General features: G+C 39.6%; 2 protein-coding genes across 5 annotated transcripts in view; both read left to right on the forward strand.

Moving 5' to 3' along the window:
• The first annotated feature begins 26,342 nt into the window (after positions 1-26,342).
• On the forward strand, positions 26,343-119,443 carry LOC136828031 (cholesterol transporter ABCA5-like). Of its 2 annotated transcripts, XM_067085695.1 has the most exons (31): positions 26,343-26,410; positions 37,118-37,215; positions 37,665-37,778; positions 40,000-40,123; positions 45,004-45,230; positions 45,891-46,077; positions 53,740-53,886; positions 54,665-54,812; positions 54,970-55,046; positions 59,628-59,799; positions 60,323-60,464; positions 65,230-65,344; positions 66,645-66,741; positions 66,934-67,076; positions 67,270-67,409; positions 67,801-68,032; positions 77,079-77,281; positions 82,516-82,697; positions 93,852-94,035; positions 98,226-98,321; positions 98,503-98,668; positions 99,679-100,299; positions 100,483-100,620; positions 100,857-101,060; positions 102,247-102,407; positions 102,510-102,622; positions 103,249-103,343; positions 103,616-103,707; positions 105,573-105,707; positions 106,693-106,844; positions 116,432-119,443. In XM_067085695.1, exons 3-31 carry the CDS (start codon positions 37,681-37,683, stop codon positions 116,542-116,544), a joined length of 4,704 nt encoding a protein of 1,567 aa, XP_066941796.1. In that variant the 5' UTR covers positions 26,343-26,410; positions 37,118-37,215; positions 37,665-37,680; the 3' UTR covers positions 116,545-119,443. The 2 variants fall into 2 exon arrangements, with proteins under 2 accessions (XP_066941796.1, XP_066941795.1); XM_067085694.1 differs by lacking the exon at positions 26,343-26,410 and having other exon boundaries at positions 37,096-37,215.
• Positions 119,444-137,907: 18,464 nt separating this feature from the next.
• The window catches only part of LOC136828032 (E3 ubiquitin-protein ligase trim-21-like), a 20,208-nt gene continuing 13,936 nt past the window's right edge, over positions 137,908-144,179 (forward strand). For 2 of the 3 annotated variants that reach the window (XM_067085696.1, XM_067085698.1), the window contains exons 1-3: positions 137,908-138,062; positions 138,359-139,078; positions 139,636-139,770. In XM_067085696.1, the coding sequence (XP_066941797.1) occupies positions 138,362-139,078; positions 139,636-139,770 (852 nt within the window). In that variant the 5' untranslated portion in view covers positions 137,908-138,062; positions 138,359-138,361. The remainder of the gene's footprint in view (positions 138,063-138,358; positions 139,079-139,635; positions 139,771-144,179) is intronic. The other variant, XM_067085697.1, reaches the window with a different exon arrangement.

Below are 144,179 nucleotides of genomic sequence, written 5' to 3' on the forward strand. Positions count from 1 at the left end.
AGTACTCCAGATCACTGAACAAAACTCACATGTACTGTGCTTATCATATTTGTCCCAGAGCAAATAACCATCGTCTTTTGAGGAGTATTCCTCCGTGGGAACTGGAAACAGTTATTGAAACTTGGTAAGGGAAGTAGTTATTAGAATATGGCGAGTTGGGAAGAGGGAGTCCTTCCCCTACCCTCTTGCTGTAAGCCAGGACTTTCCTAGGCCGTTGTCGAGTGAGAATACTGTATGGCGAGTTGGGAAGAGGGAGTCTTTCCCCCTACTCTCTGGTTGTAAGCCAGGACTTTCTTAGGCCGTTGTTGAGTAAGAACAAATGTCTTTCCTTTATGTATGGTGAAGTGTTTGTGATTACACTGTGGATGTAAATAAAAAGAAACTGAACAATGGAGATGCATAGGCGGGTTGTAGCTGCTTTATGTTCTCTGTGGTAGTGGATCCCCAAAATTTTTTGTGTGCTCCTCATAGGTATGTACAGTACTGCACTCCTGGTTCTTACTAAAAAAAAATGTGTTGGCTGGCCTCTTTCACACTGGAAGATGTTTGATAAGAAATGGAACGTCAAACATTTTGCCGAGGTCTTTAGGAGGGAATACTTCTTCCTTGACACCACCAAACTTTTCTGCTCCTTTCTCCCTAACTTCCCCACCCCTCTCTCTGGCCATTCTGCTTGTTCCCTAGCTTGTTCAGAGGTGGGTATTCACATGAAGATAAATGATTGGCTTGAACTCCCTGGTTGTGTCAAGACAGGTGGTATGATGCGCTCTCCTTGGGTGAGATTGTAATACCTTTGTGTTTTTTGTCATTGCCTACCCTTACTTTGTTGGCTGCTCTGGATATGCCTGCATTTGTAGAGTACTGCACTAGTAGATGCTTTGGCCATCCCCTGGTATGCTGGGAGACTCATTTTTCACATCCTTTTTTAGCCATTTAGCTTCGGTTAAGGGATCCCCTGCTGGTGCTGGTGACATTCTTGGTAAGGAGCCCCACTTGGTTAAGCCTCTAGTGCCTCTACCTGCCTCAAACTGTCTCTGTAATGGTGCCAAGGAGAGTAAGACCCATGGATGGAGTAAGGTGAAGAAACACAGGCACCCAAAAAGCATATTCTCATTAAATGTTGGCATGTTATATTTTGAATATTTGTTTTTCAGTCTGTTGCATGACCTTCCTCAGAAGGTACTTGAAGCAAGGAAAAATTAGTAAAATTCATGTTTTGTGTTCGTTAAAAAATATACTGAACAAATCTACGAGATACACTGGAGGACTATAATGAATAATGATTAGTAATACTGTAAGAATGTTTTGTTATCTGCCTAAGTAATGTTAGTTTTACACTTCATCTTTTCAATTCTTATAATTTCTCTATTGAGGGACATAATCATACAAGCATTTGCCTGGTATTCATTATTACATTTGTTAAGAAAAGATGTACTGCAGTTTTTTTCCTTATTAAAGTTTCCGTGAAAGGCAGAAAATACATCCCATGGTAAACGCTTCGCCATTTTCAACAACAATTTCATGATCACTGACATCATTGAGTGGCTACTGGATTAAAAAGGAGGTTTCTGGAGTTTTTACTTGGACGCAGCATATTGTAGAGTGTTGGACGACATTATGAGGTTATTGCTGTTGATTGGTCTGTTCCTCATTGTTGGAAGCTAATTTTCACCGCAAAGGTTAAATAGCTACAGCTTGGAGGATCTTAGGTTGGCTGGGAACTTGGGTTATCTTGTTAACTACGCACTAAAGGAGGCTTACAACTGCTTTTCAGGAATGCAATATCCTAACCCACACACTTGGGAGAAAAGTACAGTATTTAAGGGCAAAATTCAACTTTAATATATGCTTGTGAAACCAACTGAAAATGGAACCAGTTTGGAAGTATATTTATTAAAGACCAATCTTGGGCTTTGTATGAACAGACACAGCAAATTCCAAGATTGATACAAACGTTCAGTAATGACAGCCCACATCCAAGGGTTATCTCACATTGTTCAGTATGACAGGTGCCTATAAAAAAATTATACCATTTCACCCAAATGTTAATCATTCTCAGGGACTCAACTAGGAAGTTTAATAAGGATGAAGAAAACCCTCCATCGATGGTATGATAGTATGATAATGCGAGTACCCTCCAATCAATGATCCCTGTAAGGGAGTTGTGCCATCAATACAACTCACCTGGTGCACTGTAGGCATTACTGAAGCTTGCTTGCATTGCCCTTTCGGCCTCTAGCTGCCCCCATTTTATAAACTTTAATTTTACTTCCATTCCCACTTTCTTCCAACTTGCTGTCCTATCACTTCGACTCCCTCTTTTCACCTCCTCAGGATTCTTTGAGTCCCTAACCATCCTTAGGAAGATCCTCAGGGTTGCAGCTACATAAGCTTTGTGGGGAAACTGCCATAAAGTAACAAGGAATTGACAATCAACAACAGTGACCTTGTGCAGTCACAATCTGATGTCATCTACCTACTTCACGGCCAAGGCATTTAAATAAAAGCTCAGATAACATCAATGTCATTTTTTTCTGAAAATTGTGAAACTTTTACTTTTAAATTTGTGTTCTTTCTTTGATATAAACCCTGATGATAAAAAAAAAAGTACAAACAAGATAAGTATCGATAAGTAAAGGGCACATGCTTACTTGATTTTCGTCAGAGAGAGAAAGAAAAAGGATTGAAAAGATAGAACATGAAATCATTGCGAGAAAGTTATAATAATAATGGTTTAATAATAAGGTACTATGAGTACCATTGTGATAGCTACAGCGAGCGGACTGAATTCACATTCCTCACACTGACAGTATTAAGAAAACACTTCAAAACGATTTCACCTTAGCACTCGTAATTTCATCCAAAGTTCATACTGAAATATTAAAATCAATTTTGCTGTTTCTGATCTTGGCCAAAACCGCTTATTCATGTAAAATATAAACATGAGCCTCAAAGCATTTAATTGAAAAGCGTAATGCTCATTTTACAATGAAGACCTCAACAGCATTATTGTAGGACTGAAAAATATATGCCCTCTGAAAATTAAATGGAATATAACACATGCCTAATTCCGAAAATGTGCACGCCAGCTTCAGGCGATTCATAACAGGATATAAAGTATGAAGCACTTGGTCTTAATATGATAGGGTAAAATATTTGGACTTTCAGACAGCTTCACTAGTGTTTCCATACAACATCATGATAACTTTCTGCAGAGCCGTCACAAGTACCGGCGACGTGGACTCATGGTGCGTAGGCATAATGTCGTAAGTGCCAGGATAAGGTTGGGATACCGTCCTGTGTGGCAGATTGACAGACACTAGATATACCACACTACACCTCATGTAAACTGTGTAACCTTGCTAATGCCAATAACCTTGAACACTACTGCCTTCATTGCCCCACTGTCAGGAATCTGTTACCTCCAGGACAAAATTTACTTCAACCTGCCAATATTTACTCAAAGATGACCACCTAGACTTAATTTTTGACTCGTCATCCACACTTTGGTGGCTGCTAAACTGTATTTGCAGTTGTTGTGATAATGAATACGATCTCATATATGTTATTTTTGTAACTGATATACTGATAATTCAATGCTGTAATTTTTTCTGTTGATTTCTGATGCACTGTAAGTAACTGCTAATATGTAACTTTGTTTGACGTCTTTGGGCGTAATAAATTTATTAAATAATTTCAGACAGCTTTGTCTAAAATATGATATTACCACCAACTGTAATGCCTGTAAACTGTACAAGACTATTTATTATTTACATTTAATTAAAATTTCTGTTTTTTTTTTTTTTTTTTTTTTTGCACATTCTTTCAGAGAGACTACGCATTTTACTAATATTATACTGGATAATTTCTTTCTCAAATCACAGAAAATTCTGTTACCCCAAATTTACATTATATTATTTCATCACATTTAAAAGCCCTGTATCAAGGCCCAGGTATTGATAAGTCCTTGATTATTATTCCCATCCCCGTTGTTGCCTATCCCTCGTTACGTCCTTGATTTGCTGCAACACTTAATGAGTATATAATACTGCTTATCTTCGTACACTGCTGTATCCCTCCTTATCTGCGGTGAGCGGATACGAAGTTGAAAACTTATATCACAATTATCCGTGACTGAATGACTCTGTAGTTTCGTATAAATAACTATTCCATTGTTCGCATATGCTTAAATTCGCATTTAAAATACTTCACACTCGATCCTGGGTGCGAGAATATTGGTTGCCACTCATTTTCCTCGCTAGAACTAAGATATTAAAAACATCCTGAATGAGCTACTTTTGTATATACCTAACAAGCAATGAGGGAAAAATGTCACTGTATGAAAGCAATGGCAGAGGCATCATATGACATATGATACTAAGCAGGAGGGCCGCGTAAAGGCTTATCATGAACGATGATGAAATACGATTGTTTTTGTCCCTTCGGTGTTCGGTTGTACGGTAAAATAAATGTTGCATATTCAATAAAGATTGATCTCTTCCTTAAGCTAAATTCATTATTTCGAATATATTTTTAATATGTAATTAAAATTAATGTTATGATTTTATACCGAATGTAAAGAAACTGAATTTTGTGGTTGGAAGTCGAAACCAAAGTCGATGCACGATTGCACGGAATATTCAGTACAGTAAATATGACATTTTTTTCCCCCTTTCATACTAAGTGTCATCCAATAGTGTCAGCTGTCATTATGTACAGCTGATACATTCGCCTTGGGAAGACGGTGCCCCAGTGTGACGGAACCTTCCCCTAGTTTGTGAATAATTGATTAAGAAGTTGAAATTCTCGGGAAGGATGACGTCCTTATCTTCGTAACAGCAGTTTTAGCCTTGCTTGCAGTGTGACGGCAAGTTGTTCGGTGCCCATAGCTCATTCCTAACGGTTCTGTTCACAGGTATGTATTTGAGGCAGCAGTTTTAAAGAAACCACTGTAATATTTGAAGAGTTCTGGATATTTTAAGAATACAATACTTTTTCACTCGCCATACTAGTAGCCACCACGACTTTCCTGCGGTACTTAGGCCTGTAGACGGGCTAGAATGTGCATAGATTTTCATGGGTAGAGGTACAACCGAACTCATCTGAGGTAAACTGCAGTTGGAGAGGTCATTCCTTACTTAGGGGAGGGCAAAATCCCCTGGTCCAGGCAAGGGCATAACGCCTGAGGTGAGGGTAGGTCGAGCAGGCGTTGTTAGGTAATTTTCTCCCACAAATGCCTATTAGCTTACAGTTAAGGGGTAGCCGAGGTCAGAGCATCTGACTCCTCTGTCTTCATCGGTGCCTTTCACCTGCACTTGAATATGGTTTTGGATAGGCTACAACTACTTGTTAATCCTAAAGTATGCGTATTAGCCTACCTAGCATTTGCATAGTAAAAGGTAGGCTAGGCTATGTGAATTTTACATATTTATAAGTGTGAAGTTAGCCTAACATCAAGGGATACTAGGCAGAGTACCTTGAGTTAAGTTAGGTTAGGCTTTAATTTGCAGTCAGATGTGGGTAAAATTTTCTGATGGTATGACCTTAACCCCAGTTCCATTTTCATCATAGCCCCTTTTTTTTTATGAATCATGATGAATGAAGGCAAAGATAATCTTCCTTTCTTATAATACAATATTTTTTGAAAAATTGCACATTTTTTAATAAATGTATTCAAAATTTCAGAGCCACTACTCCCCTCATTTTATGATATTTTTATTATTTTTGGCCATTTCTGAGTTAACATATAACACCCCCCATCTCCATTTGCATTTAGTGAAAAATTTCCTAAAGACATGAAGTTGGCTATGGTAGTGTATAGGTGAGGCCTAAGTAACAAGTCAGTAAAACTGTGCGATACTTAGGATGTGCTCATCTTGAATAAGGTGTGGGTACAATTTTCTGAGGATATTATCTTACCTGGTTCCATTTTTATCAGGGCCTTATTTTACGAAACTTGATGAATAAAGCCAGTCAATCTTTTTTTTTTTTATATAGGCTAATACAGCATTTTTTGTGTAAAGTACATGTTTGAATAAATCTATGTAATTAAATATTTTCAGTATTTTTGGCCATTTCTGAGACAACATATAACCCCCTGGTTTGCATTTAGCCCAAAATTTCCTCAAGACATGACACTGACCTATGGTTATGTATAGGTGAGGCCTAAGTGTGGTATAGCCTAGCTTTGGTTAACCTAGTCAGTAAAACTCTGTGCAACTTATGATGATGTTTATCTTGAATAACACTGTAGCTCATTAATCCTAACTTCTGTCCTTGGGTAGCTGTGATGTTCTCTGAAGCTCTGGCATAAGAAACCCTAGCCTGTCATTGCCTAGCCTATGTGTGTTTAATAAGTTTGTTAATGTTTATCATTAATTTAGCCTCCCTTTAGCTCATACAGTCATTTATTTTTTATATTAGCGAATTTAGCATGAAATGCCTTTGAAAGACTTTTTATGATCATTAGTACTGAAAATCATACATTTTTAAATAGTAGTGAAGGAACACAATGAGAAAATATTGAAAATTCTGCAATTTGTGTCGAATCACAGAAACTCAGATTTCACAGGCGCAGTATTACTCTAAAAAGAAGTGTGCTGTGCTTAGTCCAAATTCCCTTCCTAATCAAGCCTAGTTCTTGTTTCAAATTGTTTTATATTTGCAATTTTGTAAATAGTTACAGTATTTGGTTTGTTTGTTCCTACAAGATTGTAAACCATTGCCGTCTGTTCTATTTCTAGCTGGAAATAGTAGTTGGAGCACCATATCAGTGTAGTTAATTGGTGGTGAGCGGGTGAGTGGTGGGGTGCCACCCACCAACCTGTTGGTAAGCCAGCACTTTTTCTTCAACTGTCATTCTAAGTAGACAACTTGCTGCACTCTGCATCCATTTGGATGACTATATGGATATTCCTCTAGAGTAAGGGGTGACTTACATGCACATTGACTGTGGATCACTGTATTTGCTCTTCTTGCAGTGTTGGGTTTGCAGTCCTGACTCTCTCTGCAAAGAGTGTGATGGCTAGTGTCCTCTGCAGTGGAAGAGATATGACAAGAAGCACAAGGAAGCCAAGATGCAAGTCACCTGTATCTTTGAGGATGGGGACACACTTCCCCTTTGATACTGGAAAACACTTTTGGTTCTTTCTGCAAGACCCTCCTGTTTCTTCTGCTCCTCCTCATTCTTTCTTGGCTCAGTCCAGCTGGGTTTCATTCATGGAGAAGGTAGCCCAACACACTCTCAGAGTGAAGTTTCAGGTGTGTGTGTGTGTGTGTGTGTGTGTGTGTGTGTGCAGCTGCTTCCCCCATGAGAAGTGTAGAATGTAGGTGAATACTATGATATACTTCTTTAGAAGTACATAGAGAAGAGTCATTGCTATCACCTTGTTCCCCAGGTTGTGAATGTGCAGGTAGGTATCGTTGTATGATACTTTTGGGAACTGTGTCAACCTATGTGTGCCTGATCGTTCCAGCATTCATAAGTGTTTGCCTGTAGCCTCTGCCTGTTTGCCCCCAGTCAGTCACAGGGATACTTACAGAAGGGTTGACCACAGTCTAGAATGTGCTCATTCTGGTAATGAGTCAACCTTGGCTCATGGTTTGGCATCCAGCACTGCCACGTCTGGTCATTTGTGTTTGTGATCTCAAGAACATTCATCAAGGCAGAAGTTGTGTCTGCTACACTTTCAGGAAGATCTGTTGGGGCGTGAGGCTCCTCCTTTGGAACCCCTTTAGTCGTGAGTTGGAAAGGACTTTCAAGATATCATTGACTCATTTGTGAGCATGATGTTCTTGAGAAAGCTATCACGGTGCCATCATCAAGCTGGAGTTTACTCTGTTTTTACTTCTAGTCTTTACTTACTCATGGTGCTTTGGACAAGTCTAAACTTTTGATCAGAAGGTTCCCTGGTTTCCAGCAGATTGCACAAGCTGCATCTTCCACCTTGACATACCAGGAGATTTTTTACCTGCTAAAAGACTTTTCAGTCTGTAGATTGACAAACAAACTCCCATGTAGGGATATCAGTAGAATTTCTACAACCCAGATGATGGCACGACTACCCTTCCCCCCCCCAAGGTTCGCTTTTCAGACTGCTGACTGACAAACAGCATCCCCTTGGAGGGACTCCAACAAGAAGGCACATTTTTCTCATCTTTGGCTCCTGAGCCATGGAGTTAGTTGCCATTGCCTTTTTCTTGGCAGCATTTTGGCTCAATCTGTGGTTTAACTGGTTGCTTACTTTGCTGTAACTGGTGTCTTATCTGTGGGTGAAAGGGCAAAGTTCTGGAGTTTTATTGGTGTCAAGAGAAAAGCTGTGACTTTGCTCTCATTGTCAGATCGGTGCAAACCTACACGCAAACTGTATCCTGCAAAGACATGACCTTGCATTCATGCTCTTCTTATGGCAGGATTTGGCTGAGAATAGTCTCTCATTGCAAAAGTATTTGTCTTGGACTCCTGTTTACTCATTTGGAAGAATGAAGTTGATGGGCTGATGGAGAAGAGACTTTCTGATTGGTGTGTACTATGATCTCATTTGCAGTTTCCTTAAAGTCATCTGAGGCTTCAGAGAACAGTGTAGCCAAGCCTTTAGTGGTGGCCACATATTTAGTATCCAGTATCTGAAAGGCTCAGACCTCCATGAAACTGCAACAAAAGAGTCCAGTTGTCTTCTTTCTCAAGGAAGGGTCAGAAGTTTTCTCAGTTCTTGGGGATTTCATTACTGAGGTAACTATAAACAGAGTGGTCAAAGTCAGGGGCGGCCCGATGCAAGGAGGTTTCAGCACATCACTAAAAGCAGAAGATACTTTTATCAATACAAGCCATCTGATGGCAAAAGAGAGGATAGCATTGAAAGAGAAATTAAATCTAATGACAAATTCAGCACATAAAGAAACTACCCATGTGCAAAAGAGGAACATGAGAAAACAGTGCAGTCACTGGTTGATCAATTGTGCAAGTACATGAATCCATTTGCACCAGGTGTGGCAAGGCATTTCAAAACTGGTGAGGCCATTGAAGAAGATATTATGAAAGGCTTGTTGCATTCCACTGAGACTGGGGAGATTTTTTTATTGAAGTTTATAGTGGAAAGGCTGAAGAGAGCAGGAGAAAATCTTGTCAGTTTCTTCAAACCTATAAAGAAACCAAATGTCTCAAACAAGATATGGACTATAATCAATATCTTGTGTAAGATATTGCTTCCAGATATATGCTTGTACGTTAGACCTTTTCAGATGTTCATCTGAACCATGTTTGTCAGGGAGGACATTCAAACTTGATTTCACCTTTTGTTGATCATACATTTTGATTTGGGTTTCTGTATAATCTTTACCCTTTGTTCCTGGATACATTACCGTGTGCATGAAGTTGAGCAAATTTTCCCATCGTTGAAGAGAGCTAGGAATAACTCCAGCTGATGACAGCAAGTTAGCCTTGTTTTTGTGCCACTAATTTCTTGATTGGCTTCAAATTTTCTAATCTGGACGGAAATGAGGTTGTGTCACATCCTGTCAAGCTGTGGTAAGCGGGCAGGACATCAGACTCTTCTTTCCCATAATCTCTGCAAGCAACACCTACGTTCACATATTGCTCTTTGTCTGTATTCATGCACTATTTCTCAGTAGGGGCAACTTTGCTTAAAGCATACACAAGTAAAACAAATATGTCAGTATCTGTGGCAACAACCACAACAGGTCTTTCAGGTAGAGATGCATGCTAAACAACTCTTGTATCTGTTTCGTGTTGATTGCATTGTTCAATATGATTCAAATCTTCAGTAGTGATCATCCAAGTGTTGTGTGATTTTGTATATACAAGTGGAATGGCTAGCTTTGCTCTGAATGTGTCACTCATGTAGTGATTAACAAGAAAATTTATCAACAATGTTTTGTTTTCACCACTCTGCAGAAAGTTATTCCAGTCTTTGTCTTTTGGCATAGATTGTCCCTTTTCTGTGATCAAAATCTTTCATCCTGCATGGCCTTTTCTCTTTTGTCTACTGTACTTCCCTTGATTCTGTATTTCTCATAAGTATCTATGACTGTCACCAGTCTTGAAGGATTGAGCATCTTTGGTGGCATGCAAAATCTGAGCAGACTCTCTGCATATTCCCCCTATATGTCCTTTGGAGAAACAGATTGAACAGTGGCCATGCCATCAATTATCCATTCTGCTCTGGATGGGGCTTGTTCAACCACTGTTGCCACCTCTGTGATCATGTGGTTCTGCAGCACTGCTTTTGATCCTTGTCTTAAGTCTGTATCTTCTGTAGAAAGGGCTAATGGTACAGAGATCATGGGGTAGGTGTGAGCTTCCCTCACACTTGTAGCTTTGCCTACTAGAATACCAAAGGCCTGCTTCTCCTTTTTAGTATATTAACACCCCTAGGTGCTTTCTTGGGCTTTTCTAATCCAGTTTTCGTCTTTGGTTTCTTTAAAGGTTTGAAGAAACTGACAAGATCTTCTCCTGCTCTCTTCAGCCTTTCCTCTATAAACTTCAATACTGTAACAAAATCTCCCCAGTCTCAGTGGAATGCAACAAGCATTTCACAATATCTTCTTCAAGGGCCTCACCAGTTTTGAAATGCCTTGCCACACCTGGTGCAAATGGATTCATGTACTTGCACAATTGATCAACCAGTGACTGCACTGTTTTCTCATTTTCATCTTTTGCACGTGGGGTTGTTTGTCTGTGTGCTGAATTTGTCATTAGATTTAATTTCTTTTTCAATGCTATCCTCTCTTTTGCCATCAGATGGCTTGTATTGATAAAAGTGTCTTCTGCATTTAGTGATGTGCTGAAATCTCCTGACTTTGACCACTCTGTTTATAGTTACCTTAGTTATGAAGTCCCCAAGAACTGTGGAGAAGGAGCTGCCTGTGATACCCTCTCCAAACCCACTCTCTTTTAATTCTTTCCATGCTGCAGGATTTGTTTGGTTTTCCTGCTCACAGTTCCCTCCAAGCGTGTGTAAAAAGCCTCTCATGATATCTAAGTCTGAGGAGGACGCTGATGATGAGGGCTCGGAAACTGAAAGACAAACAGGTGCTTCAACCACCCAAGAAGAGACATGAAAAGGAAGATGTCACACCATCATCTGATGAAAGTCACTCAGCATCTGCTTATAATATTTCTTCTTCATCACCATCAGCAGAGAGTGACAGTGATTTTCTGTGTATCAGTGTTTCAGAAACGTTAGAAGGAGACTGACTACTCAGAAGATTTGGAATAAGAACAAGTATTTGTAAAGAATTGCAACATTTTTTATTTGTGCATTTTATTTACTTACAAGCATGTTTATCTTATATTTTCTGTAAGAATTATTTGTTTGCAAACTCAGCCACTTCTAGATAAATATAGGATAAATTTAGAAATATAACATAAAATTTTAAGCATATTTGCTGTGGTGCTAAAATATGCAGTTATCTCCACATCTTTTGCAAAGCATGTATAGATATTGATATTCTTTTAATTATGTGAGTTAATTAAAACTGAACAAATCCAAATTACTATTATATCTGCCTGTTTAATGATAATTATGATGGAATATGTGGTAATTTATGTACAGAAAAGTAAATCAAATAAGATTGAACAGAAATTTACTCGTACTGCTTTTTGCTTTAGTCGTAATAATACTTTCTTTAAATATGCATAATTTATGCCAACTAGTAACAATGAATATGCACAAATATTATCCTGTAAATATAATCAAACCTGAAAAAGACAAACTTTCCATTTACTTACTTCAAATAACTACCAAAATGCCACCACTAAGCTCTTTAAACATAATTTCTGCTAATTTATCCAAAAATCCAAATTTTCTCATTAAATATGCACAATACAAAAATGTCCCAAGCAGAAATGGATTCTACAAGAAAAATTACCCTAGAAACCAATGTGAAAAGTTTGGTAGTGATGAATATCAAATGGTTATGAGTTTTTCCCTGTCTTTGAGGTTCTGTTGTCCAAGAAGTTCAGTCATTTGTCAGTCAGATAGATGGCATTCGATTGTTCTTCACTTGTCATGTGGACCTTGACTGGTGATTATATTGCCTGTCTGTGTGTCAGATGTGGCCAGCTTGTGTTAGTAATTGTTTGTATAAGTTTGGTCATAAATTATCTTGCTGCATAATATATTTTTATTTTCTTAATGAATCTTGTTCTGTTTCAGAACACCTAAACTGACATGCCATGGCAACAACAGAGCTAAAAGAGAGGAACAGTGTGTATCCACACCCTCCTGCTTGGATGGGTGACAGGGAGCAAGATGGAATCAGTGAGAGTTTTGGCAAAGGAAACTTTTGGATGCAGTATAAGGCTCTTGTTATTCGCAACTTCACCTTGAAGATGAGAGAACGTCGCAAAACAATCACTGTGAGTTTTTTTTTAATGTTTTCATAGACTTTTGGTTAATATTTATACTATTCATTCACAGTACAGTACATTTTTTCCAATCTGTAGAAGATTCATTTATCTGTGTACACTACTCTGTAGAACTGATACATAATAAGCGATGTTTTGCAAGCTAAATGTTTAAAAAAATTAAGCCAGAAAATCACTGCATCATTGATTTGAGTCTTTTGGCATATTTCTGTATTGCTTGTGCATTTTGGCAGCTATGTCAGGTGTTCTGTCATAGTATTCATATTGCTTTCTGTATTTTATAGTGTATTTTTCCAACTATATCATTTTGAATACCTTTTACAGTATTCAGTTCTTTTTGGGATGTGCCTTCATTTCTTGGAAGATTAAGAGGTTGTTTTTGTAAAAATAAAATATTTTAAAAGAATGAAATATATTTTTTCAACAAACTCGTAATTTGTTCATGAGACTTACCTGTCAGATATATATATAGCTGTATTCTCTGTTAGTCCAAACAGAATTTCAAAACTTACGACACACGCAGTGGGAGATCAGGTGGTTAGTACCCATTCCCGCCGCTGGGAGGCGGTATCAGGAACCATTCCCATTTTCTATTCAGATTTTCTCTGTCGCCGGTACTGTCAACACTTGTTTTCAGTACCTCCGTCTTGGATTTCGGATAAAAACTTTATCACTTGAGTATTTGTTTGATTTTGGTTTTGACTTGACTTGTGGCTAGGCAAACTGTGTGGATTGTTTTGGATTTTGGCTTTGTTTTCCTGGGATTAAGATGTCTGAATCTAGTTCTAGTTATCGAGTTTGCCGTGTGCAAGACTGTAGGGGTGAGGCTACCGAAAATTTGGTAGATCCTGACACTGTATGCTTCGGGTTGTAGAGGCATGTTTGTTGTTGAATGACCCATTTAAAGGAGGTGTGAATCTTTGTCTGATGCTAGTTGGAGGACTTATGATTAAGTATGTGAGAAAGCTAGAGCCGGAGATAGGATCAGGAGGTCTTCCTCCAGAAGTGGTAGGGAATCAGGGTAGTGTGTTTTCACCTGTAACCCTCCTGTAGACGTAGCTCTTCCCTAACCCTGTGGTGTTGCCCCAACCCGAGGTTGTGTCTATGAAGGTGATGCCCTAGATGATTATTATGTCTTCCATTAGTGCCTTGGAAGCTAATATGCTCGCTCTTCAAAGTGCTGTGAAGTGCAGTGATAGTGTCATCTCCTTGTGCTGTGTGGGCGTCCAGATCGGCCAGATATAACGCCTCTAGAGTCCTAGACCTCTGTCGGACTCCCAGGACTCAGGGAGTGGGCAAGTCGAACCGCAAGAGGGTACAGCGGACCCCCCACCGATCAAGCGTCCCTTCGCATGTCCTGATGACGCTCTCAGGCTGCCATGATCGCTCTGGGCACTAATCCTTGCGATTGCTCTCTTCCTCGATTCCTCCTCGGCGTCGGAATGGAAATCTCGATTCGCCCTTTGAGCGAGAAGCTTCAAAGAAGGACGCCACGTCCCTTTTTCACCGCCGCTCTTCGCTCTTCTCCGGAGGATTTTGACGCCATCCCACCGCGCAGAAGAGACCAGGGCGTCATCAGACGATGACGCTTGAGCGCTCCGCTCGCTCCAGAAAGAAGGCTGTTGCTTCCCTGTGAAGAAGAAGGCGCCCCTCTCTCTTCTTCTCACAGGATCAGCCTCTCTCCTGAGGAGGAATCTTCTCCCTACTCGTAAGCTGCTCCCCTAGGCATGCAGAAGCAATTGGCCGTTAATGGCCCAGAAGGAGACTGATCGTGTAAAATGCCGGAAGGATTCACGGCTGCCCGATCAAGAGGTCCAAACCTTCCCTTCTCCTTCTCCCACGTTAAGTCATCGCCTCATGTCGCGCCCTCTAGAAGTCCCCTGTTGCTCAGCGCTTTACTGGTCTCGGCAGGGATCGCAATTTTCCGCTTCATGCTGCCCAGGCTTGACGCCCTCGCTACTGACGATCCTCTTGTTCTCGCCAGGGCCTTCTCATGCTGCTGGCATGACGCTTCATGCTGCTAAGCATGACGCTTCTCATGCTGCTCGCAAGACGCCTCCCTTGCTGCTCGACATGACGCCTCCCTTGCCGCGGAGGCATGACGCCTCCCCTGGCTGCTCGGCAAGACGCCCCTGCAGTTGGCAAGACGCCTCCCTTGCTGCTCGCACGACGCCTCCCTTTGCTGCGGGCATGACGCCTCGCTAAGCTTGCTCACCAGGACGCTGGCGCGTCGGATCGTTGATCAAGAAGCTCATCGGGATTCTCATCAGGGCGCTCGTCCGACTCGTTTAGACTCTTCTGCCCGAGACTTGCGCGACCCCTCTCGGACTTCTTCCAAGCAGAAGTCCCTTTTGCATGTTGGTCTGCAAGGACTTCGTCCTCCCGGTTCTTCTCCTGCCCCTTGGTTGTTCCTGTGGAAGAAGGAGAGCTTTCGCGCTTCGGATCCTGCAGTTGAGGATCAGTCCTCTTCTTCTTCAGCTTGCCACCAGACTGCAAGTCTTGACTAGGCTGCTGAAGGACTTGTTTGGGGACAAGTTTCCAGCCCTCTGCTCCTCGCCCTCCTCAGCTAACCGTCTAAATCACAAAAGTCTTCTGGTTTTGTGAAGATGGCGACGTCTCTCTCTACGAAGAGGGCCCCTAACAAAGGTTCAGGAGTGGATGGACTCAGGAAGGCCCAGTGCAAGACTTCTTTTCGCCCTGTCTCCATCAAGATTGAGTGGAAAAGCAGGAATTTGGTACGAGACAGGAGGAGGTTGGTTGAGAGTTCCTTCCTCTTCTCAAGGATTTTGCCAGCCTTGTGGACGCTCCCAGAAGGTCTCTCCTTTCATCAGCGAAGGTGTCCCCTGGTCTTTATCTGAGACACGATCACCATCTGAAAGGCCTATTCAGGTCTTTAGAAGTCTTCAACTTTTGACTGGTGCCTGGGAGTCCTGGACTTGCAGGCTCAGAGCTGACCCATTAGTCTGGGAGATTTGTTTAGCCCTATCCTGTATGGACAAGAGCGGTTAGGAAGGCTCCTAAGAACTGGCTGCCCACTTCTGCACGGGGCTTTTAAAGAAGAGAGCCATTTACTGCAACTTCACGCGGTCGGTCCCTCCTACTCAGAAGGCAGAATTGTTGTTCGCCTCCGCTTTCTAGCCATCTTTTCCCCAGCCCTTAGTCAAGGATATGGCGCCACCTGCAAGAGAAGGCCACCAGGACCTCCTGGCCCAGTCTTCTGTGGCATCTGCAGCCCTTCGACTTCTTCCTTGGGCAGGCTTCCAAGATTCGAAGCCCTTCGTGGAGGGACCCTCCTCTGGAGATCGTCCTTTCGAGGAAAGGTCCTCCAAGAGGTAGAGCCCCTTCTAAGACCAGGGGCAAGAAATGACTCCGTGGACCTTCCAGACACTGGTAGGAGCCAGGCTTTCTTTTGCAAGAGCCTGGAGAGAGAGGGACGGACAACTGGTCCTCCAAGTCATCTAAAAGGGATACAAGATCCATTCCTCGTATTGCCTCCAGAGTAAAAATAACCCCATAGATCTGTCGCCATCCTATCAACAGGAGAAGCTAGCAGATTCTCTTGACCTGCTCGAGCAAATGCTCGAGAAGAGAGCTGTGAGCAGGTCTCAGATTTACAACCCGGGCTTTACAACAGGCTGTTTTCTGGTACGAAGCAATCGGGGGGATGGAGGCCAGTTCTGGACGTCAACAGAGTTGAACCATTTCGTTCTGAAGGAAAGTTCGTAATGGACGCCCCAGTCGGTCATGGGAGGCCTAAGACCAGGCGACTGGATGGTTTCTCTCGATCTCCAGGATCCCCTGTTTTTTCACGTCCTATACATCCTCTGCATCGAGGAAATACCTGAGATTTGTCCTGGGGACAGGTATTCCATTCAGAACCCTCTGCTCGGCTCAGCACAGCTCCTATGGTTTTCACGATCTTAATGAGGAATGTTAGGAGATGGCTTCGCCTGGAGGAATAAGAGTCTCTCTTTATTTGGACGATTCGGCTCATTCGAGCCCTGTCAATGACGCAGTGTCTGGAGGATCTTCCACGACTTTCACCTTTGACGAAGTCCCTAGGACTTCTGGTGAATTTCGAAAAGTCCCATCTGACCGACTCAGTCCATCGCTTATCTGGGGATTTCAGATGGATTCAGTGGCTTTTCGAGCATTTCCGTCTCAAGAAAGACAACTACAGTGTTTAGACAAAGTTTCAGCCCTCCTGAGGAAAGAAACATGCTCGGTGAGGGAATGGATGAGTCTGCTGGGGACCATTTCATCACTGGAGAAGTTTGTTTCTGGGGAGACTGCATCTCAGACCGCTTCAATTTCTTCCTTGCAGAGAACTGGCAGGACAAGGAGAATCTGCCAAGTTTCTCTGAGTATTTTCGCCAAAGTTGCAAAGAATCACCCGGTGGTGGCTCGATCCATCGGTTGGCAGAAGGCCTTTTCTCCTCAAACTTCAGAACCCGACCCCTAGTGTTGTTTTTCCACGCGTCCCATCTCTGGGGTGGGAGCAACACTGGGAGGGAAGAAGTGTCGGGCACTGGAGAGGGGAACAGGTGTCCTGGCACATAAACTCAAAGAATTGGGGGCGATTCAGCTGGCCCTTCTTTTCCTTCGAGGGACGAGTGCAGGCAGTTGTCCAGATCAACTCAGGACAACACCACGGCCCTTTCATACCCTCAAGAAACAGGGGAGGAACTCACTCGGTCCCTGTTCGCCTTAGCAAAGGACATCCTTCTGTGGGCTCAGGCCCAAAAAATTACGATCCTCACAGGTTTTATTTGCAGGCGAGAACGCCCGTGCGGATCTTCTAAGCCGGCAGCGACAACTGCTCCCGACCGAATGGGACCCTACACCAAGAGGTGCCAAAGGACTGTGGAAGCTTTGGGGACGTCCCTTGGTAGATCTCTTCAACTTCAAGACGAAGAGACTTCCTCATTGCCCCTGTTCTCGACCAGGAGCGCTCTCGGTGGACGCTCTTCTTTGGGATTGGTCGGGATGGACGTGTATGCCTTTCCCATTACAAAATCATCGGAGAAGTCATCAGAAGTTTGTCGTCGGAAGGGACGAGGGATGGCGTTAATCGCCCGTTTGGCCTTCTAGGAATGGTTCAGAGGTCATGTCCTTCCTAGTGGACTTTCCAGATCTCTGCCCATGAGGAGCCACCACTCAGACAACCCCACTCTGAGAGGTACCACAAAACCTCCCGGCTGTGTCTAACTGCATTCCAGACTATCAAGCTGGCCAGAGCGAGAGGTTTTTCTGTGACCAGTGGCTGCTGCCTACAGAGCGAAGACTCTCTTCCAGTAATTTTGTACCAATGAAGTGGACCGTCTTTAGGAGATGGTGTGAAAAGAAGAGCATTTCCTCTACCACGACCTCTGAGCCAGATAGCAGACTTCCTCTTATTTCTGAGGAGTGATGTTAAACTAGCAGTCCCACTATCAAAGGGATATAAATGTGCTATCATCTGTTTTTAGGCATAGAAACTTGGATTTGTCTAACAACAAGACCTTCTCACGATCTATTCAGATCCTTGAAACCCTCAAGGTGCCTGCATTAGCACTCTTCTTGGAATTTGGATGTTGTGTTACGGTTCTGATGTCCAGTTCGTTCAACCTCTTCGTTATAAATGCCATTGAGGAACATTACTAAGTATTTTTCTAACTGGCCTAGCACAAAAGAGGGTTAGTGAACTGCAAGCCTTTAGTAGACATATAGGCTTTAAAGGACACGCCAGTTTGTTCTTTGCCCTTCCTTTTTTAGCTAAAATGAAACCCGTCCCTAACCCTTGCCAGCCCAAGAGCTTCAAATCAAGGGGTATGGCTGAAATCCTAATTCAAGAGCCAGAGAGAGTCCTTTTGCCCTGTTAGGGCTCTCAAAATCTACTTAGACAAGGCAAGGGAAAGTCGAGGCCCCTCAGATAGTTTATGGTGTTCGTAAAGAGACCGGACTTACCTATGTCGAGAATGCTCTGGCTTTCTTTGAGAGGATCGATTAAAGAAGCCCATTCATGCTGTCAAGACACTGATTTTAAACTTTGAAAGTCCAATGCTCCACGCAGGTGAGGGCTTCAAACTTCAGTGGCTTTTTCAGAAGAATATGTCACTCATAACATTCTGGGTGCCACATTTTAGCGTAGCAACTCTGTGTTCGCCTCCACACTACCTGGAGAGATGTGAAGGCGACATATGAACTGCTTCTCGCCAGGACCGTGACGTTCCGCAGGATACTTTCCTGGGGCAGGGTATGACACTCATCCTATCCCTATAGAAATGGTTGATAGTTTTTTATGGTTGTTGGGTCGACTGCCTGTATGGACTTCCACCTCGTTAGCTTTAGTTGCGTTATCCTACCCTAGTTGAGCTTGGTCAGGTGGTTGGTTTTTACTTCGTTTGTCCTCATTGTATGGTCAATATGGTCTAGTCACATTGTGGTCACGCCCCGTTGACAGATCATCTAGAACTCACCAGCTATACAGGTTGCAATCTTTGCTGAGACTCTAGTTAAGCAGAAGCGGACTTGGGTGACAGTAATCACCAAGTCAGCTATGCTAACAGGTAAGGAACCAAAGTATCTTTCACCTACATGTAGTGTGTTTTCCAAAAACTTATTCTGTCTGTACCCACCTCAATGGTAGAGTCAGTTATATATATCTGACAGGCAAGTCTCATGAACAAAATGATATTTTAATGATAAAATAAAGTTTGTTCATACTTACCTGGCAGATATATATATTCATAGTGCCCGCCCACCTCCCCTCAGGAGACAGTGGCACTAGAAAATCTGAATAGAAATAGAATGGTTCCTGATACTACTTCTCCAGCAAGGAATGGGTATAACCACCTGATCTCCACTGCGTGTGTCGAAGTTTTGAAGGATTCTGTCGACTGTTTAGAGAATACAGCTATATATATATCACAGGTAAGTATGAACAAACTTTATTTTTATCATTAAAATATCATGTTTTCAATTCTTAATTTGTGCTGCCTCATTCAATACATGCTTCAAAAGCAGAAGAGTTTCCATCTTGTCTGCTTGTATAGGCTTTAAAGTGCTAGAAACAGTAGCAAAATCATTCCAATTGTAGTCTGATTTTAAAGTTTGGCTTTGTGCTAGAAGAATAACTTGTAAGTAGTAATGGTGTTTATCTCATATCCATCACATTACAGTAGCCCTAGTAGCTATTGGGAGGACTTTTGCCAGTCTTGTAAATGTGGAGTTTTGATCTTTTGAACTAAAGACCTCATGGAATGAGATGGATAGTAATCCAGGAGCTCTAGATCTAACAAAGTCATGAAACAGACAGGTACCTTGTTAGTAAAGCCATGGTATACACTGTTCAAGCTCATAACACGATGGATCTGAAAAGAAATAAATTTACTTGCCTCATCCACTTGGCATGGAAGCAAATACCCAAGAATTTCATGTTGAAAAGGGAACTGTAAAAATCTCTTGAGGATGAGGAGAATGAGTCAGAGGAGCCCTCATTACAACAGGAGGTTGAAACACACTTACCGACAGCATTGACAGGGTTTATAGAGTGTTAAAACATTTATGAGTTAGTCCCTCAGTTGAAATTTTACCACAGAATTGTAAAATAATGTCAAGAAACTCTCCTAGATCAGCTTATATTGATTTTACATAAAAGTGACAGATAACCCTTATTTATGAACCCTTTAAAATTCAAGTGATTTTGATACTGTTTCCCTCTATTAAGCTGTGTGAGAAATGAAGGCTCTCTCACAGGAGGTCAAAACCAGGTGTTGAGTAATTAAACTACTAGACCTGTGATGGGACTTGATGACTTGTTATCAAGGTATTTCAGTGACCTATAGCATGTCCCAGTTTAATACCTTAATGTCAATGTTTAAGAATTATTATATTGTACAAAGTGTTACCTGCCAAGGAAATGAAGATATGCATTTTAATCCAGATGTATAAGCATAGGGTTTGAATTGGGAGGTTAGGAAAGTTATGACTCTCTTTTCATGTAATGTACCAAATTAGAGCTGATATTGCAACAATAACAACTTATGAAAAATAAATTTTAAGCCTACTATAGGCTCAGTTTATTTCACTCTAGCAGCTTAGGAGTTGCTCACTGGCAAGAGGATTGTTGACAGAGTCTCAAAAAGATATCGGAGAATAAGGTCAAATTCTTTCCAACGTCTTGATGATTCATCTGGAACCATCATGGGAATAGATGTGGTTGGAAGAAAATGATTGCTAGCACCTGAGGTAGCATAATTTCTGGCATCAGAGTTAGATGAGATGTTTGAATGAGTCTGAGCCAATTAGTGCTACTAGGACTGGCAGCTACTAGCGCCAATCCAACTGAAGGACAAGTTGTTTTTGGGTGAGCTTTGCATCAGTAGTGTTAGTAAGCCTGGTACTGGTCCAAGTGTTCTAGTAGGTTTATTGGTGGTTCATTTGGTAGCAGGTGGACTCCACACTTGTAGAAAAGGCTTTTGGAGATTTTTAAAGGTAACTGCTGACTGTGAAGGTCTGCACACATCCCCAGATGAGGTAGAAGTGGAGAGAGCTTTAGAATACCTTGTGGTAGAAGATACAGTGCCATCAGAAAAGAATACTTGTAGCAACAGTTCGAGTTCTGTAATCATCATTGATCCAGGTGATCCAGGCATAAATTTCAACATCATAATTTATTTTATCTAATTCAAGGGAAAGAATAAGGAGAAACCATCAACAAGGAAAATATAAAGCAGCAAAAGATGAATTGACAATGAAAAAGGGTATATGTAATCATGAAATGTGTGATGAAAGCTAAAAATCTGGGAAGAAAAACCCAACAAGTAATGATATCAGGCAGGTTTTAATGTCTTGCAGTTTGGTGGAGCTTTGGAACACAGACGTGTGGATGACAAGATGAAACTCTACAAAATATTTTAGGTTTGGAGAATGAGCTCCTTTGATGTTATTTAGTACAAATTTGTAAAGTGATAAGGTTTGTTTGGGTGGATTTACAAGACTACGTTTGAGTTTTTATAAGAAAAAAAAAAGAAAAAAGTCAGTCCTTCTGCTGTGACATGCTATGTAGCATTATAAAGCTCCCTAGAGCAGTATTAAAGAACAAATTTAATCCAAACTGACACATCCTACATGCTTATTAGATTGTTATCTTTGTTGAGAATATTGAGAGTAAATGATCCTGAAGTTTCCCATTTGCTTGGCATAAAAGTTTTTGCCATTTCATGTTTCATAGACATTTAACTCAGTGCAAGATTTTTACTCTAGTGATTCATTTTTCATCATAATGCAAGGATTTTTCTGACTGCTTTTTTCAGGTTTCTTGTGTTTTTGACCATTACTCTTCGCACATATCACTTGAGTACAGTAGAATCTTGCAATTGTGGGTTTTCCATCATCAGCTTTTGGCAATTAACAGAATTGCCTGCTAATCAGGAAAAGAGGTCTTTGGTAAAAGAAACCCCTGTTTGTATGCTGTAGTGAGTAAAATAAGTGGAATGACTAGTTAGCAGGGTGTGTGTGCATGTGGTGTGCAGAACTGATAAATCATGAGATGTTGGTTGTGTAGTGTAAAATGTGGCAAAGCTGGCATTTGGATACAGCAGACAGTTTATTGTTGATGAATAACTGACCAACTTGCTAAAATGAGACAAAGACTTTGTACTTGCTATGCTCTAAGCTAGTTGCTCTGATTAGGCTATCATAGGGATTGTCTTGCATCTTTGTGACCATTATATATTTGCTAGATATCCCATTTATCCATAACTTGTGCTTTGAATAATGACTAATTTTATTACTTAAATATCTTACTACTACTGTATATAAAAGCAGATCTGGCTTTGCCATATATATTTTCTACGTAAGTGTGTGAATCCCTTGATTACCAAGGGAAACACCTTGACTAAGTAGCATGCATTGTTTTACCAGGTCTCAGGATGGGAATTATAATGTGTCAACAATATTATTTCCGTAAATTACGTGGGAAGTTCATCAGTACATTTTAAACCAATTTTTGTCTTTTTTTAGTTATATAAATAGCTTAAGTCGCTGGCGAACAATTTGTAGTTCAATTTTAATTTTAGTTTTTTCAAAATGAATCACTGATCATGAAATGCCTTACTCTCATATAACTTACTCCCAGCAATAAAACTAGTTTCAAGTCCAACTATTCCTCAGATCTTCCCAAAACCCCTAGCTGTGTAACCTGCCTCATTTTTTGGGGGACTTTACCATGTTCCTGTGTTTTTCTGCTGTATTTGGTGTTACATTTTCTACATTTTTCTTCACACCTGGATTTTCTTCAAAAATAATTTTCATCTTGGTGTCCTAGTGCAAAATGTTATGGGGATGCAAGCTTTTTTAAAGTCCAGTGGCATCACTGCCAGTTGTTGCTAATGTGCAGGTAGTTTTATAGTGATTCAGGTTTTCCAAAGTACTGTTCTAGCTCTTTTGATATAATTGGTTTCCTAAGTTTTATTCAGTTTTCCCCCTTGCAATTTTGCTTTGGCCCTTCTCCCGTACATAGGTAAGTTTTCACATTTTGTGTGACTATTTCACAGTAGTGGGTTACTTATGTTTTTTAGCCTATTTTTTCAGACCCTCCCCTGTAAATGATTCATCTCTCATAAGACTGGATTTATGTGATGATCAATGCAGTCAAAAAATAATAGTGTTAATATGTTCTTTGGCTGCTGAGCTGTTGGATCTACTGCATGGATCTGGAACCCTTTGCGCTCCAGAAGGTCTGCAATTTCTTTTAAGCTCACCAATTATGGGAATTAGTTGCTACACATGGGAGGGCTGCTTATGTTTGCCAGGCTCTGCGTCACTGACAGTCCCTGTTGCCTGCAGTTCCCACGCTCTCTGCCATGTCTTGATCTTGGCGAGGTTAAAGTGACCTCTACCATGCCACTGATTATTCCTTTGTTCTAGACTATGTACCTTTGATTGCAGCATTGTCTTCAACTTATGCAGTGCTATCAACATCTAGGACATTGACTGCTACCATATCTTTGACATCCTCCCGCCTCCCTTAGGTTCTGACCTCTAGCACTGGTCTTCAGTTTGGAGGATCTTCCTCCTCCTGTTGATTTGTCTCCCTTTGACCTTGACTATAACTGCCAGAGTTCATCCTCATTCAGGAGTATCGTAGGTAGCACCTATGTAACAAGTCTTCATCTACTAAGTCTTCATGTCTTGCTGAGCGCCAATCATTGACTTTAAGTAAAATCTTTGTAACCACTCACTTCAAGAGACTGGACGCCATGGCGTCAACTATTGATCCATCTATGATAGTCGAAGAGGCTCTTATTCTTCTCTGCACCACCACAGGTCCAGGTATTTTTCATCACATTTTTCCAGACATGATTCCTCCCTTGCTTGATGTCCTTTGGGACAATATCAGGCCATCTTTCAGTTCAGACAGGCAGAAAAGACTTATGAAACGATTGCCCATTTTTTATTTCAGCTGTTTCTCCAGTAATGTCCTCATTCCTCACAGACCTTCAGATTTCCTTTCCTTGTGCGTCTAAGGTCATCAATTGAGACTGCCCCAGGATGATGTGGATTCAGGAAGCAAACAATGAAAACAGCTTTGTTTTCTGTGAAGAGGTTGAACCCTTCAGGAATAACTGAAAATTATTCAGTATAAGGCACAGTGCTTGTAGCTTCCTAGGAAATCTGGAATTATTCAAAGTATTTGAATAACTCATATATCTGATACTTCGTGTATGGATGAGGCACTGGAAGGATAGTCCAACGAATCTACTGCAGTTTTTTAATGCAGATGAAATGCAACTTCTTAAGAAAATTACCCATCTTTGCAAGATCTTTGCAAAACTAAAGGACATCAATCAAATTCAGTTGTGTATTAGTATACCCCTTGAAACACAGTTCACTTCAATTATGTAAGATTATATTTTTAGCCTTGAATTTTTAAAAATTTTTCTGCGACCAAGAGAACCATGAAAATTCACCTATAGCTAAGAGGGTAAAGACCATCACCCTTATAGACCACTGCCTCACATGTGCAATAGCAAGACTGCTCCTGAGTGTTCATTGACATCTCAGCCCTTTCATTCTGGTTTATTTTGGAGGCTCTAGGGCTGGTTCTTATTCAGTCAATTAGAGGGGTCCCTTTTATTTGTCAGTTATGTTTAATAGTTTTCTTGAATAACTGGTTCTTCAGTTATAGTTAATAGTTTTCTTGAATAATTGGTTCTTCTATGTCAACACTATTTTGAATAAAATTAGCTTGATTACTAATAAAGATAATATGATGTTGTGTTATGTCCAGTGCGGTTGGGATTCAAATAAAAAAGAATTCTTGGCTGATTCAGATGGATTCCTGATCCCCAAATCTCTACCAGGTGTTCAGACAGTGTTTTACGGCTCCCATCTGATTTCTTCTTGCTGTCATAGTGATTGGTGCTATTAGGCATTCAGGATTTTGGCAGTTACATTGTTCAGGTCACTGGAACCCAGGATAGCTATGTTTAGAAACATCCCCCATCTGGAAGCACAAGAATTTTTTATCCTTCTGCAATAACTTTTGTTTAAAGAGGATGTATTCAGCAGAAATAGGTAGACACGGGGATGACGTCTGGCCTGGTCGAGATCTGACAAACAGTGTGACCCAATATTGAGGACGTGGTCTAAATACTGATGAATAGGTTTCCACTGGAAGAAAGGGAAGCTCTTAGGTTCAGAAAAAAGTAGCTGATTATATGCAAGATATGAACGTAGACTTCCTTTCAGCTTCAGTCAGGAGGTAGAAGAGTTGTCAGTGGTTTTTAGATGGCTTGTGTCAGACAAGTGAGCCTCTCTGTACCCTCATTTGGTTGAGAATTTGGAGACACTAATCCAACATCCTTCTCTCAATATGGGAATCAGGTATTTTTAACAGTAGGGAAGATTCATCCCAAAATGTAAACATTTTCATAAAATTGATTATTTAGATACTTACAGTTAAAAGTAAAGGATACTCCAGCCGTCCACATCTTAGTCACTTATTGGGTTGCCAGGAAAGAACATAGTAAATGAAACTCGAGACCTGGACCTGTTGGAGAACATCTGGGTGAAACATCCACCTGGTCGACTAAGTCATTTTTTCTTTCTTTTATTTGAATGCCAATCAAAGAAGGTGTAAGCTACCTTTAACAGTAGGTAAGTATCCAAATAATAAATTATATAAATTATGAAAAATTATATTTCTTCTCAGGTGTCTCCAAGTTTTTCCATCTTTTTAATTCTTGGTCCAGTTAAAAATTACTGGTCATCTGGCAATAACAGATATCCCAAACTTCCTAGGCATTTGTTAATTAGTTATTCTTCTGTTTTGTACCCTGATTTCCCACTGGAATACTCTGTATTTTTATAGGGATGTGAAACGAGTATTTTGTACTAACAGTGATGTTCAACAACACAGAGCACAAGACAGGCTGTTCAGTAACTGCAGTCCTGAAATGATAATATGGAAATAAAGAATAAAAAATTTATTTTTCTTACATCTTTTTCCTTCAGTTTGGTTTGTTAGCTGTAGTACTTTTGCTCTGTACTTGTATTTTACCATTTGTTTACATTTTTAAGACTTGTGATAACGTTGCTGAATACATTGGAATTGACATTTCTGTACAGTATCCCTGTCTTGTATTGCTAAATAGTCAATATTAAGAAACACAATTTAATTTCTACAGTATTGCAGTTCCCAAATTAATGCATGGATTTTATGTATTGCACGTACCTAAGTATTTTTAGTTTGATATGTGATTGGTGCTGTACAAGGTGGAACATAATGTGTGGTTAAGTTAATGTGATAATCATTTAAAATATTGTGCCTGAACTGCTTTAAAGTACTTTTTTTATGAATACCTTTTTTCATTGCAGGAGTTTGTAATGCCACTGTATTTCATCTTAGTTTTGGCATTATTTCGTTTATTTATCCCAGACACGACATTTGAAAAATTTTGAGAATGTCAGCAACAAAAAACAGCATTTTTTAGATTGAATAATCATGAACATTCTACATGTTACCTCAAATAATGGGCTACAGGCATTAGTGTCCTTATTTACTTTGGGGCAAAGGCTGCATTATTTATAAGCAGACCCCCTTAGGATGGTTACCACGTATAGTGTGACTTGTGTGGCACACTGTAAATGATGCTAATAGTTCTTTGTAGCATGCCCTCTTTCAAGATGTATTGGTACTGCAAAAAATTTGTTTATCTGTTCTTTCAGTCTCTTTCTGTTTAGCTGTTCAACCTCTGTAACTTTATAAAGCTGTCATTTTCATCTGTTAGAATAACCTGAGTTATGAGTCTAAAAATGTGTTTTTTCTGTCTTTAAATTATTTTATAATAATACGTCAATCAGATACTTGTTATTACAATCATTAAAGTACTATACTGTATATGTTTTCCAAGGAATATTTGCATGTGCTGTATATGATATGCTGTCTTAGTTTTCCTTTGTATAATCTGCCCAACTTGTTCCAGTGTGTTAGATCTGAATTTTTCTGCTGCTAGGCCCTACATTTCTTTGCAGCTTCCTTATTTATAAGAAGATCTTCCATGAAACATAGAATCTGTAGGAAGGAGAAAGATGCTCTTCTTTGTTACAAACCCCTTGCAAAATTTCAACAGTCCACAGCTTCAAATTCTTATCAATAAGGAATCTCCAGGACCTAGTCAATTCTTGCTCTAAATATCAGAACTCATTAGCATGGCTCTCTCAACTGTCTAGTGTCATGTGCAATTTTTGCCTGAGTTTTCATTTGGTGTGGGTCTTCATCTGTGCCCTTGTTCTGTGATCTCCTGGTCCCTCCTGCAAATTGTCATCTTACTACTACCATATCTCATGCTATGCCGATCAAGATTTCCTCCTCCCCTCTTTTCACATTTTCGAATGATCTCAATGTGTGAGACGTTATTTTCCAAATCTAACGGACATTACTACCATCTGGCAGAGAAAGTCATATTCCAGTTATTTTCTAATATCTTCCTAGGACAAACCTTAAGAATAAATTCTCTAAGGGCTTTGGTGCTCAGTCAAAAAGCTCTCTATTCAGAGTTTCGGTATTATGCACTGTCTTAAGTTTTATCCATGTTGATAAGCTCATTGAAGGTTTCTTTCATAGATTCCCTCTCAAGTAACCTGAGTTCAGGGCAAGTAGCAACCTCTTCAAGGTAACAGAAATTTATCAAAGTATCTAAGATACGACCTGGCTATTCATAAGTCTGTATTCTTACCTTCAGCTGTTTAAAATTATCAAACAATTATCCCGAACAAATCATTTGGGTTTTAGAACTAGTGGGACTGAGCGTAACTACCCTGTACAATCCCTAAGCCAATACCCTTTTTTTCTTACTTTGGGATAATAATTTTTATGGTTGGCAGTCACGGTTTCGCATCTGGTTTTATGGTTCTTGTCTAGTGACAGAAATTGGTAATTTGAGTCTAGTCACATAATTGGGTTATGGCGGTTGATACAGCCTAGCAGATTTTTCAGTCTCTGGGTTATTGCTGGATGTTTAGGAATGCAGAAAATAATGATTTTCGGTTATTGCGATTTTCTTATCATCACATTGTTAAAACAATACCTTTTGATTTCTTGGGACTGCCTGAAATTTTATAATGTTAATAATAATAATAATAATAATAATACAGTAGCTCACCAGAGTTATACCGGATTAAAGCAGCCCAAATTTTCAGCCTGGTTTGAAAGCTGGAAACTTCCAATACAGTATATTGTTGTTATATATACGTGAATTTATAATTTTTCCATAAAACTTATTTTAACAGTTGGAATTACCTAATTTAATAGTGTTTGTGAAAAATATACAGTCTTCCACAATCATCAGGATAAAAGTTTTAATATTTCAACAAAAATAAATCCCAGACCCTCATCCCAAAATGCCCAGTCATCTTACATTACAGCTCTTAAAACTGTTCAGCCCCCTGGGTATACTGGATCACCTTAAAGTGCTTATGACAACAATGATTTAAATTTTAAAATACTAACATTCCTTAAAACAGCAGATATCCTAAAGTTATTTAATGCAACTTTAAATATAATGTCAACGAAGTGCTGACAACCAATCCAAGTTAGTTGTTTTTCTCATAGTATTGAACGTTACCAGGGAAGTTAGATTTTTATAAAGTATGTTTTTAAACATCTAACTTCCTGGTAGTTATATATATAGCTCAAGTCCCCTGACGTCGGCAGAATTTCAAAACTTCGCGGCAATCGCGATCGGTAGTCAGGTGAACCACCTGTCGCCTCTACCCAGGTACCTGGAACCATTCCAACTATTCCTCAGATCTTCCCTGTCGCTGTGTCGGTAACATCGATGGAATTTCGCTCGTAGCCTGTGTTTCGCAACTTATTTTGGTGAAGTACACTTTGGCTTGGCTTTCGCTTGTTCGCTTTTGGATTTTCTTATAACATATCTGACTTCATCAAGTGTGAAAATGTGTGTGGGGATGCAAAGCGGCACTAAAGTCTCTTGGATCCCCACTCAGTATGTCTGAAGAATGGGAATGGAAGACCGGCTCAGAAGAGCCAAAGTACTGTTTCTCACTCTTCTTGATATAACCAGGAATAGTTCATTCTTTTCCCCTTGCTAACTATCCTATTGATCCTTCTCCGTAGTGGTAGTCTCTGAACCCCCTACTGAAACAGGTAAGGACCCAACACTTAATGATTTGTTGGCTGCCATTCAGACCCCTGGCTCACAGGTAAAATCCTCAGAAGACAGGGATAATATGTGATCGATAATAAGAGATCTAAAAATACAAGTGTTAATATGTTGTTAGTGCAAGTGCAGTGGAGGGTCGACCGCTCGGGTCCTGTTGTGCTCCTAGTCTAGACCTCTTCCAAGCTCACCAACCCCTGTGAGAAGGAAAGTCGACAGGCGAAGGGAGGCAAGAGGCTTTAGCTACCGGCAGTGTCCCCTCAGCGTACCTGTTGACATTTCCCAGGACGCTCACCTCGCCATAGGAAAGGCGAGGTTAAAGTGTTTTTCATCACCAGTTGCTGTACGTCACCGGAGAAGCTTTGACCCGATAACTCGCTGAAGGCGGCCAGTTCTCAAGTAACCTCTAGGTTTGGCAGGACAGCGAAGTTAAGTCTGAGCGCCAGGAGGCCAGGAGGGAAGTCAGGCGCCGGGCGCCAGTCATCTGGACGCCAGGACGTCGGGCGTCCGAGAAGCTGGACGCCAGGGCGTCGGCGCCGAAGCTGGACGCCAGGACATCAGCGTCGGAGGCTGGACGCCAGGGCGTCGGGAAGTTGGAGCGCCAGGGGGCGTGAGGGCTGGACGCCAGGACGCCAGGCGTGAAGCTGGACGCCAGGACGTCAAGAAGCTTGACTCCAGGACGCCAGCGTCGCGAGGTTGGACGCCAGGACGTCCCGAGAAGCTGGGCGTCAGGATGTCGAGCGTCAAGAAGCTGGACGGGACGCCAGGCGAGAAGCTGGGCGCCAGGACGCCAAGTGTCAAGACCAGGATGTGGGCGTCATTAAGCTGTACGCCAAGGCGTCAAGAAAATGGATGCCAACACGCCAGGGCCAGAGACTGGACGCCAGGCGTCAAGATGATATTTTGAAAGACGTCGCTTACTTCCGTCTTCGGAAAATCGGAAAAGAGAATGATAATATCTCGCATTCTCTCTTGTGAATCCTATTGTAGAGATTTCTGACGAAGACAATATAAAAGGCCATCAGCTTTCATCAGACTTGAAAAGGCTTATGAAGCTATTTTCGGAAATTTTTCCAGATAGAAATTTTATCCTGACTCCTCATTCCCTGCCTTCAGAATTTACTCTTGTGAAGAGCGTCTAAGAGGGCAACATTTATGAAGAATGGATACTTTCAAAGGAGAAACAATGAAAGACAGCATTTGTTTTTCCTCCAACCAAACTAGCTCAAGGTCTAGTTTTTAGTATCAAACTGGAGAATCGTTTGGCCTCGAAATACCTGCCCCTTCCCAGGAACCTTCTCGAATCTTATTCACTCTTCTGACAGTGTCAAGAACTCATATATCTGTTGGTCGATATGGATAAGGATTGAGATAGTTCCAACGAATTTGCATCTTTCTAGGAAGGAATCCTGGAAGAAATTCAACCCATCTTTGCCTTTCCTGACTCATATATCTGATGTCGTCATGGATAAAATCAGAGATAGTTTCAATTTTCAACTGCACCTCTTCTCTCAAGATTTGGTAGAAGAGGACTTTTCATCTTGGCCCAGAAAACCGTAAGATTTTAATATCTAAAACAGCAAGAAAAGTCCTACCAACGGCTTTCATCGCTTAAAAAGAGTTAAGGCTGAGGTTCCTGTGTTTCAGGTATCCCAGCTCTTTCGTGATCGGCCCTCCAATAGGGGTTCCTCTAGGGCGGGTAGATGAATGGCAAATTCAGAAGAGGCTCTACACAGGGAAGAAAGAGGACCTGCCTTTCTTCTCCTGCAGACTGCGGTAGGAGCCAGACTGTCCAGCCTGAGGAGGCCCCCTCTACTAACAAGACAATTCGACCTTTCTGCCAAATGCAACAACAGAACAAAGGCAAAGGTTTTATAGCAACAAGTGTCTATGATGTTGCAAAAAGAGACCAGACAGAGTTCAGGATCGAATTCCCCAGGATTCTACATTCGGTTATTCCTGATCCCCAAATGCTTGGGGTTTAGAGACCGATTGCTAGGGTGGATTGCACTCAACTTTTGTGTGCAATAAACAAAGGTCGCTATGGAAAGCGACAAAATCTGTTCTAGCAGCGGTCAGACAGCATGACTGGATGCCTCACTGGACCTCAGGATGAAGTATTTTTACATCCCCATGCACCCGAACTCCAAGAATTTTCTGAAGTTCGTCCACAGGAAAGGTTTTCCAGTTTCGGTCTCTCTTTTTTCAGCCTAAGCAGACGGGATGACGTCTGGCTCTGGAGCCAGACCTCTCAAGAGCAAGTTACCCAATATTGAGGACGTCATGATAAAACTTCATAGACTCCAGGTTGTAGCCACTGGAGCAGCCGGAGCTCTTCCCTTCCAGCCCCAAGGGTAGCTCTCCTACTAAGAACAAGCGTAGACAGTTCTGTTCAGTCAGGATACCAGGCTGCAAGAGCGTGGCGATGCTGTGCTGCCTTCCAAGCACATCCTCCTCTTCCTCCTTAGGATTGGTACTCGTCTGCTGAACCTCTCCACGATCCATTATTGACGATGAGGAGGAAATAATTGCCGTAGTTGAGGCTTCCCCAACCTGTCCCCAACAGCAGGAAGCCCCGCATATAGCTATCTTTACTACAAAATATGCAGCAGACTTTGTCTTCCTGGTGCAAGCGTAACAACCAGGCAAGAGAAGAAGGATAATTAGACGTCCAACTAAAGCTTCTAGACGCCCAGAAGTTTAAGGCGCTGAACATAGTGAATAAAACTCTAGACGCTGGATGCAGTGGCGATCAAGCATCTAGGAGTGAAACATCATGGCGACAGCGTCAATGAACCCAAGACGTCAAGCGTCAAGGCATTGGAATCAGGACGCCAGGCTTCAGCCAAGACGGAGGTAGCTCAGGGCTTAAGATGCATTGGCAAGTGTCCAAGACAAGGATGATTGCAAGTTAGCGGGTTTTTCTCGGAAACATCAGAATCTCCTTGTACTTAGACGACTGGCACTGGCTTCACACTCTGCCGATCTCAGACCACAAGGTATATAGAAGGAATTAGGTCTACTGATAAACAGATAGAAATCTCAGCTGATCCCCATTCCAAAAGTTTCTATACCTTAGGATGAAGATTCAAGTCAGGATTTTCGGGCTTTTCCGTTTATTGCAGGGAGGGACAAGCCTTAAGAAAATTTCAGAACTTTATAACAGACATGTCATGCTTGAAGAATAGAATGGTCTGCTGGGGACCCTTTCCTCGCTGGAGCAGTTTGTCTCCTTAGGGAGGTTAATTCTATACCCGTTACAGTTTCATCTAAATCAGAACTGGGACAAGGAAATAGAACTGGAGACCAAGTGCATCCTCATTTTTGAACCAATAATCGTATTTACAGTGGTGGAACGACCCGTCAAGCTTCAGGAGGTCCCTTCTCTATATTAGAGGGGGCAGACCTAGTGTTGTTATCCGACACGTCGGACTCAGTATGGGGAGCAACACGAGGGAAATAAAAATCTCAGGCTCCTGGACCAGAGAGCAGGAGAAGTTAAACATCATTAGAAGGAACTAACTGCAATCCTTTCTAGCTCTCAGGAGTTCGAAAACAGTGGAGAACAGAGAGGTGCAGGTCAACACCGACAACACGGCAGCGTTGGCCTACATCAGCAAACAAAGGGGCACTCCTCCAGGTCTCTATACGAGACAACAAGAGAACCTCTTCTTTGGGCAAAAGAGAAGAATGTCAAACTAGTAACCGGCTCTATCCAAGGGGGAAAAATGTGAGGCGGAACATTCTGAGCAGGAAATCAAGTCCTCTCAACAGAAAGACATCAGGACTGTGCAGTCATGTGGTGACTTTGGGGACGTCCTTGCATAAATCTTTCGCCACAGCGCAAACGAAGAGGCTGGAAACTTACTGTTCTCCAGTACCAGATCCGGGGCTATATACATAGACGTGTTCCTGGTGGACTGGTCCAGCTTGGACAGTATGCATTTCCTCTTTCAAGATAATACACAGGGTACTGCAAAACATTTGTTTCACATGAGGGACCAGATTGATCATTGTGCCCCCTTACTAAACGACAAAGATTGTTTCCCAGAGGTACTGGAATGGATAGTGGACATCCCAAGGAGCCTACCTCAGAGAGTAGATCTACTCAAACAACCTCACTTGGAAAGATATCACCAAAACCCCCAAGCGCTACTAGTAACTGCTTCAGACTATCAAAAAACTTACAAGAGCTACAGGTTTTTTTTTTTTTTCAGAAGAGGCGGCTGGTGCTATAGAAGAGTAAGGAGGGTCATCCACCATGAGGGTATGCCAATCCAGAGTGGGAGATATTTAGAGGATGGTACAAGAGCAACCATGTGTCCTCTTCCAGTATTTCTGTAACTCAAATTGTGTACTGAGAACTCGCAGCATGGAACCTGGGAGTGGTCTGGGGTTTAATTTTCCTACCTCAGGACCATTAAGGACCTCTAGGAGCATGATGGCAGCAGTTTATAGACATACGAAAAAAACTTGAACCTATAAAACAATAAGTTTTTAGCCAGGACCTAGGCAATCTGAAACTGCTAACTGAGAGTAAAAGAATCACCAGCATGGAACCTAGAACGTTGAGATTCCTGAACCTAATGGACATAACAGGGGAGGGAGAGAGAGTTTATTAAGAGGGCTCTAAGAAACTCTTTCTTGGACAAAGGACTTAGAAGAATTCAAAAGAGCTTTAGTGCTCCAGATCACATGCTCTCTCTGTATGGACTTTAGACAAGACAAGGCAATGCTCTGTTTAGGATTATCAGAAAAATGAATACTCATACAACCCTGACACAGAAGACTACAAGATTCGTAATCCAACGGACATTCAGGAGAAAGAGAGAGAAAGTGCTATTAAACAGAGGGGTCTAAGGCACTATCTTGGAGGACAAAGGACCTTAAGAAGGAAGTCAAGAAGGGCTTTTGCCTCTCACTATCTAAAAAAGCTCCTGACTTTGTCGAAGAATGCTCTGTCTTATTTTATCAGGCAGTTGATAAGTAAGCTGGGAGAGGGAAAGGTACAATTTGGACATACCCTTTTTCTGAAAGTAAATTGACGAGTTCAGGGTTGTTGCAACCTCTGGACGCAGTCTTAAACAGAACAGGTCCCAGGAGAGTATCTTGGACACGACCTTCTGGAGAAACAAGTCACATATTTAGGTTCTCACTGTTAAAAGAACCCAAAGATTTTCAGCCCCTGGGTGGACGCTGGGTCCTTTAGGAATCTACATAATGAGTGGAGGGTGAATGCCCTAACAATCCCATAAACCAATACCCTTTTTCTTACTCTGGGATGGTTGAGAATTTTTTTATGGTTGTTTGTGAAGACTGACATGATCTTCACAATCATTCATTGATGATCATTTTGTTCATGGTGACGCCTGGAACTAGGGTATTGAGATTTGTCTGTCACATAGAGGTTATACACTGGTTGACAGCTCCTGAGGTTTTCAGCCCCTGGGTGGATCGCTGATCCTCTTAAGGAATGCAGACATAATGAGGGCGAAGTTCATTGAACTCAACTTGTAATCCAATTCCATAAAAACAATACCTTTTGTTCTTGCCTTGGAATGGTTGAAATTTTATGGTTGTTTGTGAATTGAATGCAGTCTTCCACAATCTTCCATTGTCAAATGGGTCATTTGTTCCTTGGTAGTTTGGAGCGCCCCGGTATTGAGAGTTGTCTAGTCACATAGAGGTTATACACCGGTTGACAGCTCCTAGAGATTTTTCAGCCCCCTGGGTGGATCGCTGGATCTCTTAAGGAATGCAGACATAATGAGAAATATTGAAGTCAGCTTCCTTAATCAGGTAGGAACCTTAAGTTGTTTTGCAGCTTTAATTATAATTCCAACGATGTTGGCTGTCTCTGACCCTCCACCAAAGGTGTCAATCAATATATATAACTACCAGGTAAGTTAGATGTTTAAAAATGCTATTTTCATAATAAAATAAATTTTTGAACATACTTACCTGGTAGTTATATATAATTATATTCCACCCTCCTCCCCTCTAGAGACTAGGGGCATGGAAGATCTGAGGAATAGTTGGAATGGTTCCAGGTACCTGGGTAGAGGGCACAGGTGGTTCACCTGACTACCGATCGCGATTGCCGCAGTTTGAATTTGCCGTGGCGTCAGGGACTTAAGCTATATATATAACTACCAGGTATGTTCAAAAATTTATTTTATTATGAAAATAACATTTATATAAACAAACAGTACTTTGAAAGTAAGATAAAAGCCTTATTATTAACCTGTTAAGCGTCACCAACGGCAGCACACCTCGGTCAGCCGCATCCCATATCACGACGCCTTCAATGGAGTAACACTTCATACCTCTTTCAAAGAGGTGTGCTACTGAAATTCTGAATTTGGTCCAAAATGCTCTTCCTTCTTATACAAATTGTAGGAATGTCAGTTGGTAGCACCATGAGCTAAATTAGTGGTAAATGGCAACTTTTTTTGTAAGGGAAAGACAGTCTGACAAGAGGATAGTGACCTCCACCTACCTCTACACTTGTGGCATTCATTGATAAACAACTGATTTTTTTTGTTTGATTCCATTCATCCCCCATAATGAGCGATCTAAAGCAAAAGAAAAATCTTTTGCCTGAAGAGATATTATCATTGCTTGTTGCAGAGAATGATGATGACTACATTGAAAGGAAATGATGGCGCCTTTTCCATTGTTGCACAAAAATTCTCTCTCTCTCTCTCTCTCTCTCTCTCTCTCTCTCTCTCTCTCTCTCTCTCTCTCTCTCTCTCTCTCTCTCTCTCTCTCTCTCTGCTGCAGATTCCATGAACTTTTTGATCAGGATAAGGGAAACCCCATGGAGTTCCCTTTACTTTTTGTTCACCCAAAGGTGTGGAATTTAGTGTTCAGGATAAGGAAAACCCTGTGGAGTTTTTTTTTTAGAAGTTTTTTTCATGACAAAGTCATGGAGCACGTTGTGGCAGTAACGAACAGTAGAAAGTTTCACACTAATATGGTATGACACAAATGAAAATGAAATGAAACAATTCATTAATCTACTGGCTCTCTGTTTCTGGGAATGGCATTCGAAAGAATAATTTTTTTCCCTTTTATATTTCATGCTTACAATCCTTAAGATATAAAAATGGAAAATAAATTCTTTTATCTTATCTTATTGTACATTATTTATTATCCTAATATATACATATAAAAATCAATATCAATGTAAAAAAGAACACATAAAAAAGCATAAAAATTAGCATAGACCGCTCTGTGACCTAGAAAATGTGATAATACGAGAATGGCGACGTCTCTCATAAAGGACACATAACAGGTTAATATAAACTGCAGGACAGTATACAGTACAGTATTGTCAAGTGAAATTACAGTGTACTGTAAGCAAATCGTAAACACGTATTCATGGCTGAGTGATGCTCTTTCTCCCTCACTCAAACTCCCAGCATTCCTTTGGCGCTCAATCCGGCGGCAAAAGCCCTCAAATTGATATTGCCATTTCACACCAATGTATCCAGAAGTATGATAAACCACGGTCCGTTGCCTCGGTGTGCTACTATTAATAATAATAATAATAATAATAATAATAATTAATAATAATAATAATAGCAGCTGTTTCAAAAGAATTTAATTTGCATTGTCTTCTCTATGCATCTTACTACCCTCTTCTCATCAGCATGTAGCTAGTTGGCTTATCAAGCAGCATCAACCTGTGACCAATCAAAATTAAGCCCACCAGTTGACGTACTAATTATAAACCACCCCTCTGCTAAGTATACCTGTGTAATATGTACTGTATCTTAATTCATTCACTTTTTATAACTGTCGATCGATGGGCACCAGAGCACTGGTCAAAACATCACTGTAAATAAAACTACGACAGTAGAAAGTTGTCACATGACTTGAGGAAACTTGATGTAACAAGTATAAGCTGAAGGTTATGATACATGTGGAAAAGACTCTGTACAAATTAAAGGCTGTAGGAACAGCTACTATTTTCAACACTAGTGTCTCAGAGCAGGTCTCCATGATAACAACAATAATAATAGTACAGCAATAAAAATAGTAATACTTTTTTCAGGTTAAAGAAGTGATAGATACTGTTAAGAAGCTGGCAGATGGGATCAAAATTGAAAGTGTATTTTATGAGACGGAGGATGCCATTCTAGAGCAGTTCGAGTAAGTACATGTGGTAATTCTGGCCAAGTGATTGTAATATCTTTCCAGCCAATTCATGCATTTATTGATGGTAGTTCTGAATGTATTATGAATGTCATCTTGCAGTGGGATATATGTACCTTTTGAGAATTTTATTTTGCCATTAAGTCTGTTTAATCAGTAGCTAATTTATCTGGTTTTATCACTGTTTAACATATAAAATTACATATTGTTCTTGGATTGCACTCGATTGAAATTTACATACAATTTTGCATTTGTTTGGAGAGATTTACAGTTCATGTTAAGTATTTAGTAATTAACAAGATGAGTCTTACTTTCTTCCCAGGTTTATGAATCTCAAAGGTCATTGTACCTTAGCATTCTTAAAGTAACGTACTTTGTGTACTGTATACTATGCTTGAAAGCAGTAATTTTTATAAATATTTAAGTAAGGCATTATTTAATTACAGGTCAAATAAATCTGTCATGCAGTTTGCCGTCATATTTAGTGAGGATGTGTTTGCAGATATGAATTACACATTACGCCTAAATCCCATGCGATATTTGGTGCCACCTTCTCAAAAGTAAGCAGTATTTGTATGTTTATTACTTTATGAACTTGGTAGGTATCTTAATAGGAACTTCTGTAGAATGTGAAGAACTAGGTGCATAAATAATGTACATGTATTGTGTACTGTTCACAGTAGATGTGATGTACATGTATTGTGTGCAGTACACTGCAAAGAATTAATTCTCATACAAAGAGTAAACCTTAGACTTTGTCAGCTTTGTGCCTGAAATGCTATGGATACCTGAAAGCTTATTTCTTTTCTCAGATAAAAATCCCAGTTGTTGAGTGGAGCCGTTTGAGCAAATTTTTGTTACTGTATTCTTTTCTTTCATCTAATTTTTAAATTTTCTTCACTGGTGGGTATTCAGCACAGATTAGTGTGGTGATTTTGTTCTTTTATAGTGTTAAAGGTGTGAAGGTGTTGCTTTGGCAGTGCCATAGTACACATTGTTTGAAAGAAGTGATGTGATTGTTTAAGTGTGTCACAAAACCACAAATTGTTAAAGGTTCTAAGTATCAAAGCTTTCATGGCCAGGTGGAGTAGTTTTGCATGTAAACATTTTTGTTTTGGGCTTTTGTACCTTATAGTTAATATGAGCTTTGTAGGTTTAGCATTTGTTATGCGGTAAATATTAGTACTTCGTTTGTTTATACAGTGTAAATTATTGATTAGCTTTATGTTTTTAGGTGTTGGTAACTTAACTACATTGTAAGCAAGAAAGTTTCATATAATTTTTTAGTTCATGTTTTGACGCAGTAAGATGATTGTTTTGTCCCAGGTAATAAGGTTCATGATACAGTAGTCTTTCCATCCCTCTCTGTTTCTTGATTTTTCTAAATTTCTTTTATCCTTCATGAGTTGGACTTCTTTTGTAACATAAAATTACAATACGGTATTGTAAATATCTATTTATATGGGAATTCAAACCCTTGCTTGTGTTTAGGTATTTCTCGTTGTGTAAGTTGTTTCTTTAGTTGAAAATTGGATGCCTCTCCTTGTTAGATTTTCATCCCCACTTTTGAAGAGGAATCTAGCGCTGTAGAACTTCTTGTTCTTTCTTCTTTACCAGTTTTGTATACAATTGACCTGGGATAGATCTTCACTTGGTTTTGATTTGTTGGAGAATTCATGGTATGGGGTTAGTGAACGTGCTTTATTTAGTTTCCTCTGAGGACTCTGTTACTAAGGGTCAGTTTGCAGAGGTATAGTACATCACTATTATTTTTTTGCCATCCTTGTGACTCATTCTCTTTCCCTACTAACCATCGGGAGTAAACATTCATGTGCTTTACCCTCCCTTGTTTTTGATGGCTTGGCTCCCACCCCCTGCTGGAGGATCTGGGAAACTTGGCAATATTTGGGTTGTTATGGGTACTGGTTTTCCTTCTTTGGGAGGGGAGACTTGGCTTTCCTCTCTTAAGCATGGAAACCAGAACATTTTCTTCATAACCTTGCATGGCAAAGGCTCTGCTGTGACAGTTTTTATCTTTTTGGCCAGACATTCTTTGCCTGGAGTTAGTGTTAGTTCATGTGACTTCATGGCCTTTGGGATAATTTTTTTCCATTCATCCTTGGGGAAGTAGCAAGAATTCTTGCCCTACAGTATTCTGATTTTGTTTATATTCTATGTCCTATCAGCTGCATTAGTTCAACTTTAGAAGCCCTTTGTTGGCCGAGTCAGTTGAGCTTCAGACTTTCATTCGGTGGCAGTTCGTTTCCTCGACCAGTGATGAAGTTAGAGGAATTTATTTCTGGTGATGAGAATTCATTTCTTAAGCTATATTAATGATTGGGATTCCTACAATAAGCTGTAGGTCCCGTTCAACAAGTAACTGGTGGTTCTTGGCCACGTAAAATAAGTCTAATCGCCGGGCCAGCCCTGGGAAACTTATTTAATCAGCTCAGTGGTCTGGTAAAACTAAGATATACTTAACTTAGTTCAACTTTAGAAATAGACAGTCTATCACAGTTCCTTTGTGCTTGATGCATAACTATCAGTGCTATTAAATGTGATACAAAACTTTTAAAAGTATGTTTTAGAAATACAGATTAGGAATGACCACCTCTTAGCCCCTATGGCTGATTTTATCCACATGTGCCTCTATTTGCATGGTGTCATTCTTAGAAAATAGTCAAAATTTCTTCGACCTGGTAAGTGGCTGAATTTTTTTGTAATTGGTCTTTTTTCTGGAAAACAGTACAAGAATTATTTTAGTATTTAAAATTCTTACAGGTATGGTGCTGGCCGGGATTGCAGGAAGACTGATGGTCTGAGTTCCTATGACTGTCCTGCAAATTCTTATTTTACCTCAAGCTTCGCTGTTATTCAGAGTCTAATTGACACTGCTTTGATTCAGGTACCATTATTAATTTTTGTTAAGTAGCTTATCAGCTATTAACTGAGGAAACAAAGTCATCAATCTGTATAGGACTTTTTGAATGAGACTGTCAAATTTTGCTAATTCACATCTGTTTATAACTTACAGTACAGTATCTAGTACATATCTATTACTTTACCTTAGCCTTTTATGCATCTGTGCAGATCATCCAAACTCTCCAAATACTGTAATAAGAAAAATAAAAAGCAGGTTTTGATGTAGGAAAAACCTATTTTTGGTAGTTGCTGTTGAGTCCTCAAGGAGTTACCCTTCCATGGTCTACCAGAGCTCCATGGTGACCAAACTAATATCAAAGAATTCTCTTTTAGCTGGTCTCATGGCCGGGTATTTTGTCATAGTGATAAACACTATAACACATGATAGAGTATGTAATGGACTCAAAGATAAGGGGGCCACTTTCCTAAATCTTACAGCGAGACTGTATACCCAGGTTCTTCCATCGCCAAAACCTGCTAGGAACGTCAAATCCCATGCCTTTTTGTCAGGGAAATGGGAGGGTTTTGAGGACTCAACAGCAACAACCAAAAATAGGTTTTCCCTATTTCAAAACCTGTTTTTTTATAGCGTCCTCAAGGAGCTTTACAAAGAAATTGACAGGTGACGAAAAGGCTTAACCTCTCAATTTTTAATCCCAACACCCCAAAGAAAAAACATTTCTGGTCCAAGGACAAGCCACAAGTTTCAAGCCCCATTCTTTATTCCAAACACTCCTCAGATTTTGGTACCAAAGAACAAGAAACCATACACAAACGTATGTTTTAGGATGTAGTTCTACATGGCTTACCTAAGCATGCTGGGTTTGGTTGCAGCACTGTCGCTCTTCTCCCAGCGGCAGTTAGCATACTCCCCGTCAATAAGACCCCTGGTTTTCCGCTGTAGTGCCTATGTGGTTAGGACTAACCATGCCACCTACTGACACCCAGTATAGTCGAATTTGTTCGAGCTCATGGCAGTAATGTTTTAAAAATACTGTCTCTGATGACCACCCCATACATTTGGAGACTTCTTCGAAAGAGACATTTCTGTAGAAGGCCAACGACGTACTTACTTTCCTAATATCATGCTACCTAGGAAAGGAGTGTAGATTTTCCTTTTTAATGAGAGACACTACAGTTATTCTCAGCCCTTGTAGAGTGAGTGGTTTGTTTGTGCTAGGGTGTAGGAGAATTGACCCTCTGGGATGGTTGCCAGGACTTCTAGGCAAACCTTAAGTACTTGAACGGGGCATAATGTCTTGTCTGCTAAATTGAGTTTTCTTATCGTCTGCAAAATTGAGTTTTCTTATCGAAATAGGGGATTTCCTTCTTAAAGGACTCCCAGTTTTGGCTAGGAATGATGGACCAGGGGACATTGATGGTCAGCTGTTTGCGTGATGTATCGTCCCCGTCCAAGAGAACCCAGTCCACTAATACAAGCGTCTGAAGCTAACACAATCAAGAAGATCGCTTTTTGGAGCATGTGAGTTGTGGTTGTATTGGGTCCATTGAACTGAGGGGTTGATAGAAGTGTAAGCACCTTGTTCAGGGACCAAGTAATTGGGAGCCTTTCGGGAGCAGGTCTTTTTAGTGCAAAAGACCAGAGAAGGGAAGTGACAATTTCTATGTTAGAGTCAATCCCGAATCCATAAATTATTAGAAAACTAGTTATTACTAATTGTCTGTAGTCCCTTATATATAAAATATATTCGGTATTACAGGCTAATTTGACTACAGGTGTGTAGCTGTTAAGATATTTTATTAAATATCTATGTTAACTTAAACCCTCTAAGATTTAGGTTAGCTTTGACACAGGTACATGAAAAGTATTTAGGAAATGTAAATAGAGCTGCAGGAAAGTCAGAGGTAACAATAGAAATGATTAAAATATTTGGAAATCTAGGCAAAGAGTGGGTGCACACACTATTGATTAAGATCTGGGATGTAGAGGAAATGCCAAGGGACTGGAACGATAGTTGGATGATTAAACTGTATAAACAAAAAGGAGATGTGTTGAACTGTGGGAACTACAGAGGAATAAAGCTTTTGGAGCATGTATTCAAGATACTAGAAAGAATAGTAGAAGGAAGGTTGAGAGAGTTGATAGATATACATGAGCAGCAGTTTGGGTTTATGAAAGGAAAGAGCATGGTGGATGCTATTTTTATAGCAGTACTAAGTCTAAGAGAAGTATTTAGAGGGAAACAGGAAAGCTTACATGTGTTTTGTGGACCTTGAAAAGGCGTAGGACAGGGTACCAAGAAGAGTAGTTTATTTGTGTTTGAGAAAGAGAGGAGTACCAGAGAAGTTGGTAAGATTAGTGAAGATAATGTGTGAGGGGGCGAGAACCAGTGTACAGACAAAATTTGGGGAGACTAAGGCATTCCCCTTGGAGGTTGGCCTCCATCAGGGATCAGCTCTTGAGTCCATTCTTGCTCCTCGTCATTATAGACAATTTGACATCAGAATTAAGGAACAACGAAGAACTGTGGGAACTGATGTTTGCTGATGATTTAGTCATTATAGCAGACACAGAAGAAGAACTTCAAGAAAGGTTTTTAGCGTGGAAAGGAGCCCTAGAAAAGAAAGGATTGAAAGTGAACATTGGAAAGACAGAGCTAATGATTAGCAGTAAAGAAGTACATGAAGAAGTAAACATTCAAGTGGAAGAGGTACAGCAGTAAAACAGAATGATGAGTTTAACTACTTGGGATCAATAATAACAGAGGAGGGAGGTACTGAGAAAGCAGTGAGACAAAGAGTGAAAGAAGCATGGCAAAAGTGGAGAGAAGTAACTGGATTTTTTTAGACAAGAAAATGCCATTAAGGCTCAAAATGAAGATTTATAAGAAAGTTATCAGGCCCGTACTATTATATGGGGCAGAAGCTTGGGCACTTAAGAGGAAAGAGGAGGGACTGTTGGAAAGAACCAAGATGAGGATGGTGAGAGGGATTGCTGGAGGGTCAAGATATAAGAAGAATGTGTGGTATATGTAATGTAAAGGAGAAGGCTAGTGAAGTTCGTCTGAGGAGGTGGAACCAATCAAGAGAGCTGAGAACATGCCAATGATGAGGAGGAGTGTTGGGCATCAGCAGATCAGATGGATGGATGTGGTGAGGAGGGATATGGGTGAGGTGGGACTTGGGGAAGAAGATGCAAGGAATAGAAATAGATGGAGAAAGTTGACTCGAGCAGCTGACCCTGCTGTATAGGTCGAAAGAAGAAGATATGGCTGTATTACTTATACAGGCTGTCCCCGGGTATCAGCGGGGGTTCTGTTCTGAGGGTGTGATGATAACTGAAAATCGGCGATTTTCGGCGCTTTTTCGGCGATTTTTGGGCTTATCGGCGCCAAAAAGTGCTGATTTTCGGTTATTGGCACCTCTGTTAGGTATATATCAGCACCAATACCCAATTATCGGTGCCGATAAGCGGAAATCAGCGATTTTCGTCGCTAAACAAGAGACGTAAAACTGGATCGCTGTTAACCGAGCCTGCCATTAACCGGGGACTGCTTGTACCTTGTTGGTCTGTTTGCGAGGGCTATGTGAAATTTAATTTTGAATGTCATGTCATTCAGACTAACTGCTATAAACTAATTTGTTTAAGTAACCCAAGCTACTGTTTTACTGTACATGGCTTAGATTAATGCCTCTAACATAATCTATGTAAGGTTAAGAACAGAGGATTTCTTTCTGAGAGAGTTGGTGGCTCATAGAGCTGTGTTGGTGCTGGGAGAACAGAGAGGACTGGGTAAGGTTGGAGCAACATGTACCTCAATCCAAGTAGAAAAGATTGTGAGTCCATTTGGTGGAGATTGCAGACAGCAAGGTAGAGAGGTGTTGTGATCCTCAGAGCTTAAAATGGAATCAGTTTTCTCGTGCAGATTATCTATGAGCTGATGCAAGCTGTGTTCCAACTAATGTAAGAAGAGAATAGGTAGCTCTTGAGTTGACCCATCTTGATAGACTTGAGTTAGCTGGGCTGTGGCACCCACAGAGCCAGAGTCAGATGGTACCAAAGCATATCAGGATAGTGCTGAGGCAAAGGGTCAGAAGCTTCACACATGCACAGGTAAGAAGCAATTCCTTTATCAGAAGCCTTGAGAGCCAGCACGTACTGTCTTCTACATGGATAATAACACTATAAAATTCAAGATAAGTTCTCACATCTACTACAGTTTATTTAAGTACACACCTGGTCCCAACACTCACTACACATCAAATGTAAGTCTTTTTCCACTCTTTCCATAAAGTTGCATTACTGTACTCTATGCCTAGGTGGTCCATACACCTTATGTTGATACATAACCAGTAACGATAATTCTAACTCCATCACCAAAAGCCTTGAAGGATAATCGTACTCTTGAATTCATACACAAATCAGAAAATATATATACATGATTAGAAAGAGCTGTAGTTTGCTGTAATAACAAGATAATAGCAAAGACTAAACTTATGATATCAAAATAACAAAATGCACAAACAAACAACTTGTAAGCTTTGTGCAAGCCATTAGACACAGAGTGGGTGACTCAGTTTACCTCCTCGGGAAGTGTGGATTTTTTTCCAGTGAGTGTCTGGAAGATTGCATGGATGGATTCAAGGCTAATGTAAAATAACTGATTTTTGATGACAAAAATCCTTACAGACTACCATAATTTTACATGAAATTGTTATTTTGGAAATAAGTAGTCTTGTGTTCAGAATTAAGGTGGATAGAATAATTACTTTTTATACGAGATTTCAAAGTTTGTCTGCAAAATTAAATGGAAACATTTTGTTTTATTATTTCAGTTGTACCATGAGCACAGTATATGTAGAAATTTTTTTTAATTACTGCAAGACTTTCATTTATTACAGATAACTACAAACAGGAGTATGACATTGCCAGATGTCACTTTACAACTGTATCCAAAAGCCGAGTTCACATCAGGTGGAACCTTTGTGCTCCGGAGTATTGTCCCTTTGTACATGGTTTTTGCATGGGCACAGTTTATTGTATATATGATGATGCTTGTTGTTGAAGAGAAAGAGAAAAGAATTAAAGAAGGCATGAAAATGATGGGCTTGAGGGATTCTGTCTATTGGTGAGTATAGATCATGTAACCTGAGTATTTAGTTATTGCCAGTGTCTTAAGTAGTAGTAATTTTAATGCCTGCAAGTTAATGATCCATAACAACTATGAATTATGTTTCCAGAAATAGATGAATATTTATTGTGGTCGTAATGCTCCTGGCCTTTATAAGTATGCAGAAATATCTTAAAGGTGTTAGTTTTTCATCTTTCACACAACTTCCAGAGATGGGTCCTTAACAACAGAATAGCAGTACTGCAAAAGTTTATGATGTAGCAATTTCCTTAGTTTTTCAAGTCTATGTTGAAAATGTTCTAGTACTTTATATTTAGATTATGTAATATGAGAAGTCTTCCTTGTCTTTAAATTTGAAAAAAAATTACTTTGTTAATTGTGAAGAAGTGATACACTCTATGACTGATGGGTATGTAGGCAGTAGGAGTTTTTCTTATTGTAAAAGTGTTTTAAATCCAAAATTAAGCATATAAATTTTACTTGTTTCTTTTAAAAGTAGTCTCCAAAGTAGATATTTACTGTTGAAAAAGGTTCTCATAGATTGATCAAGATACCGCACTAGGCATTCATTGAATGCTTATTGATTGATGTGATGTAACATAATACAAATACTGTATATGGTATTCATGCTAGATATTCTGTTGTTCTCTTACGCAGGTTGTCATGGTTTACGATATACGGGGGCTATGTGATCCTCTTATCTGTGATATGCATAATTATCCTTCCTCTAGCTAGGGTCTTTGTACATGTCAACGTGTTCCTCCTGTTTTTGCTCTTCCTTTTGTATGGCTGCTCCTCCATTGTGTTTGCCCTGATGTTGACACCATTTTTTAATAAGGCAAAGGTGAGCAAATCAATTTTATTATTTTGCATTTTTTGGTGATTTTTTAAAATGTGATGAAAGAAGCTTTGAAACCTATCACTTGCTATAAATGATTTATGGGTAGGTGAAAACTGTATCTTATAAGCAATTGGTGTGATGAGCATCAAAACAAGTTTGACACTTGTTGGTCAGTTGAAAAGGGTAGATATATTGTATTTATATGAAAATGAAGAAAATTTTATGGATATTTTGTATCATATAAGCAGTCTTCAGGAATTGGTGCTGATAAAATGTTTAACGATTAGCATGAACAGGGTGAGGGAAGATCCATTCTCCAGAAGTCTGTCTTTTAAAGTAAAATTGAAAAAACCTACAATCAACTATTTCAAATTTTACTTATGCTTTAGTGCCCAGCAGGTTCTTATAGCCGAGAGTTAAATCTGTAAGAAGAAAAAGAAATCAATGGATTCTTTGAGGTGACCACCACTTACTTATTACATTTGACTCTCAAATTTTGCTGGTTTCAGGTTTGCATATTTGATAACTTATAGAGTTTTTGTCAGTAATTAATGGTAATAATTTTTTGGTAAAGTTAATGGCCTCAGTGCCCTTTACAGTATTAGGATTGAAGGTTTGGGTCAAAAGTTATTGGTAATTTCCAGTTTTAGCAGCGAACTGGCGCCTGCAACTGCTATGAATTTCAAAGAATTATGCATCATGCACATCATTTTCTACTCATTTCGTTTTTATAGTGCCTAGATATCCAGGTGGTATTTTGGCAGCCTCAAAGCTCTAGATATTACAAAACTAAGGGGTAACATGGATTTTCATGTTTGCTAAGGATGCTGCCCACTTTAAAGCATTGACTTAACCCTTTAACGCCGAAGCCCTATTTACAAAAACGTCTAACGTATGCTGGCGGCGTTCGGTGAGTTAGCGCCGAAGCGGAAAAAAAAAGTTTTTTCAAAAATCACAGCACGCTTAGTTTTTAAGATTAAGAGTTCATTTTTGGCTCATTTTTTTCATTGCCTGAAGTTTAGTATGCAACCATCAGAAACGAAAAAATATCGTTATCATATATAAATATTGGAATATATGACAGCAAAAAAAAAAAAAACTCGTATATAATTGTATACAAATCGCGCTGTAAGCAAAAGCGGTTAAAGCTAATGAGTTAATTTTTTTATTTGTATTGTACACTAAATTGCGATGATTTTGATATATAACAAATTTTAAAACGATCAAAGCAACACAGAGAAAATATTATCACAAAATGATGCATGAATTAAACGCCGGACGTAAAAAATGTTTTTCAAAAAATTCACCATAAATCGAAATATTGTGCTAGAGACTTCCCGTTTGTTGAAAAATGAAGCTAATTGATTGAATATTACTAGACTGTAAGTGTTTTAGCTTACAATTGCAGTTTTCGACCATTTCGGTCGAGTTAAAGTTGACTGAAAGTCGAATGTTTTCTATTTATCGTGATTTATATGGAAATATTTCAAAACCGATAAAAGCTAAAACCATGAGTTATTTTTTGTTGTATTGTACATGAGATTGCACACATTTTCATATATAACACTTTATGTAACGACTAATATAAAGCGGTGCAAATATTACGACAACGAGACGAAAGAATTTCTGAGATATTCGGCCGAGTTACCGCGCAGATGTAAGGAAAATGTTTTTTTTTAAAATTTACCATAAATCGAAATATTGTGCTAGAGACTTCCAATTTATTGCAAAATGAAGTTAAATGATTGAATATTACTAGAATGTAAGAGTTTTAGCTTACAATTGCGTTTTTTTACCATTTCGGTCAAGTTAAAGTTGACCGAAGGTTGAAATTTTGGCAGTTATCGTGATTTATGTGAAAATATTTCAAAACTGATAAAAGCTACAACCATGAGCTATTTTCTGTTGTATTCTACATGAAATTGCGCACATTTTCATATATAAAAGTTTATGTAACGACTAACGTAAAATGATGCAAACATTACGACAACATGACGAAAGAATTTCTGAGATGTTCGGCGGGTTTACGTGGCGCAGACGTAAGGAAAAAATTTTTTTCAGAAATTCACCATAAATCGAAATATTGTGCTAGAGACTTCCAGTTTGTTGCAAAATGAAGGTACATGATTGAATATTACTAGAATGTAAGAGTTTTAGCTTATAATTGCGTTTTTGACCATTTCGATCGAAGTTAAAGTTGACCAAAAGCTTGAAATTTTGGCAGTTATCGTGATTTATATGAAAATATTTCAAAACTGATAAAAGCTACAACCATGAGTTATTTTCTGTTGTATTCTACATGAAATTTCGCACATTTCCATATATAAAACTTGATGTAACGACTAATATAAAACAGTGCTAACATTACGACAACGTGACGAAAGAATTTCTGGTGCGGACGTAAGGAAAAAGTTTTTTCAGAAATTCACCATAAATCGAAATATTGTGCTAAAGACTTTCAATTGGTTGCAAAATGAAGGTAAATGATTGAATATTACTAGATCGTAAGAGTTTTAGCTTAAAGTTGCGTTTTTTTACCATTTCGGTTGAGTCAAAGTTGACCGAAGGTTGAAATTTTGGCAGTTATCGTGGTTTATATGAAAATATTTCCAAACTGATAAAAGCTACAACCATGGGTTATATTTTGCTGTATTGTACGTGAATTTGTGCACATTTTCATATATAAAACTTTATGTAATGGCTAATATAGAACAGTGCAAAAATTACGACAAAATGACGAAAGAATTTATGAAATTTTCGGCTGAGTTACCGCCCCTGCGTAAGAAAAAAGTTTTTTTCAAAAATTCACCATAAATCGAAATATTGTGCTAGAGACTTCCAATTTGTTGCAAAATGAAGGTACATGATTGAATATTACTAGAATGTAAGAGTTTTAGCTTACAATTGCGTTTTTCGACCATTTTGGTCGAGTCAAAGTTGACCGAAGGTTGAAATTTTTTGTAGTCGACGTATGGTACGTCCACTCGGCACCCAACAGACAATTTTAGTCGACGTATGATACGTCCAATAGGGGTTTAAGGGTTAAGAGTCCCTTTTTTTTTGCTTGTATTTATCAAATACTTAGTAAACTGCTTTATAATAATAATAATACTGATAATAATAACATTTGTCAAACAAGTAACCTTATATACGGAATTGTGCATTTCTTGCCACTTTAATTACAGTATTCCTGTGCGGATACAAATTTGAAGTCTCTTAAATGGCTATACCTTTGGCAAAAGCTGGTCTGGTCATTTAAGCTTGGTAACAAGGTAGTTCACTAGTAGCAGGTGAGTGAGGGGTTGGGTGGACCCGTCCACTTTCTTGACTTTCTGTGGCACTTTTTTTTTTTTTTTTTTTTAGCAACACTGCTGGTAACATATTTGTTCTCTGCTTGAATGTGGTTATGGCTGCTGCTGTTGAAGCAAATACCCCTGTGTATTTACTGTTGATGACTGTGGCTTGTATTTTGGTTTTTGCTATGATTATTGTATGAATAATGGTGCCTGAGTTTTCTCTTGTACAGAAGGTAGTACTTATAGCTTAGGTGTTCTTGGGCATGATGGTGTGCAGAAGGTTTTATATCATCCTCAAACAGTGACTGTAATTTTGTTTTCTATTTTGTTGCAGATGGCAAAAATGTACACATTCAACTGCATTTAGTACCTGTTGCCTGCCCAGTGGAGAGGTTACTGGTTTGAGAAGAAGCCTACGAAGGCCATGTTAGTGTCTTTTGAGTGTATTACATTGATGTTTTCCCCCCTCAGTCCTTCAACAGTAGTCCCCTACCCTGACCCCTGCTTCTACTACTGGGATGTTGTCAGTCTGTTTTCACCGTGCTTGGCCCAAAGAGGGAACACAGGACTGTATGGTTACCTACCTAGGTGTTCTTCATCTTGCACTGTGGACAATGTGATGGCTGTGCTTGCCACTTTCATCAACACTTCATCTGTTCTCACCTTTTTCAGCACCAGTACTCATAGCAAAACTAAGCAGTTACTGCAGGGGCTAGGGTCTTCTCTTGGGTTAACAAAGGGTTTGTCCCATTGTTATTACCTTCCTGGAGGGCTTTGCTACAGCCAAGAACTCAATGTTTGCATGTTCTTGGACAATTCCACTGCTTTGGCAGTAGCCTTTCTGGATGGCACCACCAGTCCTGAAGCTGCCATTGTTCCTGCTGTTCCTGTTGCTGTTTTGGAAGCTCTTGTTGAAATTCTTCTCTCTACATGGATGCCTGCGTCAACTTCAGCCTTGGTGATCCCTTGAGATGTTAGAGAGGTCTTTGATCATAAAAGGTTGAAGAAGCACAAGTGTATTTTGTCCTCATCCTCTTCCTCCTCCGCACCTTCCTCTTTGCCTTGCCTGTCTCAAGACTGGCATAAACATATGGAGAAGCCCTGGAAGGCAACCCTCTGTAAGAAGGTTAGGACGTCTTCTCATGGACTACTCTCCGGGCTTCTACAGTATGCTCTTACTAGTGGAAGAGGCAACATGGGCCTGGAGGTCAGTCACTGGATCTCTTGTCTGCAGAACAGGTTTGTTTAGTGGACCCCATTCAGGATGGAAACCCCAGAGTCTGTGTTGGCTCTTATCAGAGAGAGTGGCCCCATGTTTTTGATGGACCTGAAGGATGCGTATTTCCAGATACCCATCTGTCAGGACTCTGATGCACCTTTGCTTTTCTTGTGACTTGACAGTCTTTCTTTTTAAGGTCATATGCTTTGGACCATTGACCTTCCATGGATATTCACGTGTGTTCACTCTAGTGTCTGCTTGGTCCCAGTTGCTTGTGGTCTGTCTGCTTTGTGTCTCAATGATTGGTTGATTCTAATGTCTTGCAAGGTGAAGTTGCTCCGGGATGTAGAGTAATGGCTTTCATTTTGTCTCTGGCAAAGTACTTGGGCATATTGATTGACACGGTTTTGATGAGTCATTCCTGCTGACTCTAGGATCAGCAAATTCAAGGAGGTATAAGTTCAGTTCCTATCATGAAAGGAAAACCAGCTTGGATTCGGCAGATCATACATGGTCACCTGTCATCTTTGAAGGAGATTGTTCCTTGTGGTTGGATTCACTTATGGTTGCTTCACCGGTGTCTGAAGCAGTCCTGATCACTATGCCTGATCATCCAACACTCCCTGGGCCCTTCAGACAGGAAATAAAGGATGATATTGCATGGTGGTTGGATAACAGGCATCTCCTGGTAGGTGTTCCATTGAGCTTCCCCTCCCCCTGAAGATGTTGCTTCTTTTTTCAGATGCATCAAAAGAAGGGTGAGGCACACACTTGGACGGCTGATTCATTTATGGACACAAAATTTTTCTTATTTGCACATGAACATTCTTGAATTGGGTGCAGAAATTCTGGCACTACAAACATTTCCGGTTCAGTTGGTGGATCTTTCAGGAGTGTTGATTAGTTGACAATATGTCCTAGGTGGCATATGACAGCAAGCAAAGTGGATTGTTTTCCTACCCCTTGGCTGCTTGGCAAGGCAGATGCAATAATGGACAGTTTGACACTTTGTTGAGCTGTCAGCCAGATACATCCCAGGCCATCAGAATGTAGTTGGCAGACCAGCTCAGTTGTCAAAACTTCCTGTGTTCTCTCTTCCATACTGAAACCATGGGCTGTGCTGGAGGATGTCTTTGGGTACGAGTTAGACAGCCTCGGTTTCTATTGTTTTCCCTGTTCAGTTTGATCTGCTGAGTAATCAAGGAAGGACTGGTCACCCCCAGTCTCAGGATGACTATAGTGACTCTCTGTTTGCCACAAGTTGAGAGGTAAGTTAAATCTTGTCGAGGTGCCAAGAGAGTTACCCCCATAACCCACACTGCTTTGTCAGCATTATGTGTTGAGGTACCACCTGTCTGTGGAGTTGTTTGCACTTCATGGCTGGAGACTACATAACTATTCATGGCTGGAGACTATATAACTATTCACATGAGAGAAAGGCTTGTCTAGCAGGGCTACTTGGGAGATCAGGTGCTATAAGTAATCCCACAGCAGATGTTTACTAGGTAAAGTGGACCATCTCCTGTTGTCGATATTGTGAGATGGGTTTCTCTCCACTATGCAGCAGATGTTTGTATTCTTCAAATCATCTATCTATGCTAAGACAAGCCCCACTTTTTCTCTGATAAGGAATAAACCCAGCCCTTTTTCAGATGTTTCAGATGAAGGGCGTGGGCCCCTCTGCCTTGGTTGTGGTCTCTATGCTCTTGTGGAGCTTTGAGCACTCTTGCACACCCTGTAAACTTAGACATGTCCCTGACAAGAGACACAAGAGTTTTTCTACGTCCTCCTTGTGGGACTTTGCAGGTGAGGATTGTAACAAGATGCTGTTGTGCTTAGTGAGAGTTTTGGGGTACTGCCTGCACAGGGCTTGACATCTTAGGCCCAAGTGTCATTGACTATTTATTCATTAGTACAGTACTGGGAGACAACAACATATCCAAGAACACCATCTCATTCTGGCTGTGAGAGATCATTAAATGTGTATAAGTCACTGAGTGAGGGCTCAAAAAGTCTGGAGTATTACTCTGTTCTTGGTGTTCAAGAATTTTCAATAGCACATGTGCCTTGCACTGCCAGAACACCTTTACCTCAGGGGTGTTGCACATGAGTGGTGGCTGCACGTTATATAGTTGCCTGAACTCTGCTTGAACAGAACAGCATCTTGCCCAGGGGTTACATTGGTGAAAGGTCCATTGAATGAAAAGTGACTGGTACCTCTAGAATCCTTTATCTTCTTCCGTCTAGTAGCCTACCAATGTATATGCACTAGTCTGGCCAGATGTAGGTAAGTTACAGTAGTTAGTAGATGTAACTCCCTGTCTCTCTTTGAACAAGTAGGGTGTCCTGAGTGGTAGAGCATTATTATTTTTGGGTCTGCTTGAACTGGTCTTTTGTCACATACAGGAAACTTAGGTATTTTAACTTTCATAGATCATGACTCCTACAAAGCCAAACATTGGCACAGGTCCCCATGAACCATGGTATCATGTATGCAGGCTGTATAGGTGGTTATTGGTGTCATGTTTCACTTGCTCATTTACATGACTGGGAAAATGGCACTTTGTAGTTGAAAGAACACCAGTCTTGTTCTTTTGGCAATACTTCCCATTCAAGGAGTGAGGTTCCTTATAAAAGATGAAGGTTTGTATCCTAGTAGGTATAAATTGCAAATTCAAGATAATTTGCAATTTTCCTAGATATTCATTCAGACTAGAAATCTTTTACTTAATCCCACCAACAACCAATCATGATTGTCCTTGTTCCTGAGGGAAAAAGTGACCCAGTGGTTGAGTAAGGGGTTATGGCTCTCATACCCCATTCAATCAGTGCCACTGGTTAACTACCTTGTTACCAGGCTTAAAGAACTGGACCAGCTTTTGTTGAAGGTTTATCCATATAAAAGACTTGGGGTTTGTATATCTAGGAAAAATGAACTTTGGTTATTGTTATTCATTGCCAAAATTACTTCAAAGCATATGTGTGTACTTGTTAACGTATAATTGTGGATAAACCATGTGTGTGTTGTTAATGTGTAATTGTGGATTTTACCCATTGATAAGATTAGTTGTGAATGCTTTTGCTCTTAAAAGAATTTGTTTTTCAATTCACATACTGTATTATCTTATTAAAAGATTTTTTTATTTAAAGGTAGCTGGAGTTGTTGGCAATTTAACTCAGGTCGCATTCAGCTTGCTGTATTATCTTCAAGTCTATTTGGGTGACAAAATAAGTCCTGGAGCCTTTTGGGCAATGGGACTCTTTTCACCTTGTGCTTTCTCAATGGCAATTGACAAGGTATGGCTGTCCTGTGGCAGAAGTTATGTAGTTTACCTTATATTTTAATAGGCTGTATACGAATAAAATTACTGGTTTGAAGATGAGAATTTATATGATTCTGTTTTACAAAGTCCAGGTAAAAATTATGAAGCTTGAAGTAAGACTGAAGCAGGTTGTAGATGCAGTACTGTAAAGGGATTGATTACGCTTGTATGTTGCTTCAAAATGATCATATAATGCTAAAATGCTGTTCTGTCTAAACGGAATGCTGCTTGTCTCCAGCTAGAGGTAAACTTTTGAAATAGAATATAAGCAGTAATTAAAGAAAGATAATTATTACTCTCACCATCGGAATACCTTACTAGAAGTTTCTACTTTGAATCTGGATGCCTTCTTTGAGCACTGTCCATTATATATTAGTTAACCTTGAGGTCTTTGGCATAGCACTAAAACAAACAGGAGTCATTTTCTGAATGCAGTTCAGTTCGGTTAGGGGATGGTATGTAGCTCAAGAAAGAGAGAGAAAAATACTTTGTTTTAATTTGTTTGGTTACTGTATCCCTCTGCGTATGGCCTTAGTGTGGTTACTGAGTAAGGACCAGCACCTAGGTAAGTCTTAGCTGTCACGGTACTACAAAAATTTATGAGTGTATTAGCTGTAAGAATCTGTTGGTTTTGGCTTGTGTAAAATGATGAATTCTGTGTGTGATAATAGTACCATTTTCCTTAAAAGATTTAAGTAAGGTCTCATGTTGTTTCTGACAACTTACTGGTGTTAATGTTTCATCATTTCCAGGTGCTCCTTTTTGATTTCTATGGCGGGCTTAATTTTGATCGGCTTTGGGAAGGTGAAGGCCTTCCATTTGCTGGCAGTCTTATTATGATATCAGTCGACATCCTTTTGTACTTGTCACTTGCCTACTACCTAGATAATGTTGTGCCAAGTAAGAAAAAATTAATGTTTCTTGGTTTGTAGATATATATGAAAGTCATAAATAATAAATAGCTATTATTTGCTGTTAAGCTACAGTATTTTTATCAGATATACTGTAAATATGTAAATGAATTGTGTACTTTTCAAAGTCCATTTTGAAATTTCAGGTGAGTATGGTACTAAGAGGAAGCCATGGTTCATATTCCAAAAGTCATTTTGGATTCAGCCAGACAAGGGTATGAAGGTAAGATATTTGATTTTTGCTCTACAATTCTCTCTCCCTTTTTATGAAAGGAAATTCAGTCAGGGAAAGCAGCCCAAGTGCACTTATCTAGCCAAACCTAAAAAATGAAAAAGGAAGGAAAAAGTGAAGTCTGATTTATTGATTGAGTCTAACTACAGTACCAGACTCCAAATAGTTTCTACCAGTTACATACTACTAGAGAGGATGCATACTTTAGTTCGAAGGCTACCTTTTGAAGTCCTGTAAGCATCTTCCTTACCTGTGATACAGGTGTTCCATCCACTTTTGTGTCAACAATTTGGGCCTGTCAGAGGAAGGAAAGGCATTCCTCATTTCCCAATATCTCCTTGGTCCCCTTAATCCTGGATAGAAGGCCATGTATTTCCCATCCAGCTGTACCCAAGACCTACTGTTCCTCCAGAGATGTGTGAAGCTCCCTAGACTGTCCATTTCTGCCACTCCTTCAGTGATCCATTAGAGGACATGATTTAACTCTGTGAAGCAGTGTTCTTTGGCAGAACACTTGGAGAAGGAGGATTTGGGGATGAATATGTTTTGCAAAAGGAGACATCCTCCTCTGAGATGTGAGGCTGAGTTTGCAAGATTTTTAACAAGCATCACTTGCAGTATCATGAGAGCAATCTGCATTGTTGAGGATGAGTTGTACAAGAGAGGAGTCAGTGGATTGCCTTTTTGATCTTCTTTAGCCATTTTTACTAGAGTTCTCTTGAATAAATGCCAAGCTTAGAATGGAGGGCTGAGGGACGGCCATGAGGTATGACTACTGGTTGTCTGCCTGACACTCCTCCATGTTCTTTGTAGGCTCATCATCCTTCACCTGTTTAAGTAGATGTGTCTGAGCTTTTGCTCCAGGAGTTCCTCACAGTCACCAGTTAGCAAGATGGGTTGTGGGTACTGTTGACTCACTGTTGACTGAGGGAATCAAAGTTCTTGGCTCCCTCAGGCACCTTGTTCCTGGCCTTTCATAAAGGCCAGGAACAAGGTGCTGTTACTCTGCTGGCCATTGATTCTCCATATCTGAACGACGGTGTACTTACTATTCTTGTTGCTGCCCCAGCTACCCTGCCCAGACCTCCAGCTTATCCTGTTCCTGTACATATAGCTCTTGGATTGCTTGCTGTTTTGGCAGTAGCTACTCCATAGATTCCTGCACATGCAGCTCCATTTCTGCATGTTGCACCTATCATTCCTGGAGAAACTACTGTGCTATTCTTGCAATAATGTTCTTGTCTTGCCTGCTGTGCCTGTTGCTCTGATAGCAGTTGCTATTCCTGCTCCTGTACTTTCAGCTTATGTATTGCAGCTCTACCTCGTAAATCTTCTGTGTTTGCAGCTACATTCATGGTTGTTCATCCTGCTCCATTGGTACCTTTCTTTGTGCTTGGCCCCTGCTGTGCAAGTGATATCTCCAGGCTCACTTGCTGATTGTTCATGCTTTATCAGCCTTTGTTGCCATATTTCCAGTGTCTGTTGCTTCTGTTGTTATGGTCATCATCATTTTTTAAGGTTAGCTTCATAAAATTACTTATCTCCATTCTCTTGTGTCCAGTGCTCTTTTTGCTGCCTAAATTCTCATTACTTCTATAACCTTCATCTATTCACTCTCGCCACGAATTCCTGGGACTTCTTGCAAGTCTTTGTCCTGCTGCATCCTATCCGCCATTTTTCTGATCAACTGTTCCACATTGATTTTCATTACATATCCAAACCATCTCAAACTCCAGTCTCTTGATAACTCACCTCTCAACCTATGCCTGATTTGTAAAAGTCTTCCCATTGTCTTCTTGCCTTAACTTTCAAAATTTTGTAAGATCTCCCCAGCTATCACAGCAGGGTTTTCAACTTACCTCTCTTTCCCATTTGCTCATGTAGTGGTTTTCAGGCACTGAAAATCCCTACCTTCTGAAACATTCATTAGTCAGTAACAATGCATTTTTCTCCCTATTATACTTGATAGGATCTCCAATTTACATGTAAATTTTAACAAAGTTGATCATTTTCCTGTTTTTATTTTGTACATAGGAAATTTCAAAGAGGTTTGAAAATACAATTTTTCTTAGTATAAGATAGCTCATCATCACTGAAGTTAGTTTTGCGTCATAAATGTTTGTCATATATATCTTTCATTTTTTCTCAGTAAATCTTGGCTAATGACCAAGGTAACTATTGTTCAAGATTTCACTGAATAGGGGTTAAGCATTCCCAGTGGACATAGGAGCAAATGCAGTAAGCCAGTTGGGCACACACAGAAGACATTTCTCACTTACAGCTTTGGCTAAAGAATATGGGGTGCCCAGAAAGACTTTCACAGACAGGTTGCAAGGCAGAGGGAGGGATGATTGTAAGAGTGCAGAGAGGAATAGGGATTTAATGCTTCAGAAAGAAAATGCTTAAGTAGTTAGCATAGGTTACTTGTATATATGCTTTGTGTTTTGTCAGGTTAAGTGGGAGATAGGTTGTGTGGCCATCAATCCCTTGTGAAGGATGGTGGAGGGAATTAAGAATGAAATAGCTAGAAGCTACAGAGTTGAGACAGCTTGACAGGATGCACTGAAGTAGAGTCATTTTCTCAACAGTAAACATTCTTGGAGTGTTTTCAGCTTGCAAAGCAGCAGCTTGAAGAAGATGAATGTATGAGTAGGTCACAAGATATATAATCATGATGAGATCATCACTGACTTAAATAAAAGTACTCAAAAGCCAGTCTTACTAGAAGGAATTACTTATGCTCTCTGACATGAAATTGCTTCACTATTAAAAGGGGAATGTCTGCACACACACACACACAAAAGGATGAAAAATGAAACACTTAACTTCCAGTGAAAACTATTCCTGAAAGATCTACCTATAATATATATGAAACAAATATTATTATTGTTATTATTATTATTATTATTATTATTATTAATATTATTATTATTATTATTACAGTGAACCCCCCCGTATTCGTGGGGATGCGTACCACACCCCCCCGTGAATAGCTAAAATCTGGGAGTACTTAAAACCCCTCTAAAAACACTTAGAACTGCCCATTTTGATAGCTTAAACCAAGAAAAACCCTGTAAAAATGCTTATACCTGAGTATTTTAATAGTTTTATCACAAAAAGTGCATTTATTCATGAAAATTATATGAAAATACAGTAATTAGTGAATATTTCTCAGTGAAAAATACCACGAATGGGCGAATTTTCCGTGAAAAATGGCTAGATATGTTCCACAGAGAAACCCGCGAGTGCGTGAGTCCCCGAACCATGAGAACGCGAATATGGGGGTTTACTGTATTATTATTATTATTATTATTATTATTATTGTTATTATTATTATTATTATTATTAAAAATAAAGAAAAAACACAACTATGAGAAAACTTGAGCTACTTTTGAGTTGACCATCATGGCCAAGCACCGTGTTTAATGGTAGATGCTGTGCTGCTGAAATGCAACCATCAGTATTAGCAACCATTCATGGCAATGTTTGTAATGAAAATTGTGTTTCTTTCACATAAACACTGAGGGGTTTCAGCCAACAGCATGAATTTCACAGAAAATGACTAGTAAGTATACTGCAAAATTCATGCATGTATTATATATTTCTCCAGCAAAATTTTGATCAACAGTGTCAGATTTGCTGGTTTTGAGGCTCAAAAAATGTCCCTCTTATTCAGGGTTGGGTCAATACTAAATAAGAGGGATTAGTCAAAAAGATAGATAAAACCACGTACAATCATTATTATGCAAAAGTGATGAGCTAAGGTTAAACAGAAAATAGCCAGAAATTTTTTGATTTAGGGAAACTTCAGAGTGGCAAAATTAGTGTTGCTGACTGAAGTGGAAGTTCCAAAATAGGTGGCTAGTGCCTTGGCCAGCTTATTACTCTCAAGCTCTCAACCATTCCTGCTACTCTGACTGGGTCCTTATCATGTCCTTTGTGGGCACTCTCACTCCAGTCACTCTAATTGCTCCTCATTCAGTTGAGAGTGATCAGTTGATACAGGTGATAGGAGTCTTTGCTGATGATTATGAACTTGTTTTCTAATCACTGCTATGATGCTGTTGTCCCATCATGATTAAGTGTCAGACTGTAAATGCTTTGTACATCTATATAGCACCTACATGTAAAATTCCCATTTGCGGTAGAAGAACTAATCAAAATAATCATACTGTATTTAAGTTTTTTGAAGCTGAGTTAAACTTAGATACAGTAAACAACATATGCAAACCTATGAATACTTTAAGGAACAAGTGGGAAATCTATTGTGAAGCAGTTTTTTTTTATTAAAAAACTGATAGTTTAATATAAAGCCTCTGCCTTCCATATAGATACAAGCAAGGGTGAAGCATTGTGAATGCAGCTCCAAAATGCCTAGTACTTTGAAAGTAGTCTCGGTTTTTATCATAATTTCTGTTTAAAAATATATTATAAATATTAATATAGATATCCAAATATGTTTATATACATACCTGTAATCAATATATGATCTCTGAATGTAAATATTTCTCATGAAATCAATTAGAATGGCAAAAATGATCCGTAATGGGTGTTTTGGTTTGATTTTTCTAGTTTAGCAAGTTAATGTCAGGAGAGAACAATGGTTTTGAAGATGATGCGATCCCTGAGTCTCCAGACCTTGAGCCTGTATCTGCTGAACTTCAAGGAAAGGCTGCTGTTCGAATTCGTCACTTGAAGAAGGTGTTTCAGCCTCGTGGGAAGAAGGCAGTTACAGCTGTCGATGGTAAGTAGTCAGTCATTCAATTGGTACTTTTATGGTAGACTTCGCTGGACCAAAATGGCTGAAAATTTTCACAATAATTATAAGAACTGGAGCAGAGACAAAAGCTATGACCAGGGCAATAGAGGTCCATAAAAAATATGTTAGATTGTTTTGAAACTTTTAAAAGTTGTAACTATTTTTATACTGTATAGGATGTAAAAGAACTGTATGTGAAGCACATTTGAATGGACTTGGTGTCATGGCTGTGCTTTCACTAACAACACAGCACTTTCATTTAGCCATCTAAGATAAAGACAAGATTGATTAGAATGGAGCCAAAGAAATTTTTATTGATCCTTCTTAGCATATGTTGATGTATTGATTATATGTGTGTTGTTTAATGCTGTGTTTTCAGTCAGTCATAAAATTCTCTCCATTTTAGGAAATATGAGCATGACTGTATTAATCTTTATGTATCTTTCACTTATCCTCATACAAAATATCCCTACTGAAAACTAAAACTACTTTTTTTTTTGTCTGGTAGGTATCAGCCTAGACATATATGAAAGCCAGATAACTGCTATTTTGGGGCATAATGGTGCAGGAAAGACTACATTATTCAATATCCTCACTGGTATGTTAGCTCCAACATCAGGAACAGCCACAGTGTTTGGTTTGGATATTAGGTAAGGAATCATATTTTCAGTGAATGACTATTTGCTTCCTGTCAAACTGCTCATTCAGTCGTAACTCCATATATGTGGCATGCAAATTTCCAGACACTGCATTCTTTGTTTAGCAAACAGAATTGTAAGAAGGCTACTGTGCATGTCCCACCTAGACCCTTCGGTTCCCATCATTCATCTGCTTTGTGTTTGTGTCTGCCAAGCTGGTTAATGCAAGTTAGATTGCCCTGGATTGTTTCTACTCTGTAGGATGCTTTATCACTGTTGTTCTAGTTTTTTAATCATAATAATTTGTGCTGCTTTTTCTCTTACAATGGGACAATTTGCTTAGTGTATGGTGCTTTCTAGTGAAATTTTTTATGTATACAGTATACTTTTTTCAGTTGCAAGTCTTGAATCACATGGTTGTGTTTTGTATTGGAAAGAAAATTTTTTTTGGGGGAACAACATATGTTTTAGCATTCTGTGAATGTTCCTATGTCTATGTGAATTTTGTTGTTGCTAGTCAAAAGTTAGGGTTTAGTCTTTGCCATTTGTTAGTGCCATTTATTAGTGGCAAGTTGTTAGGTAGTTGAAATTTTACATTACTCCTGAATTGCCTTTTAACTCATTTTGGTTGTTTTTTATCTAGATTAAGGGCTTTGTAGTACAAAGGCTTCTTTGTGCTTTTCATATTTTTTTAACTTTTGTGTGTTCTGGGCTTTACTTATTGTTCATTCATATGTAATGCCCCCTTTTGTGGCAAGTAAGTTTCCTGACACTGCATTCTTTTGTATAATAGACAGAAGAAAACACCACAGATTATGTAGATATTCTCTTAGAGGAAAGGCAGTAATATTATTAAAAGAATTCTGCATGTTAGAAATTATCTGGGAAAATATTACTTGCTTTAACTAGCTTGGGCTTTAGTTATTGTTAATAATTAATTTTATTCCCTCAGATTAGGCACTTGATGTATTGTTTAAGTGTTTAGGTTATTTATTATTTCTTATTTTTTGCATGTCATTTTCTGAGATATTTGCACTCTGAGATATCAGTAATCCAATTTAACAATGATTTTTTGTGGTCATCGACTGCCTTTTCTGAAAATATGTTCTTTTCTGACTCAGCCCATAGCCATCTAGCCATACACTATGAAATTGTAACAATTTCCCGCTATTGATTATGAGATAAGGTCAAACTATGGAGGACTTCCAGGATTTTACATTTCCTTCTGTTTTGCTGAAGGCAAGAAAGAGCTGATACCCCTCTCCAACTTCAGCGATCAGATGGTAGTTCCATCCAGAAAGGGGACTTCTTGGCATCCATCAGCTTGAAAGATGGTTACTTTCAAGTTTTTGCTTTCTGCCCTTGAAGAAATGGTTATGCATCATCTGGAGGAGAAAGGCTTTTCAGTTGCGCACCCTCTATTTTGGCCTAATCCTTGTCAAATCATGGGATCACAATCAAGTATTCAGTTTGGGCTGATACTTGGAGGACTAGCTCATCATGGCGACCTCAAAGGAGGCTCTTTGACTTTATCTGAATATGCTGCTCCGACATTGTCAGAACCTTATCATCATCATGAGCAGAGAAGAGTCGGAATTGGAACCAGAATCACAATTAGTTTACCTGGGGGTGGTCATACCTGCATCCCATACCACAGAGGAGAAGATATGGAGTGTACAGTTATCTATGTATCTGTTTGTTCAGGCAAAGATTCTGTCTTCTAAGGCCTGGAAGACCTCATGGCTCATCAGATTTCACATGAAAAACTTGCCCACACAGCCACTTCCAGATATTTTCATTCCAGCAGTAGCTGAATGGTATGTGGGATCCAGTTCTACAGACCATTTTCTTTCCTATTCCAGTTGTTTCAGATGTGAAGAAATAAATATATGGGAGAAAACAGAAAGTTATGGGGCATGTTAACAACAAACAATTAAAAGAAATAGGATAATCTATAAGGCAGAAACATAATGTTAACACTTCCAAAGAAATTAATAAATAATTCAGTATGCCAAATGAAAACATCTGCAATACTTGAGTTGCTAATTCAGATCCAAAACCCCGACTAGCCAGTGATTTTTGCCTTGTTGATAAATATTGCATTTCATTTTAAGGAAAATAAAGTTACAGTACACCAAAATCAATATACTGTATAATGAATTAGAAATCAAAGTGGACAACGAGCTCAGTGGTGGTGAATAGAAAAAGTACTTACAGAACTTCTTGCAGAACCATTGTCCAACGAAGTAAACTGCCAGTGATGCTCACAAAACTAAGCAGTGGTTCACTGAAAATCTTATTATTATAATCAGTGTTATATCCACCACAATGGAAAACAATAAAAAAGAAGAATATAAAATAGAGAAAGATAAATGGAAATTGAAAACTACACTTTGTAATCCTGATTGTTCCATACATCAGAGATCACTGCCGTTCTCAAGTTGTCAGTCAGTCAGCAGACACAATAGGAAACATGGAGACATGAAGGACTGTGGGTGTAGGCACCACCCTTCCTGAGCCTCCTGATGTTATTTTCTACTGGTGGATTGATGTGTCTGGGATTCATGGACACCATAAAAATAGGTTTAGATAAATTAATGGGTTTGTGACAAAACACCAAGAAAATTTTAAATTTCTGGTTTTGTGTAAGCTCAGTGAGCCACAAATATATGGGAACCAAATTTTTAATATATTGTTCAAAGTAAACTGTCTGGCAACTAAGGCATTTTGTTTGTTTCTTGTTTTTTGTAAAATGTGATATACTTTCTAAAAGTGTTAGTATGTGAATCATGATTGTAAAATATAGAATTAAATTTAAAAATCCAAGAAAAATCTGTCTCCCATCATATCTGCTGTATATTTCCGTGTATAAGACGACCTTTAGATAAGAGAAGGTCAAAAATTATGGCAAATTTTCATGAATTTATCACATATCTGTAGTATAAGATGACTACTAAATTACAAAATCATCTGTGTATATGCTAGCTTTTGCAATAACAGGTACAGTATCGTATGAAATATTGGTTATGTAAAGATGATGTTATTACAAATTCTGTTTTACTTACTGTATCCTTAGAAATTCAAAATAAACGAAATACTCATCACCTAAAAGGGAAACCATTGCTTTGTTTACATTTCATTGCCAGTCACACACAGCCCCTAACAACAATACTATAATGTATGAAAATTATCGTACATAATTATTGTGTATATGGCTGAATTGTTCTAAACAAGTATTTACCACCAAAATGATAATGAATTTTTAATGTTATCCTAAATGTTATTACTACTGTACTGTAATTATACTACCATTGAAATTTTTGAAAGGTTATCAAAAGATAAAGGTTTCTGTGAGTGCAACCATAACTTGATGTTTACATTTTGTTGGCTGGGATCGCATAGTTAAAAGTTTATGTCATTGATATGGAGTTATTCCTCAAATAGGCTATTATGAAGATATGCCAATAATATATAAGGTAGAAATGGTTTTATTACCTTTATTATCAGTTTATTTCATAATGTGAATCTCTTGCTGTATGTCAGGTTATTGCACCTAGGCCAAGGCTAGCCTACCAATAAACATCACGTAGAATTCAAGGTTTGATTTTTAGAATGCTAGTATAAGACGACCCCCAATTTTAAGGGGTGAATTTTAAGATTTAAAGGTCATCTTATATTTGGAAATATACGGCAGATCTCTCGTACTAAGCAATTCTGTACACAGTATTCCAAAGTGTTTCGTTCAGCACCAGAGCTCCTCATTATGAAAGATTTTCTGCTGCTCAGACACATTCTTTCAACTTAACTGAATACGAAGCTGATGGGCATAATTAGTTTGTTGTATTTAACCTAAAATAAAATTTGTAAGGAATAAATTCCTAATCCTTTTTTTTTCTTTAAGAAAAACTACAGTACTTTTGTCCAGCTGTCAGGACAATCTGATGTTCAGTTATCGTTGCACTGATTGACATTTCAACATTAGCTGGTCCTGTCAAAAAGATCAGCTTACAAGAAGTAAATTAATTATTAATGTTATTTCTCTTTTCATTGTTTATGCAGTAACAGGCGTAACTGGGTCTACTGGTTAATTTCAAATCCACCTTTGGCATTAGTGATATTAAAATCATTTATATGCATGAGCACTTAAATTGTAAATCAAGCACGTACATGTTCATAGCTGAGCAGTACATTTACTTTTTTTTTTTTTATAAAAAATATTCTTTAAATGTAGGTGATATCTTTTTCTGTTTTATTATTACCAGGGTGATAATTAATGACAAAAAGACAGAGAGCAATGAATTACTCTCCACAAACAACTATTTTTAGTGGTTAGGTTAAAGGAAAATGAAATTAGCAGATGACAACAATGTTATCCAACGATTTCTTGTGTTGCCAATATTTGGTATGAACAGAACATTAAAAAAAAAGACCCCATAATTTTGAGGCTTATTGTATTTATGCTGTATACAGTATACAGTATTATTGATAAATCTAAGAGAAATTCGTAGGTTGTTGTGAACATCATGTTAAGCTTAAGAAAAATACTTTATTTGAAGATTAGTAGGAAAAAGACTATCTGTACAAAGTATTTCATTGAAATAGAGCAAGTTTGGTAATCATATTAGTTATGAAATTTGAATGAAAATGTTATACTTAATGTGGAAAGCATATTTACTGATGAGTCATCATTTCTTTTGGATTTTTTAGAGGACAATTTTAACCTACTCTCCTGACATGTTTCATGCCAAGTTAATTAATGTGTAATTCTACCTTTCAGTGATGCTAATGACCTAACGGATATTCGTCGTGTTACTGGTGTGTGTCCGCAGCATGACATAATCTTCATGACACTAACTCCTCGTGAACATCTGAGCTTCTTTGCACGAGTTAGGGTATTAAAAACAGTGGCGCAACTTTTTAATTTGCTTGTTTGATTGTACGATTAAAATCTGTTTTTGAGGTGAAACATATCCCCTACCATTTGCTTTATCTGCGACTACTTGGCACAAGTTTGACAAGTGTTAAAATTGAAACAATTGTTGACAAATGCTCCTGGTAGTTACTGCCACTCTTTAGAGGGTGGGGGTAAGAAAGTGACTGCTCTTGTTGATGAAACCAGCTGGTTGTGTAGACAAGTGCTCTGAAATTTGGGTTTGTTTTTCTCAGTTAATGAATTGGATTGTTTGGATTTTGGTTTGTACTTGGCAGCATGGATTCTTCTTCTTAATCTTCCGTAACGAAATCTGTTAGATGTTGTAAGGTAAGTGGTTGTAAGACCAGATTGGGTTAATTGAAGTAGGCTACTCATGAAATATGCACTGATCATCGAGGGATGAATTGTAATTCAGACAACAACTGTGATCATTGCAAAGATTAGTCTTTGGAAGAGAGAGAGAAGATGATGAATTGCTAATTAGAGGAGAGAAGGGTAGACTTAGAAAGAGGGTAAAGAGAATCACTAGTCTTGAGGCTAGGGCTTCTTTAGAATTAACACCTGGTCAGGAAGATAGAGATAAGTTTATAGATTCTTTTATAGTGGATATAGATCCTTGTTCGGATCTTGTTCACCCAAAATGTCAGCTCAGGGTAATAGATTAGATTTAATGCAGTCAGTTATTGACTTTGTTATATCTAGATAGAATTTTTGTGTAACAGTTTGAGTTGGTTGCATAGAATGTGTCTTGTGCAATTGTGGGGACAATGTCCCCTCATTCCTTTGGCCACCCCATGGATGCAGCCTTGCATGTCACCTTGGCCCCCCAGCCAACAGGCCTGGTAGTCCGGGGTTTTCCAGATGAGGACTAAAATCCCAGAATGTTCAAGGACTGTGCCCTCTGTCTCCTGCCTTTGCTTCTCGGTCCTCCTTGGACAGAGTTAGAGCATGGTCGCATAAGGACAGGTATGGTATTTCTAGAGCTTGTGTTTGACCTCATTGCCCCATGGTTATTCTAGTGATTTGTCCAAGCCAAGTAACCAATTGCGCCAAGTAGTCACAGATGAAGCAAATGATAGAGGTTAAGTACCTAAAAATTAATTTTATCATAAAAATCATTATTATGCCAAATTAAGTAATGCTTTTGTTTACTAAAAGGAATGCAGAAATGGTATGATGAATGACAGACTTGTGTAATTATGTTTTTTTTTTTTTTAATTGTCTGTGCCATTCTTTCTTGAATTTGGATTATTTTTCAGGGAATACCATCAAACAGAATTGCAACTGAAGTTGAGAATACTCTCAAGGAAGTTGATCTTACCTCCAAAGCAGATACAAAAGGAGCAGATTTGTCAGGTTTGTTAGGAATGCTACATGAACTTGTAATAAACATTACATGTAGAAATGAATTTTAATATGAATAAGTACCTACATCATCTTTACTTGCGTAGTAAAATCTTGAAATGAAAGTTTAATTTTAAGGTTACTGTTCTTGTGCTAATATTAATCAGTGCTATGTATTCATAAGGTTTATCAATACAAAAACAGGAGGACAGAAGAGAAAACTCTCCATTGGAATAGCTTTGATTGGAGATCCAAGGATTATTTTCTTGGACGAACCTACTGCTGGAGTAGATGCTTATTCCAGAAGACGGTTATGGGCACTCCTTAAGAACCGGAAACAAGGAAAGGTATGTTTTTGTTAGACTAGGTCTTCCAAGTCAAGATGGTTTGGCAGGAATAGTTCAGGTGTGACCCTTGACTATTTTTAACTTAATAAATAAGTGATGTAGTATTGTGTAATATTTTCTAGTGTAGGTAAATTTGTGGAAATTTGTGAGAATAGACTTGAAGGGAGTAATATTTTGTTTCATGTGATCACAGGTAATCTTGCTGACAACCCACTTCATGGATGAGGCAGACATTCTTGCTGACCGAAAGGCTATAATCTCTAAAGGCAGACTTCGCTGTTGTGGCTCATCCCTCTTTCTCAAAAATAAATTTGGGCTTGGATACCACCTGACGTAAGATAAATCCCACACTTCATTTGGACTGTTCTTCCTTCATTGGAAATTAGTCATAGCATTAGTAAATTTAACTGAGATAAACATTGTGTATGTATTGCATATGGAGTAGGCATTATAATAAAAAAGTGTAAACATTATAAATGGCAAGGTCTATTAAATGCAATATTTTGATCTCTTATAAAAGCATATCAGGAATTAAAGCTTATGTCTCAATATTTGTATGTAAAAAGACTTAATTAGTGAGCATGGGGATGAATTTGGATCAAGAAAATGCAAGAAATGCTTCCTCTTGAATATTTTGTTTATAAGATAGAAATGAAAAAGTGCTTAGGAAAGTTGGAGTATTTTGTAATAAGAAGTAACACTTCATTTCATGCTGTCTTCACAGTCTAGTAGTTGATGATGAAATTGAAGCCAGTTCAGTCACCAGAGTACTGCAGGATATCATAAAGGAAGCTCAACTGGCTCGACATTATGGTAAAGAGATGTCATTTATATTACCCTCTGATTCTGTAAGTGCCTTTCCCGATTTATTTTCTCTTCTTGACCAACACATCAAGAAAGAAGTGGAGACTGTTGGTATTGAGGGCTACGGCATATCAATGACTACCCTTGAGGAGGTAAGAATTATTTAACGTTATCTCTGTCTTTAGTCTATGGATGAATCTTGATTTTTCATACATGAAATTCATTTTAGAACCCGAGAACAAAGCCTTTCAGTCTTTGGTTTGACTTCCCTTTCTTGATGGTAAACTCAAATGCACTTTCCTTTCCGTATTTATTTATTTATTACTTGACATTGATTAAACATATTCAATTTTATTTATCAGTATACTGTATATATTTTGAAATCTTATTTAATATTTGCTGTTTGCAATATACAAGTATTTATTTGTTTAATTGGAAACCCATCACTCATAATTTGTCCTTTTGTGTTCCATGAACTAGCCCGAGACTTCAGTCCCACATAAAAAAAAAAAAACATAGAAAATGACAGTAAGCACACATAGTTGCATCCCAGCTCTCAAGCAGCTAAATGTTTTGTTATTCCTATAGCTGTGAGAGTGATAACTACTCCTGAAATCCATGGACACATAAAGTAATTGTAATTTTTTAGGGTTGTCTTTATTTATCTCACCTATTTTTTTCATTTTCTTTGTATTCTGGAGGGCAGCCTAATTGGATGGTCTTCCCTTTTTTCTGGATGGTAGTTTAAGAAATTTTTGTATGTGGACTATTCATTGTCTCTCATTACTCAAATCAGTAAAGTTATTGATCTTCATCTAAGAAAGTATTGCCTTTGTTAAAAAAATATGCTGGTGAGTGTTCTAAAAAAAAGAATTGTGATTAGTTGTCATAAATAGTGGACTATTGCAACTCTTATCTTCCATAATCTACTCAAGATACATCTTAGGAAGCTACAAATAGATAGTGGCAAGATTAATAAAAGGGTATGGCACCTGGGGACAGGATTACCCTTGCATTGCTATGAGTCGCACTTTCTTTATCAAAGCTAGAATAATGCTTAAAATGTGTGTAATGACTTATCAAGCTATCAAGACTGGATGTCTAAAATACCTGAAAGATGTGCTGAAAATATAGCCGAAGAATGGAGTCAAACACAAGATTAGTTATTTGATGCACTTTGAATGTTTGATTTTAGAGAATTTAAATTTGCAACCACACAACTTTACAGTAAACTTGCACTTGATAGCTGGAGGACTGAAAATATCAAGTATTTCAAGAAAAATTGAAAGCTTTCTTATTCACTGAGTGTTTTAAGTGTGAATTTGACAGCTAACACTGAGCGCCTTCAGTGGAAGTGCTGTACAGTGTTTGCAAGCTTTTATATATTGGATGCAACACACAGATAATTAAAACATACTCATTTGGTCCTGTAGAAATAGCAGGACTGACAGTTTAGTTCCATAATCTAAAAATTCTTCATCTTCATCACCTTGAAACGAGGCATCAGTATGTTTGTAAAAATATGGATTCATTTACTTTTTAAATGTATTGTAAAGGTATACTCTCTCACTGACATACTAGAATTTGAATTGTTTAACATTTATAGTTTTCAAGGTAACTTAAAAAACCCAGAATCTGAAAAACTAGTTTTTAGAATGCCTTTGAAATAACAGAACTTGTCTAGAATTCTAGAATCTAAAAATTTTTATAAAAAAGTTTGATGCAGTAATAAGAATACTCACTAAATGAAGGAAAAAAGTTTGCAAAAGAGAAGGGCAGAAAAATTAGCTTACTTTTGAGCTACATGCTGTCGATTGTGATGAAGATGAAGAGGAAGGTACACTGTATATGGATTAGATTATTCATATGTAAAGGTTTGAGGTTGTTTTTTGTTGCTTATATTTTTTCCTAATATGATTCTGCAATGGGGAGGGGGTTAGGAAACAGAGATAGCTTTCATTTTTATATAAGTAACTTACCAAGTAAATTGTTATAGTTTCTATTAACCGGCAGCTAAAAATTTTGAAATTCGCAGGTCGCGCTATTTTGTTTGGCTAGGTGACTAACCCCTCCCACTTTCCGGGTAAGAGAAGAATAACTAGCAAAAGTATTCAATTTGTTTCTGCCAGCTAATGACTGTACACCAACTTTTAGCAGCAGCTCTGATTTTGAAATTCGTCTTTCCTATTGATTTCTCATCGCATTTGGTGAAGTACTCTTGCTTTGATAGCCTTTCGGCATTATGGGATAAGAGTTAGATTCTGTTTTTTTGACCTGTATTGTGATTCTCATTATAACGACTTTCCTTATTTACCGATTGTGACTGTAGTTTACTTGTTTTTTCCAAATGTCAGACTCAAGTTCGACTAGCTTTAGGTATTGCAGCAAAGGCTGCAATACACATTTGACTAAGGAATTGTGCCATTCACATTCTATCTGCACATATTGTAGAGGACAAATTTGTTCAGAAGACTTATGATGTAATGAATGTGTAGACTGGGACAGTAAGAAGTGGAGGACTTTAAGATCTCATTTAAATAAACTGGCTATGGTAGAGATAAAAAGAGATAAGCAACAGCCATATGAATTAGTAAGTCTTTAGCTAGCCAGGGATCTGTTGATCATGATATTGATAATGCTAACGTCGAGATTGACGTTCCTGTTATTTTTGTTGATCCCGTACACAGTTCTCCTGCTATGCAACCCACTCCTTTACCTGGCTCTCTCGCTTCCGAACCATTGCCAGCCTTTAATGTAAAACTGATAAACAGTTTGAATTGATTATTGAATCTACTGCGCAGTTAGCTTCTCCGGTTAAGGTCCTTATGGACAGTAAGAGGGATTCAGAGGGATGGTTCCCAGGAATTAGCTTCCCTTTACATAATGGGAGTTTTTAAAGAAGAAAGAACTGTGGTGTTCCTACACCTCTAGGGAAGTGACTTCCTCCCAGAGGTCAGCCCTTCTGTTTTCCATGCTGAATGATCATCACCTGTTCCCGCAGGCTACAGTTCTGGAGATTTCTTTGGATCTTCAGAAGAAGAATATGCAAGACCTTCTTGCCCAATCCTCTAGGTGACGTAGGAGGTGCCCACTCACACCTTCAGGACAGTCTCCCCGCTGCAGACTCGGCCCTTTCATAGCAGCAGACAAAGATCCCTTTCTAGATCCCGTTCATCCAGCAGATTCGTCTCTAGAGCCATTAAGAGATCCTCATCTCGTTCTGCCTCTCACAAGTGAGAATTTCATCCTCTGACTTTTGTAGGAGCCAGGCTCCTTCTCTTCTGGGAGAAGTGGAGAGAGAGGGAGCAGAGCCCTGGATTGTCAATGTTCTGAGGGAAGGCTATTCTATCCCCTTCAAAGAAAAGCCACCTTTAAGCAGCTCTCCAATAACATTGTCAGCTTACTTCAAAGGCTCGAAGAAGTCTTTGGCCTTCTCAGAAGAAGTGTCGTCCCATCTCAAGAATAGGGCGATAGAATTAGTAGAGAATGTGGACTCCCTGGGGTTCTACAATCATCTTTTTGCAGTGCCCAAAGCTTCAGGGGCCTGGAGGCCTGTCCTGGACGTCAGCGCATTGAATGTCTTCGTTCAGAAGACAAAATTCAAGATGGAGACAAATCGAACTGTCATGTCATCCATTCTCCAGGGAGACTGGATGACATCTATAGACATGAAGGATGCATACTTCCAAGTCCCAATACATTGGGAATCAAGGCAGTTTCTGAGGTTCGTGTTTGGGAACAAAGTGTTCCAGTTCCACATTCTGTGTTTTGGGTTATCAACGGTGCCTCAAGTGTTTACCAGAGTGCTTGCTCCCTTAGCAAAATGGCTCCATCTGATGGGAATCAAGATCTCCCTTTATTTGGACGATTGGCCACTTCAGGCCCAATTGAAAGAGAAATGTTCAGAGGACCTTCAAAAGACTCTTCTCCTTGCCCAGGAGCTGGGATTGATGATCAACTTTCGGAAGTCTCAGTTGATTCCATCACAACAGATTCTTTATTTTGGGATGATAATAGACTTTCAGAGTTTTTAGTTTTTTTCCCCTCACTGAAGAACATACAGTCTTGCCTCAATATATTGCACAGAATTCTTCTTCTGGACCAATGCTTCACCAACGAATGGATGAGTGCTTGCGACGTTATCATCCATAGAACAATTCGTACTCCTGGGCAGACTTCATATGAGACTGCTCCAGTTCTTCTTAAGAATCACTTGGAACGGGGAAAAAATACCCAGACTCTTTCGTGTTCCTAGTAACTACAGATATAAAAGAGGATCTGCGTTGGTGGAGCTTAGAAGGAAGGTTGTTGCAAGGGAAATCTCTCCTTCAGTTGAACCCCAACCTAGACTCCTTCTCAGATGTGTCGAACCTAGGTTGGGGGACTCTGTTGGGAGACAAGGAAATTTCAGGGACCTGGTCCCCGGAACAAAGAAATTGGCACATAAATGTCAAGGAGTTGAAGGCAGTTTATCTGGGGTTACAATTTTTTAAAGAAGTGTACAACATGACAGTACACCCCGACAGTACGACTGCCCTGGCATATATCAAAAACCAAGGGGGGACACTCTTTCTCCCTTTACAAGATGGCAAGGGATGTTCTGCTTTGGGTAGAACAATTTCAAGTCAAGCTTCATACTTGCTTCATTCAGGGGAAGCTCAACGATCTGGCAGATGAACTAAGTCGCCAAAGACAGGTGTTACCCATGGAGTGGACTCTGGATCCTCATGTTTGCTCGGATCTGTGGAAGTTGTGGGAGACTCCAGTCATAGACCTGTTCGCAACTTCCAGGAACCATCATCTCCCTCTGTTTTGCTTGCTAAAGTTGCCAGTTCTGGATCCTTTAGCATGGCCAACTGATGCTATGCTTCAGGACTGGTCAGACAGTCACCTTTATGCATTTCCCACCCTTCAGCATGATAAGACAGTTGCTCAACAAATTCCAGACTCACCAAAATCTGTCAATGATCCTAGTGGCCCCCTTTTGGCCAACAAAGGAATGGTTCCCGAATCTTCTCAACCTCCTCATAGACTTTCCGAGGCTGCTACCTCAAAAACCTCATCTGCTAAAACAACCCCACTTCTGGCATTTTCATCAGGGATTGTCTACTCTGGCCCTGACAGGATGCAGACTGTCAGGAAACTTCTTAGAAAGAAGGGGTTTTGAAGATCGGCTTCGCAAGCTATTGCCGAATGCAGGCGACAGTCCTCTAATACAGTACATCAGGCTAAGGGGAGGACCTTTCCTCTAATCAGGATTTATCTGATCTAATTAGATCATTTGACACTACAAGACAGAAAAAGATAGCAGTAGTGCCAAGGAACCTGGAAGTGGCCCTTAAATGGTTGTCTGGTCCCCGATTTGAGCCTATGCATTCGATTTCCCTGAGAGATCTAACTAGAAAGACCCTCTTTCTGGTCACTTTAGTGACCAGAAAACGAATTAGTGAGGTCCATGTAATAGACAAAAGTGTGGGTTTTTCCCAAAAGAATGCTGTCTGTTCCTTCTCTTTGGGATTTCTAGCCAAGAACGAGTCTAGTTCCAATCCATGGCCTTGTTCCTTTGCAATTAAAAGCTTGTCTGAGATTGTAGGCCCAAATGAGGAAGAGAGAGTATTGTGTCCTGTGAGAGCTCTAAGGTTTTATCTTCACAGAACAAAGAAGATTTGTGGTCCTTCAATTGCCTTATGGTGTTATGTTAAGAATCCTTCTCTGCCACTTTCAAAAAATGGACTGGCCTTCTTCCTTAGAGACCTCATCTCGGAAGCCCATTCTTCTGTTGAATGTGAGGTTTTTCCATTGTGTAAAGTGAGAGCTCATGAAATTAGGGCTGTAGTCACTTCATTGGCATTTGTTCAAGCATAATTTGTCTCTCTTCTCGATATTGCAAGCGACTTTTTGGAAATGTAAGTCGGTCTTTGCAACTCATTATTTACAGGAAGTTGAAACAGTTTACGATAATTGCAGTACTTTGGGTCCATTTTCGGTGGCTGGTGTGGTGTGGGGGGAAGAAGCATAGGAAGCAATCATTTCTTCCTTTCTTCACCTTGATTTGAGGTTGTTGAGTTTTTTAAGGGAGCGTGGGGGGGTACAGTGTACCAGAGTGCCCTCCAGTCCTTCATAGTTGGGCAGTGGTTTTTAACTTTTTATGGTATTAGGTGATGCTTATTTCATTGTGGTTTTTTCTGTACTGCACCCTAGGTAGGGGCAACATTATCACCTTTGTCAGCAATTGAAATCATCCTTGCCACAAGGTACCCACTAATATAGTAGGCGAGCCTTGGCTATACTGCCGCGCCACTGTACGGTAAGGAGAGCGCCAATAGAGGCAGTACCTTCCTGCAGCAGCTTCCTTATCAGGTAAGGAAACAACAGGCATTTTTTAATGCTAGCAATCCTTTTTATTCTCAAATTCATTACCATTATTAATGTTTTGGGGTAGATTTGTTCATGCATCCCACCTCCTGCCAATGTGAGATGGATTAGCCATTTATTAGGCTAGAATACACGAAACCCAGTAGCTAAGCACCTCATCTTAGAATTAAAATATCCCATAAATCAGTACAAGTTGGTTAATAAAGAAAAGACAATTATCAAGTACAGGTAGTGCTCGAGTTACGATCATTCAACTTACGATATTTCGAGTTTACGATGGGGTCAGCAATTAATACCGGTACGAAAATATTTAGGAAATATTTTTAGATTTCGCGCAGGCACAGGCAGCAGTGTACAATCAGGCAGCAAGAAAGACCAACTTACAATAGACCAACTTCTTTTCCTCCATCTGTTTATTCCATCTGCTAGTTAAAAAAGTAAAAGAGAATAATAAAAGTATTGTTAGTAATGTTATACTCTTGCATAAATGCGTACAGCCATAAACAACCGAACGGGAAACTGTTGTTTTGCTAATAATCATATCGGATAACAACTGTTTTGCTCGTATTTCAACCATCATACGGTTAAACAATTACTGTAATTATGTTACAAATGACGTTAAGTACTGTACAATAGGACTGATATATTTTTTACACTATACCCTTATTCGCTTTGGAGAAAAGATCGGCAAGGAAATATACTGCTACAGTAACTTTAAGCTGCAAGGTGCAGCTGAAGCTGAGAAAACAATGTTCAAGCTGCTAATGATTATAAATTATCATGCATTGGCAACATGGATGAAACTCGACCGTAAATAAAATTGGAGAGAATGTATTTTAATCAAAACTACTGAGCATGAAAGAATAGAAATTACCGCTGTTTTCACACCGATAAAAGATAAATACGTAAAGCTAGTATTATGATGAAATCAAGAGAAAATAGTGAATGGAATCTTGATTTTTTGTACAGAAAACAAACATGCCCCCAAAATGGCCAGCCGCAATTCCCGCGAACGTCATATATTAACGAAAAAAATAGCTAAAGTAATTTCACAACGAGACGTATTTAAGTTATATTTCGACTTAAAAACACTTCGTATAACGAAAAATACCCTTGTCCCAAATAAATAAAGTATCTATATTCATTTATGCTAACTAGAAGCAAGAAAAGTGCTCTGAACTGAGTTAAATGCAGCGAAAATAAACATCACGTGATCGCAATTTATAATACAAAAGCAATATGAGAATATACGCAATTGGATACAGTATAGTACAGTAAAGCATAACTTTTTAAAAGATCCATGAAAAAGATGCACATTTGTTATGTTGTTGTTTGTATAATACTGTTAATATGTGAATAGCGTTCAGTATAATATAGGCTAGGCTACCAGTTTGTTAATGCAGCACACTGTGCCACCAAATCAAAGCGGCTGGCGAGCGAGTTAGCGCAGCGACCCGGGAAATTTGAAAATTAGTGCGGAAACATTAGAAATTACTCTAGCCGAAATTTGTGCCGGATTACTGATTGTTCCAGACTACTAACTGCCGGATTAGTGATGGACAACCTTGCTAAGTTACTTATATAAAAATGATATTTGTATGATAAAATAAAGTTTTATATATACTTACTAAGTAATTACATGATTAGAGCCCTCCCTCCTCCCCTCACGTGAACATTATGGCACAAACAAATTGAATACTTTTACTAGTTGTTTCTCTCTTACCCCAAAAGTGGGTGGGGTTAGTCACCTAGCCAAACAAAGTAGCGTGACCCACGAATTTAAAAATTTTATCTGCCGGTTAATAGAAACTGTAGAAAAGTAATTACATGGTAAGTGTTTATAAAACTTTATTTTATCATAAAAACTTCATTTTTTAATAATAATGTGAAAAATATCATATAAGATACTTGAGGCATATAGTATCACTTTACAAAAATCTTGTCATGTTTTGAACTTATGCAAAATTCATACAAAAATTTTAGTAGAGCATCCCATCTTTTCACATATCCATTAATTGCTCCCAGATGTAGGCTATGGTAGTATGGGGCTCCCAATCTATGGCATTCCCTGACCTGTCTGAAGTAGAAGATGGATATGATACTGTAACTTCATACACAAAATACAAACATCCCCAAATTATTTTAACATATCAATTTTTGTCTCTTGAACAAATCTCTTTTTATTTCTTTGAGGGATGTTGGTTTCGATGTTTCAGATCAGTCCCAAGGATTTTTCACATGGATCCTACAGGCCTCAGTTCATTCTTTTTTCTTTGTTCCTTAGTTCTTTCTTTTTTCTTTCTTTAAATCTTCTTCCAAAAACCCTCTTGAACAGAGTTAACAGACTATAAACTGTTTAGAAAATTCTGGGTTTTTTATTGATGTGACCCTTTTCACCTAATGTGAAAATGAGGCTAATTTTAAGTATAATGGGTTTGTGCTGAAACAAAATACTTCAAGAAATATAATGAATTTTTACCCCACAAAGCTTATAATGCAAGTTCTTTCCTCCCAACCCCACAAATTTATAACAGCTTATGGATCACATGATACAAATAGACATAGCTGTTTGAGACCCTTGGAATTTTCCATGTACTGTATGTGTAGTACTGTTGGCCAACTGCAGTTTTCTTTCTATTGTGTAAATGGACTAAATCATCTTGGATGAATTTGTGTCATTTGAAACTACTAAATATAATGAGCTTGTATGGGAAAATGTTTTCAAAAGATTACATATTTCTGTTACCCTCTTCTTTGTTGACCCAAAGGTTGTGTCATAAGAGTGTATCCTCACTGTGATTAATTATTTTTATATTGTTACAGGTGTTTCTTACTTTGAGTGGAGAGAATGAGATGGAAGGTGCTGAACTGCAGTCAGTTGAGAACATCGGTCAACAAATAATTAAAGAAAAATCTTCTGCGTCTTCATCACCTGTTCACCATTCATCCCCAGAGATACTTATAAGAAATGGGACTTCAACTAACAATGCAACTGAGGGATTTGCAATAGAGACGGTAGAAGTAAGGTAAGAATTATTTCAGAATTTTACTTTTAGAGTAGAAAAAGAATTACTTAAAAATGAAGAAATGGATTTTTTAATTGTGTGCAGAAGAGTAATTTGAAGTGATGTATTTAATCTGCTCTAGACTTTTACATTCTTTACAAATTCTTCTAATTTTACAAATTATTTTTGCTTCTTTGCAAATGCATGCTACTGTTTTATATGAAAGTCAAAGCTGGTTTTATAAGAAGAGCTAACACTGGAGAGGCAGGAGGATTAGGTTATGATTGAGGGACAGTTTGAAGGAGGTAGCACATGTAACATTGGATTTTTGGAGCCATGTCAAGAGGGACATAAGAAAAATAGCAGCAGGAGTCTGGATAAGTGTTAAAGGTTTGCTGGCCTAGTGGTAAATTGAGCATATCATTGCTAGACAGCAAAAATGTATAGGGCCTGTGTCTCTGTACACACCTAGGGCTCACCTTCTTGCAAGAAAATGGAGATTCTAAACAGACGTGATAAAAAATGCAAGATTCATGGCTGAGTGCACGTCGAAAATCATATCCCACATGATGAAACAGTGGAGAGGTGTTCAGAGGCTCAAGAATAGACCGAGATGGTTTTTTCAGGGAATCCCATCAAACAGAACTGCAACTGAAGCTGAGAATACTCTCAAGGAAATTGATCTTGCCTCCAAAGCACATACAAAAGGGAAATGAATTGGAGCTGTTATAAAGAGAAATGATAACTCTGGATGTGGCAAGGTGTTACCCAATAGGAAGACTAGAGGTCTGTAGAGGAAAGATATTGGCAAACACTTAGAGCAAAGGAATTTCAGGTAGAAAGAACTTAAGATAAAGAGAATGGAAAGAACTCATGTTAAACCCAACAAGGGAAACATGTAAAAAATTAAATGATGATGATGATGATTGTGATAACTGCTGTTTGTAGTGGTGATACATCAGCTGTCAGGGTGGTTAGAGTAGCTTCTCATTAGTCAGTGCAATGGTTTAATTCTTATAATGTTAGGAGTTATCTTCTCCACTTTTATGTTCTTTGTTATATTTGCTAGATTTTAGTCTTTCTCTTCACCTTAGTTTTCTTTGAGAGAGTCCTTCAGATCATGTGGATGATGTGCTATCTTTGTATATTTATTCCTTTTAAGTATTGATATCTCTCAGAAGGCGTATAGAGACTAGATCAAGTAATTTTCTTCACTTTAATTAGTACTTAGTATTGTAAAAGATCATTTCAAAATTAACAAGTTAATGATGGAAAAGATCACTCTTGAATCAGTCTATAACAGAACACTGAAGCGAGGGAGATGTACTCTCCCTTGAAGGACACAGTTCTTACTCTTCTCTCCTCGTATGTCTCTAACTCGTCAAACCCTCAGAAAAAAGCTTTGCTGTCTGCAATCTCCACCTCCTTCTAGCCTTATTGGAAGGATTAATCGCAGCCTCACCTTCAAGTGGCTGAGTTGGAAGGACTGTAGTAGGTGTGATTCAAATCTCTCCTTAGAGGACTTGATAGGAGGTGATCTTAGGGTGTGTGAAAAAGCCCCTCCACATAATTGATTGGAGGTTGAAGAAGTACATCACTTGGGCCAACCCCAAATTCTGGAACCACAAAAACCTTCTGAGAAAGGCGGGGCTATAGAATCAGCTGTTGTAGCATTTGGGGCTATTGCAGACTCATGTTTTAGTTGGCTTCAATCGTGAGGTCATTATTTCCCACTTTTGACTGTTTTTATGAAACTGTCGATATACTGCAATGGTTCATGTAAACATCACGTATTGATAACATGACACAACAGCATTTGGCTGTTATCACTGTGTTCTTTGCCTCTCTTTGTTTCTTATTTCTCTCTCCTTCTCTCTCTGACATTTTCACTCTCTTTTCCTATCTCTCTCTCTTCTATCTAATTTCCCTATCTATTCTACACCACAACATCAAGGTTGCACTTAATTTATTTTGTAATTTTAATGTTTAAGAATAATTTTATCAATTATATTTGATATGTCGGAGGCTTTGAATAAAGCAAAGGAATTATTACTAGATGTTTATCAAGAAATTTACTCTTGTCACCTTTAGTAGACCAAGCTGGAAATAACAGGTGTTTATTTATTGAAAATAAAAAAATCATACAATGCCATATTCAATTAGCAGACTGCTGCAAGCCACTATAAAAATACTTATTTAGTTTGTCACTGTATAACTCCTGGTCCTTTTGAAACATGTTATCCACCATAGTTATTGTGTTCAAGTTTATCTCCTTATCTGGTGTGATTTTTAGTATATTCTCTCCTCCCTCTTCTGTCTTGTGCATTTTCTGCTTGAGCTCAATTTGGTCCAGGTCTTCACCTGTGCCGTCTGTGATTTTTCTTTTACCTTTCCATTGGTCTTGGTCTTGCTATTTTCTTGTCTGCCACTTTTCACTACTAACTTTTCCTATTACCTGCTCAGGTCATCTCATTCTGCCACAAAAGGGAGAATCCAGAATCAATAGAATACCTCATGTGGTGCACTGAACTGTACTAAGATGCTTTTCATTGTCTCTTAGGTTTCAACTGATCTCTTCCTCCCTTGTTGCCCAAATTCTTTAATTTCTTGCTCCAGTTTCATTTCTTGTTCACTACCAAATTCCTCTTGCCAGCCCAGTGAAAATAAAGAAATGCTTGTTTGTGGTCAGGTTAAAATGCTTTTGTTAATGATAATAATTATTACTGACATAGGATGTTCGCTTTTAGGTCGTTGATGGTTTTATCAAGTTAAAAAGTGATGATAATTTCCTCCAAGAGAGGGTTTTGTTGGAAATTTATGAAAATTTTGGAATAAGACATAACAATTTCACCTAGTGTAATGATTGAACATACAAACAAGCAGAATAATAATAATAATAATAATTATTATTATATGTTTCGAGTTCTTCATCAGTTTCTTAGCCTTTAGACATCATGTCTCTCAGTGCCTTACTTATTTGTAATATATTCCCAAAGTACTTCAGCCATGAATCTCAACATTTACAGGCAAACCTCTTCAAAATCTCATTCATTTTCTTTGTAAGTGAACACCTATTGTACTGGGAAGTATAAGCCATATACACAATACTGTAAAATGTTGCTTCCTGTACTAGTGGCACTCTTGTGTCTTTTTCCAGACAGTTGCTACTATTTTCTTGTTGCTCTCTCAATGCCAGCTTTACAATCCAGACAACTCCACCATAATATGGTTTGCTACCTCCCTCTTGTCACCGTTAACTTTTAATCATTCATGCTTTGGAAAAAGACTTTCTTCCCTTACTTTTGCAATCCTGAGCATCTCATTTACTACCATCTTATGTATGACATACTGAATATTGTCGTATTTACTCCTACACCTATCCCACAGCATCTGAAAGGCCATTTCCTTTCTGGTTACCACAAGCTTGGTTTTGCTTTCATTGCGTTTATCACAGGAACCTCCTGTGTTGTACTTCTTTGTAGTCTCTTCATTGTGAGGTAATAGTAAATAGCTTAATTCTGAACCTCTATGGATATTTCTCTCACATTCTTCTAATAGACTTATCACGATCATATACAGTACTGTAGTGTTTCTGGTACCCCTCTTCTTCTGTAATGCTCATCTAATTGTTTGTCTTGATGCCCTGCCAAATGTTTTTACAAGACTTACAAATATGATGTCATCTCTTCCCTTTTGCATGGTAATTCTCCTGTAGTTCCTCTGTGGGTGATATCTTCAGTAAGAAGCCATACTGTCATTTGTGGGTGTTTACAGTTTTTCCACAAACTATCCTCCAACTCGTACTCTTCTGATCCCATCTCTTCCTTTATCATGCTTTCATATTTCCCTTATCATACTTTCATATTTTCAAGTCACCTCAGTCTGCTTAAGTGCATTGCTTATTCCTGTTGGTCCTGGATTTCATAATCTGCGAATGTTCATGTCCCTCTGTCATGTCAAAATCCTCTAATTCATATTCATTTTCTTTGTTACTAGATTTCAAAGTATTGTGTCTCTTGTTCCTGTTTCTTTTCTTTCAACATCAGTCTATTTTTTCATTTTTCATATAATTTTCCCATTTCCTACTTAACTGTGTTTTATTCCTCAGTTCAGTTGTCCTTTGTACAACTTTATTCCACCACAATATTTCTATTTCTTATGTATGTTCCATCCCAAGTGTAATACATAATTCTGCTTTTTGATGTCTGTGTTTAATTTCTCACCCTTCACTTTTTGTTTGTGTATTTGCCAACACTTTTCTTTATGCTCCATATTAACTTATTTTGAAGTTTCCTTGTCTATATTTTTCCCATCTGTTTTCTTTTTATGTCCATTAGCTTAATGTATAGCAGGTCTGTGTTATGTAATGCATGCCTCAAAAGGTGTAACAGTGCAAGCCTTTTCTATGTTACCCATATTTACCATTGTAATGAAAATTAATATTTCAGCTTCTCCACTCATATTTTATCAGCTCCTCTCAGGGCTTAAACATATTTTATCAGCTCCTCTCAGGCCTTTTTAAGCATAGTGTTCACCATCTTTAATTCTTGATCTATACAGAATTCCAATATGGCCTCTCCCTCATGATTTCTCTTTTAAAATCTGTTTGTACTTTCAAGTGTGATCTGTATCAGTCCAAAGTAAATGATTAGTAAGAGAGTGCTCAGTAAGAGAGTGCCCAAGGTAGATGTCTAGAGACAGAGGGCCAGAGAAGGGCAAAAAGGTGGAGCAGTACAAGGATAGGCATTGTAAACAGCATAACTTGCATGCACACCATGAATAGTAATGCTCAGTGGAGTTATTCTTTCATTTCAATCACATTGTTGAACTTAACATAGCTCTAGCATATAAATTTAGGTCTCCCCACTTTTATTTTCATCTACAGGCAGTCCCCGGTTAATGGCAGGTTTTCTTTCCCGGCCGAGCGCCGCTAACTGAAAATCACCGATAATTATGGGAATAAATGGCGTTTTCAACTTCATAAGCGCCAATAAACCACTTATCTGCGCTGTTAACCGCTTATTGGCACTGACAAACTACTTACCGGCACCGTTAAACCACTTACCGACGCCGATAAACTGCTTAATGACACTGAAAATTGCCTACCACCGCCAAAAATCTGGTTAATGACATCGTTAGCCAAGTGCTGTAAAACCAGATCACCATTAACCAACACCACCAATAATTGAGGACTGCCTGTATATCTCATTTACATGACCTGACAAATTTCAAATGAAAATGCTCTTTTGTTGCAGACCACAGAAATGGCGTACTTTCAAAGCACTGTTGCTCATTCGAACTTTGAATACAATCAGAGAACCAGCAGCAGTGTTCTTTTTGGTGATTCTGCCCTTGGTTTTTACTTGTATTTCAATTTACATAACAAGTTTGCAAGAGATTGTGTTACCAATACAAGACATTCTGCCACTTTCCGCAGGTAAGTGTTGTGCTCTTTTAGTATTTTGTTTTTCATACAGAGGTCTTGAAATGTGTATGTTATAATGTTTTCAACACTCTTGTCACCATTTCTCAGTATTTCTAACATGCAATGCTTGCTTTTGTTAGCATTTCTTTGCTGGGTAGATACATTTGGTCATATGTAATGACCTAACTGAGGAGCTATTCTTCCAGTCATGTAATTACTAGTTGCAAATACATTTTTATTGAACAGGCTCACTTAAGCCGTGTATCATATTTTTAAATGTTTTATCTCATTTTTTTCTTTGGTATCTCTCATATAGTTTATTCTTTACTTCTATATTTATTTTCCCATACGGGCTGCTTTCCATGTTGGAGTCCTTGGCCTTGTAGCATCCTACTTTTCCAACTAGGGTTGCAGTATGGCTAGTAACCATCACCATTATCATCATCTACTCATGTCTTTCCTGTGTTTTGCCTTCCTCATTTTTCTACTCATCTCCACCCTTCCTTCTTAGTTCTCATTCAGGTAATTATGGGTCTTCCAACTCTGTGGTGCCCAAAGGAGCCCAGCTGATACTATCATGTACTATTTTCTCAGGGGATGTGTAAAGGACATGCTCAAGTCATCCCCATCTTTTTCATTTCTGAGCATCGGACCTGTGTCAGCCGGTGAAATGTCCCTTGAGCACACATTTCTAGGTATAAATATTGCTAAATATACCAGAGAAAGAAAGCCAACGGGAATGCTGAGGTTACTACCCTCAGAGCGATCACCTATTATGTAACAGGTGTCGGTATAGAGTAGGGTGAGTGAATTTGTCCACTACCACAGGACCTAACTCTGTAGAATGTCCCGATGTCATAACCCCCGGTACGAGAAGAGCCGTTCCAACGGCAACTCACCCGGCCTGTACCTGACGACCTGAGCGCCACCTACCCTCATTCCTTTTTAGCACGCGTTTCTGTTAACACGCTTTTGCTTGTGCTCTGTGTTTTTCTCGGTTAATTTGGAATATCATGTCTTCTGTCACTGAAATCACCGCCACTAAGTTAAGTACTCCTCTCCTAGTGGGGTTCTAGTTGTATCGAGGCTGTATTTGGCCCTTAATTTAATAATTATTGGGTCAAATACCGGGCGTTCCTCTCGTTGCTCGGCCCCGCCATGATGACCTAGCGGTACGCCTCTACAGACCAGTTCAGTAGAGGTTTCGCTGGGTCATTTACATTAATGTTTTGTCTTACAATTGACGTTACCCCTTCAGGAAGTTCATTTTGGGGAATTTTATCTACATTGAGTGGGCCAGTGTGCTGGTATTAATACTGGTGTTAGTATCAATTCTTTAGGAGCGCCCTCCACGGTTTTATGCTTTAACTCCTTCATAAAGAATTTTTGGCTTTATTTCGAGTAGATTTTGTTCCCCAGGCTGGTGCTGTCTTACAGTCGGTTTTTCTGAATTGTGATACAATGGATGACATGGATATTTATGGATTAATATTACCTTAGCTTGGCGTCAGGAGCGGCCATTTTGGTTGTCCACTTCCTGTTAAACGCTCAGGTAGAACATACCCCTAGCACAAGCGTTTATTATTTTATAATTTTGAAACATTTATGTATTGATGTATTGTTGTTGGTTAAATTTTAGTATATTTACGTGTTTTTGTGGTACTAGCCTTCTGACCCTCTCGTCTTAATCGGGTGGTTAGCACGAGGTTGGCTTTGGCTCATTGACTCTGCTCCTTCTCTCCCGACTTTGTCGCTGAGAGTCGTGGAAGGAGGTGTGGGCCAGTGAAGGGCGCCACGTTTGTTGTTCCATCCGTTGTTCAAGTATGTTTGGGTATGCTTGGATTCTCTGTTAATCCTTCTCCCCTCTAATGAAGGAAGAGTGATTAGTAATGCATAGCCCTGTGCCCTGCATGTCGGTCTTCGGTTGGCCTTCTGAACAAAATTCTCTCCCTTCACAGTTCCACTTCCTTCCTCCACTCTCTCCCTCTTTTTCCCTTTAGGCTTCGTCTTCAGGGAAAAGATGTGGTTGGGTTGCAGTAATTCAATGTGTAGCCTAACCTCTTTCAGAACTTTGGCTAGTGTCTTCTTCCCCTGGGGAGAGGCACCGTACATCTCAGCACCTAGTAAGGGGTTGAGGTCAGTGTCTGGTGGTTTCCCCCACTCAGTCGACCTTAGTATCGTGACACAGCCATGTCATTCTCCCCCACCTTTTCCCCTGTATAGCAGGTGAGGTGTTATCCCTCCCTGTGTGTGGAGCGCGTGCCTCGGCCGTCACTCTCTGGGGGGGGACCTAGACAGGTCTCCAATCGGAGGTTGTCCACCTCTGGTATCCGTTTTAACGTCACACCCGCTAGTGTTTCGTTTGTTCGCTTCGCTTTGGTTCGGCGGAACTCCGACACTTTCAGGCCTACACAAGCCTAGCTGACTTAGTCAGTGCCCCGTTGCCGCTAGCCTTTTCCACTCCGGTGGTCTTTGGTTTTAGTAGGTTGGCTTTACTCACTTTGTTCTCCTATGGTCATACGAGAACTGCTCTAATAGTGAACCACTCCGCCCCTACATAGTAACCAGTGGCGGGGGTAGCGGGGTTTCCGGGGTCTCAGTACTGGAATGACATGTCCAGCATTTAAAAAACTGCTATTCCATGTATTTAACCAGCGAATTTTCTGCCGGTCTCCGGCACCTATGGCAATTTATATTTAATTCTAAGTGTGCATGACTTTAGGTTAAGATATATATATCATTCACGTCGGATTATATCCGGCGTCACTTAACTTACTCTGTCATGTTGCATGATTTTAGGTTAAGGTATATATTATTTCCGTCGGTTTAACTCCGGCGTTCCTTAACTTATTTGCCATGAATAATATATTTGTTTGCTTCACCGGACTACTCCGGTAGGACTAATCTGCTAATTGCATGACCTGTTATCTGCTCGAGCATAAGGCCCCTATCTCCGCTGGATTTACTCCGGCGTGCCTTCAGTTAAGCATACTCATATACAGTTTATCCATACAGATGGTACGCTGCCAGGAGTCCGGGTGCACCGCAGTGCTGCACCAGCCCTGCGGCCATGTTGTCTGCTGCTCTCACTCCGGCTGCGCAGTCAGGGTGGGAGACTTGATCGTTTGGCACCCGGATGGATGTGAAGTGTGCTACGCTTTGTTTGAGCAGTTCCAGGACGAGTCGGTAAGCCTAAAGTTACGGCCTTTAGTTTACCTGGTTCCTTGACTTATTTGATAGTTTATAAGGTTTTTGTTATATCCCTTATATATATTTTAAGTCCTTGGTGTGCAGTTACTTAGTCCTTGTTATTTTCAGGCCAATCAAGCTTCTCGCAACGCTTCCTTGGCCACCCTTAGGAGTTGGGTGAGTGGCTTTGGGAGGAACGTCCCGTCGGGGAGGCCATATGTTCTGTCGGAGGCCATCTGTAACCTCCTCTTCCCCGGCGCCCGGTTTGCTGCGGCTGTCCCAGCAGAAGTGGCAGCCCCTTTGATCGAACATATCCGGGAAGCGTCGCAGCCCTCCCAGGATGTCATAGCAGCGGAAGTGTCAGCAGAAGTGGCGGCCATTAACTTGGACCTGGAGCCCATGAATGTGGAACCGGGCCAGGAGGTAGGTAGGGAGGTAAGTGAGGCAGGGGAAGCGGACTCCCTTTTTAATTCCCCTTCATCCTCTGTATCTTCTTTCCAGGGTTTCCAGAAGTCCTCCTACCTTGGGGATAGGTCGACATCGACCATCCCCAAGGTAAAAAAGTCACTGAAAGGTAAGGGATATAAGTCCTCTTCCTCCCGCAAGGCAACTCCCTTTCCCCCGGGGAAGTCACGGGCTTCTAGCCCAGCGGCTTCCGTTGCTAGTGACACTCCCTCTGTAAAGGGGTCGAGAGCAAGGGCAGCCAAAGCCAGCCCCCCTCGTCAACCTGCTTCCAATTTCCAAGAATTGGCAAGCATGCTGCTTGATACGATCAACAAGCAGATGGACGAGAGGTGGAAGACGGTATTGGAAAAGCTGCAGAGCCAGGAGACCAAGATCTCCGGGCTCGTGAGCTCCGGTAGGTCAGCTCCGTCCTTCACCATTCCGGACGCCTCCGCCCTTCCTCCTTTCGATAAGGGGAACCCTTGGCGCTTGGCTCTTCATGCTCCCCAGCATGAGGATACTTTAACCATTGAGGGCCTAGGGACGCGCAGACTTCAGGAGTTGGAGTTCTTTCCTCCAGGTCTGCTTCCCCCCTACCCAGGCTTCGCTAGATTGACAGAGGAAGCTTGGGTGAGAACAGATAAGGTCCCTAAGGAGACAGTCATCTTTCCTAGGGATCAGGCTCAATCGGCTCTGCTTCGCACCCTTGCGGAGTGGGAAGCAGAAAACACAAAGCTGACCCCCTTCAAAGGAAATTTTACGATGTTTTCTTTGGGGGATAGGATAGCAACTCCTTGCATGTCGAAAGTGGCTCAGGCAACTGTTCAGGCATGCATGGAGGGTAAGTCGATGCCGCAGCTCCGGGAGACCGATCCCACCTCTTTGGTCCTCCCCGGTGACTCCGAAGTCTGGAACGAAGTTCCGTCCACCTTTACGGCGGGCAAGCTGGACCCAGACTGTGTGTCCACTCTCTTCAGTGAGCAGCTTCCCAAAATTCCGGAGGCCCTCCTGAAGCCGGAGTTCGACGCTAGGTGTCGGCTGAGCCGTGCAATGAACTCCTTGTGCATGGCAGAGGCGACACCTGTGCTGTATGCAGACGAACCCTTTTTCCAGGTCTTAACTAAATCTCTGCTGGCGGGATTCCAAGCAGACCTGTTTGACTTTACAGTGGCAAGGACGAACTGTCACAAACATATTTTTGCGGACGCCACTATTAGGCACGAGCCTTATAAACTGATGAAAAGCTCGATTTGGGGGGCTAATTTATTCCCCGAGGACGAGGTGAACAATGTCCTGGTGGAAGCAACCAGGGCCAACCAGAGCCTCCGCTCCTGGTGGGGTATTCCCGCCAAACGTAAAATCTCAGAGTCCTCCAGTTCCCGTGGCAGGTCGGGGAAAAGGTATAAGAAGTTTAGGAGGCCACAAACCCCAACCGTAGTTCAGGCTGTACCAGTCTCACCGGTTGGTCAGCCTTCCACCTCAAAGGCCCAACCCCAACAGTTTGTGCTGGTGCAGCCGGCACAGCATTCCTGCCTCCCCACCTTTGTGACGTCTCCGCGCATAATCCATCCTATGAAAGCCATGGTTCCTTTCGTGGCTTCAATAAAAATGCAAGGGGAAGCAGAGCAAGGGCTGCCTTCAGAGGCAAGGCTGCATTATGGTCCCTCTCCCGGGAAGAGGCGGCCAGGGTAGAGGAAGTAAACCTTCCCTTCCCAATGAGAAGATTCAGGTAGGCGGGAAGCTTTACCTGTTTCGAATCAGTGGACCTTCAGCCCGTGGGCCCACAGTATAGTCTCCAAGGGACTGGGCTGGAGTTGGGTCAAGGACCCACCACCTCGGGTCAGGTTCCATCAACCCCTTCACAAGCCCTGCGGGACTTCCATGAAGGAACTACTCCAAAACGGGCCATAAAGAAAGTGAGGCACCTGAAATTCCAAGGCAGACTGTTCAGCATCCCCAAAAAAGGCTCCGTTCAACAAAGAGTAATCTTGGATCTGTCTCGTCTCAACCTTTACATACAATGCGACAAATTTTGCATGCTTACAATCTCTCAGGTACGGACTCTACTTCCTCGTGGAGCCGTCACCACGTCTATAGATCTTTCAGACGCATACTATCACGTCCCGATTGCGAGAAACTTCTCTCCTTACCTAGGATTCAGGCTGGGAAGGCAAGCTTATGCATTCAGTCATGCCATTCGGGCTCAACATAGCGCCCCGAATATTCACCAAGCTGGCAGAGACAGTAGTACAGCAGTTACGGTCCCGGGGGATCATGCTAGCCGCATACCTAGACGACTGGATAATCTGGGAATGCCGGAGAGCTACAGCCATAGTGATCGAGTTTCTGGAGCCCCTAGGCTTTCAGATAAACAGGGAGAAATCCCGTCTAACTCCGGAGGCTCGGTTTCAGTGGCTAGGTATCCAGTGGGACCTAGACTCACACAGACTGTCTCTTCCGCCAGCCAAAAGGAGAGAGATAGCCAAGGGTACCAGGCAGTTCCTCAAGTGCAGGAAAGCTTCTCGCAGGACTCAAGAGAGGATCCTGGGTTCTCTTCAGTTCGCATCTGTCACAGATCTGCTGCTGAAGGCAAAACTGAAAGACATAAACAGAGTGTGGCGGAGAGACGAGCCAATATCAAACTCAGGGACAAGGTGTCTCTGGTCCTCCAGTTTTGAGAAAAGACTCGGCCGTGGTCAACAGTCAAGGGTCTGTCAAAATCGGTGCCCCTTCAATTTCCTCCTCCATCACTAGTAATTCACACAGACGCTTCATTAAGCGGCTGGGGAGGATATTCTCAAGACAAAAAAGTACAAGGAACATGGTCCACAATGTTCCGCCAGTTCCATATCAACATCCTGGAAGCAATGGCAGTGTTTCTGACTGAAAAGGCTTCGCCCTTCCAAACAGATCCATATCAGGCTGGTTTTGGACAGTGCAGTGGTGGTACACTGTATAAACAGGGGAGGCTCCAAGTCGAGTCATATCAATCAAGTGTTGATAGCCATCTTCTCTCTGGTGGAAAAGCACAAGTGGCACCTATCAGCCACTCATCTTGCAGGGGTCCGGAATGTCATTGCGGACTCTCTGTCCAGGTCAACTCCGCTGGAGTCGGAGTGGTCTCTGGACAGAGCCTCGTTCGATTGGATTTGCCTTCAGGTTCCAGGTCTCCAGGTAGACTTGTTTGCCACGGAGAACAACCACAAACTTCCTTGTTATGTGGCCCCCAACCTGGACCCTCAAGCTCATGCCACAGATGCAATGACATTAGACTGGAACAAGTGGCAGAGGATCTACCTGTTCCCTCTGGTAAACCTGCTGCTGAAAGTGCTGCACAAACTCAGGTCTTTCAAGGGGCAGGTGGCTCTGGTAGCTCCCAATTGGCCGAAGAGCAGCTGGTACCCTCTTCTGCTGGAGCTGAAATTCAAGTGTCATCTGTTACCCAGACCCAAACTGACACAAGTAGTACAAACGCGGACTGTGTCAGCTTCCTCAAGAATTCTGAATGCCCTGGCTTTGTGGACTTTATGAAATTCACTGCTCAGAGAGGGGCGGATATAGACCCAGTTAACACTCTGTTCTTGGAATCAGATAAAAGAGAATCTACTCTCAGGCAGTACAATTCAGCAGTTAAAAAACTGGCATCTTTCCTTAAACATTCTGAAGCTCAGGTTATGACCGCGAATTTGGCAATCTCTTTCTTTAGGTCATTGTTTGAAAAAGGTCTAGCTGCAGCTACAATTACCACAGCTAAGTCAGCCTTGAAGAAAGTGTTTTTGCATGGCTTCAACATTGACCTAACAGACTCATACTTTTCATCAATCCCAAAGGCATGTGCTCGTCTGAGACCAGCAACCCATCCTCACACAGTTTCTTGGTTTCTTAACGATGTTTTGAAACTAGCATCAGAAACTGATAATGATAACTGTTCATATTTGAGTCTGTTAAGGAAGACGTTGTTCCTAATTAGCTTAGCTTCAGGTGCTAGGATATCGGAACTGTCCGCTCTCTCTAGAGGTGTTAATCATGTAGATTTCTCCCGTCAGGAGAAGTTCTTCTTTCCCCAGACCAAAGTTTCCTAGCAAAGAATGAAGACCCTCAGGATAGGTGGTCTCCTTGGAAGGTTGTTCCTCTTCCACAGGATCCATCCTTGTGCCCAGTCACTAAACTGAGGGCTTACTTAAGGAGAACTTCTCAGGTTTTGTCTGGTCCTCTTTTTATCAGGGAAAAGGTGGGACACTTTCCTTAAAAGCTATCAGACAACAGATTTTATATTTCATTAAACAAGCTAACCCAGATTCAGTACCGAAGGTACATGATATCCGGGCAGTGGCAACCTCCACAAACTATTTCTACAATATGAATTTTGATGACCTAAAAAGTATACGGGTTGGAAATCTCCATCAGTGTTTAAACGCCACTATCTTAAATCACTGGAAGCTCTGAAGTTCCCTACAGTGGCTGCAGGGAGTATTATCCCTCCCTCCTAGTTAGTCTTTCCCCATTCCCCTCCCGCCTGCCTGCCTCATTTGCTTTCCCTGCCATCTTCTCCTGGGCCACGATGCTTCACATCCTGGCCCTAGTTTATGTATATATAATTGTACCTGTTTTATGCGTTTAGGTTTAAGTGGATTTGTAAATTTTCTTTGTGTTAGTCTTAAGTTTAAGTACTGTTAATTGTCTATGTTGTATGGTTACTTTAAGTTTTGATACTATCTGTTCAGAACCTTGTTTTGTCCACAAAGATTCTTAGTCATAAGTTTAATGTTTAACTTATATTTCTCTGCTGCTGAGATAATTAAATTAGGCTTAAGTAATGGTGCCTTTATTTATCTCTACCTTTTATTTGTCACTTATAATCTTTCACCTTGCTTGGTATGATTCTCTGATACAATTTCACCGGCTGACACAGGTCCGAAGCTCAGAAAAGGGATTTTGACAAAGGAAAAATCTATTTCTGAGGGAGGACCTGTGTCACCCGGTGACCCTCCCAGGTTATTCAATTTCCCCCCCTAGTAGGCATACCAAGCTAGTTGTGTGGGTGCTAACCTGGAATGAGGGTAGGTGGCGCTCAGGTCGTCAGGTACAGGCCGGGTGAGTTGCCGTTGGAACGGCTCTTCTCGTACCGGGGGTTATGACATCAGGACATTCTACAGAGTTAGGTCCTGTGGTAGTGGACAAATTCACTCACCCTACTCTATACCGACACCTGTTACATAATAGGTGATCGCTCTGAGGGTAGTAACCTCAGCATTCCCGTTGACTTTCTTTCTCTGGTATATTTAGCAATATTTATACCTAGAAATGTGTGCTCAAGGGACATTTCACTGGGTGACACAGGTCCTTCCTCAGAAATAGATTTTTCCTTTGTCAAAATCCCTTTATTATCTCCTCTACATATGGAACTAGATTATACTGTATTAAAACTAGAGACTTTGTTAGCTTTTCTTGGGTTTTCTGTAAAAGAAAACTGTTGAGATGGCTTTTTGTCTGTCTGTCCGCCTTCAGATCTTAAAAACTACTAAGGCTAGAGGGCTGAAAATTGATGTTGATCATCCACCCTCCAATCGTCACACATACCAAATTGCAGCCCTCTAGCCTCAGTAGTTTTTATATTATTTAAGGTTAAGTTAGCAATTATTGTGCATGAGGCACTACTATAGGTGCCAACAACACAGGCCACCACCAGGCTGTGGCTGAAAGTTTCAAAGGCCATGGCTGAGAGTTTCCTATAGCATTATATACTGTACAGAAAACTTGATTGTGCCGAAGAAACTTCAGTGCATTTTTACTTGTTGTTTGGTGCCTTTAATTTCAGCTTTAGTAAGGTAATGACAAGTTGTTGGTCATTGCTGACGTCTGAATTCTACGACTGTCATCTGGAGATGTCCAAGAATATGTAAGGATGTTCTTTTGTCGCATTCATATAACCAAAAAGAGTTCTCATATCATCTTGGCATTTCATTTATATCAGATTCTGTAGCTTTACATAAAATTCATCATTTATCTGTAGAGTTTATTTGTTGGTGTACAGCAGCCTTTAATACTTGTATTGTGCATTTTTTATTTAAATTTATGCAGCAGTAATCTACTGGTCACTACTTTCATATCAGTCAGTGCCTTTGCTGCATTTGGCATTAATAATTTACTTACTCTTCTACCAGTTCCATCTGCTCTTCTTAAATAAAGATACACATTACCCCCTTCCAAGCTCTTTTCCCATTCCTTTGCACCAAGATTCACAAACAACTAAGATGTCCTGTCCATATCTCTTGAAGTAATTTTTGTACTGTTCTATCTTTCCTGTCTGATTCAGGTTTCTGGTGCTTAAATTTCCTATTTTCAGTTTATCCTTAGTATATATATTATGAGAATGTGAAAAAGGACACAGAAATGGACAAAACAGCGTGATAACTGTGAAAGAACTATGTAAAACCTGGAAGCCATAGCATATGTTTAACATTGTTGGGGCCACACAGAAGAATAAGAGGCTCTGGTTGATAGTGGCAAGCTGTGAGCTTTGAATGTGCAGTAGGCAGTTTCTCTCACCTCTTCTGTGTGACTACAGTATTTCCATTTCACAGTAAATATGCTAATTATAATTAATGAGTGTTGCAGAGCAAATAATTGTATCCTAAAGTTTTTGGTGTCCTACAAGAATTTGGGAAGCAGTTGTTGCAACTCCAAAATAGTAAATCATTCCTTCTTTATTGTTGAAGACTCCCTCTCTCTGAATTCATAATCCATTTCCAAAACATCATTTTGCCTCATGTCTTGTGTGAAATAAGCCTTGTTACACTTTTTTTTTTTCATAGAGTCCTTTAATGACGTCATGCTGACAGATGGCTAGTATGCATTTTGTACCTGACAATCATATATTTCCTAGAGTATAACAATCCTAGAAATACAGAGGTCACTAGGTACATTGTGCTTACTCTTTAAACATATCTAAGACCTCTTAACCAGATTCAGTTATTAACATTAGGTCATACTTATATAGCAGCGCTGGGGAGCCTTCCTCTCTGCATTCTTTTATAGTTTATTCTTTTACTATGATGAGCAATAATGGACTTGAGGCTGATCTTCAATGAAGACATGGGCATATTGTGGAAACTTCAGAGGCAAGCTTACATCCTATAGGCTTGTTTGGTGAATTTATGTTTGCTATAAATAGTGACTTTATAATAGTCATTATAAGTACTTTAAAATAGTTTTGTATTTAGGGAACATTTGCATATTTTACTTTAGCCAAACAGAGAGAAACAGTTTTACATTCACATATCTATGTCACAGTTCTCTACCAAATCATACAGTAGATGTCCTACAGTAGTTTGGTACAGGTTATTTTAATTTCATATTTATAATGTTGCTCTCTAGACTCTAAGCTGTATATTATATTGCCAGTCAAAAGAATGTTGGAAAGTAAGGATTGGGAATCATTTGCAAATTTCAGAACATACACCAAAGAAGCCACAGATTATGATTCCAATTAGTGCTTAGTCTAAGTGCCCTCAAACTTTTTTCTTTCCTTAGGCTTGTATGGTGATAATAGTGGTGGACTGATGCACAACAATACTGGTCATGAGCTGAATTCTGTAGAGTTAACACTGAGCAATGCAAACATAAATGTCAGATCTTATAATGGGACATATGGGGTTATATTTGATGACAGACCTTCTTGGACTTCTTGGAACATCAACAACTTTTCATGGGATGAGTAAGTATAAGGAATTGAGGTAGCTTATGCCTTTGACTCAAATGGTTAAGCTTCATTTGATATACTGTTTTATGGTTATGAATTAATAGTGCTTTATTATACAGTGCCTTATAAAATTCTGTTTGTCAAGAGGAAGAATTTTAGAGACTAAGTCTAGAAGAATGTTACAGAAAAGTTACCTATCCTGCTCACTGTATGCTGATGTCAAAAGTAAAGATGAGATTTGGGGTGTGAATAAGGGTATTAATTTAACTTTCAAGGATAAGAGAATTATTGATCACACTTAATTTCCTTTTATCATCTACTGAAGTAGTTAAAGAAAAATTTTAACACTTTTTCATATTTGTGATTAGATTGATCTGTCAGTTTGCATTTTGTTTTCCCCCTTTGGCAAAATTATGTCCCTTAATGTCACTAGACTGTAGAGACACTTTCACTTCACCCTTCATAAGACCCAGCATGATCGGGATGTGTTCTCATTATTCATATTTAAAATATTTCTGTTTATAAAGATTTACAAAAATAAAATGTTAGTAGCAAGACTAAATTTTAAGTAAAATTTTGTTCTCTTAATTTATTAGGTACTGTGAATAGTCCCAAAAATGTTACATTAATTTCCTAAGTCCAAACCTTGCTTTTTTTGCACATACTATTGCATACTACTCAACACACTAACTGAGAGATGGTATTGTTCTTGAAAGGTGAAGAAGAACAAGGTATTCTTTTAGTTAGTTATAGTGTTGCACCACTAATGTCAACAAGCCTTATTTTAAGCCTTGACGAGTTGAAGCTAAAAAGTTGTTTCCAGTCACTGGGGTTGTGAGGAAGGCACTTTCAGTAAAAGACAAGGATTGTATGTATGAAACATGAATGTTTAAATCTTGTATGTGATCATAAACTAACCATCTCCTACATATGCAGTCAGTAATTGGGTGGAAGACTGAAAATGGTTTATCATAATTTTTTCCATTTGAAAATTTAATTGAAAAATATGTATGGTATCTTCTGTTGTCTACCCATCTAGCAGATGTTCACTCACTGTATACAGTTGAATACTTATCGAAATGGAAAGTTTCCCTACCCAAGTTTTTGTATGATCTGACATTTTTTTACAATCGAAGCATTTTTTTTATTTTAACAATACATTAGTATTATGCTTAAAGCTTAGATTTGGATGTAATAAATAAACAGAAAATATGTAAGTTGTAAGTGTGTGTCTTCCTGCTGACCTTGTATGGTCTTGTTTTACTGAATTCGCTTTCTTTCTCATCACTTTTGCGGGGTTCTTCACACTACAAACATGTTTATTGTAATAAAAACACAAGTGAAGCCATAAGACATAAATGTCTTTCTCAGAATGACTGATTACTGCATATTCCCTTGCAGTTAATACTAGATATAATTAAATAAAAAAATGATGAATTAGTTTAGCAGAGATTTGGTAGCACTTACTGTATTATGTTAATTTCCATAGAATTTTTTCTTTGCAAACTTCCACGATGAAACTTTTTATATATCACTGATGGAAACTTTTCATATATCACTGGAAAATTGCTTTTTATTTTTATTTGTTTCACTCATAATGATTACAATATTGACAAAAATGAAAATATATTTTACGCTACTAACTTGCAAAAGTAAACATATGAGACATGTTTACCAACCATCCTCTGCAGCTGATGGACTTCATCCTGCACAGCACCTAGAAAGATAAGCAGGAAGATGTCCCTTCTGATCTTTTAAACTACACAGGTGAAAAAATATTTTGATGGGTAGATTTGGGCATATTTGATACCATCATTTGATCATATGCCTTAAGAGGTCTCTGTAAAAAAAAAAAGTATTTTACATTGCTAGATAAGAAAGGAGGTTATAACAAATTTTATGAAGCATGCTCTCTCATTTCCATACCTATAATCACACACTTCTTCATGGAAGATTGACTGGATCACTCAGTGCAGATTCAGCTACACATATTAGATATAAAAATCAGTGGGGTTAACAGCCAGATATTTAGATCTCTGTTCTGTTGGTCTTCATTGCAAGCCTGGATGCTATGAGGAATGAATTGCATGATGAATGATTTAAGAGAATAATTCTATGATAAAGATAGTAGATAACTCCTTTTACTTCATGGTGCGATTTGGATCATTGGGTTATTGGAGTATGCACTCTACAGCTGCCAAACATACTTATCTACCAGAAGTGTTTTATTCTCTATATCAAGACTTATATATATAAAGAATTAATCTGTCCTACATTTTGCCTTTGGTACCCAAGATAGGGCAAGGACTTCTCAGTATAGGGGCTGTGTTTGTAGGTATTTACCTGTACTTGCATCACTCTGTTTAGTTTCACTAGAAGTGGTCAGTTTGCTGAGGAACCTAGCCCAGGCTGCTTGTCTTGAGGATTTCTAATGTTGAGCTCTATGTAAGTCCTCCAGCTAGCCTCGGGTAGTTGGACTGGACTTCTTTTTTATGATGTAATGGGAAGTCATGGTTTTCAATATTCCACAAGACTAGGTCAACCTTTGTCATATGGTGTCTAACTTAGTGAGTGGCTCTTGTCTCCAAGACTCTTGTGCTAATTATGGCCTATCCTTTTATGCCATCTCACAATTTTAGGTGGTTACCTATGTGATTTGTAGTCAAAGAACAATGATCCATCCTCAAGTTCCTTCAAGTTTTTTAGTAACCTTGTTTTAGGGGATCCTAACAAGCCTCAGTCGATAGCACTCTCTGTGTACTTCACCTTTGCTGTCCCATTTTCACATCCCCCGTTGTTGGCTGTAGATTCCTCAGGAGTACTTAGAGGCACTCAATAGTTGGATGGCATTAAGTCTAGTTTACAGGCTGAGGGGAAGGATGAGCCCCATACCAATTGGTTGGAATTTAGGGGAGCATTTTGTCACCTCTTCCATTCCAAGCCGTATGTCTGACACTTGGTTGCCCATCTTGTAGTAGGGATTCTATAGAGCAGTCCCTCCAAACTGACGTACCTCCTCCAGTAAAGTTGCTGAGATTGCTAAAGGAACATAATATATTGCTAAATGCCAGGTATGTTTCAGCAGTCAGGCAAGTAGCTGACTCCTCTAGTGAGCTCGGACATGCCACACCTGCTAGTGGTTGCTTTGCCAGGGAATGTGCAACTTTGTATTCTGCCAACTTGTGCTCCTTGACTTTAAGGCAGAATTGTGGGTTAGCTACATGTTTTTGGGATTTAGAACCTGGTGGGGAATACCCTCTTTTCTCAAACTAGCATTTAGTAAAGTTTAGTGTTTAAAGACTGGTTCAGTGATCTTTGTAGACCCTGTAGGTTTTGGCAGACAAGGAATTCAGTCATATGACCTTAGTTCATGGGCATGCCTGGAATGGAGCTGGATAAATAGGTGACAGGCATGACCCACAATCAAGAGAATATGAAAGCTTCATGTTCTCTTAAAGGGAGTTTTTAAAAATCTCATCCTTGCCTGTAGATTTGTGGCAAAGGTTGTTAGGCCACCTAAACTACTTGGAAAACTAGTTCAGACCAGGATCATTGTAAATGTAATTGAACCAACATTGCTGTTCTGCAGATCAGCTGGACAACCTTTTAGTCTTCCCTCTGTCAGGGTCCAAGCAGACCTAGCTTGGTGGCTAGACAAGCAAAACCTGTGAGTTAGGAAGATCTTGTACCATCCTGCTTTATGGATACCTCATTATTGCACCTCACTTGGTGCATTGTAGGCATTATTGCAGGGTGTTTGCATCATCCCTTCAACCCCTAGCTACACCCACTTTTTACCAATGCTTTACTTCCATTCCCACTTCCTTTCTTCAGTTTTGCTGTCCAGTTCCTCTAACTAGTACCTCCTAGAGCATATGTGCATTTTTTTCCTAATTTCACCATTAGATCCTTGTACTTCATCTCTTATTTTCTGGATCTCTCCATTTTGCTGTCCAGCCACTCCAACTCCTTTACATTGCCTTAAGCGCTAAATGACTAAAAGTGCCCAGTGCTTGTCTTGAGTCTTAAATTTCATAAAACCAAATTTAACTTGAGGATTGTTGCAAAGAATATTTAACACAGGACAGCAGTAGGCTATACGTATACCCTGTCAGGGTCATTTTAGTTGTTGAGTATGAATGTGGTGTTCTGTTTTAAGTAAACTATTTTTTATGACATAATGTAAATTTCTCTGTCATTTTCAGATTGAAAACTTCTGTAAGCTTGACTATAGGATTTAATGACACGTATGTACATTCCATTCCAATTCTACTGAATCTTCTTAGCAACTCTATTTTGAAGTGAGTAAATTTGTTCATTTGCTGCCTTTGATTTTTAGTTTGAAATATTTAACATGGATTATATTATTATAAAGATTTATGAGAACTTTGTGCCAATTATTATAATTGTGGGGCCCGAATTTGACAAAGATTAGCTATTCATATGACTTGTGTAGGTTTAAAAATACATTTTTTATGCCAGTTCTGCAGGAGTCAACAAATCCATCAGTGTGTCTTCTCAACTGCTGCCAATATTTGAAACTTCAGCCTCGTTTGATGTGGCTTCTTTCTTTGCACCCATGATGATTGGCTTCACTTTTACTATGATGCCAGCTGGGCTTGGCATTGAGTTGGTCCAGGACCGAGAGGTTTGTTAATACTGTACATGTTTTCCATCTTTGCTATAATGTGATGTGTAACGGATAGTATATTCATTAGTTGTAACAATAAGAAATTTTAGAAATAAAAATTGATAACATTGTAGAAGAGGTAGAGCATTACAACATCAGATTTAGGATTGGGGAAACCATTAATTATTCTGTGACATTACGTTCACATTACAGTATTTGGCAATGTTGGTGGGCTGTCCTGCCACATGGCAAACCCATTGGGTATGTATGTGATGTTGGCCACACCACTGGGTAATGATTTTGCTCAGTTATGGGTACGGGCAGTTCACTGGCTTGCCTGTACTGTCAAACCACTATTACCATCTGGGTACTTCCTGAGGGAGCAGACAAGCTACTGATTAAGAACCTTTATGTTTGGGAAAATAATTCTGGGAGAAGGCAGTTAATTTAACACACTGTCAGTACAACAAATTCAACATATGTACCTTCAAAAGCATACTGACATTGCATAATACACTACTGCATTACACATCTTGAGAAGTGTGAGATGTGAAAGTAACAGGACAAAGTTCTGTAGAACAGGCAGGAAAATATTGTAAAATGGAATAGGTGAAGATGTAGACCTGATGCGAGTTAAGGCTACAAGTGGAAGGGCCAGAAGAGAGTGAAAGCATTGGTATTAGCTGACATAAAGTATTTATTTTGATGATATATATTGCATGTTATTATATAGACCATCAGGCTTCTTATAAACTGTGCTTTTCTTTAATTTTCTACAAGAGCTATTGTGTTAAAGAAAACCTTGAAAGTTTTATAGAAATTCATATATTTTTTGTGAAGTTTTAATCTAAAATCTGAAAGGAAAGAACCCAGTAAGAAGAAATAACATCTTGTGCAAGGTTGTATGCATTTTGTACTTTATAATTAATTTATAATCAATAAAAACCTCTTTGTTTATTTACACAAAAGTAAAATGAGGGATTTGTGGTTATTAAATAGAAACTGTTTTAAGTTTTATATTTTTTCAGACAAAGATCCGTGATCTGCTACGATTAAATGGTGTTGGTTTCCACCTGTATTTTCTCTCGGTGTTGTGTGTGATGATTGTGATGTATGCCATAAACTACATTGGGCTCCTTATAATCGTAGCTGCATTTAATCTTTCTTCGCTGACAGTTCCAGCTGCATTTGCTGCAATTGCTGTGCTATACTTACTATACATGCCCTGTGCTCTTTTGTATTCTGCTGTCTTTTGCTACATTTTTGACAAAAGTGAAACAGCCCGACAGTTCTACCCCAGCATGGCCACAACAATAGGTTTTATTGGTTATACTGCTGTGTCTGTTGTCGACATGAAACTTGGTGGATTTTCAGAAAATGAAAATCCAGCTTTTTACACACATGTTGCATTGACAATCTTAATACCACATTATATACCTTTTGGCATTTTGTATTATATAAACAGGGTTTATTTGCTTTGTTCAGCAAATCCTACCTGCTCTGTTCCTAAAGCTAGTGCCTACTTAAGCCCAGAAATCATCATCATGTTTATTATGGTCTTGGTTGATATTCCTGTGTATTACTTCCTGTTGAGGTTAGCAGATGCTGTCAAGCTGGGAGGAAATTGGAAGGAAGCCTTTTGGATGAAGGTTAGTTACTTCTTTTATTTTCTCCTTGTTTACATGCAAAAGAAAACTTTCTCTATGAAATCTTTCCTGTGATATAATGGATCCCACTGTGGTCTGAGTTGTGGAAAGTAATTCAATGTAGTATGATATCCGTAAATCATGAAACTCAGTTGTTAACTCAGGTCACTTTAATGGCATTTCCAGGGGTCACCGAGGAAAGTTCCAGATAAGGAGTTGGGTATTGATGCACCCGCTGGTGAAGATGATGACGTGTGTTCCGAACGATCATTGGTGTCCGAAGCCCTACTTAAAAATGGAGAAGTTCCTCCTGTGCTTATCTATGTGCGATATATTTGTGTTATGTTTTCAGATTGTTTATACTGTACTCTTGATTAAAAAAACATTATCCTTATGAAATTATAAGAATAACTTTTTATACAGAACATTAAAGTAGCAAATTACATTGTGAACAAGATGTAGTCAGTGGAATTTGTTTTTGGTGCTTTCCTTGAAAAATGTAGTTCAAGTTACTCAGGAAGACTTTTATTATTATTTTACAAAAGCCTTTTCTTCCATAGGATTTGGGTAAAGTCTATACAAAAGGAAAACAGAATCATCCTTGCAAACGTTCAAATGGAGAAGAAACCAGTTTTGTTGCACTGAAGAGTGTTTCTTTAGAAGTTAAGTCAGGACAGGTCTTTGGCTTGCTTGGCCCTAATGGTGCAGGAAAAACTACAACCCTAAGCATAATGACAGCACAAGAAAGTCCCTCCAAAGGCCAGGTGAGTTTAAGTTAATTGTAAATTCTGTATAGTGAATGGCTGAGCTCAAATGCCATATCAGTTAAACAGAAACCTAGGACAAAGTTAGTGTTCTTACTAAGGTTAATCATGGCTTTTACATAGTATCTGAAAAAAATATTTTGTAAAAAGATCTTGCTAACCAGAAGGATGAGAGATTTCCTTCAGATGGTATTAGACTCCTGATATCTGTCACACACTATCTTTACTCAGTGTAAAGCTATAAAGCTATGGTCTCTGCTTGTGTATCATTGATTCTTTATGTATCTTTCAGTATATCTTTTCAATTGTGGTGTTCTCTTGTCACCTGTGTGTGTATTGTTCTTTATTCATCTCATGACATTCCTTGACATTTTGTGTTGGTGATCTGTATATCAAAATATTGCTTAAAGTATGTCACACTCGGCACTGTATGCAGTATTGGATATTAATTTCAGTTGTTTTGAAGCCAGCAACATTGCTTTCTGCCTCTTACTAATTATCCATTCCTTTGTCCTATTCCTATCCTTTATATATTATAAGTACATGTATGTAGTTTAACCAGATTACATCATTTAACATTCTCAGCTGTCACAAGGCTGCCCCGAAGAGTTTGTTTTTGATAGATATACTCTATTAGATATGTAATTTTTTGCAAATAAAAAATTCAGTGAGTGGATAAACTGAAATATTGAAGATTCTGACAAAATTGGTTTGCTCCCAAACTTCACATTCATTGTTGATTTGAAACTAGGCGTTCACATAAAATATTTTGAATTGTGTTGTTTGGCAGACTTGCCACTTATTTTGATCAGAGTAAAGTTGAGTATTCAGTCCACATTTTTTTGAACCATTGTTTAATATAAAGGTTGCTAGCAAGAATGCAGAAATGGTTAATAAATTGATCACATCTCATAGCAGCATGTAATATAAGTAATAAAATCGGTTAGTTTGTAATATTAAAACTAAATAAATAGACTATTTAAATAACAGAAATAATTTACACCTACTCAGTCACCTATCTATATATTACAACTGTGCTGAATCAAACATATGAAATGAAATACAGTATTATAATTGGCATTAATAAATACACCCCTTTATGGGATTAAAATTCACATGTCAGTTGACCTTGTGACAATCACCTAATTATAATTATTTACCTTTTTTAATCATCTCATTCTGTTAGGTACGAATCTGTGGGACAGATGTTACTTCCAGTCTGTCTGAAGTGTTTAATGATCTTGGATACTGCCCCCAACATGATTCACTGTGGAGAAATATAACAGTTGCAGAACATATAGCATGTTTTGCATCTGTTCGAGGAGTGAAAGAGGACCAAGTAAAGCCGTAAGTATATTGTCTTTTCAGATTCTTTTATGTTATCGTAAGGTTATTGACGATTCTTTGAAAAAATTTATTTGCTAATTCAAGGTAAAAAATGTTTTGCAGGTTAACTGAACTGTACTTGAAAGGTCTGGAGATAATGGAACACAAAAAGAAGAAAAGTAAAAATTGTTCAGGAGGAACAAAACGCAAGCTCAGTTACATTTTAAGCATGATTGGTAAGTCCTCTGTTTGGTTCAGTTTCATCATTTTAAGATATTGCAACAAAGCTGACAATTTTTTTTACTACAGAAACAATTTTCCAGGTCTGTTTATAATTTGCACTAATTATTTTTCAAAAACTAAAATTAGTTCCAGTTCCAAAATCTCAGTGCAGCCTAGTACTGAGAAACACACCATTAATTTGATGCTTTGAGTTCATGCTTTAAGAGAGCCTATAGCCTGGTGTGTTGACCCTCAAAAGAGGGTTTTGATGAAACATCTGAAAGTTCTCAGATCAAGGAAGAAGGAAATAATGTACACTGAAAGTACAATTCATCCCCTTTTTGACGAACTGGTGTATCCTATTTTTTTTTTTAAGTTTTTGAGTTTTCCACCCAGTGTCTCTGGTTTTGATACTCTATAACATATCAAAATTTCAGCAGTCTGCGTTGTCACATTTTCCAACCAAATTTCCTCGAAAGATGAGCTGCTTAGAAACTCTGAATACTATAAAAATCTTTGAAGCCTATTTTCTCAAAACGGGGAAAAGCCGGTGTACGCCAGTTCGTCAAACTAGGGACGAATTTAGTTTCAGTAAGTCTGTTACATATCCAAATGTTCTTTCTTTTTTGTCTCAAATCAGGTAAACCACAGGTGGTGCTTTTGGATGAGCCATCAACTGGAATGGATCCACAGTCCAAACGCTTCTTGTGGAACTCCATTCTTGCTTCTTTTAGGGTAAGAGTAGACTTGGTTTTTAAGGCTCCTCACGATTATTCAAGTTTTAGCGTGCTTCATTATTCTGAATTAATGAATATTATTATAGATTAAGGGGAACATCAATATAAATGGTATAACAAACATAGCTTATGAAATAGGGGTTTGTTACTTAGAAGGCAGTAGATGACATGTATTTTTTCGTTATAATAGGTGAAGATAATTTTTCTTATTAACTCAGTAAAGTATTGGGGGAAAACTGCTCTCAAGTAGAACTTTTTATTCTTCAAAAGGGCCAGAGAAGTGCAATTTTAACGACCCATTCCATGGAGGAGGCAGATGCTTTGTGTTCAAGAATTGGCATCCTTGTGCGTGGTGGTCTCAGGTAAAGGGAAAACCATTATATTATATTCACAAAATAATATACCATAATCCTCAAATTCTGAATTTTGTTAAGCTTGCCATGTTCCTGTAAAAATTGAAGATCCACAAATAACCCTTGATCCCCATACCTTAAATCCACACATTTACTGTACAGGCAGTCCGCGGTTATCGGCGATGTTCTTTTTCTGAGGGTGTGATGATAACCAAAAATTGCCACTAACCGCGATTTTCGGGGGTTATCAGCGCCAAAAAGCACTGATTTTCGGTTATTGGCACCTCTGTTAGGTATGTATCAGTGCTGATAAGTGGAAATCGGCGATTTTCGGCGCCGAAAATTGCCGATTTTCATCGCTAGACAAGCCCCATAAAACCAGATCGCTGTTAACCGAGCCCGCCGTTAACCGGGGACTGCCTGTACACTATTATTACCCATAAGCCTTTCTAATGTTTAAAATACATATGTAGTTGATTATTTACCAAATTAAATACATGGACTTAGAGAAAGAAGAGTGTAGTTGTGTCTGTCATCTGTTATATCGATGTGCAGATTTAAGCACTTCACACTACTGGTGGAGTAAGTAGAGCACAGGATACCATTTGGTTTAAGATGTTATTAATTATTTAATAAAACTATGAAAAATAGTTGTTTATTGGTAATGAGTGTCAAAATGATAATTTAGGATAACCATATGTCATTTCTCTTCAAGGCTTGGGGATGGGGAGGTAAATAAATTAGAGCCACCCTGATCATAAACCTAACCATGTAAGCACAAAACATTAGCGTCAAATTCTTTCCTGCCTGAATACCTGGTGCTTGGTTTTGCTTTTAGTTATAAACATCCTCTGTGGCATTCTATTTTGTAGAAGAGTAAATATTCTTGCTCCTCTGTAAGTTTCTTGATGTTGTCCAGAAATTCTTTGGCAGAAGTTGCTTCTCATGTCTTTAAATTTTACATTCCAAACCTTTTCCTGAAATTCTCAAACCAGCTTTTGCTGGTTTTGAAGTCTGCTGAGCTAGTTCCTTCTTCTGACCTTGTGAACTTGTGTAAGGTGGTGTTGGGATGCCTGCTTCCACAAGAGAGGGGTTTTGTGATTTTGCAAATGACACTTTTTTCGCACTTGCCAGTGTGGCTGCAACAAGAGCCGCACAAATTGGCTTTTCCTTTTTTATTTACGTTCTTTGCAGTAGTCTTGTGATGCTGTAATGGTAGGCAATCTCAAAGTATAAGTTTGTAAGCACAGAAAATCTAACACTTTTCTTGTATGGTCATCACCTTTTTTGGCCTCTTCATAGCGCTTTTAACAGTTCCAGGAGCATTTAATCTTTTTCCTCATGATTGAATCCATAGTTTTGCAATAGCATCTTACTAAAGATACAAGAACTGTGAAAACTACTGATCAGTTTGTGAGAATGAGTGAGGCTGAGAGCTGAGACAAAGCACACCAGTCCACAGTTCTTTTGTCAATTGTAACTTTTGAAAACTTTTGCATTTTACAGTTTTCTTTACATTTTTAGTTGATGCAAGTCATCTGTAGGTTTGTGGAAATAGCTGCAAAGCTCCACAAAAATACTCCATTTAATTGGTGATGAAAATTTGACAAATAATGAAATCTGCTAACCCAAACCCTCTGAAATTTGAGGGTTAACTGTACTTAAAAAGTATTTATTAGTAATTTTTAATATTATATAATGATCCCACTTTTATAGTGATGTCAGTAATTATATTTATCTAAGTTCATCAACAGATTTATTATTTTTTATTAATGTGTGATTGCTCATGAGCAATAACTGAATAACTATGTAAATATTGGTAATATGCTGTTATAACATTGTTGTGATGTATTATGAGAATGTCCCTTTTACAGATGCATTGGTGCTATCCAACACTTGAAGAACAAATATGGAGGTGGTTACAGTTTAGAGCTCAAATTGAATATTCATACATCTTTAAGAGTTAGTGAAATTAATGGTGCTTCTGAGAATGTGGAACAAGGGAATGGGTAAGTATATCAATTATTTATGTACAGGCAGTCCCTGGTTTATGACATGGGTTCCATTTTTACACCACATAAACCGAAAATCGTCATAAACCGAAAAATCATTGAAAATCATAAAAAATCTTAAGAAAACCTTACTTTTAATGCTTTGGGTGTATTGAAAACGATATAAACTGCATTTTTATAGAGTTTTTCATAAAAAAAAACCTCCAAATTTTTATTATTCTGCCGTTTTGGAGCCATATTTCTTCTGTTGGATCAGCATCGTAAGCTTCGTAACCCTGGAACGTGTCGTAAACCAGGAAATAATTTCTGATTAATATATTTGAAAAGCGTCATAACCTCGGAACGTCGTAAGCCGGACCCGTCGTAAACTGGGGACTGCCTGTATTTATTTTCTGTTATTGTATTCATACTTTCTCCTTCCCTTAGAAGAGCTGTTGGCATACATGGACAGTACTGTATGTTATGTAATTTTTAGTGTATAAGTATAGTACAGGTATTTAGTAGCTCTTTGCAAAGTTGTATTAATGTTTTTGAAAAAGTAATAAGTTAAACAAGTGAATAGCTCTGCTTTTTCTATAAATATACAAATCAAATACAGGTATTATATAGTGTTTTAACCAGACTGCTGAGTCACACTTCCAGACTTGTTAAGGGGCCTGAAGGAAATGTTTCAACAAGAAGTGTAAAAATTGTGATGAGACAATCAATTTAGCTGAGCAGTCAGGAGTGAGAATGCATGAAATGGATAAAAAAAAAAAGATGAAAAGCATTGCATCTGGGTCTCAGCAAAGAACTGCCAGCAGTATGCTTTTTGAGGCATGATGTAGACTGTGCACTAAGCAAAAGCCATAAACAAGAAAATTTTGAGTAGAAAAAATTTTTAGGGATCAGACATTTTGAGTATTTTTCTTTTTATTTACTGCCCTAGAATGTATTTCCAAAAGTGTAAGTTCTGCCTGAGTAAAGTTAATATATCTTTCAGAGGGGAAGGTAGGAAAAATGAGATGAGCCACATGGTTATTGAAGCCTTCCCAAATGCAGTTATTGACGAACAGTTTGAAGAGCGCATTGTCTTCAAGATTCCTCAAGATGATGTCACAAGTTTAGCAGGATGTTTCTCAATGTTAGAGGAAGGTAGGAAGTACTGCCTATGCTTTTTTTAAATTCCCATTTTGTATTATTTTCTGCTTAAAGCAGAAAATAATACAAAATGGCATTTCCTTAGTCTTTCCATTCTGCATCAAATAAGAACTTATACCACATGATCCTTAGTCCAGGTCAGCATGTTCTCATAGCAACTTCATTAATATCATCTATTTCTATTTGATAATGTGTAAACCTTGACATTCATATTCCCTTTTGCAATATTTTGTATTTGCACCTGTATTGATCTTTTTCTGTTGCATATTCTAGCTGCAGTGTTTCTGTACCTTGTCTTTTCAGTTTTTAACTGGTTCAAATATGTTTTGCCTTAACTTTCATTCTGTTGTTGTATTTTTTCTGTTGTATTTTTTATGTATTTTATTTTTGGTACTTCTGTATTTGTGCTATACAGTAAGATATCACATTAATAGATATCATTTTATCAGATTTGAGTACCGGAAAGAGCCAGACAGAAAAAAAGGCAAAAATACCATAATGTGATTGTAAAAATATGCTGGAGCATTAGGTTATAGCAGACTTAGGCCTACTGCATCCTGATTTGGCACTGCTTTGGACATTGTATGAATCACCTACATTTCCACATTCTTTATTGAGTGCTCACTCTTTGTTTACCCCTGCATGAAAGATCATCTTATTGCATGTGATTTACGGTAACTCTCAAAACATGTGGTTTCTGCAACTGCATTTAAACATGTTTTAGTGAACAAGATGTAATAAAAGAGGCAATTACTAAGCTTAGTTGAAAAGTAAGAATACATTTAAGCCTTGAGCAGGAGCTTGATTTGATAAAATTAAAGGAAAATAAATGGACTCTAACTGCAACATGTGAGCATTTTAATGCTCTCGCCAAAGCAGGAGTTATTAAAAGGTGAAAGAGCAATTGTTCGCTTATGTTAGAAAGTATACATATTGTGGATGGTATTAAGCTGATGCATGATGTACAGTGAAAAAAACACAAATTATTATATCCAGCATAGTGCAGGGGTAGTAATCAGGGATCATAAGATTAAGGTGGCTGCAAAAGTTTTGCAGAGAAAGTGAGTGTGAAAAATTTCAGTGCCAGCAATGGTTGGCTGTATTGTTTCTGAAGGTGTCATGACTGTGACAATAAAATAGTGGCTGGCAAAGCAGCAATTGCAATTACAGAAGAAACAAAGCCCTTCTGTAATTGGACAAAAGAATTGATTGAAAAAGGAAGGCCTCATATTAGCCTAAATATATATAATCTTCATGAGACTGGCCTATTTTGGAAGTTTTTGCATATGAAAAGTCAGGCCTCATCTCAAAGTGGCAGCATGTTTGGGATGAAGCAAAACAGGATGCAGATTTCAGCACAGCACTTGGTCAATTCTTACAGTTTTCAGTATCTCAAGCCATGCATTGTTGATACATCAAATAAACCAAGGGCTATAAAAGATATAGTACATTAATATGCTTTGCATAAGGGATGGTTAACCACACCAATAATTAAAGCTCACATGAGAAACCATGCCTTCTTGGAAATCCATCAGTACTAGGAGGATGTGTTGAAAATACATTCCAAACATTTCAGGGCGGTTGTATACTTTGGTAACTATGCATCACATCATGAAAAAGAATAATGACTGATAATGGAGAATAAGATACATTTTCTTGCTCGAAAACATCCCTCAGTGCATGGACTAAGGCATCATGTATGGGGCCAGTAGCCTACGCAGACCACTATTTTTGGCTAAAGTGACAGTGGTTTTGGATGATAACCCATAAGAAATTATACAGTGATACAACTTCAAGTCAGCGCTGGAAAATGCTAATAGGTGAAATGCTGGCAAGCAGGTGGAAAAGTTGCTGAGGAATGTCGATGCAGTACAGAACCTCTTAAGCATAGGACTTTTCTAGACATTTTAATTATACTAGCCAGTCAGTAGAAGGAGCCATTGAAGTGATTCAGTATGGATGAAGGAGTGCTCAGGACATAAAATTGTGGAACAAATGGTTAACCCGATGGTACATTGGAAGACAAAGACAATGCGGCTGATAGTGCCAAAGATATCCAAAATACAGTTTCATTTCAGTGCGATCATCCTATGGTTAGAGGTCATGAAAAACGATTATCAATGAGGAGCTAAGGAACATTTTTTAGCTTGCAGCAACTTAAGCCAATTTATCAAGTCATGGTTAACTCCTTGAGGCCCAATAATCAACTGTAGCATCATGGAATTGGGTGATACTAACTTAAGAGCAAATGTCATGTAAACACCTCTTACTGTACAGTTCTCTATGCATTTTCTATAATAGGATATGTGGAATGGTGGAGTTGGAAACAAGAAACAGGCTTCAGACAAGGAGCGGGACTCTACTGCAATGTAATTTTAATTTTAATTTTACTATTGCTGTCTTAAGCTTCATACTTTATAGTTGGGGTGCATCCAACCTATGGTAAAATGTCATAAACTTGTCAACAACTTATCACATAAACAAGTTGAAAACAAATCAACAAAAATAAGTGGAGAATAAACATTTGACATGCTGGATAATTGAATGAAGCATTGATTAGGACTGCCAATAAGCTGTTGACTTGTTTTCAGACTTTGTGATGTGTGTGCAATAAATTGGTGACATATTTATGACATGATTTACCATAGTGTGGACACATCCTTATATTACTTAGTCTTATTATGGTAAGAGTACTTGAGGTTTAAGCAATGATAGGAGAGGGCTGGTAGAATATAGTAGGGTAATTCTCAGTTCGAAACAGGTTCCCTGGATTGATTGGAGACCAGATCCCAAAGCCACTTGCTAATGGGAGGTTCACTCAGTGTACTGTGACTGTGCCTGCAAGCATATTGAAATCTGATACCTCTTTTTATTCTAGCCATGTGGTTGTAATAGTCCACACAAAATGCACTGACTTCAAATGTGTAAGATACACTTTCACCAACTAGTGTGTATAATCACAACTAGAGTGTATATAACAAGACTTTGATTATAGTTGTTCACAAATACATAACAATACTAATGAACATTAGTAAAGGAAAAATCTAATTTTTATAACAAATTTTATAACAAACTATTACTTATAATTAGCCCACAATTTAAGTATTGAATGGTTCAGACACTTGTGTCCTTTAACAGGGAAAACATGGTTTATAGCTTTGAACTTGTGTCTATGGATCCCTGGTTTCCAGCAGATAGCTGCTTAATTCTTTCTGTGTAGCTCAGACAGTTAGCAGGAAGAAATTGGTAGAGTTGGGAGGTGGGAACTTTGTCTTATAAATAATGAGTTTGCATGAAAAATCGAATTGGGTTTATTAAAAATTTGCATGAAAAATCGAATTGGGTTTATTAAAAATTTGATTTCATTACAAACAGTACTTATAATTTCTGTACCAGTAGCTTGAATAAAAATTTAGGTTAGACTGATCAAGGAGCAGAACATCCCAAAACTGGTTGATTGTGACATGTAAGATCCATAGAAAGATCTTGGGGATGAAATTTAGCAACTGAACATGTGTCAAGACAGGCTCTTTTTCACAAGGAAGAAGCTCTGTTACTAATTGTAAAATTAAGTTGGTTGTAGTTTTAAGTCTGTCTTTGGTTGGCTTCTAGAACAAATTAGGCACTTGCCAATTGTGAGCCATAGAGGTTAGTAACCCTACAAGTCTACCATAATGAGGATTAAAATGAGAACTATTGTGAAGATAATGAAAAGTTTACCCAGTCCAAACCCTTAACTAAAGCAGGTGCTAACTGCTCTACTGTTATTATAGGCCCCTATGGTAGAAATGTGTACAGATTATATGGCACCTCTAAGTGCCTGGCATTAAAACCGAGTTAACATAAAGAAAAGTAAAGGAGTATGGAGTGCTCTGATCTAATGGACACATACCCAAACCTCCTCTGCTATATACTGTATACCCTCAGAATAACTCCTCGACACTTGTTTCCTGGAGTGCCCTACAGAGAAGAACAGATATGACATCCTGTCCCTGGACTTCATAGTATAGCTCTAACTGGGCAAAGTAGAAAGTCCTCTTTGGTACTAACTTAGATTGAAAGAGATGGAATGGCAAGACAAACCTATAAAATTACAAGCCCTGGTATTAGTTATCTTACTGGATAGTGCAGGAAGTTCACACCAAAGATGCAAAGCTAGCAAATATAGACAGTCTTTTTACGAGACTGAAACAAGAAGCCTTATCCAAAGGTTTGTTAAAAGGCTTAGCAAGACTTTAAAACCAATGAAAGGTCCCAGTTTGTAGGCTTAGTCTTTTGGAGAAACCCCTCATCTGTTGACCTACTCTTTTAAGTTCTATTTAAGAATCCATTTCCAGTCCACTGTAAGTATTAAGACTTTTGATAGAGCAGACATATCTTCTTGTAGCCAAGGTTGAAAGATTCATCTAATGCCTCAGGAAGTTCACACCAAAGATGCAAAGCTAGAAAATATAGTGTCTTCTTCAAGACTGAAACGAGAAGCCTTATCCCAAGGTTGTTAAAAGGCTTAGCAAGACTTTAAAACCAATGAAAGGTCCCAGTTTGTAGGCTTAGTCTTTTGGAGAAACCCCTCAAACTGTCGACTTACTCTTTTAAGTTCTATTTAAGAATCCATTTCCAGTCCACTGTAAGTTTTAAGACTTTTGATAGAGCAGACATCCTCTTATAGCCAAGGTTGAAAGATTCATCTAATGCCTCAGGAAGAAGAGAATATCATCTAGGAGGGAATAGTTCTTTATTCCAGAGGTTTTTTATTCCTCACACTGTTGGACTGTGGAACAGTCTCCCTAAGGATGTTGTGCAATTGGAATCTCAAAAGTTCAAGCAAAGATTCAATGCATTAGTAACCTAAAACAATTCTCATTGTATTTTAATAATTTACATTTTTATCTACTGGTATGTATTTATTAATTTGTTAATTTATTTTTTCCTTTCTAATAACTGATCTTGTCTATCTGTATTTCATAATACCTTCTGCTACTTTCTTTAAATGAACACCATATTCTTTGGAAGCTCGAATTTCAAGTCAGTGGCCCATGTGGGGTTGTTCCAAATGAATAGGGTCCATCTTCTGAATAATAATAAGAATATAATTTGGCAGCAGACCCTCTTTTAAACAGGTTTTATTGAATATTATTGCTGCTTCAGTTGCATTTATTTTGTAGAAGACTTTTCTATTTTTCCTTATTGCGGACTTCTCTTCATTGAGGTGCGTGCTAACAGCTCACCTATTTTGTCATTCATGGGGGAAAAGTACAAAAATCTGATTCTGCTTTCTTATATATTCTATACAGTTAGAATATTATGACATATAGTTGCAGTCGGCGAACTTCAAGCCAAATTTCTGCGGCGAAACTCGATCCTGACAGATCTTTGCAACCTAGGAATATCATTCATTCCAGCATTCCCATTGGCCTGCCGTTGCGTGATGTCATGCCGACTGACATCATTGGTAGTTTGGCTGCTATTGGTTGGAGGATGAATGATGTCATTATTTACTCTTTCTGTCGTAGTCGGGGTTGTCTCGAAGGGTGATCTCGCTCATCAGGGCGTCTCCATTCTCAGGGTTGTCATTTTCGGTATGTTGTTGGATTTGGTGGGTGTTTGGCATTACCCTTCTCGAATTTGTGGCAGGGAGCGATGCCTCCTGCATCATATTCATTGTAGGTTTCTTCTTGGCAATGAGGTTCATTCAATATAAACGCTCGGGGCATCCTCGGACAGGACACGCAAAGTGGTAGACCACGTTCTTCTGCTTTAGTCTCTCTTGCTGGCGGGAGGGTTTTCCTCATCATGAGATCAATGGGTGCTGGCCGGTTCTTATAATAAATTACAAGGTTTATTTTCTTATTGTCTTCGGGTCGGGCGTGACGTTCTCAGCAGCGATTTTCTTCATGGAGACTCGGCCTCACGTACTGGGGATACATCCGGGCCTTATAATATATCATGATGTCATCTTGGGGCAGGTTGTGTGCTCTCACCATTTATACCATTTTCCAAGCCAGTTGAATTTCTTTGTTGATGAGTTTGTTGGTGAAAAGTAGTTCACCAACATTTGTGCAGCACATTCAGATTCCTGTTAGTGTCCTGCCAGGGTGGAGCAGTGGGATGGGGCCCTTCTAATGAAGGTCCTGACTGTCGTGATTTTAAACCTAGCAGGACACTCTCGCTATCTCGTTCAAGCATAGTTCCAAATTGGTGGATTTTAGTAGACTGATGTCTTCAGGATTCTGTTCCGTCTTTGTGACCATAACGTCGAGGAAGGGGAGCCAGTCGTCTGTGCTGAACTTCGACAGTGTAGTTCAGCACTGCATTCCCTGGAACGCTCTGACGAAGGGCTTCCAACCTCCCTCGTTGTCTGCTTGAACGAAGCGTCACGATGTATCGGGCATATTTCTCCAGCCACTGGATTCTCTGGAAGACACGTTCTTCTACAGTGCCCATGTAAAAATTTGCAAAGAGGATGCCCAATGGAGAGCCAATCGCAACGCCATCCTTCTGTCTATACATGTGCCCTCTGTGTGTAGTGAAAGGTGCCATCTTCATACAGATTTCCAGCAGGGCCTTCAGGGAGCCTTTTGGGATGTTCAGTGGGGTCATTGTTGGGTCTCTGTAGACCCTGTTCAGGATAATTTAGATGGTTTCATCCACCGGTATGTTGGTGAATAGACTCTCTATGTCCAGAGAGGCAATGGTCCCTGCGCCTGGGGAGTCTCGAATCACTTCGAGGAATTCCACAGAGGACTTCAGGCTATAACTGTTTGGGACGTAGGGGGTCAGGATATTGTTTAGTTGTTTGTCAAGGGCGTAGGTCGGGGCAGGTGTTTGGCTGATGATCGGGCGGAGGGGGTTACCAGCCTTGTGTGTTTTGACATTCCTATACAGGTAACCAAGGTCGAAGTCACCTGCGATGGGGGGAAGATGGACAGCATTGCTGGCACCATTCACAGTGCTGATGATCTTGTTTCCCTCTGATGTCTTCGTGGAGAGTTCGTCAGCCTCTCGAATTTCATTGTGTCAGCAGGATGGCATCCAGTTTGTGAAATACTCCTTCTTACGTGTAAGGACAAAAGCTGCTTGTCTTGTCAGCGCTGATGCACTCACTATGATGCCTTCCTTTCCTCTTCAACTCCATCAGGGCTTTCCTCATCTCACGGTGCAGATTCCACTGTCGTAGGACCCTCTCCCATGAGGGCCAAGCTTTGGGAGGGGCTGGAGAGGTGCGAAAGTTCTTACGGTGCCATGTGATTCTAACTGTTGTATAGATTCTAGCATCAGTTGGTTGCAGTCGGCTTGAAGTTAGCGACTGCAACCAATCAAAATCAGATCCATGACCCCCTTCGCTGAAGCCCGTGTATAAATTGGAAGGACTTATGCAACCTGCCAGTCTCTCTACTATCTCCCGCTGGAGAATGACAGAAGAGTCTATCAAAACGTCGTGAGCAACAACTATACGCCATAATATTCTAACTGTATAGAATATAAAGCAGAATCCAGATTTTTACTTTTCCCATGGAAATGACAAATAACAGGCGAGCTGTTAGCACATAACTCAATGAAGAGAAGTCCGCAAGAAGGAAAATAGAAAAAGTCTTCTACAAAATAAATGCAGCTGAAGCAGCAATAATAATAATAATAATAATATTATTATTGCTATTATTATTATTATTATTATTATTATTATTATTATTATTATTATTAATAATAATAACAATAATAATATTATTATTATTATTATTACTATTATTTATTATTATTATTATTATTATGTTGATGGACCTATTCATATGGAACAAGTCCACAGGGACCATTGACTTGAAATTCAAGCTTCCAAAGAATATGGTGTTCATTCAAAAGAATAAAGGTAATGGGAAGTACAGAAAGTGGAAATCAGTTACTCAAAAAACAGATAGATTAGCAAATTAATAAATAAATATTACTAAAATATAAGGAGAATTGTATTAGGATAGTAATGCATTGCACCTTTGCTTGAACTTTTCAAGTTCAAATTACACGACATCCTCAGGGAGGCTGTTCCACAGTCTAACAGTGTGAGGAATAAAGGACCTCTGGAACTGAAAAGTTCGACAAAGGCATATTTACTGCATGTTGGTGCTGCTGTTCAGCGAATCTGATTGCTCAGCAGAAAAAGGGGATCAGGGATCAATTGTGAATGTGAAAGATCTCTATTAAAATACAACTTATGAAAAAGTGACAAACAAGAGACCATCCTTTGATGGTCCATGTCATAACTGCTAATATTAGGAAACAGAAACCTACCAAGGCGAACCACTCCATGTAAAAGAGATATATCTCTGGCAGAAGCAGACATCCACACCGGAGAACAGTATCTAGTAAAGGAAGGACAAATGACCTAAGACAGGTTGAGCTGATTTTATCACTGTTATAAATATTTGAGGCCTTTACAAACAATACCTAACTTTCACTTGGCATCTGCTGAAACTTTCATTAGATGTTTCTCAAAAGTAAGGTGTGAGTCCAAAGTACACACAGAATAGTTACAGCTTCAGACTCATTCAGCAGAGTCCCATCCACGTAAAGGAGAGGATAGGGTGGAAAATCTGTACGAGATCTGCTAATCAAGGGTGGTTTTATTTCACTGGAGTCCAGCCTCACACCCCACTGACCACACCATTCACTGATTCGGTTCATGTCCCAGTTGAGGCTGAGGGCACCTTCATTTCTCTTAACTGGAGACTTTACCACACCCACAAAGTGTTGCATCATCAGCATACTGAACAATCTTGTTTTCCAGGCCAACAACCCTATCACTTGTATACACTTTAAATACCAGTGACCAAGAACACTACCCTGCCAAGCTCCAGACACAGTAAATACCAGTGACCAAGAACACTACCCTGCCAAGCTCCAGACACAGTAGGTCTTGGTTTGCTAAAGATCCCATCAACAGCAACTCGCTGCTGCCTACCTGTAAGGAAATCTTGAAGTAATCCTAAAACATATTCACCCACTCCAAGATTCTGAAGTTTATAAATAAGTGGCACTGTGCAAAGTAATACCTCCTTTAAGTGCATCCACTAATAGACCTCGTTTCACTTTCCTTGATGTATATTTATGGTTGTGGCTCTGCATGGCTTGGAAATATCATTGATTATATCTTCAAAGAAGTCCCTTCTGAGGCTCTTTGTGGATAACCAACTTGTGTGAAGATTCATCATGCCAAGATTTTTGGGAATCAGCAAAACTGAGGCTGACAAAGAAGTTTCTCCCCCCTGGATGCCTTAAGAGACTAGAAATTTGAGTCTTGAATTACATTTATTGTAATAATATAATAATAATAATGTACTGTAATTTTCCATGATAGTTTTCAACTTGACATTGCTTGATTGATATTAAGAGGAATGTGAACTTGCTGGTTTTTGCTGGTTTTATTAACTTGTACAATGTGCAGATTTGTTTTAAATTCCTAGTTGATGTAGTATAACAGCTACTGTATTTTATTTATTAATCATAATGAAACTGAAAATAGGTAGTAACTAAAGATTTAATTTTTTAACATCTGGAGGATACCAATTAAATTTTACCATGATTTATTTCAGCAAAGAGAAGGAACTTGTTACTGGAGTATGCCTTAAGTCAGACAACCTTAGAGCAGGTATTTCTGAAGTTTGCTCGGGAGCAAGAGGAAGATGACAGTCCTTGTGGCGAGTAAATTTATTTACAAAAAATCTTTTTACATGACAGACTATGTAGTTTCATATTCTATGTACAATATAAAGATCCCTGTAACTTAATGCACTAGTTAGTTGCACATTTTACGTACAATATTAATATTTTATATACAGTATATGAGAATACTTTGTGGGTTTTTTGTAAGATTTATTACTGTACTTAATTTTACATTCCATTTATATTTTTGGGTGTGAAGTACTTGTACAGTATTTCTTTGTAGTCATTACTTTTAGAGCTAGAATTTAGTTCTTCGTACAAATTATTATGTACTTACCAAATGGCTGTATTGTATATACTGGAACATGCTGCCATACTTAGTTTTCAGAAAACATTTATAGGCTTATAATCATAAAATTATCTAAAAAAAAAAGCTCATAAACTTCATAAAGGACTTGAATAGCAAGGAAACAGTTTAGGTGTTAATTCATTATAGCAAAGGTTATACATGTTGTGAGCACCAAGTTTCTAAAAATTTAAATGGAGACCTTGATTTCCATGGCATTAACATGTGTACAAATTGGCTGAGGGTGAGTTATCTTGTTCTATAATTATTACAGTACAGGTATACCTCACATAGCATGTAATTTGTTTCAAAACATGCACATCAAGTAGAAAAACAACTTAAACTCAAATTAAGCGCCTTGAAAAAATATCTATACCCCTATAATCACCCTGTAGCATCATCAGTAGTTGTTGTCACATAAAAATATAAAAAACTTATGCAGTCTCTTTAATAAAAATACAGTATACATTTTCCTTCATATTTATGTAAAGAATACCTAAAACAATTTACCAAAACAAACCTATGCACCCTATAAACAACCAATAACGATACAAGCGACTTTTGTTTCTTCTTATTATTATTTAAGAAAAACTGCCAGAAAGTTGAAAACTAGAGAACTGGAAATGATGTAAGGCAAGGTATGACTGAATAGGGTGTTCTCAAACTTTGCTTTTAAAGCAAACTCGAGGTGGAAAAGCTAGTGTTTGATTTATAAGCACAGTATGGCTTAATGAGGTTGCCGTAGAAAAAATGTTTCTGATTTTTTCAGCAGTTATGGCAAATTTCACTTTTGACCATCAATATCAGTATACATAGCTAGAGAATAGAATACAGTATAGGATTTAGGCCACAGGCTAAGCGCTGGGACCTATGAGGTCATTTAGCACTGAAAAGGAAATTAAGAGTAAAAAGGTCTGAAAGGTGTAATAAAAGGAAAGCCTCGCAGTTGCACTAAAAAACAATTGTTGGGAGAGCATGGAAAGTAAGATGGAAGAAAGAGAATATGAATGGAGGTACAGTAAAAGAAATGAAACAGGTTGCAGCTATGGGCCAAGGGGATGCTGCAAAAAACCTAAAGTACTAATGCCTACAGTGTACCACGTGAGGTGCACTGACAGCACTACCCCCCTATAAGGGTATACAGTAGTTTAATTTTTCATAAACTATGATTACCATCACTTCAGTTTGCCTTTTTTTTTTGCATTTAGGTATCTGAGTTTTTTATTAAAATACTTTTAAATTAAAATGAAATTATCGGACTTACAAACACACACTGTTGCTGCAGTCTTCCTTTCAAGAAGTGTTAATTGAGCAAGGGCTGGATCACCAGGACTTATATGCATTTCACTATTAAGTAGGTTGTTATCTGATTTGCTGAGGTTAAGAGTAAGGCTTTACTTTAGGTTGAACTGACTTCAGCATTATCTTTTAAATTTGAATTGAGTTCCACATCACTGTTTAAGCACAAAACTTTTAAATTATGCAAGACTAAAGAATATATATTTTTTATAATTTCAAGATATTTTTTTAAATTATGTAGTTTGTTAGTACAGTACAAGTGTATAGTAGTGGAAATTTGAAAATTAACTTGCTAGAGTTTTATGGCTGGAATTTGAAGGTTTACTTGTCAGTTAAAACGAAGTAAATTATATTTTTGATAACCACTATATTCTTGCTTGGCCTTAGCATAATCAGTTGGCGTAGAGAGCATTTTTCAAGAGTGATTAAAACATCAATTTATACTGATACTGGTGTTTAATTATTTTTGTAAATTGTGTGGAATTTAGATAAGGTGTGATAGTTAAACAAATGTAAGGATTGGAAATTTAGTGCAGTGAATCTTGTCATTGCATAATACTAGTGAATGGTATACCTGTATTTACTTTTAAAGTGGTAAGAAATGTTTTTTTAAAGTGGTAAGAAATTTGTTTTTTTAGGTTTATGATTAATTGTTTGCATTGATGTAAATAGAAAAAAATTTTGCTCTTGGGTCAAAGATTGCATTTACCCACTAAAATAAGTATCCAAAGGTCATAAGTATTTACTAATGAGTCAGAGATTTCATTTACTTAGTAAAGGAAGTTAACACAAAAGTTATATTGTGTATGTAATGTTTTTTAAATGCGATTTCAATTATGGGGTTATAAAAGCATGCAATCTTATGTATATGTCATTAAGCCATATTTTTTTTACATGATTAAGGGTATTCTTACAATTAAGTATGGTATGCATACAAGGTATCTTGACTGTTGTGAAGTGTCAGGAGTAGGTGACTGTTCTAGATTGGTCACGATTAAAATTGTTTTTCTACAACTTGAACCATCACATCAGCAAAATACCACTAATGGAGGATGAGTAGCATTAATCTGACTGTTTTTATGAAAGACAGAAAAATGTGATACAATGGTTTAGTGTTATAATAAGAGTAACCTAGTCAAAAGGGCATTCTGTGTACAGTATGTTATGTTCGTCATTTTCAGATGATTTTTGATAGACATTTTCATTGGGCTAGCATGCCAGCCCAGATTCAAAATAGTTTTGTTAAACTAATCATTGTACACTTAAATGTAATAAATGATTACTTGTCACACATGAATACTTATTTCTTTAGTACCTTCTTTTTTAATCTTTTAATAATGTATAATAAAATCATGTACAGTACTGTATTCTTACTCAAGAAACCACTGCTTTAGTAACTTGAAGTGGCCAATTGGATTCATGTTAGTAAAAAAATGTAAATAAATGGAATACCGTGTATACAAAATATGTGAAGAGAGAAACAAGACCTCTGAACATTTGTATTCCTATCCAATTCAAAAGCTGTAATCCTTTCAGTGAATGCATTTTCTTTCACAATCTCAAGTTTATTATTTGTTCCTGTGAGGACAGAAACTTTCATCTTTTATATGAATCTACCTTCAGCCCGGACCTACTGTAGAAACTTGTAAGAAAGAGGGTGGGGTGCCACCTACTCGCTCAACTATCGTTTTTTCTTTTGCTGCTTAATATACATTAATCTCTCCCATATTCACAATAACAGAGCTAAGGCCCTGACAGATAAGGGCAAAATCTGGATGGGGGAAAAAAAACTCTACGGTTGTAAAACAGCAACTTCGTACCCTTGCCCCCTTTCCTCATCAGTAGCCATATACATACACTACATAGCCTATAAATAAGAGTCACCATGCTTTAAACTTGATGCAAAAGGCAATGAAATAGCTTATTTTCCCATATTTATAACAAAGTACCTGTATACTCTATAAATACACTTTGTGAAAACAAGCTAACTCCCTTTTCTCTAGGAAACAACACGCAATACAGTAGGTGTAATGTAATGTAAAGTACACTAACGAATAACCTGGGCATCACTGTGTTTCTTCTATTTTGCCTGAACCCATTAAACATTATAACACTTTAAAATACATTGTACACAAAAGAAAATAAACTTATTTTTGTTTTCCTTTCGTACGCGACACACAATATGGTAGGGGTGCCAAATGTACAGTACACGAATAACAGATATCACTTTCTTTTTCCTATTCTGCCTAAAGACAATATAAATACTTGTAATAACAGACTTCAAAATAAAACTACTTTTTTCTCTTTCACTTACCTGTGTTCGCTGCCCAAACTGTACAAAGCTGTTTGTAAAATTCAGAGATTTACAGCCCGCACCTCCAACTCAGCCGCATTCTCCTCTTCCTCCCCCTCCTCCTTCCTGTGACTCCCAGGAGACATTAAGAAGTGAACTGGATGGAAGAGGCACCCAGAGGGTCACGGTCATCAAAGTGGGCCAGTGACACATCAGATTCTTGGATGAAGGAACCCTTGCATATCAACGAAGGGTGCAGACATGCTCGTCTGTATTTCTGAGTTGAATGACTTAGTTACCAAAGAAGTGGATGGCAATGGGCTTGGGTGCATGAAGGTTTGGGATCTGAAGTTGTTTAGGGTACTCAGACAATTCGAACAACAATTCTGCTTTGTTATGACATGCTACCAAATTTCACGAATTTCTGTAGCCAATCCAAGGCCCTGGAGATGTTGATGGGGTCAATGTTGGGGTTCTCCATGATCTCGAAAAACATATTGAAGACCATGTGCAATGCCTGTACAAAGGCACTCATGAAACAGCTTGTCCTCATCCTTGTCTTCTTCAGGGGCTTCCTTGTCACCAGCAGCTACTGAAGCAGCTCTTGCTGTTTGACATCAGTTCAAATCCAGGGTCACCACCTTCATTATCCAGCCACTCTCATATGTCATCCTTGGTGATGTCGTTGCCTCCCTTCACGAGTGTGGCACAGAAAACCCTGACCTTCAAAACCTTGAAAGTCCATCATGCTCTCTTCTCCTTTCCCTTTAGTATACAGTTCCAAACATGTTTGAGGGTCTGTACAGTGACAAATTTCCAAGTATCTACGAAGCTGTAGACGACACTTTTTAGCAAACCCGTTTGAAGATTCCCCAGTATCCGTCTCCTGTGTATCCAAGCCTTGCTCCTTCACCTCCTTGTCTTGAAACACCTCCATCACCTCTTCCAGGAACTTCCTTCAGTATAACCATCTCATTGCAACAATAACACCTTAGTTCATAGGCTGATTGAGCAGTCATATTAACAGGCAAAAACAAGACCCTAATACAACATGTCACCAAGCAACTGGGTTTCATTAGGATGTGCAGGCACATTGTCCATGAGAAGCAAAGTCTTCACCCAATATTTAGCAATGCCAAAGTCCTATGTCTGAGGACGAATAACCTTCTTACAATTATGGAACCAGTGGGTTAAGATCCTGGAGGTGAACCAAACCTTTAATGAATGATATCAAATCACTGGGAGCCTATCCATCAACCCACACAGGGCACACGGTTGCTTTGCATGTCCAACTACCACTGGTTTTCAAAAATGCCCATCAGAAGCATTTGCACATAACAAAGCAGACAAGCATTGCTTGGAAACCTTTTGACCATGTAAATTTTTTTTCCTTCTTATCAGCCAAGGTATTAGTGGGTAAGGGGCGACAGAATGGACCAGTATTGTCAGCACTATAGATTTGCCCTAAAACAATGTCTTCTCTCATCAAATCATGCACAGTCTGGTAAAATTCCTCTATCCCCTTCTCAGAAGCATCCTAAGCGTTGTCAAGAGTCCTCTTGTTATAAAGCCCATGGCTAAGATTGAACTGAAACAGCCAAACTCTGGATGCCTTAAAGTCTGCTACCCCATGCAGGCCTGCAAACATTGTAACTCTAACTTTCACTTCAGCACCACAAATGTGTATGTATGCCAGCTGCCCTTGTAAGGGCAACAAATCACACCTCTCCTTCCTTATGTTTCTCCCTTTAGATGTACATTAATACGTCATGTATATTACCTGTCTTTATTTCAGATTCTTTATGTACTACCTCATCTTATGCATCATTGTACAGCCTTTCCTCCGATATGTATATCTACCTTTTATATGCCATGTAACAAATATTGTACGTATTTTTATGCTTGTCAGAAAACACAAGTTCTGTATGGACGCAGCGGGGGGCCTCGGGTCGCCCACTACCTTTCCGTCCGCTTTTGGTTTTATAAACACCTGTCGAGAATAATAAAGAATCAGTCTCTCTTTTGACATTTCTCTTGAACCTCACACTGGTGACCCCAGGTCAGGGACAGGTAGCGCAGTTTTGGCCCAGCCATTAATGGACTAACTACGGCTGCACCCTACTGTCAGAAAGCCTTTAGCAGACAAGTATGGCATAAAGGTTACGCCTCTGATAGCACCCTCTCTGGCGGAAACCGTGCCATTAACGGACTAAATACGGCGTACCAAAAAGGGCACGTTTTGGCACTTTGTTCGATCTCTCAAACAAATCAACCATTAACAGACTCAATATGGGGCATTTTCCCATGTTTTGGTGCATGAGAATTAAAGATGTCAGAAGCAGAACCTCAATGCGAACCCATGAGCATCATCTATACACCTCTCACCAACAAAGCCAGACACAGTCAAACTTCCCGTTCCCGCTGCAAAACACGGCATCATGGTTCCGGCACGCAGAAGTGCACTTTCGTATGGCGCACATCTCAGACGATGCTACTAAATCAGACGTAGTCATGACAGCGCTCCCAGAAGAAGTATTCAACAGAATCTCCCCCTGGCTGGACACACAACCAGACAAAGTCACATACACGGACTTAAAAACAAACTGCTGAATTTTACCTCCGTACCGAAACCAGAGAGCGCAGCGCGCATTGGACCTGTTATCCCAGTCCCTCAGAGATGCATCACCCAGAGAAGCCTGGGACCAGCTGTGGGGTTTGATAACACTACCAGGCCACGACGAGAATGGAAGGAAACGGACTATAGACCTAACAAAAGCAATTTTCCTTTGGCACCTCCCCCAGGAAGTTCGGTGCCAGATAAGGGATGCAGAGAACCTAGACATGTATGCCTTAGTCGACGACGCCCAGAAACTATACGAGGCCACCAAGGCTTCGACGCACACCACCGACCCTGGGAGCCTGCAACTGTCAGAGGAAGACGGCAACGACGACAGAGACATCAACGCCGTTTATAAGAAGAGACCACTACTCAGAGAGCACAGGACATGGTCAAACCCGGCGTGGTGCTTCTACCACAGAAAGCTTGGGACCTACGCCAGAACCCGCAGGCCTCCCTGTTCTTTCGCAAAAAATAACAAAGGCAGCCAAAAAAAAAAAAGTAACAGCTGTGGCTGCGGAATCCAACTCCCCCCGCCCAGCAGGTTTTTTCATCGCGAACGAAATTTCCAAACGTCGCCTGCTGGTAGATACGGGGGCAATGCAGTCGGTCTTCCCGCCATCCAGGGAACGTTTTGAAAAAATGCCTGACTCAATACCCACCCTCATAGCAGCAAACGGAACTCACATCCGCACTTATGACATGACGACCCGGGCTATCTCAATCCTGGGGGACAGATACCACTGTCCTTTCGTCATAGCGGATGTTAAGTTCCCCCTGCTGGGCGCGGACTTCCTAGGACACCACGGACTTCTAGTCGACGTCGCCAGACAATGCCTCCTCGACACAGGAACAAGCCACTCCCGTCAGCTCTCCATCAGACCTGGAATGCTCACCATCTGCTCCACAGCCCCCAACAGCTACACGTCCCTCCTACAGGAGTTCCCAGGCGTATTCAAACCAGAACTGCGCCAGTCACCTGGGGCTTTCAGCAAAGCACGGCATCTTCCACCACATCACCACGACGGGCCCACCAACCCATGCCAAGTCCTGACAACTGTACCCCCAGAAGTTACAAAGCGCCAAATGAGCCTTTGCAGGAATGGAACACATGGACGTCTGTAAAAAGGCATCAAGCCCGTTGGCGTCTCCCCTCCACATGGTAAAGAAATCCGATGGTTCATGGAGGCCCTGCGGGGACTATCGGCGCCTGAATTTGGTAACAACACCAGACCACTACCCCCCTAACATGCAGGACCTGATGGGCACCCTCCACAGAGCCAAAATTTTCTCCAAGATGGACCTACTGAAGTTGTACTTCCAAGTCCCTGTACATCCCGACGACGTCTCAAAGACCGCCATCATCATGCCTTTTGGGAGCTACACATTTTCTTATTCCACTTTCGGTCTCAGGAATGCAGGCACCACATTCCAATGTCTGATGGACACCATTTTGGGAGATCTGCTTTTCTGCATCTGCTACGTCGACGACGTCCTCATTTTCTCCAGGTCCCCAGAGGAACACCTTCGCCACGTCTGCGCCATCATGAAATGCCTGTGGGACAGCGGATTAGTTGTCAGGTTCGACAAGTGCATTTTCGGAAAAGAAAAAGTAGACTTCCTTGGCCATGAGATTTCCCCAGCAGGAGTGCACCCCACAGCCTCTAAAGTAAAAGCTATAGAAAATTTCCTGGAACCACAAACCATCAAGGCCCTTCAGGAGTTTCTCAGGACTATAAACTACTACCGGTGCTTCATCCCAGATATTGTCCGCATCATGTACCCCCTGACGTCAATCCTGAAGGGGAAACCAAAAACACTAACATGGGAAGCTCCGCAGCAGCAGGCATTCATTCAAACGAAAAGGGCCCTCTCCGGTGCCACCACCTTAACTCACCACAACCCCGCCACTGCCCTCAGATTGACAAAGGACGCCCGCAACATCGCCTGCGGTGCAGTACTCGAACAGCTGGTGAACGGAAAGTCCCAGCCCTTGGTCTTCTTCAGCCACAAGTTTTCGCCAGCTGAGACCCACTACAGCGCCTTCGATAGAGAGCTGCTGGCTATCTACCAGGCTGTGAATCACATCAAGTACCTGCTAGAGGGAACTGAATTCACAATCCTAACAGATCACAAACCCTTGGTTCATGCATTTGCAAAGCAGGGGGACACATGGTCTGCAAGGCAACAGCAGCACCTGACCACCATCTCTGAATTTGGTTGCACCATCAACTATGTTCCTGGCAAGAAAAGCCCAGTGGCCGACGCTCTGTCAAGAGTAGAAATCAATTCCCTTCACCTCGGCATCAACTACAGAGACCTCGCAAGAGAACAAGCAGCGGACCCAGAGATGGCGGACTACAGGACGGCAGTGACGGCTCTCAAATAGGAAGACGTTCCCTTAGCAAACTCGGACACAACTCTCCTCTGCGACACCAGCACTGGCTGCCCACACCACCTGGTGCCCGCCTTGAGGAGAAAGCAAGTTTTCTACACCGTCCTCGGTCTCTCCCATCCATCAGGGCGCACAACGGCGCGCCTCATGACTGACAAGTTCGTCTGGCACGGCATCAACAAGGACATCCGCCAGTGGGCAAGGAGCTGCATCCCGTGCCAGACAAGCAAAACATCCTGGCACACAGAGTCTGGGATTGGCGATTTTCCCCAGCCTCGTTGGCGGTTCGGCCACATCCACATCGACGTCGTCGGGCCCCTTCCGCAGTCAGGGGGAGCCAGATACCTCCTGATGGTCATAGACCGCTCCACTCACTGGCCCGAAGCAACCGCCATGGATGAAGCATCAACATCATCATGCGCAGAGGCCCTCCTCTCCAGTTGGATGAGCCACTTCAGAGTGCCAGACAGCATCACTAAAGACAGGGGTCCTGCCTTCCTGTCAGAGCTCTGGGTCTCCTTGGCATGCCGGATGGGTACAACTCTACACAGCACAACGCCATACAACCCCGCAGCGAACGGCATGGTCGAGAGGGCGCACCGCTCTCTTAAAGCAGCTCTCATGGAACACTGCACCAACAAGAGGTGGAAGGAACAGCTGCCCTGGGTCCTGCTGGGTCTCTGCACTGCACTGAAAGCAAATGGCAACTCCTCCCCTGCTGAGAAAGTCTATGGGGAAACACTGGCCGTCCCCAGAGAATTCTTCCTGCCGACGGCGCCGACACTCCCCTCCCAAGGTTGAGGGAACTCGCACAAAAGTTCATGCCCTGCCACAAGACCTTCATCGACAGAACCATCACCTACAGCCCATCCCCCTTACACTCCTGCGCCTCGTCTACGTCAGGGTGGATACCCACCAGCCGCCCTTAACCAGGCCCTACAGGGGACCCACCGAGTCAACAGGCGAGCCAGCAAAGCATTTCTCCTCGACATCCACGGGCGGAAGGATTGGATCACCATCGACAGGCTAAAACCCGCATTCCTGTTGGACAGCAAAGTACGCGAAGAAGAAGGCAGGCACCCCAGAGTCCCCCCTCAATACCTGCCTGCAGATGCACCTGCTTCCCCACCAAGGCGGGGGCCCGGGGCGGCCAAGGAAACTCATCCAGCCAACCTCAGGTGTCAGCTCCACCCCGCACCCACAGTTCTCCAGAAGCATGGCCCCACTCCGACTGCCCCAGCGCCTCCTTGATTGATGTTACTTCATCCAACAATCTTCTTCTTCTTTGTTTTAACGTGCTTTTTCCCATTTTCTATATGGGGTAATGCCACGATGCCTATCTTTACGAAGGACTTTGATTTGGCGTTGGGGGTAGGCCTCAATCGGCTGCCCCTGCCTGACATCGCTAGACCCTGGTACGCGATGTGTACATGTATCGCCAACCTCAGCCCTTTCTCCAAGCAGTGAGGAGAACTGGGCGGGTAGGTCGACAGTTCGAGACGTGTGAGGTGTCTGTTATGTTTTTATTTTAGATATTTGGAGTGGCTTTGTTTGTGTGTGTATTAGTCTGTATGACACCCATTTGCTTTTCAGCAAACCTATCCGTTGATTACATACGTAATCCTGGGGGTGTCTACACGATAGCAAAGTGTCCGCCTTCACTGACCAGTTGGCTACCAGATTTGAACCCGCGCCACAGACCCTCCGAAGTCCTAGGCCGCTGCTCTACCGACTGAGCCACAGGCTCCTATTTCATCAATAATACCTCCTCTAATTGTCTTGGGGAGTGTTGTAGGGCGACAAATCGCCTCTCCTTTGTGTTCCCCCTTCAGATGTACATTAATCACGTCATGTATATTACCTGTCATATTCAGATTCTTTATGTACCTCATCTTATGCATCATTGTATGGCCTTTTCCCACAAATATGTATATCTACACTTTTATATGCGACAGATCAGCGCGTTTTTGCCAAGCTGGATTGTGGACCATGGCAGGAGTACCTCAGGCTGCCCGCTACCTTTCATCCCTTTTGGTTTGCAAACACCTGTCGAGAATAATAAAAGTCCAGTCTCTCTTTTGACATTTCTCTTGAACCTCACCTAAGCCAAGGCTAATCTTGATGGTGGTTAAATGTTCCAAGTCCCTGTTAGGATGCCAAAGCTTTCACACCAAAGTCTTGTCCATCTTCCCAAGAGTCAGCTAACACTTCTCCAGCTTGTCCTTCAACATTGTAGATATCAAATGAATGATTTCTGCAAGAGGAATACTAGTTTCCGTGACAGCATTCATAAGATATATTTGCTTTGCCCTAAAAAAATTTCCAAACTTCATCACCAAGTATTGTGAAATACCTTCGATCATTGAGGATCCGTGGGACCATAAGTGAAGACTGCAAATCTGGCTAATCAAGACTAAATAGTTTACCTGCAAGCCAGCCTCGTGGCACTGAATAAACGATTTACTGGTTCATAACAGATCTGTTATGGCAAGACACTCATTGAACCATTGGGAGAGCAAGCAACGACCAGCACGCATAGACTCGACAAGAGGGGACTCGCCTGTTGTCGACTCTCTTGATCTCTCTCTAGATGTCAACCAACCAGCACTTTCTTAATGATGCAAAAGAATCAACCATTAACAACCAGGAGATTATCATTTGAAATGTGATGACAAATGCATTTTACAATAGTAATAGAGCTTACAAAATTATTAAGTTCTATGTATACCAATACATGCTCTACCACAAGCTATGGAACATAATATATCTATATCAGCCAATTTATGTACATGTATGTATAAAATTATGTATGTAAGCTTCAGGTGAAGTCAACTGCTAAGCTATTAAAATCATTGAAGCTCTTTCCCTCTCTCAATCTCTCTGTCTTGAATATAATTTTGATAGTCCAAAATTGATTGCAGTGAATTTACATTTAAGTAGCAAGATGTAACAAATAAAAAAATTAAATGAAATTAACAAAGAGCTCTGCAATAAAATAAATCTAGGATTTGAGCGTGTGTTTAGTACTATACTTTATTACCCGTTGGGAGGGAGTTTCCCAATGTAGATACTGATTGCTTCATACTCTCTTTCAGATTGTGCATGATTGCCTTTTGCAATTATAATATCCTTTACAAATAAAAGGGGGAATATTAGTAACGTGGTGCGTAAAAAATAAAACAAGGTGTTTCAGCAATTTGCAGATGGCTTTAGTAATTTCAAGCGCCTGCAAACCCATGTACACCCATTGTTTAGAGTCTGATTTACACATCCGCATTAGCTCCTAACCCTTTCTACCTGTTTAAGCTTTTGAAAGGGGTTATTTTATTGACTCCCCAAGCAGGCCAGTGTTTTTATTGCTTTTTTTAAGGAATGTTTATGCCTGCCTGAATTACAGTATCCTTTCTAAATTAAAACTATTTTCCATGCCTAGTACCGAACAAAGCCTTCCTCATACCTGTTTTATTTTATGAAAATTTATTTTATTTAGACTTCTTCCAGGCTCTTTCCCAAACAGTATTTGCATCTTGGAGACCCAGTTTTTAATTTTTTTTTATATATAACAACAAATCTCTCATACCAACGGGGCCATGCATGATTTCTTGCCACCAAACTTTGTACAGTACCAAGTAGTGAGTATCAAAATAGTTTAAAGACCACTGTGGATAGTTGAAGCTCTCATATGAGCTGGATGATGGATAAGGGAAATGCAAAGAACTTAAAGAGTTCACTGTATATGTGAAGCTAGTCTCTGACTTTACATCATTAGTTGTTGTTGAATGTTTACTTTTTTTTACCTTTTAATGTTGATTTTGTATAACAGACTTTGATGGTTGATTCTTCTGCCAGTAGAAAACTGCAGACGTTAGTGGACGTTTTGTAACGGGGTGTGCAGCTGCACCTTTTAGCTATTCACTATTGACCCTCATTCTGTTTTTTATCTCGAGATCAGGCGAGTATATACAATCGATGAATTGTGTTGAGTGTCGCAATTGAGGTTGAACAGCAGTTCCACAATACATTACTTCAGTGTCCTTTAGTTTCAACTTTACCCTGTTTTGGTCCAACTACTCCAACTCATCTTTCTTGTTTTATGCTGCTGGGATGGTGCCTGCTTGTTTCTCTTAGTTTGACAGCCAAAATTTCAAGCTGGACAACTATTATTTGGCTGACACTCCCCCAGGACAAAATGATGCAATGTGGGGACTTGTCACTTACATCAACCCTTCTTCTATTCCCACATCTGCTTCTGCTGTGCCAACAACCCTGAGGCAATCTGATGAGATGAACAAGCTGCTGAAAGTGCTATGGCCTTCTCTAAGGTCAACAAGATATCTGTCCCTAGTTACCTTCCAGGAGCACTTAGCTAAAGCCAAGAGCTCGACACTTATCTCAGTATCAGCAGACACTTGTGCTTCCATAGTAGTCTCTATCCTTGATGGTCCTGAGAGAGGCCCATGGTAACAAGAGGCTGAGAACACACACTCTTTCCATCCCTCTTCCTCATCTTTCTCAACATCCCCACCTCCTTTCCCTTTCTTGTCTCCAGATCATCAAAAGTGCAGGAAAGCCAAAGAAAGCCAGCAATCACTGCCTATGTTCAAGGGAGCAGCTGACATGAGTGTAGTACACAGATCATATGATCAATCCCCACTGCACAAGCTTGCTCAGTATTCTTAGGAGTGAAGGACCGACCCTGACTCTTCCAATACTGTTCGTAACCCCTTGAAGTGCACACTTCCCCACAATGTTGATCATTTTGGTTCGTCAGAACCAGCCAAATAATGGTTGACGGATTTATGAAATTTTGGCTGTCAAACTAAGGAATGAGGCACTTTCAGCCATTCCCTGCATAAAACAATGAAAAGATGAGTTGGAGTAGTTGGACAGCAAGCTAAAGAGATTCAGAAACTAAAGAAGATGAAGTATATGGATCTAAAGGTGGAACTGCGAGAAAACCTCACTTGCGCACTGAGAAGTAATACATGTAATCAGAGAAGTTGGACAGCAAGAGTTAGGAAAAGAAACAGGAATGGAGGTAGAGTATAGTGAATAGCTAAAAAGTGGGTGCAGCTTGGGGCCAAAGGAGTAGTACAAACCCTTTATTAACGTCTACAGTGGCCCTGTACAGGTACTCCCCTGGTTGCAAGTCTGTTATACAATATCAGCTTTAAAAAGGTGAAAGTGATAATAAACATTCAGCAGAAACTATATTTTGATGTAATCTCAGGAACTAGCTTCACATATCAGTGACGAAAATTAAGTTCTCTGAAGTTTCGCACGTGCATCATCACAGACATTCACAGCTTCAACTATCCACAAATTTAAAACTATGATGATACTCGCTACTTGGTACTGTACAAAGTTTGGTGGCAAGAAGCTCAAGATGCCAGGAAACGTGCTTGTATGATATCGCTTTATTTGTTTAAGATTTAAAAACAAAGAATCTCAGGCACCGTCTCCAAGATGCCAAATACTGTTTGAGAAGAGCCTGGACAGAGTCTAAATAAAATAAATTTTCATAAAATAAAACATGGTATGTAGGCTAGGCTTTGTTCGTACTATCATAAAATATAAAACTTTAATTTAGAAAAGTACATACTGTAATTCGAGCTAACAGAAATAAACATTCCTTAAAAAAAACAATAAAAACAAACCAGGCCTGTTTGTGGGTCAATAAAAATAACCCCTTTCAAAAATGCTCTACACAAGTAGGAGAGGTCCGGAGCTATTGCGGATGAGCATAAATCAAGACTCTAAACAAGCAGTGTACATGGGTTGCAAGTACAAGTTACTAAAGGCCATGCAGTGCTATTCAGTGAACACCTTAGGTTTATTTGAGGAACGCACCACGTTACTAATATTCCCCCTTTTATTTGTAAATTTGAGGCATATAGTATAATTGCAAAAAGCGCAAGAAAAAGTGAATTATCTGAAGGTGCATGAAGCAATTTCTACAGACTTCTACCATCCTCCCCCCGCCTCCCTCCCCACACGCAAAAATAAAACAATACGTAACAGACAGTCAAATGAATTCTGTTTATTGCAGAGCTCTTTGTTAATGTCGATAAAGAAAATTAGACTTCTAATCCCTTTCGCAAGTTACTTAAATGTAAACACTTGCAATCAGCTTAACTATCATAGTTATATTCAAGACAACAGTGGATATACTGAGTCCAAACTTGTTCGAATTGATTTTAATGCAGCCTTAACTTGGTTAACTATAAGGCTTAAACACATACATAAGTTTTATACATACATACATAAATATATATATATATATATATATATATATATATATATATATATATATATATATATATATATATATATATATATGTATATATATATATGTGTGTGTGTATAAAATAAGCAACAGTCTCACATTTCAAAGGATAATCTCCTGTAACGTTTGTTATTTTGATTCTTTACTATTAAGAAAGTGCTGGTCTGGTTGAGAGAGAGAGAGAGAGAGAGAGAGAGAGAGAGAGAGAGAGAGAGAGAGAGAGAGAGAGAGAGAGAGAGAGAGAGAGCATGTAGTCAATACTATGCTTGCTGTCGTTCTTTGCTCTCCCAAAACGTGCAATGAAGTGTCTGCCTGCCTTAACAGAGATCTGTTATGAACCAGTAAATCGTGTAGTCAGCGAGCCACGAGGCTAAACTTCAGTTAAACTATTACCTTATTGATTAGCCAGATTTGCAGTCTTCCCTTATGTAACACGGATCCTCAATGATCGTGTGTATTTCACAATACTTGGTGATACCTTCAAATTAGTTTTTTTTTTTTAGGGGGGGGGCAGCAAATGAGAAATATCTTATCTAATGCTGTCAGAAAATTAGGCTTCCTCTTCTTGCAGAAATCATTCATTGTTCTACAATGTTGGAATTTTTCTAACTCAGATGTTAGCTGCCTCTTGGAATTTATATTTCTTAGACAAGACTTTGGTGGAAGCTTTATATTAACAGGGGACTTTGGTTTGTGGCTTTTGCGCCTGCACCACAAAAACTACAGCCTTGGCCAACGAGTCCAAAGGTTTCATTATCGTGCCCTGGAAATTACCGCTTGCTTTGCGTATCATAATCATACACGATAATGAAACCCCCAGATTCGTTAGCTCAGCTTTAGTGCATGCCATTTACTCTTCTGGGCATCCGAATCACATTCTGTTGGATTACCACACTGCCAAAAGTCATCCAATCGTTTCTTCCTCGAAGTGTGTAACGCCTACGACCATAGGTTTAAGGGCTTTAATACTTTTTTACTGACTATGCCCCTTTGCCTTGGTTGTTCCGACTCCTACTGTTGCTGTTACTGTGAGCAAATGTCGGCTTGTTAACTGACATTGTGAAGTTCAAGAAATGTCAGAAGTGAAAGACTGATTGTTTATTGTTGTTGTTGTTTCAGATTCAGCTGGCCTTGTGCCAGCACGGGCTCTTGCTCCTAGAGCAGCCCGTAATTGTTTATTGTTCTCGACAGGTGTCTATAATGCGGAAAACGAACGGAAAGTTAGCGGTCCCCCGCTTGTCCATACAGAATTTGTGTTTGTTAACAGGCATAAAAAGACATATATAATGCGTTACAGAACATGAAAAGGCAGATATATATATATCGGCGGAAAGGCCGTACAATGATGCATACAATGAGATACATAAAGAATCTGAAATAATAACAAGTAACATATATGACGTGACTAATGTACATATGAGGAGCAATCGTAAAGAAGGCATCGCGGTTTACCCCATATAGAAAATGGGAAAAAGACAAAACAAAGAAGAAGAAATTACTGGATTGGCTCAACATCAATCAAGGGCACTGGGGCAGTCGGGTGGGCCCTGCTTCTGGAGAACTGTGGGTGTGGGAGGTGGAACTGACACCTGAGGTTTGGCTGGCTGTGTCCTTGGTCGCCCTGGACCCCCCCTTGGTGGGGGGCGGATGTGTCTGCTGGCAGGTATTGAGGGGACTGTGGGGCGCCTGCTGCTCTGCCCTCTTCGCGTACTTTGCTGTCCAACAGGAAGAATACCAGCTTTAGCCTGTCAATGGTGGCCCAGTCTTCCGCGGCGTGGATGTCAGGAGGTATGCCTTGGCGGCCCGCCTGTTGACTCCGGTGTAGCGGCCCCCTGTAGGGCCTGGTTAGGCTGATCGACGGGATCCACCTGACGGTGAGACGCCAGGAGCAGGGTCTGAAGGGATGGGCCAGGTGGTGGTTCTGTCGGTGAAGGTCTTATGGCAGGGTGCAAACTTTATGTGCAGTTCCTCAAGCCTTGGGAGGGGAGGCCGGCGCCGTCGGCAGGAAGAATTCTCAGGGAGCGGCCAGTGTCTCCCCATAGACTTTCTCAGAAGGGGAGGTGTCGCCATTTGCTTTCAGTGCAGTGCAGAGACCAGTAGGACCCAGGCAGCTGTTCCTTCCAGCTCTGTTGGTGCAGTGTGCCATGAGAGTTGCCTTAAAGAGGTGTGCCCTCTCGACCATGCCGTTCACTGCGGGTTGTAGGCTGTTGTGCTGTGTAGAGTTATGCCATCAGGCATGCCAAGGAGACCCCAGGGCTCTGACAGGAAGGCTGGACCCCTGTCTGCCAGGTGATGCTGTCTGGCGCTGAAGTGGCGATCCAACTGGAGAGGAGGGCCTCATGCATAGATGTTGTTGATGCCTCATCCATGGGGGTTGCCTCGAGCCCAGTGGGTGGAGCGGTCCAGATCATCAGGGAGGTATCTGGCTGCTCTGACTGCAGAAGAGGCCAACAACGTCGATGTGGATGTGGCTGAAGCGCCAACGAGGCTGTGGGAAAATCGCCAATCCCAGATTCTGTGCGGGATGTTTTGCTTGCCTGGCATGGGATGCAGCTCGCCCCACTATGGATGTCCTTGTCGATGCCACCATTCGAACTTGTCAGTCATGAAATTGCCGTTGAAATGCACCCTGATGGATGGGAGAGACTGTGGAATAGAAAAACCTGCTTCCTCCTCGAGGTGGGCACCAGGTGGTGGGGTCAGATGGTGTCTGGAGAGAGTTGTGTTCTAGTTTCCTAAGGGTACGTCTACCATTTAGCCATCACTGCCGCCCTGTAGTCCTGCCGTCTCTGGCTCTGCTGCATGTTCTTTGCCAGGTCTTATAGTTGATGCGAGGTGAAGGGAATTGATTTCACTTCAACAGGCGTCGGCTACTGGAGTTCTTCCTGCCAGGGGCGTAGTTGATGGTGCACAAATTCAGAATGGTCAGGTGTGCTGTTGCCTTGCAGACTTATGTGTCCCCTGCTTTGCAAATGCATGAAACCAAAGAGGTTTGTGATCTGTTAGAATCATGAATTAGTCCCCTCTAGCAGGTACTTGAAGTGTCTCATGGCCTGGTAGATAGAAACAGCAGCTCCCTGTCAGAAGGTGCTGCAGTGGTCTCTGCTGGCAAAACTGCTGCTGAAGAAGACCAAGGGTTGGGGCGCCGTCACCAGCTGTTCGGTACTGCACCGCAGGCAATGTTGCTGGCGTCTGTTGTCAATCTGAGGCAGGCGGGGTTGTGGTGAGTCAAGGTAGAGGCACCGAGAGGGCCCTTTGTTTGAATGAATGCCTGCTGCTGCGGAGCCTCCCAGGTTAGTGTTTTGACTTGCCCTTCAGGATTGATGCTAGGGGCATGTGCGACAATATATGGGATGAAGCACGGTAGTGGTTATACAGTCCTGAGAAACTCCTGAAGGGCCTTGATGGTTTGTGGTTTCGGAAATTTTCTGTAGCTTTTTACTTTAGAGGCTGTGGGGTGCACTTGCTGGGGAAATCGTGCCTGAGGAAGTCTACTTTTTCTGTCCTGAAAATGCATTTGTCGAACCTGACGACTAATCCGCTCTCCCACAGACGTTTCAGGATGGCGGATGAAGAGTGTTCCTCTGGGAACCTGGAGAGTTAAGTTGATTTACCTTAGTTTAACCAGACTGAGCTGATTAACAGCTCTCCGAGTTGGCCGAAGGAGACTAAGATGGCAGAAAATTGGTTACCTAGCAACCAAAATGGTGTCCATCAGATTCTTCATAGCTGGAACTAGCACTCGGGCCTGGCAGAGTGCTCCTCTACCGACTCATCTAACGTGAATAGGGAGAAAGATGAGGATGTAGTCGACGACGCCTTGGACGCAGAAAGGCAAGATGGTGTCCATCAGGCGCTGGATGTACCTGCGGATACTGAAGATGAAATAGGAAAATGTATAAGTCCCGAAGGGTGGATGTACTTGATGTTTGGGATGTCATTGGGATGCACAGGGACTTGGAACAACTTCAGGAGGTACATCTTGGAGAAAATCTTGGCTCTGTGGAGGGCACCCGTCAGGTCTTGCATGTTTAGGGGTAGTGGTCTGGTGTTGTTAGTAAATTCAGGCGCCGATAGGCGAGGGCCTCCATGAACCACTGGATTTCTTTTACTATGTGGAGAGACGCCCATGGGCTTGATAGTTTTACAGACGTCCATGTGTTCCATTCCTGCAAAGGCCCGTTGGCGTCTTGTAACTTTGTGGGTACAGTCGTCGGAACTTGCCATGTGTTGGTGGCCCTGCCGTGGTGATATGGTGGAAGATGCCGTGCTTTGCTGAAAGCCCCTGGTGACTGGCGTAGTTCTGGTTGAATATGTCTGGAACTCCTGTAGGAGTGGATGTGCAGCCATTGGGGGCTGTGGAGCAGATGGGCAGGCATTCAGGTCATGGAGAGCTGACGGGAGAAGCAGGTTCCACGGTGTGGGAATAGTGTTTATCTGTGGCCAGAATGGAATAGTCTGGGTCATCGTGCCATACGTGCGGATGGGAGTTCCATTTGCTTTGCTATGAGGGAGGGTGTTGGGTCAGGTATCTTTTCTAAATCTTCCTCAGATAGGAAGACTGGCTGCATTATCTGTGTCTACCAGCAGGCACCAGCTTTGAAATTTCGTCTCTGATGAAAAGAAGCCTGCTGGTTGGGGAGTGCACGTTTTATGGCCTCTACTGTTACTTAGTTGCTTTTGTTGTTTTTTTCTATGGGAGAAGCACCACGCTGGGTTTGACCATGTTCTGTGTTCCCTGATGGTGTCTTCTTCCTGTAAACGGCATTGATGTATCCCTCGCTGTCGTCGTTCTCCTCCGTCAGGCTGCAGGCTTCCAGGGCGGCGGCATGCTTCGAGGCCTTGGTGGCCTCATATATTTTCTGGGTGACGTCAACTAAGGCGTCCATGTTGAGGGTGTCTGCGTCTTTTATCTGGCCCCTAACTTCCTGCGGGAGGTGCCAAAGGAAGATCGCTCTCATTAAGTCTACCTTCCTCTTCCTCCTATTTTCGTCGCGGCCTGGCAGTGTTACCAACCCCCGTAGTTCGTCCCAGGCTTCCCTGCGTGATGTTTCTCTGAGGGGCTGGGATAATGGGTCGAGTGCGCACTGTGCTCTCTTGGTCATGGGCATGGAGTAAGTTTAACCGCGTCTGGCTTTGTTGGCAAGAGGGGCGTACAGGTGATGCTCGTGGGTTCGCACTGAAGTTCAGCTTCATACATCTTGATTACTCACGCACCAAAACGCGGGAAAATGTGCTGTATTGAGTTTGTTAATGGTCCCGATTGTTCGAGTGGTCGAACGAAGTGCCAAAATGTGCCCTTTTGGGTACGCTGTATTTAGTCCATTAATGGCATGGTTTCCACCAGGGAAGGATCTACCAAGGGCCTAAACTTGATGCCGTATTAGTCCGCTAAAGGCTCTCTGATGGTAGGCTGCGGCCGTTTTTAGTCCGTGAATGGGTGGGCCAAAACCGCGCTACCTATCATTCTGGGGTCACCAGTGTGAGGTTCAAGAAATGTCAGAAGTGAAAGACTGATTCTTTATTGTTCTCGACAGGTGTTTACAATGCGGAAAGCGGATGGAAAGGTAGCGGGCGACCTGTGGTCCCCCGCTGCGTCCATACAGAATTTGTGTTTGTTAACAGGCATAAAGACATATATAATGGATTACAGAACAAGAAAAGGCAGATATATATATCGGCAGAAAAGCCGTACAATGATGCATACAATGAGATACATAAAGAATCTGAAATAATAACAAGTAATATGTATGACGCGATTAATGTTCATATAAGGAGCGAAACCCAAGAATGGAGAGGCGATTTGACGCCCTTACAACATTTATTCATGGGGTAATTTATTTCCTCCTTTTTTTTAAACATGTCAGCTTCCTGTTTTGAGAAAGTTTGTTTTGCAAGTGCAAGGACATCCAGGATTGTTCCTCATGAACGACCAAGCTTTTGGAAGAAGAAGAAAAAGAATTCGAAACACTGCTTAACATTGAATGTACTGTAGTCAGTTCAATTCTGAGGGCGCGTGGTTAAGGCTCCTTTGTTGCCGCTTATCTACAACAGAAGCGACGAGATATATTAATCACATTGTCCTGCAGTTGATAAGGAGATAAGGAATGAATTGATCCGCCCAAAATGGTTTACCATTTCCTATGCTTCTTATCTGATTTTTTTATCTCGGTTGGCCGTTAGTTCTGAGTACGCTGAGCCAAAATCAATGTGTTACTGCTTTGATATTACCTTCAGGAATTATATTAACTGGCTGGACAGCTAACAGTAGGTTCAACGAATCACAGCCACAATTAGGGTGAACATTTCAAGATACAAAGTAAGGGTGAGTTATGAAGCGTTTCTATAAAACTGATTCCAAGTAGGATGGAATAGCTCACTCTGATTTAATTCTTGTAGTGGTACGTGTATCTACGAAGTGCAAAAAACTGTACCTTTTCTGTTAAAAACATTGTTTATATTTAGGTTCCAAATGAAAAGACCAGTAGTAAAGTTAAAAACGAACCCTTGCTGTTAATGATACTCAGAAATGTTAAGTGTAGGCTGCAAACTCGGAAATGTTAAGTGTAGGCCGCAACGATTAAGATAGGTCCATTTTAATTCTTTATTATGCCCCTTCAGGCAATGGGAGAACCTTCAAAAGAATGTGGCGTCTGTTGCGAGGATTATGACCAGGACAGACGCTGCCCAAGAATTCTCAAGTGCTATCACACGCTTTGTACTGACTGCATCAGTCGATCCATCAGGAGCAACAATCAGCGATGCCCCTTCTGTCGGAGGCCTTTCAGAGTGAATACTGCCCACGAGGTCACGGTAAACCAAGCTGCCCTCGATCTGGTTAAGTACATCTCCATTCGCGAATCAAATTCGAAATCGGACGAGAACAGATGTTATGCTTGCAAAGTTTGCAGCCCTGATCCCCTAGTGGAGATGAATGAAGTGTGTGGTGAGCTCCTCATGCGATGCAAAGCATCCCAAAAACAAATAGCTAACATCCTTAAGTACATTGAGAAACTGCATGGAGACATCAAACAAGAAAAAAGCTTTACACAAAATTCTGCTTTACTCCATAGCGAAAAAGTTTCTCACATCGGAAGGTCAGAAACTCGACTGCAGAATGCTGACTATTGCCTGAGGACTCAAGTGAAAGAAGTGGAATCTAAGATAATTGAATTACAAGTCATGAAAGCGAGACTGGGCAATTTCTTGGATAGTAAACACAAGAAGAGTAGCAGCATGAAGGCAGAAGCCGAGAGGATCGTCACTGATGTTCAGAAGTGGCTGCTGAATCTTAAAAAGCTTCTGGCAGAGGAAGGAGGAGAAATCCGCTCAACAATAAAGGTTTGTAAGTAACCTACTTTGTGGGATTTGCTTCTCTAGCAAGTAATTCCTAACTAACATTTGATGTGTAAGCTTTCCGAATTTTCTTAATGTAATTATGAAGAGTGTTTTTTTTACAATTCTAGTGGTGCAATTTAAGGTTTTAAAACTTTCAGAAGTTTTTCCTCTTGTATTTTTAAAGTGTAACCTTTCTGTTGACCTTTGGATTTTTCAGAATATAACTGCAAGCAATTTACAGCACCTAACAGAATCAAATTTTTAGAATTTCCATTAAATTATCAAACAATTTCCTCGACATAACTCCCAGAATGTAATTTGCAAATTTCTAGTATGCAGTTTTCAACATTTTCAAAACAGTTTTCAGAATTACAAAAACGCAATTTTCCGTATTCCTAGAAAATCACTTGAAATTCTCAGATAGTCATTTCCAGAATTTTTAGATTACAGTTTTCAGCATCCCCCGAATATTATTTTCATAATTTCGAGAATTAAATTTCCTTATTTTCAGGATGCACTTAATCTTTCAAATTCAGTTTTCTTACGTTCACAAATTACAGGAAATTGAGGACAGAGAGGAGGTGGATGCAGCAGCAGACACTTGCAAACTGAATGGAAATTACGATGATATGGACTGTCTACTAAAGAATATAGCAGCGCTTTCTTTACAAGAAGACTTCTGCAAACAGTCTCTGGTAAGCATCTGCTCTGCTTGGACCTTTCCTTTGTAAACAGTATTTAGTAGTGATCAGTTTTGAGGAGATTTTTCTCTGTAAATAGTCTTTAGTAGTCATCAGTTTTGAGATTTTTATCTGTAAACAGTCTTTAGTAGTCATCAGTTTTGAGGAGATTTTTTCTCTGTAAACAGTCTTTAGTAGTCATCAGTTTTGAGGAGATTTTTCTCTGTAAACAGTCTTTAGTAGTCATCAGTTTTGAGATTTTTCTCTGTAAACAGTCTTTAGTAGTCATCAGTTTTTGAGGAGATTTTTTCTCTGTAAACAGTCTTTAGTAGTCATCAGTTTTGAGGAGATTTTTCCTCTGTAAACAGTCTTTAGTAGTCATCGGTTTGGAGATTTTCTCTGTAAACGATCTTTAGTAGTCATCAGTTTTGAGGAGATTTTTCCTCTGTAAACAGTCTTTAGTAGTCATCGGTTTGGAGATTTTCTCTGTAAACAGACTTTAGTAGTCATCAGTTTTGAGGAGATTTCCTCTGTAAACAGTCTTTAGTAGTCATCAGTTTTGAAGAGATTTTTCTCTGTAAACAGTCTTTAGTAGTCATCAGTTTTGAGGAAGTTTTTCTCTGTAAACAGTCTTTAGTTGTCTTCAGTTTTGAGATTTTTACTGTGTAAACAGTCTTCAGTAGTTATCAGTTTTGAGGATATTTTTCTCTAAACAGTCTTTATTAGTCATCAGTTTTGAGGAGATTTTCTCTGTAAAGTCTTTAGTAGTCATCAGTTTTGAGATTTTTCTCTGTAAACAGTCTTTAGTAGTCATCAGTTTTGAGGAGATTTTTCTCTGTAAACAGTCTTTAGTAGTCATCGGTTTGGAGATTTTTCTCTGTAAACAGTCTTTAGTAGTCATTAGTTCTGGGGAGATTTTCTCTTTAGTAAACAGCCTTTGAGGAGGTCATCAGTTTTGATTTTGAGATTTTTCTCTGTAAACAGTCTTTAGTAGTCATCGGTTTGGAAGATTTTTCTCTGTAAACAGTCTTTAGTAGTCATTAGTTCTGGGGAGATTTCCCCTGTAAACAGTCTTTAGTAGTCATCAGTTTTGAGGAGGTTTTTCTCTGTAAACAGTCTTTAGTTGTCTTCAGTTTTGAGATTTTTTCTCTGTAAACAGTCTTCAGTAGTTATCAGTTTTGAGGATATTTTTCTCTGTAAATAGTCTTCATTAGTCATCAGTTTTGAGATTTTTTCTCTGTAAACGGTCTTTAGTTGTCATCAGCTTTGAGATTTTTTCCTCTATATAAACAGTCTTTAGGAGTCATCAGTTTTGAGGAGAGTTTTCTCGGTAAACAGTCTTTAGTAGTCATCAGTTTGGAGATTTTTCTTTGTAAACAGTCTTTAGTAGTCATTAGTTATGAGGAGATTTCCTCTGTAAGCAGTTTTTAGTAGTCATCAGTTTTGAAATTTTTCTCTGCAAACAGTCTTTAGTAGTAGTCATCAGTTCTGAGGATATTTTTCTCTGCAAACAGTCTTTAAGTAGCATCAGTTTTGAAGATTTTTTCTCTGTAAGTTCTGGGGAGGTTTAAACAGCCTTGCAGTCATCAGTTTTGAGAGATTTTTCTCTGCAAACAGTCTTTGTGTAGTCATCAGTTTTGGAATTTTTTCTCTGTAAACAGCCTTTAGTTGTCTTCAGTTTGAGGATTTTTTCCTCTGTAAACAGTCTTGAGTAGTTATCAGTTTGATGATATATTTCTCTGTAAACAGTCTTTAGTAGTCATTAGTTCTGGGGAGATTTCCCCTGTAAACAGTCTTTAGTAGTCATCAGTTTTGAGGAGATTTTTCTCTGTAAACAGTCTTTAGTAGTCATTAGTTCTGAGGAGGTTTTTCTCTGTAAACAGTCTTTAGTTGTCTTCAGTTTTGAGATTTTTTCTCTGTAAACAGTCTTGAGCAGTTATCAGTTTTGATGATATATTTCTCTGTAAATAGTCTTCATTAGTCATCAGTTTTGAGGAGATTTTCTCTGTAAACAGTCTTTAGTAGTCATCAGTTTTGAGATTTTTTCTCTGTAAACAGTCTTTAGTAGTCATCAGTTTTGAGAAGATTTTTCTCTGTAAACAGTCTTTAGTTGTCATCAGTTTTGAGATTTTTTCCTCAGTAAACAGTCTTTAGTAGTCATCAGTTTGGAGGAGAGTTTTCTCAGTAAACAGTCTTTAGTAGTCATCAGTTTTGAGGAGATTTTTCTCGGTAAACAGTCTTTAGTAGTCATCAGTTTTGAGATTTTTCCTCTATAAACAGTCTTTAGTAGTCATCAGTTTTGAGATTTTTCTCTGTAAACAGTCTTTAGTAGTCATTAGTTATGAGGAGATTTCCTCTGTAAACAGTCTTTAGTAGTCATCAGTTTTGAGGAGATTTTTCTCTGCAAACAGTCTTTAGTAGTCATCAGTTTTGAGGAGATTTTTCTCTGTAAACAGTCTTTAGTAGTCATCAGTTTTGAGAAGATTTTTCTCTTTAAACAGTCTTTAGTAGTCATCAGTTTTGATATTTTTTCTCTGTAAACAGCCTTTAGTAGTCATCAGTTTTGAGATTTTTCTTTGTAAACAGTCTTTAGTAGTCATCAGTTTGAGATTTTTCTGTAAACAGATCTTTAGTAGTCATCAGTTTTGAGATTTTCTCTGTAAACAGTCTTTAGTAGTCATCAGTTTTGGGATATTTCTCTGTAAACAATCTTTAGTAGTCATCAGTTTTGAGATTTTTCTTTGTAAACAGTCTTTAGTAGTCATCAGTTTTGAGATTATACTCTGTAAACGATCTTTAGTAGTCACCAGGTTTGAGATTATTCTCTGTAAACAGTCTTTAGTAGTCATCAGTTTTGAGATTTTTCTCTGTAAACAGTCTTTAGTAGTCATCAGTTTTGAGGAGATTTTTCTCTAAGTTTTTAGTAGTCATCAGTTTTGGGATTTTTCTCTGTTAACAGTCTTTAGTAGTCATCAGTTTTTAGATTATTCTCTGTAAACAGTCTTCAGTAGTCATCAGTTTTGAGATTTTTCTCTGTAACGTCTTTAGTAGTCATCAGATTGAGATTTTTCTTTGTAAACAGTCTTTAGTAGTCATCAGTTTTGAGATTTTTCTCTGCAAACAGCCTTTAGTAGTCATCAGTTTTGAGATTTTTCTTTGTAAACAGTCTTTAGTAGTCATCAGTTTTGATTTTTTTCTTTGTAAACAGTCATCAGTAGTCATCAGTTTTTAGATTTTCTCTGTAAACAGTCTTTAGTGGTCATCAGTTTTGAGGAGATTTTTCTCTGTAAAGTCTTTAGCAGTCATCAGTTTTTAGATTTTCTCTGTAAACAGTCTTTAGTAGTCATCAGTTTTGAGGAGAATTTTCTCTGTAAAGTCTTTAGTAGTCATCAGTTTTGAGATTTTTCTCTGTAAACAGTCTTTAGTAATCACCAGTTTTGACAATTTTTCTCTGTAAACAGTCTTTAGTAGTCATCAGTTTTGAGATTTTTCTTTGTAAACAGTCTTTAGTAGTCATCAGTTTTATGACTTTTCTTTGTAAAAAGTCTTTAGTAGTCATCAGTTTTGAGGAGATTTTTCTCTGTAAGCAGTCTTTAGTAGTCATCAGTTTTGAGATTTTCCTCTGTAAAGTCTTTAGCAGTCATCAGTTTTGAGATTTTTCTCTGTAAACAGTCTTTAGTAGTCATCAGTTTTAAGTAGATTTTTCTCTGGAAAGTCTTTTGTAGTCATCAGTTTTGAGATTTTTCTCTGTAAATAGTCTTTAGTAATCACCAGTTTTGAGATTTTTCTCTGTAAACAGTGTTTAGTAGTCATCAGTTTTGAGATTTTTCTTTGTAAACAGTCTTTAGTAGCCATCAGTTTTGAGACTTTTCTTTGTAAACAGTCTTTCGTAGTCATCAGTTTTGAGGAGATGTTTCTCTGTAAAGTCTTTAGTAGTCATCAGTTTTGAGATTTTTCTCTGTAAACAGTCTTTAGTAATCATCAGTTTTGAAAGTTTTCTTTGTAAACAGTGTTTAGTAGTCATCAGTTTTGAAACTTTTCTTTGTTAACAGTCTTTAGTAGTCATCAGTTTTGAGGAGATTTTTCTCTGTAAATAGTCTTGAGTAGTCATCAGTTTTGAGATTTTTCTCTGTAAACAGTCTTTAGTAATCATCAGTTTTGAAACTTTTCTTTGTAAACAGTCTTTAGTAGTCATCAGTTTTGAAACTTTTCTTTGTAAACAGTCTTTAGTAGTCATCAGTTTTGAGGAGATTTTTCTCTGTAAATAGTCTTGAGTAGTCATCAGTTTTGAGATTTTTCTCTGTAAACAGTCTTTAGTAGTATTACTTTCTTTCTAAACAGTCACTGGCAACCATTAGCTCTGCTTCGAACTTTTTCTTGCAAACAGATAAGTATAAGCATCAACTGGCGTTTGAAATTTCCAT

Source organism: Macrobrachium rosenbergii, chromosome 42 (genome assembly GCF_040412425.1).
Source record: "Macrobrachium rosenbergii isolate ZJJX-2024 chromosome 42, ASM4041242v1, whole genome shotgun sequence".
Classification (NCBI taxonomy): Eukaryota; Metazoa; Arthropoda; class Malacostraca; order Decapoda; family Palaemonidae; genus Macrobrachium; species Macrobrachium rosenbergii.

What these genes read in the sequence shown, in the direction of transcription:
- LOC136828031 (XM_067085695.1), top strand. Translation starts at nt 37,681, where the DNA reads ATGCAGTTTGCCGTCATATTTAGTGAGGATGTGTTTGCAGATATGAAT. An exon ending in AAAGAGGACCAAGTAAAGCC is followed by an intron (nt 102,408 to 102,509) that starts GTAAGTATATTG and finishes AATGTTTTGCAG; the next exon opens with GTTAACTGAACTGTACTTGA. An exon ending in CCATTCTTGCTTCTTTTAGG is followed by an intron (nt 103,344 to 103,615) that starts GTAAGAGTAGAC and finishes ATTCTTCAAAAG; the next exon opens with GGCCAGAGAAGTGCAATTTT.